The 144,179-nt window shown below is 39.6% G+C and overlaps 1 protein-coding gene, 1 non-coding gene and 1 pseudogene across 3 annotated transcripts; 1 reads left to right on the top strand and 2 right to left on the bottom strand.

The window, feature by feature from the left end:
* Positions 1 to 10,935: 10,935 nt before the first annotated feature.
* On the bottom strand, positions 10,936 to 11,055 carry LOC119057798 (small nucleolar RNA SNORA61). The gene has a single exon (XR_005084146.2). It is a non-coding gene; the product is annotated as a small nucleolar RNA SNORA61 (small nucleolar RNA).
* A 20,470-nt stretch (positions 11,056 to 31,525) lies between these two features.
* LOC119056566 (keratin, type I cytoskeletal 18-like) lies at positions 31,526 to 32,812 on the top strand (annotated as a pseudogene).
* Positions 32,813 to 66,350: 33,538 nt separating this feature from the next.
* CEMIP2 (cell migration inducing hyaluronidase 2) lies at positions 66,351 to 139,397 on the bottom strand. Of its 2 annotated transcripts, none has more exons than XM_037155022.2 (24): positions 139,320 to 139,397; positions 122,206 to 122,548; positions 118,385 to 118,525; positions 117,231 to 117,792; positions 112,878 to 113,047; positions 110,214 to 110,402; positions 108,361 to 108,530; positions 106,671 to 106,880; positions 106,123 to 106,328; positions 105,919 to 105,988; positions 101,542 to 101,670; positions 98,930 to 99,018; positions 94,909 to 95,040; positions 93,770 to 93,805; positions 92,828 to 92,983; positions 90,400 to 90,577; positions 88,933 to 89,148; positions 85,438 to 85,646; positions 79,900 to 80,082; positions 77,392 to 77,611; positions 74,245 to 74,343; positions 71,457 to 71,611; positions 68,706 to 68,809; positions 66,351 to 68,372 (listed from the first exon to the last, which is right to left on the bottom strand). In XM_037155022.2, exons 2-24 carry the CDS (start codon positions 122,534 to 122,536, stop codon positions 68,176 to 68,178), a joined length of 4,152 nt encoding a protein of 1,383 aa, XP_037010917.2. In that variant the 5' UTR covers positions 122,537 to 122,548; positions 139,320 to 139,397; the 3' UTR covers positions 66,351 to 68,175. The 2 variants fall into 2 exon arrangements, with proteins under 2 accessions (XP_037010917.2, XP_037010916.2); XM_037155021.2 differs by lacking the exon at positions 139,320 to 139,397 and adding an exon at positions 138,272 to 138,777.
* Positions 139,398 to 144,179: the final 4,782 nt, after the last annotated feature.

The raw sequence follows: 144,179 nt of genomic DNA, 5'->3' as shown, positions 1-144,179 counted from the left end.
GCCTGCAAACTTTCCTCTTCATAGCTTATGGATTCTCTCTGTTTTTTTAACCACAACCCCAGCCAAAAAAAAAAACAAAAACCCAAACTCCTTGGATATTGTATTGTTTCTTACATATGTTACATTTCTTAAGTTAAAAATTATTCTGCAGCACTTTCTAATATTACACAGGTTAAAACTATCTCCCACTGAATTATTATCCCCTGTATTTTTTTCTTGGTTTTAAATTATTGGAACTATCAGTCAAGAAAAAGCATGATTTTCTCTGTGATATAAAATTTTCCAGTGAATGTTAATAACTCTTTTTCTATGTAATTTTGAAATGTTTCCTCATTTCCTCTGCAAATCCTCTGAAAGTAGCCAAAATTCATAGTGTCAACATGAAAGACTGCTATCAACACCAATATCTTTATTGTAGACTTCTTTGCAATTTGCCAACCAGTTTTCATCTTACCAAGAGCCTGAATAACTCATAGAACATGTTAGAGTTCACTGGCTTGGTTTTGCTAGAAATGGCCCACAAATGTATAACATGAGAAAGAATTCAAAGGAAATAGATATCATATCAAACAGCACTTGAATTGAAAGAGAACAGGTACAAAACCAAAGTTTGACTATAAAAATAAATTAACATATAAAATATGTAAAAATAGTAGAAATAAAATACTGCCCCTACTAAGCGGTTGTTGTAAAAAGGGTCATAACCATTATTTATTTTTTCCTGATTATTAGAGAAAAACATGAATACTGTCCAAAAAGGACCTCATGAGTGTTTGTGCAATACTGCCCTGCATTTTATTTTAACAGAATACGTGAATAATCAAAATACTCCATTTATCTGCAGTATGAAAATTAACAAATTTTATGCTATAAACTAGTTCTTGGCATTCTTGGCCATTATCCCTACTTTTTAAATTATGTAGCCTGCAAAAGGCTATTCAAATCATTGTTTTCACAATAGGGTATTTTTTCTGAGAAAAGTATTTGTAATAGCTACTTTTTAACTTATGAGTTTATTCAAGTTAAATATCTGCAAGCAGAGCCGTCTCTGGAATGTAAATACAAAAAGATCTGCAGTACGTGGAACCGGAGGTCTGGCCTGCACTCTCACATCTGGCACTTCCCAACAGGGCCGCCTCGAGTCAACCCCATTTTCTGACCTGCATATTTTTCATTTGTAAAGTGGATATACTACTGAGAATACCCTACCTCATAGTATTTGGGTAAAATTTTAGTGAAACTACACATGTTCTGAGACAAACACAGCTCCTAGCATATCTAATAAATGTTATTTTCAAAGAACATATGGTTGAATAATTTTGTATCTTGAAATGAGGAATGCCACTCCATACATGGTGCAAAGCCAGAAACCATAAATTAAAATGTGAATATATTTACATAAAACAAAGTTTTTAATAACAAAAAGATCTCAGTCAAGGGTAAAAGACAACAACTGGAGAAAATTGTCACGACATCCATACCAGGAAAAGGGTAAATACGCATAGTGCATCAAGTTCTTATAAATCAGCACAAAACAGAAAGAAAAATGGGTAAAGAATATGAATAGGCAATTCCAAAAACTAGGGCCAATAAATATATGAACAGATGTTCAGCCTCACTAGTAATCAAGGAAAAGCAAACAAAACAACAGACTGACTATAATTAAAAGATGGGTAAAATCCAGCATTTGTAAGTGTGTAGGCCGCTCTCATACAAACATGTCTGCTAAGTGTACTGACTGATTAAATCTTTTTGAAGGGCTCTGTAGTGATACGTAGCAAAATTTTAAAGACATACACCCTGTTCTTTGTTATATTTATTTTTGGATATTCTATATAAGTATTACTTCCACAGACAAAAACTAAAGCTTTACCCATTTTTATTTAGGAAAATTAAAATAGCTTCCTTTACCCATGTTTACTTTGTAAATAGTTTCTTCTCTTCTTAGGGTTGTTTTGAGAAAGGTATTACATTCTCTTCCAGGTAAGGTCTCAAACGGCCTCACAGGGAGTGATCATAGGGTAATGACTACTAAGTACCATCTGGGGGCGCCTCATGGCTTGCAAAGCACTGTCGCCTTAATTCTCACTTAACTGCTAGACGTAAACAGAGCTGGAACTCTGATTGTTCCATTATGAATGATTAGGGGTCTCGAGGCTCTTTTTATCCTCAACTGGAATCAGACATTGCCCCATAGACTGTGAAAGTGAAAAGGGGGGCAAAATTCAGGGACCTGGACCATATTCTCCACTCCACTGCCATCCCCTAGGGGGCGCGCAACGGTCAGGAAATTAGTGCCTACAGAGCAACTACAGCTCTTGCTTATGATTCTTTTGCTTTCCGCAATATATTCCATAAAAGGGACTGATTGCCATCTGTTAATTGCTAGAGAGAATCTCTCATCATTGCCAGTTTGTGAAATCAGTCTTTTTCTTCAAGGTCCCTATCAGATCAGACCATGGGACATGAGAATTGCCCCTTCTCCCATAAGACATGAAATTTACACAATTACCTATGACGCCATCAAAAATTGTGGCGGACAAAACTACAGTTGGCTAAAATGCCCTGTAGTGATTTCAGAGCCCCAGTTCAGGAGACCTGACTCTCCCAAAACCTGCTCCACCCCATCACACTCATCAGGCCACATTCCTGTCCTAGGGACCCAATATGCTTATTCTCTTTCCCTCTCACAGTATTTTTTCAAGAGGAATCTGAGAAAAAAATCCACAAGGCTTCTGACACTGTCATACCATAGTATAAATGATGCGATGGCATTTCATAACCGTTGGTCCAAAAATATAAGGTAAAATAATGAAGTTACTATAGATAGGATTTCAGAGTATTCAAATATTGTCAAAATATTTGAGGTAAGTTTCTGACATCACATTAATAATGATGGTGCTGTGTAATATCTGCCCAGAGGACCTAGGCCCAGCTTTAGCCAGATACAGGGCTCTAAGCTCTATTTATCAGTAAGCCCTAAAAGCTAGAGAATTGTCCTGAAATACATTCTAATCTTCTTTAAAACCTTAAACTTCACTAGCAATTGCTTGACTGTTAATACCTGATATGAGCATTATGTTTACTTAGATTGTTCTGAAAATCCTTAAGAGACAGAATTTCTTTTCAAAGGCTTAGAAATGAATATACCAAAGTACAGAGGTAGCAACTTTTTGGCCTGAAATAAATCATAGCAGCTACTATGAGCTCTATTACTAAAGAACTCAATTAAATATTTTGTGCTTTATATTAAGAGAAGAAGGTCAAGTAAATTATTGTGGTATAGAATGGAGCCAAGAAGAATGACATATTTACATCTGAGAACATAGAAAGCTGTCCATAATATATTATTTTTAAGTAGATTTCCAAAAATATGAATACTATAGTCTCATAGTTTTTAATGAATGTAACAAGATTTTATTGTTTTTGCCTTGGCTGGTGTGTCTCAGTGGATTAAGCACCGGCCTGAAAACCAAAGGTTCACTGGTTCGATTCCTAGTCAGGGTACATGCCTGGATTGCAGGCCAAGTCCCCAGTAGGAGGGGCAACCACACATTAATCTGAAAATAAATAAATAAAATAGTTTTTAAAAACAAGATTTTGTTTCTGAGGTGGGATAATTATACCAATGTATCTTCATTCCCAATAACTCACAGGTCCAAATCATCCTATGGCTTCAATATCAAGATTCCTGTCAGACAGTCTCAGAGAGGTTCTGCCATAGTGTGGGGAAGGCACCCCTTCCAAAAGTAGGAATGTATCCCAGGGCTGCCTTTCCCAGAACATACGCATCCCCCTCTTATCAGTGGAGGATGTATTCCAGGACCCCCAGTGGGTACCTGAAACCACGGTCGACACCAAACCCTACACATACTGTGTATTGTCCTATACCTATGATAAAGTTTAATTTATAAATTAAGAGAATAATAATGACTAATAATAAAGACAATTATCACAATGTACTTGTAATGAAAGTTATATAAAAGTGGTTTCTTTCAAAATATCTTATTGTACTACACTCACCCTTCCTTTGATGATGTAAGATGATAAAACACCTACATGATGAGATGCGTTTATAGTTTGAGGTGCAAGAAAAAAACTGGCACAAATTTCTTTTTCCTTCATAATTTTGTGGTTAGAAGATTCATTCTTACTATAGATCTTAGCAACCTCACCTAATGCTATTTTCTTCTTTTTTTATTAAGTGGAGAAGTTTTACCTTCTCACTTACAGCCTCTCTTTGGCATATTCGAATTGCTGCCATCCCTTGTCTTGCACTTTGGTGCCATTATTAAGTAAAATAAGGGTTACTCAAACCTAAGCAGCTGATCTGATCAACAAGATTGTGTCCACCAAGCGACTGACAGATGGGCAGAAACCATATATGACTTGAATATATGACTGGACAAAGGGCTCATTCATGACCTGGACTCCATGTGTGAGATTTTATCATACTACTACACACTTCAAATGGGATTTGAAACTTATGAATATTTTATTCCTGGAATTTTTTATTTAATATTTTCCAGTCACAGTTGACTATGGGAAACTGAATCCTCAGAAAGTGAACCATAGATAAGAAGGAGTACTACAGCGACTAAAGAAAGAATAAGGAAAATAAGGTGGAGAATGCAGAGTTGGTCAGTCACTTTCTCCTGGGGCTGATGGCTCATAGATGAGAAGGTGAGGAGTCCGTTTGTTGCAGAGGTTAAAGACAATACCTAAAGCAAAGGGACTTTGCCCTGTCTTCTTTAAGTAACCTTGACTTGCCACTTGGATAGCCTCTGTATTTAACAGGCATCACAAAGGAAGTACTGAACATACTGTTGGGAAAAAAGATATAAGGAGCCCATTATATCCCATACTGTACATGCAATAAACATACGATTGCATATGTGAGGTGGGAGCGTAACACCACTTGTCCAGTAGAGAAGAGACAAGTTGGAGCTGGGCACATAATGTGGCATGTGACACAGGGCAGGCATATGGCAGCGAATCTTCTCCCTCACGGTGAGCACAGATTTCCTCTTAATTCAATGCCCTGGCCCCCTTTTGCCACCAGACACTGAATGAGTTCTCCAAACTAGACCATAGGCCATCTACTGGTTTAATTAGTCATTAGAAGTGCTCTACTAAGTAGAAAAAATATGTTCACTGACCAACCCACAAAAGAATATTCCCTATGGAAATTCTGATTAGGATTCTCTAATAACACAAAGCCAAAGAGAAATTCTAGATAAAAAGGCTGTGATTAGCAAATTAAAAAAAGAAGAAGACAATTTCTTGGTTTTAAAACTATGTGCTATTTAACACAATATTATGTTTCCAAAAGCCATGAGGCTTTGGAAATCATGACCTGTACTCATTAAAAGTAAAGCTTATGTTGTCTCCATTCCCAAGAAATTTAAATTTAAGACAGATGACATGACTAGCCTCATCCCAGCCAATTTAGAGAAGTTGTTTTTTTTTAATCCCTCATTATTCATAGAGTATGATTTTTCTAAGAACTAAAACCTTTACAAATGTAATTGATTCTTCCAACCAGCTACAGTTGCCAATTGGTTCTAAGCCGAAGGCCATGTTCAGGGAGTTCTGTAAACTTTGTCCAGTGCCAAATTTGTAATTCTAATCTCTAAACTTTCACAATATGCTCTGACAATGGAAAGACAGAGGGGTTTGTTATTTTAGTTAAAGCAGTTTTTCAACGGAACTCAAGGCTTGTGGAGGAATGGTGACTGGATGGAAACACTTAGATTCTGACTTGTGGGGTAGAACGTTGGCCATGGTACTACATGGGGAACGATAGCTTCCAAGGCATTTTGCCTGCTGAGCAAATGGAACAATGTTACTTAACCATGAGGCTGGGAGTCAATTCTGATTAAAGACCTAATTTGATACATGTTTGATTCACTCTTGCCTAAGTTTTGCTAAATATTACTGTCCAGTACCAGTAAATGTTTTGAAATCTCCTAACTAATGTGTTCTGTGACTGTATTTTTCCTTTCTTTTTCTTTTAAATTGCCAAAAGGGCTTAGTCACCTGTTTTGGAGAGAAATGAAAGCTGGAACACTAAAATGGAAAATACTTCAAATAGTATTGCATGGCTGTTTAAGCCAAGCTTAGTCCAAGCAAATATTAAGAGCAGTTTCTTTTTTCTGAGCACATGATCTGAAAGAGAGGCAATTTCAAACAAGAAGTATTCATTGAAAACCATGTAGAAATGGAGTACTAACAGGGGAATGAGATTTAGCACCTGACCTAGGGAATCCACAATTCATGTGCTCAAATACACATATTAAATGTATTTAGCCTTTACTATACAACAAGGAGCCATGATCCCTGCCTTCACAGAGCACACAGAATGGTGGAAATGATGGATAATTTACAAAGCAATTACAATGCTCTATGATATGTGCCATGCCACAGGAAACCTAGGATAGCGTGGGAGGACAAAGGAGCACCCAGCATGCTCTTAGAAAGCCAGCAAAGTCTTTCTAGAGGAGTCTGCAGCTTGAATGATGAGTAGACTTCTCAAAATAAAACAGAGACCATTCCCAGTTTTAGAAAGGTTATGTTAGTGAGGGTAGGTGCTTGTTTGTGGCTTGTTATTATTCACTCATCAATGCCACAAATATTTACTGAAGTCACACTGTGTTTCAAGCATATATCAAAAGGGATTCCCTTCTTAATTTTGTTTCATTAGTAGCAGTAACAGTGGTTTCAAAATAGCATTGTCTAATATGTTATAGAATGTGGGTTTATTAACTCTCTTTCATTCTACAAACGCTATATTGAATGCCTAAGAAGACAGCTGACATTCCTCAGGTTGCCGACATGAAAGGAAGTAAAATCAGGTGAACCCTGTGCCCAAAACTCATGTCAATTCACCTGAATAAAACATTTTTTATCTGTACGTTAATCCTTCGTGTTATGGAAAACATGATGATTTGTAAACAACATAGGAAGTTTTTCAGGGAACTATGATTTTACTCACTCCATTTATATATGATTACTAACAATGCAAAATAATATTAATAATGTATTGCAGGATCTAAATATATACAGTATTTAAATATATGGAAAAAGTAACATAAAGGCAGTAATATGCTAGAAAATGTTTAACAAGTTCTCAGAAAAAACGCTGAGAACATCCCACTTTAACTAATTCCTGTTTCTGTCACATATATATTCCTAACATAGCCAGTCTCATACTACCAATGTTTTTATAGTTGGCTCGCAAAATTTCTGAAAATTTATTGATCAACCTCCAGGATCTGGTATGAGCCAGCCCCAGCACAACACTGGGTGGAAGGCGAGGGATGTAAACTACTAAGTTTCTTGCATTGTCTTACATTAGGCTTCAGTAAATAATGATGCATAATGTGATTTCTAGGTAACTAATAAAAAAAAACAGTAGAGCAATGTATTACTAACAAGCAAGTAGAGGGAAAAGAAAATAAGTAATATTTAATTGATCAAAGAGAATGCATGAAAAGAGGGAAAAAGAAATGTAGAATAGGTGGGACAAATAAAAATCTAATAAGATTGCAGACTTAAACTAAAGTAGAACAGTAATTGTATTTAGTATTAATGTACTATATACCCCAATTTTTTGTTTCTCTTTTATATATTTTTTCTATTACTATTTATCCCCCTTTTATTCCCCTCCCCCAGTAATCGCCACACTGTTGTCCATGTCTATGTCCATGTCTTTTTCCCTTTTGCTCAGTCCCTTCATACCCTAACTCCCCAATAGCTGTCACCCTGCTCTCCATCTATGACTTCATCTCTATTTTGTTTGTTAGATTATATTGAGTGAAATTATATGCTACTTGTCTTTCTCTGACTGGCTTATCTTACTCTTGCATAATGTTTTCCAGGTCCAACCATGCTGTCAAAAAGGGTAAAATTTTCTTCTTTTTCATGGCTAAGTAGTATCCCATTGTGTAAATGTCCTATAGTTTTATTCACTTATCTACTGATGGACCCTTAGGCTGCTTCCATATCTTGGCAATTATAAATAATGCTGCAGTGAACATAAGGGTGCTTATGTTCTTTTGAATAGTCTTTTGGGTTTCTTTAGCTATATTCCCAGAATTGAGATTGCTGGGTCAAAAGGCAGATCCATTTTTAATTTTTTGAGGTATCGCCATACTGTTTTCCATAGTGGCTACACCAGTCTGCACTCCCACCAACAGTGCATGAGGGGTCCCCTTTCTCTGCATCCTCGTCAGCACTTATTGTTTGTTGATTTATTGATGGTGGCCATTCTGACTCATGTGAGGTGATACCTCATCGTGGTTTTAATTTGCATTTCTCTGATGAATAGTGAGTGACCTTGAGCATCTTTTCATGTGTATATTGCCCATCTGTATGTCCTCTTTGGAAAAATGTCTATTCAAGTCCATTACCTATTTTTTGATTTGGATAATTTGTTGTTGTTGAGTTTCACAAGTTCTTCATAAATTTTGGATATTAAACCCTTTATCTGATGTGTCCCATTCTGTGGGTGGTCTTTTTACTTTGTCAATGGTTTCCTTTGTTCTACAAAATCTTTTTAGGTTGATGTAGTCCCATTTGCTCATTTTTTCCTTTTATTTCTAGTGCCTGAGGAGATATCCCTGATAACATATTTCTGAGAGCAATGTCTGAGATTTTACTGCTTCTGTTTTCTTCTAGGATGTTTATGGTTTGAGGTGGAACATTTAAGTCCTTATTTTGAATTATTCTTGTTTGCAGTATAAGAAAGTAATCTAGTATTTTTTCTGCACACATCTGTCTAGTTTTTCCAACACCATTTATTGAATGAACTATCTTTAGCCCATTGTATATGTTGCTTCCTCTGTTGAATATTAATTGAGTATAAAGGTGTGGGTTTATTTCAGGACTCTCTGTTCTGTTCCATTGATCTATGTGTCTGTTTTTATGACAGTACTATGTTATTTTGATTACCATGGCCTTATAGTATAGTTTGATATTAGGTAGCAGGATTCCTTCAATTTTGTTCTTCTTTCTCAGGATCGCTGTTGCTATGCGAGGCCTTTTGTGGATCCATATAAATTTTTGAAATATTTTTTCTAGATCTGTGAAATATGTCACTGGAATCTTGATAGGAATTGCATTGTAAAAATATATTGTTTTGGGTAGCATGGACATTTTAATGATGTTAATTCTTCCTATCCATATACACAGTATAAGCTTCTTCCACTTATTTGTATCTTCTTCAATTTCTTTTTTCAGGGTCTTATAATTTTCTGAGTACAGCTCTTTTACATCCTTGGTTAGATTTTTTCCTATGCATTTTATTCTTTTTGAAGCAATCATGAATGAGATTGTTTTCTTAGTATTCCTTTCTGATAGTTCATTATTTGCATAAAATGCAACTGATTTCTGGATATTAATTTTGTGTACTGCTACTTTTCTCAATTCAGTTATAAGTACTAGTGGTTCCTTGGTGGAATCTTTAGGGTTCTCTATGTACAGTATCATGTCATTTGCAAATAGACAGTTTTACTTCTTCCTTTACACTATGGATGCCTGTGTACCCCAATTTAAATGTCGAAGTTGCCAGACTGGATATAACTCAAAACCTAATTATATATTAGTTACAACAAACACACTTCATATATAAGAATATAGAATTAATAAAAGTAAAATGATGGCATTTTGCAATATAGACAAGTATAAAACCTTTATGTTGTACATTTTAAATTACACAATGTTATATATCAATTATATCTCAATTAGTCTGGAGGAAGAAAAGAATACATCTTTAAAAAAAAGTAAAATGATGCAAAAATATGTCATACAAATATCAACGAATAAGACTTCATAGTTATACTAATGTTACACAAAATAAAATTTAAGACTGTAAAGTTTCTAGAGATAAAGCTGAACATTTTGTAATAATGGGTCAATTAACCAAAAATACACAAAATTTTAAAATTTATATTCAATAAAAGAAATTGATAAAATTAGTGGGAAGAGTAAACAAATCCATATATTATGTTACAGTTGGAGATTTCAACATTTTTTCCCAGCAATTGATAGAACAAGAGGATAGATAGTTAATAAGATTATGAAAGATTTTAGCAACACCATCAACCTCTGTGTCCTAATTAACACATAAAACATTCAGAAATCAACCGCTTGTTGATTTTTTCAAGTGCACATGGAACATATAAAAAAGTAGACTATATGCTGACCTATAAGTCAAGTTTCAACAAAAGTTTAAATGACCGAAATCAAACAAACAAACTCTGATCACAGTTGAATTAAACATTAAATCAACATCAAAAGATAGCAAGAAAACTCTAAAGGTTTAGAAATTAAACAATGTATTTCTAAATAACCTATGGCTCAAAAAGGACAATACAGTGGAAGTTAGATATATTTTGACTAAATAATAACAATATAATATTCCAAAACTTATGATTTGCTGCTAAAGCAGATCATATAAAGAATTGTAGCACCTTAAATACGTATATTAAAAAAGAAGACTGAAATCAATGACCTAAAAATACATCTCTAAAAGTTAGAAAAAGCAGAGCAAATTATACCCCTCCAAAAAAATATGAAAATCACAAAGTTACAAAAAATAACTAATGAATGGGAAAATAAATTATTTACTAGGAAAAAATTAACATAGCTAAAAGTTGGCTTTTTTAAAAAAATAATTAATTAACTTCTAGTAATTCTTGAATAAAAATAAAAAGGGGACACCACATATTTAAGAGATTTTCTAAAATAAGATGATGTTATAAGTTATACTACTTATTAATTTTAAATTTTAGATGCACTGGACAAATTCCTGGAAAAAACACAACTTCCCAAAACTAACATAAGAAAAAAATAGAAAATCTGAATAATCCTATGAACCTTAAAGAAACTGACCTTTAATTAAAAACCTTCCTACATTTTTAGGGTTTTTCTTAACCTTGTTTGAAACTAGCCCACACGCTACAGAGCTGTGAGGCCAGCTTCAGTGTTACTTTCCCTCCTCTTACAACCACCAAGACTGGCGTACAGATCCGATGGGAAAGGGAACCAGAGGGTCATTTTTAGTTTTTTAAAGAAATTCCATACTGTTATCCACAGTGGCTGCACAAGTCTGCATTCCCACCAACAGTAAACTAGGGTTCCCTTTTACCCGAATCTTCACTAGCACTTGTTTCTTGATTCACTAATGATGGCCATCCTGACAGGTGGGAGGTGATATCTCATTGTGGTTTTAATTTGCATCTCTCTGATGGCTAGTGATGTTGAGCATCTTTTCACATCTATGGGCCCTCTGTATGTCCTCCTTGGAGAAGTACCTATTCAGGTCCTTTGCCTATTCCTGATTGTTCATCTTCTTGGTGTTGAGTCTTACGAGTTTTTTATATATTTTGGAGATCAAACCCTTGTCCTATGTATCATTGGCAAATATGTTCTGCCATATAGTTGGTTCCCTTTTCATTTTGATAATGGTTTCTTTAGCCATTAAAAACTAAAAGTAGAACTGCATTTTGACCCAGACATTCCACTGCTGGGAGTACAGACTAAGAATTCCAAGTCACCAATTCAAAAGAACTTATGCACCCCTATGTTTATAGCAGTGCTATTTATAATAGCCAAGTGCTGGAAATAGTTTAAGTGCCCATCAGTAGATGAATGGATCAAGAAACTGTGGTACATTTACACAATGGAATACTATGCAGCAAAAAGAAATAAGGAGCTCCTACGTTTTACAACAGCATGGATGGAGCTGGAGAGTATTATGTTAAGTGAAATAAGCCTGCTGGTAAAACGCAAATACCATATGATCTCACCTATAAGAGGAATTTACTGAACAAAGTAAACAAAGGAACAAAATAGAGCCACAGGCGTGGAAACATGGAACAGACTGAAAGTGACCACAGGTGAGAGGGGAGGGGAATAATGGTGGAAAGAAGGGAAAGGGACTAGACAAGAACACATATGAATGACCCATGGACATAGACAACAGTGTGGGAATTGACTGGTAGCAGGGGGTGGGATGGGCAGAGAGGCCCAAAGGGGGAATATTGGGACAACTGTAATAGAATAACAATAAACAAGTTTCGATTTTAAAAAAACCTTCCTACAAAAAAATCTGCGGTTTCAGCTGGTTTCATCAGTGATCTTCCAATTATTTAAGGAAGAAACAATACCAATATTATTTAATATTCTTTATTTCCAGAGAACAAAAATGAAAGAATACTTCTACCTCATTTGATAAAGCCAGTGTAATTTGGTCCCAAAATCCGACAAGTATAAGAAACAAAATTATAGGCTGAAGTTTCTTATAAAAAGATCCACATCATTTTACAATTTCAGAAAATCAAATCTGCAATACACAAAACTTATGGTACAGCCTAATCAGATAGTGTTTATTTCAGGAATGTGGAGATGATTTAACATTCTACAACCAGTCTAAGGAATTCTTCTTCGTGTTAACAAGAAGGAAATCATTAAAATCTCAATATAAAAATATCACTTGATGAAATTAAAAGCTCCTTTATGATATAAAACAATAATCTGTTAGTAAAATGAGAGCTTTTTAATCTTATAAAGAAGTATCCACATAAAAGCTACAGATCAAATAGTTAGAGGATCAGTCTAAGTCAATAACTAAGTATTAGGAGTCCTAGGAAAAGAGTACAGGATAGAAAAGGGAAGAAATTATCAAAGAAAAAATAAAGGTGCTATCACATCACATTAGACCAGTCAACTAAGAGAAACTACTTAAAATATTTCAAACATTTCAGAGATTTTTCTTCTGATTGGAAGAAAAAATTTACCTTGAAGAAAAGACTATGAAATCTTCTAGCTCATATTTTCAGGGAGCAGGGAGTCTAGACCAGAAACTAAAAAAATTTTATTTGCAATAAATAAAATTTCCATTTCACATTCATCTTTGATCTCCAAGGAAATGGAAGCAGGAACCTCAGCTTTAAGATATTAAAGTTTTGCAGCCATGCCCGCCTACTTATCCTGTTTTATAAAAACTCCCATTAAGAACAGAACAAAGGCTTTAATCACTAACACAATAAAACATAAACACACATTATCCCAGGAGGAACTCCTTCATCATAAATGACTCTGTCAGTAACATGCAAAGAAACATTGTATGAAACTCACAAAAATAGAGAACTTACAATAAAAGCAATAAAATATATTCACATACACCACTGCCCCTCCACCCACCTCTTCACGAAAACAGGTGTATTTGGCCTGAGAAATATTTTTAGAAATAGAAATTTCACTTAATTTTCTCTTGATAACATTGGCTTTCTCTTGAAACATTTGGAAATCTAGCAATATTTGCTTGCATTTTCACAAGGCAACAGTTGGGGGCTGGTGTTGAGAAGCAGCTGCCTCTTTAAAATGAAACATTAACTTCCTAATTTACCACAGCTGCAACCCCTCCCTACTGTCTTACACAGGGCCTCCTTACAGGGTCTGGCTGGCACCTCCGAGCGTATGTTTGTGACCTATGTCCTATATAGATGCTACTGCAAATGTGATACACAGACCAGCATAATTAATATGGAACAAATGTCAATTCTCAGGCCCTACCACAGACCTACTGAATCAGAACTTCTGAGGGTAGGGTCCAGGAATATGGGTTTTTATGCACATTTATGTCCCATATGAAATTCTACGTTAGCAATTCCTTTGAAAACTTACTATTAGGAAAAGCTCTGTTTCCCATGAAGTATGAGCACATTGCTTCTACCAAAAACCTCGGATGCTGCAGATCTTCCCCAGGGTAACTGTGGGGTCCCCGCATCTGTGTTCTGTTCCCTCTTACAGCTGCCTTCTTGGGTTTTGTGTCCTATTGAAATTTATGTTAAATGAAGGTATAAATAGATAAACGTTGGTTTTGAAGTCTGACTGCCTTTGTTTAAATCTTTGCTCTTCCATGTGAACTAAGACAAGTCACTTAATAGTTCTGAGCTTTCTGAATCTTTTAAATGGGAATAAAATTTGTACTTCTTAAGACAGGATTATTGTGAAGGTGATTATTGTAAAGAAATCATAAAAAAACTCAGAGCTTTCTGGCAGCAAATAGAAAGGGCCACTAGTTAAGGATCAATTTCAGCTGCACATAACAAATTCTACTTCAGGGATTACTGAATAAGAAGTCATTGTTTCTCAGAAAACTTCATGTCCAAGGCAGCGACTGCACAGTATCATTGGCTGACCCAAGTTCCTTCCTTCTCTGTGCTCTGCCAGCCTCAGGAGGGGCTCTTATTCTCACCTTCGCCTTGTGTCCTCAAGATGGGACTCTAACTCCATCCCCATCTTCACCTTCTGATCAAAAAGTACAAAGAAGAGACTAGAAGGAAAAGGACATTACACTATTAGGAATAGAAGATTTCCTGAAATCATCCACAGACTTCCACCTTCTCTTCCTTTGTACTCCTGCTTCATGGGAAACAGAGAACTACATCACATGAGCACACCTAGCTGCAAGGATGCTAGTGATTGCTTTTTTAAAAAATCACAGTACATTAGGGATTCCTTAGGAAAATGAGAAAAAAAGATATTATACAGACCAGCATTATCTGTCATATAAAGTTTCAGTAGGTTAACTATTTTTATTTATAAACAAATGAAACTAAGAGATCAGTTATACATACCTGAAAAGTTTATGTATTTTTAATATTTTATATATTTATATATAAATTTTTTTTGTCCTGATGCTCTCCAGTTCAATGTGTCCATGCAAAATTGCATTGTTCAGGATGCTTATAAAGTTACCCAGGTACTAAAATATTTCTATGCATTATTACATTTCATCCTCACACTTTTCCCATAGGCAGCCATTAATATTTATACCCTTTATACTGATGTGGAAACTTATGTTTCAATAAGATAATAACTTGCCCAAACTTATGTAAGTAATAAGCGGAATAGTTAGAATTTTGATCAAAGGATGACCACTTCAAATACCTGTTCTAAAATTCCTCCTAAAGATCATTGCCTCCTAAAGACCTTTCTAAAAGAACACATTTACTATTTCTTAAGAAAATAAGCTTGACCCTCCTTATCCTTTTCGTGATTTTTTCCCAAACATTTCTTTCTCAGGCAGAATACATTTCTCATTCAAGTGTGGTTACAGCTTCTCCTCAATGCCTGAAAAAGGTCCCTGAGTGGGTTGGGGGTTTTTTCCTACCCCCCCCCCAAAAAACAGGTCTTTCAGGCATCAAAACATCCCATCTCCCTTTAGCTTTTGCCCTTAGCCAAAGGCTACATCACTCCCATTAAAGACACCAAAGCCCTCAGAGAGTCATTTTAATAGTATTTCTGTAGAAATATTGTAGATTTCTTTTCAACACTCACACCTAAGAAGATTGTGAGAAAATACATGAGGGAGAGTAAGAGTCCCTGTAGTTTATTCCTTGAGAAGACAAATTACCTTTTCACAGAAGATGAAAGATTACCAGAAAACAGCTTTCATTGCTAAACACAGTTTATTGTTAGGATGGTTAAAAAGGAATTGGCATGCCATTGGAAAAAATAAAATCCAGGAGGACCCCGGGGGGAGACAGTCGGCTGTAATCTGTCAACTGTCTCCTTGTCGTGAAAGCAACAATAAAGCTCTGAACTATTCAGCTACATCTTGGAGAACTGAAAAGTGTACACAGGCTGAACTTGAATGGTAAGTAATGCTTCAAAAAGGAAAGAGAGGTAGAATTTCAATCTAGTTTTCCTCCCATGTGACCAGTTTTCCCTAAAGCATTCTTACAAAGAATGACTTATCCTCAGATCCAGGAAATGAGGCAGCCAGTTCTAATAACATAGTTCTAACAGGCAGCTCATTAAAATAGAAGGGTAATACTTGTTTGTGTCTCCCATAGAATGAAGTTAGAATAATGACTTGTTGCCCGACAAAGACTCAATTAATAATTATGGATTACATTCCCAAAGTAGAAGGTCTTTTGAATATTAAAACTAGATAACAAAAGACCAGATTGACAATCTTCGGTATATATGTCTTCACAATTTCTCGTTAGACTCCATGGACATTACAGTAGATGCTACAGATTAGTCCAATCAACACCCATTTCGACTCTTTGTAGTATCTTCCTTCATATACTAAAAGATTAATATCTACATTATTCATATTCTCCTATAGAAATACCACTTAGAGACTTGTTATGCATAATCAAACAATGGGAGGTGGCAGCCACAAAGGTAGATCAGAACTTCTGGAAGGAGAAGAGGCATTTAGATCTCCTGGGGGCAACTGTGGTTAAGGTTCTACTCTTATGCTACAAATACCACAGAGGTCAAGTAGCATGCAACAGCAACAGAAAAGTTTCCATTAAAACAATGTCAAAGTAGTTTAGAGTTTCTCTACACTATGCTGTTTCTGATTATTTAAGGTTCAAACTTGATGCCCTGGCCTTCCTAGAAGTGTAGTATGCTATTTAAAGATATAAAAGTAATCACTTTTTGTTTAAACTACCCAGAGTACATTCTGTGAGCTGCAACTAATAATACTGGCCCACATAGAAATTTGTACCAGAAATACTTGCCAAAAATTGGCCCTTTAAAAATGGGAATTTAATATCGGTTATTATATTAGTCCACTTAGGCTGTCATAATAAAATACCAAAGACTGGGTATTTAAACAAGAGAAATTTATTCATTCGTAGTTATAGAAGCTGGAAGGAGGAAGATCTTAGTGCCAGCCCATTTGGTTCCTTGGTGAAGGCTCTCTTCATGGCTTACAGATGGCCTCTTCTCACTGTGTCCTCACATGGCAGAAAGAGCAAGAGAGACTGAGAGTGACAGACCAAGAATGAGAGAGGGAGGGAGAGAGAACTGTATCCTCTTATCTTGTAACAACAACAAATGGCATCATAGGAGCTAAACCCTCATGACCCCATCTAAACCTAATTATGTCCCAAAGACCCCCACCTCCAAATATCATCCACATTGGAGTTAAGGCTTCAACATATAAATTGGGGATAGGGGATGGGACAAACATTAATCCTATAATAATTACCTCTCCTGGGTAGATGTAAAGTTTGTCAGTGCTGATTAGCATTACAGGATGGGACACTAGTTATCTAATGGCTTTCTGTGGAATTCAGTGTCAAATCGTTACCTTAAATAAAAGACCTTTGCTTGGGCAAAGTTACTGCTATGAAAAGCTATTTTGAAAAACATGAGGCATGCATAATGTTGGAGGTGGGCTACATATTTCTAAACACGCTGTAGAATTTTTGTAAGGAAAATTACATGCTTGTTTTTTTAATATTTGGCCAAAAACACAGTCAGAGAATCATGACTTCTAGTGGATATTATTTTAATCAGGGGATGGCCCTAAAGAACACCAGGAGAAAAATGTCCAGAGAAGAAATGAATGGAGAGTGGGATCAACAATTCACAGAAGGTAGCAGCTAGTGGTTTGCCTGGATGGTCACTGACTTGGATTTATGACAGGTACCAGGAAAGAAGTATATGTGTGATCTTTCAGAATGAACCAAGTATTAATACATTTGTATAGCAGTAGTCATCCAAAGACCCCTCCTTATAGTGTTTAACAGTAATCAGGTGGACAGGCTGGCATCTTATCCAGACAGTTTTCAATGGGCTTATGTATCAAGTAAAAATAGTGGCAGGCAGGAATAAAAGTTTTGCATGGTATAATGGAACCAAAGTTCATTTGGCTAATAGTATTAATGATTGTCCCAATTTCCAACCACAGAAGCCAACTTCTAGTACCACATCTCTCAGAGATCAGCCAGCCACCTGATGGAGTGAGAAAATAATTTGTCTTCTCTAGAATAGACCTTTATCCTGGATATGGGTTTGCCTTCCTTGCCAGCCATGTTTATGTCAACATCACAACTCTTAGACTCTCCACACATTAAAGTAGATCACAAAATACTGCTTCTGACTAATTAATTCAATTTTGTAGCAAAAGAACTAAAGCAATGGCTACCACTCACAGGAGTCACTGATCTTAGGACATTCTCCATCACAGCTGACTTTATTGAAAGTGAAATTGCCAAATGAAGAGTCATAATATTAGGTGGGAATTTGGACTGCTCTCATAGAGTTTGTCCAATAGAAGTTAATATATGGTGCTGTTTCACTCAAATCCAAAAATATGTGGGTCCAGGATTATGTGTGTTTGCTTGGGCTGCCAACATAAAATACCATAGAATGGGTGGCTTAAAAATAGAAATTTAAGCAACCATACATTGATATTTCTCTTCTCTCCTTCCCTTCCCTTACTAAAGATAAATAAATAAAATTTTAAAAAAACAGAAATTTATTTTCGCACAGTTCTGCAAGCTAGAAGTCTGAGAGGAGAGCATCAACAAGGTTGGTTCCTTCTGAGGGCCATGCACAGAGGATCCGTTCCAGATCTCTCTCATCAGCTTGTAGGTGGTCATCTCCCCGAGTCTTCGCCTTATCTTCTTTCTATATGTCTTTGTGTCCAAATTTCCTCTTCTGATAAGAATACCAGTATTGGATTGGGGCCCACCTAATGACTTTCTTTTAACTTGATTTCCTCTGTAAAGATCCTATCTCCAAATGTGGTTATATTATACTATACTGGGGGTTAAGACTTTAACATATAGATTTTTGAGGGAGGACACAAATCAGCTTATAACAAGACCAAAGGGGTGGAAAAGAAAGTGACATTTCTCAATTTTACCATTAATAAACTTCTGAAAAAGATTGGTTCTCCATTCTTGTGTTTTGAGGCTCAGGTTTTTCACAGAGCTTAGTACCTAAGGCAGGAAGAGAACTTTAGCTGACAAAATAATAGATCCATTGATCTAGAATAGCAATCTTCAAGCAATATGCTGCAAGAATTTTTACAATGTGCAATATTGGGCTATTTAGTCAGGGACACTAACCTCTTTTCCCTTACATTGTCAAATAAAAATAAATGAAAACAGCCAATGCAAAAATAGCCATCTGGTGTGAATGAATCAAAATTATACCTCTATTTGTCAGATTGGCAAAAATATATATGTTTTGGTGTGGCACAGAATTTTAGCAATTAGTTTATGTGCGCATGAGATGAAAAGGTTGAAAATCACCAATCCAGAAGGTAAGACTGCTGCCTGATCATTTCCAGCTCCTCGGTCCCTGAATGTGCTGGTGAAACAGCTGGTGAATGCTTTGTTGGTTGAGGCTCCAGATCCTAATAATCTAAAGGAAAAGAAGGTTGCTACTTCACAATATAAGCAGAGAAGCACATGTCTAGAAGCCAATAAATCCTGTGGATTGTCTCCTATGTTCAATGGTAATAGTCAGTGATTAACTATGGCAACCACATAAACATAGGATGCTGAGGCTCAGACTTGTAGAAGTAAAGTACGGGTTATCCTGCCATGGGTATTATACCCTCAGTGAGGTGGCAAGAAGCAGAATGAGGAATGAGGAAAGGAAACTGCTAATGTGTTGTGGATGTGATGGTCATGGTATATACTCATACTTTCTTCCTTGTGCAAATATATTAACTAATCTTTTCTTTTTCAAAAGATTCTATTTATTTATCTTTAGAGGGGAAGGGAAGAAAAGAGGGAGAGAAATATCAATGTATGGTTGCCCCTTATGTGTCCCCTGCTGGGAACTGGCCTGCAACCCAGGCACATGCCCTAAATGGGAATCGAACCACAGTTGTTCAGTTCGCAGGCCTGCACTCAATCCACTGATCTACACCAGCCAAGGCTAATATTTTCTTTAAAAAATTACTTTGCCCCGTTATTTTATATAGAGTATATGTTTGGTGATTAACAATTTAGTTATGGTTTCTTAATACAAAATTACAGTTAGCTAGAATAGGGGGTCAGCAAACTTTTTCTATAATGGGTCTAACTATAAATATTTTAGACTTTGGAAGCTATACTGTATCTGCAGCAATTACTCAGCCATTGGAGCACAAAATCCAGCATAGAAAACGCACAAATAAATAAGCATGGTTGTGTTGCAATAAAACTTTACTTACAAAAAATGACTGGGGGACCAGATTTAACCTGGAAGCTGTAGTTTGACAAATTCTGAACTAAAGGATAAATGTGCATCAAGATATTTAGAGTCACTAGTGAGGTTTTGATTCTCCCCTTTGTGAAGACAGTAAGGAATTCTTGCATTTCATTTTATGGGAAAATCTTTTGGTTGCCATTGTTATGTTGAAGTTTAATTATAAGACTTTGTGAACCCAGCTAAGTAAGTGAACTGTGAAAGTGAACAAAGTTGCTTACTCAATTTCCAATCCTAGTTCTTTTTATCATGCTTTTCTATACATTAGAGAGTGGAAAGTCAACACTTCAATTCTAAAAATCTCTGTTGGCTGGGACTTTACATGTAACCTAAATGCCGCCAAGAAAAGACATCCATTCAAAACCTGAGAGTAGAAATGAGTAAAGGGAAGGATAGCAGCTCAAGCACATTAGATCTTCAGAGAATCACAGCGGCACGAGTGTCTGGTTCTCTTAGGGCTGATCCAGTGAAGATTTTATTATGTGTCCCTAAAATCACTGGAGTTGAGCAGAAAGCAGCGTTGCAGGGGAAATGCACTGAGCAGCTCTGGGCAGGACTGGAGATTTCTTCAGGTGGCAGGGTTTCCAACAGTTGGCACCCCAAGTTGGTTTACTGCCCTCCAAGAAAGTAGAATACTAAAAATACTACTTTTTATTATGTGAATCTCCCCTCTTCTGAATAAGGACTCTCTTTTAATAATTTTTTTATTACCCACAAGCTAGTTTAATACCTAACACACAGCATATTATGCCATGTGTAATGCACACCCATGTTTTGGGCCCAAACTTTTAGGGAAAAGATCTTTCGTTTTAATTTGTAATTCAGTGTTTTATTTATTTATATCTAGAGGCTTATGTTTTATGTTATGAAAGAACTTTAGCATTTATTTTTTGAACATATCATGGGACAAGAAATTTTATGTAACAAATAATTACAAAACACAAGAACGGACAGATACAAGGTATTTCAGGTACTACCCACGTGTAATAAGCATTGTTTTTTTCCCTCAAAAATTTGAGCAAAAAAGTGCACAGTATACATGGCAGAATATGGCAGTTGTTACACATTAAAATGTAGCAAATTAAAATGAGTGCCGCATTAGCATCCTGAAGGGAAGAGCCTATTGGCTGACGTGTGTGTAAGGCTAAGAACACTGCAATGGTTGTGTCAACGTCATTTCCCCCAGATCAGCAACTTCAGGGGCTTCCACAAGGAAATTCAATAACATAAAGGCTTTCTAATAAGGCTCGTAAGACCAAAGGCACATATTTTGTTAGGCTAAAACTTTACCTTTCACGGACAGAACCATACCTCCAGAGACAGCACTGCTACATGGTGTGTGTATAAAATCATTGATTTACATTTATAATCAGCCATGAAATAACTGACATTAAACACCTCGATGGCAAAGTCTAGATATTGGAGAAGAAAGCAGTTATTGTATATCTATCATGTATTATATATGTATTATTGTGCATCTCTAAATATACGTTCTTATTTAATCCCCACAACTCTACAAAGTGTATGTTGTTCCATCTCCACAACCCCACAAAATAGGTATCATGAGAAAAGCAGGAGCGGGGCTGGTTAAGTAACTACTAATGGACATTTACTGAAATGCCATTCCTAGAATGGATCATTCTCCCCATTGGCTCAGGCCTTGCGTAAGATCTTCCATTTGCCTATAATGTTGTGCAGGCTTGGTTTCAACCAATTATTATATATCCATCCTTCATATATCAGCTTAAATATTGCTTACTCAGATCAACTTCCCCTGATTCCTCCGCCAACAGAATCAGGTGTGTCATTCCTCCCTGTATCTTTTCTTCTCTGCACACATCACAGTTTTCCACTATTCACTGTGTGGCCATTGGATTTGTCTATCTCTCTGCTACCATGAAGGCTCATTGGGGCTTCCTAGATCTTTGTATCCTCTGTGTGGTGCCGGCACAGAGCTGGCATACAGTAGGTCCTCAGTAAATATATCCTGGGTGGGTAGATAGATGGATGGTTCAATATCATGTGCCAGAAGTACTGCTAAACACTTTACCATAACTATTTCATTCAATCTTCACAATTTATGTCCTATTTTTATACCTATTTTGCAAATGAAGAAGCTGAAGAGTAGAACAGAACTGAGTGACAGAACTGAGATCTGCCACGTCCACAGTTGGATCCCTTCCTTGACAAAGTCAGGAGGGGAGGTCCAAGACTTCAAAGAAGCATTTTCCAACCTGGTGGACGTGGCATGGAGGGCATGTTTACCCCCCCGAGTCAATTTTAGACATATCTAAAATGCAGAATAAGAATAAGCCCCCTGTGACAGCCTAACCAAGGCAGACAGCCAAGTTGCTGTTCAGACCAAGAAGCATAGTAACAGTAACTGCAAAAGCCAACGAATCCGAAATCGCTTGCCAGCTGAAATCGCTTGCCAGCTAGAATAGTATAAAAGCTTCAACCTTACTTTCAATAAAGGTCTTCAGAGCATCACCTGCCTTGAGCTGTGTAGTTGCCTGGAGTTGCCCATCTGCGCCAACTCCTACCTTCACCTCGAGGGGACCCTTAGACCCGCTGCGGCTGGACCGCGGCAGAGATCCAAGTCTGGCAACTTTCTGTTACACCATATTATTAGTATACATATTAATTAGCATCACCAGATAGAGTTGTATTGCTCTTCATGTGAAAGTGAAGAATAAGTCATTATAAGACAAATAATAACAAGTATAGTTTTATCACATGTGAAGGCTGCTACAAATGGAAGAAACAGTATCAGGGCGACACTTGAGATTCTTTTCACACTTTTGTGGAAGGAAGAAAACACAAGAGCTATCAGGAAACTGTGGTATAAGAACTTTAGAAATAGCTCAACAAATCCTTCTATATACATTGAATTTCAATAGCATCATCATTTCAAAGAGTGATCATTTTGGACTTCAGCAAAAATAAAAGACACTAAATAAAAAAAACTATAAATTGATAGGTAAATTATCTTCCATACAACCTCACAATTTTTGAAATATTTTTTCATAAATTCCATCATCGGGATTATGTTACTTGTAAATAAATTTTTGTTTGTGAATATATCTATTCAGACATAAATTTATGTAAGTACATAATGTGGAGCTTTTTGTTTGTTTATTTGTTTGGTTTGTTTGTTTATCATTTTTTATTGTTCAACTACAGTTGTCTCCACTTTCCCACCACCACTTTCCCCTGCCCCACCCACCCCCACCTCCCATCCTCCATTCTTCCCCACTTTGGCATTGTCCATGGGTCCTTTACACATGTTCCTTTATGACCCTTTCTCTTCTTTCCTCCACTATCTCCCTCTCCCCTACCCTTTAGGTGCCCATCAATAAATGAGTGGATCAAAAAATGGTGGTACATTTACACAATGGAATATTACGCAGCAGAAAGAAAGAAGGAGCTCCTTCCATTCGTGACAACATGGATGGATCTGGAGAGCATTATCCTAAGTCAGATAAGCCAGCCAGTGAAAGACAAATACCATATGATCTCACCTATAAATGAAACCTAATCAACAAAGCAAACAAGTGAGCAAAATATAACCAGAAACACTGAAACAAAGAACAGTTTGTTTGTTTGTTTGTTTGTTTGACTTTTACAATCTCTTATTTTCTATCTATGTACATCAGCCCTTACTCTCATCCCAAGAGTATCCATTTTTACAACCCAGTCTATATCCTTTTATATATTATTTATGCTCAGATAATTCTATTTAATCATATACATTATATGATATATATAGATAGATAGATAGATACACACTCATCTACACATTATAGGGACAAAGTTTTTTGGTCATTGCTTTACAAGAGAGAGCTAACATTATTTATGCTTTTCTGCATCCTGCTTTTCTCCTTCAACTTCCTATGGAAATCCTTCCAACTCGATTGGGATTGCTCTAATTCATTGTCTTTTAATGACTACATAGTACTCTAAGATCTGCATATATTGTGTAATTTATTCAGTTCTGCTCCTATTGAGAGGAAATATTCTTTTCTCATGGGCCACTAGAGAGCAGCCTTGGAGCAGAGTCAGGCTCAGCAGAGACTAGTTTGGGGCAAAGATTAGAGATATATTTGTTACTAAATTTGCCTCTTCATCCTCACTGTCCTGATTAAGGTTTTGTGGATTCTCAGCTCAGGGAGAAAGCCCAGAATTCTCTATCTTTCCCAAGCAGTATCTTAACCATCCCAGCCCCTCTAGGATGATAACAGACTTGCCACAGTTGTTCACAAGCCCAGAGGGAAGAGACTCTGCAGAAATATTATAATAGGCATAACCAACAAGGACAGCCACTATCACTGCTATCACTGCGATTACTGTAGTTTATGGACAACAAAACATGGCCAGTCATCAGGCTAAGACCTAGAAAAACGTTATCTCACTTTATATTCTCCACAATCCTGTGAAGTTATCACAACTAGTATTCCACTATACAAATAAAGTGTGTAGTACAGAGATAACAAACACACAGAGACTCAGACCCTCCCGAGATTCCAGGGATTTTCCCCACGTCTGTGTATTAACTCTGTTGCTGCTGGGTGGCCCCTCCTGAATCTCTATCTCCAACTCCCGGCACCACCTATCTCAGTCCAAATTCAATCCAAATTCCCTGCAGTTTCCCCCAAACTGCAGAGTTCCTGTGACTTGGCATTTGCTATCACTGCTTCCTCACATGTGTTCCTCAGCTTCCCAGGAGCAGCGCCTTGAGCCCCACCAACCCTCTATCTGGGAGACAAACTGCTCCTTCTTCCAGTAGTCATGTTACAGTTTGCCCTGACTGTGGAGCTTCCCCGGGTAGACTTAAATACTCCTTATATCTCAAAATAATGAGAAAAGGTACTTACTTATCTAATCCCTTTTCTGAAAAGACAGTTCTAGAGCCAAGCCTTACTGCTCTTAGTATCCCTGTGCCTGGCACAGCACTTGGCACATAGCAGATGTTCTCTATATACTCATAAATGAAAAAATGACTCTGAATGTGCCGTGAAGGCTCTCTTAAAAATCCGGAGTCAAACCCAGTTCTTAGCAGCATAAAATAAATAATAGAAGCCAACAGACTTGTGTTCCTTCTTTTCGGAGGATTGGCTCACAGAGGATTTCTGTGACCAAGCCCATCAGCAGCAAATAAGGAGCTTCTGGCTTTTGTTCTGCAGCTGAGCCTGCAGTGCTAACTTTGCCTGTAGATCCAGGTAGTTAAAAATTGAAGAAAGAGAGAGTGTGTTAGGCTATTCACATCTGCCTAGAGTCTGCTATTAGTTGCTGCTGAGAAATAACATGAAAATTTTTATTAGAGCAAAGAGCACTTCAGGCTCCAGAAGTACACAGCAGCTGTTGAAGGGGAAAAGAGAAAGAAAATTCACCTTTCATCAGAAAAATGTGTGATAAAAGTGGACTTTTTTTTCTGTAAAAACACATGAAAAAACTGTTTGTCTTGCTTGGTCTTACTTATTATTTCCTCTTGCAAAAGGCTTATCAGTCCTCCTGGTAAAAGAAATGAAGACTCAGCGATGTGAAAGCCACAATTAGAAGTTTTCTTCCTTATATGGTGTTTCTTCACTATAACCTCCCGACGCTACTAATGAGAATGCCCAATTATTACAGGTATTGCTGTTCAATCATACAACATTTTCTGACAGTTCATTCTAGTGGGAGGCTGGGTTTTTGCAGGATTCTTTGCTCAGAAATACAGTTGAGTAGTTATAGTTTAAGTGGAATTTGCAGCCACAAATGCATATATATTCAGCGGCATTGCAAGGAGAACTTGGGCGATTCTTCCCCCTTCTCTGACAGAAATTGACTTTCTACTTTTTTGCATGTTTCAAGTCTAATCAAATAGAAATACATGTATTTTCCTCTCTATCTCCTGAGCTTAAATGCATTTTTAATAACAGAATTAGAGATTTGGATGGGATCTCTAAATGTTATCTGCCTCACACAGGCAGAACTCTAACCTAACTAATCCCTGAAAGCATCCACTTTTCCCAGAAATATCTCAAAAGGACATCGTACACCAGTGCATCCTGCTATCTCTTGGCACAATTTGCTTCCTTGAGGCTGGAATACCATTGTCTTCATTTCCTCTACTGCTCAAGTAGGAGTTTAGCTTTTCCATTGCCTTCATTTCCTCAGCTGCTCCCCTAGAAGCTTAGTTCTTTTCCATTGTCTCCAGAGTCGCTGTAGGCTTTTAGACTGTGGAGATAGATGTCTGCAGACAGTTTTGCGCTGTTTTGTGCCTCCGTATCTTTTCACAACCGGTGCCATCTGCCTGGAAATCTCCTCACCTATGATTCACCCTCTCCCACAATAAGAAATCCTGTTGAATTTCCAACACCCAGGTGCTTTGTGAAGAGCCTCCTCATCTCCACATTCTGTCACTGACCACCCTAGGCCATTAATTACTAGTTCCTCAGTGCTACCAGCAGGTCTTTTAAAACTGTGCTATTTAAAATGTAGTCTTGCCCTGGCTGGGGTAGCTCGGTTGCTTAGCACATCGTCCCAATATGCCAAGGTTGCAGGTTCAATCTCTCACAGGGTACCTACAAAAATCAACCACTGAATGCATAAATAAGTGGAACAACAATGTTTCTCTCCCCACCAAAAAATAAACAATTAATTAAATTAAAAGAAAATATAGTCCTTAGACCAGCAACAACTGCATAAATTGGGAGATTATTAACACTGAGCGCTCATATATCTGGGAGTGGGGCCTGGGAACCTGGGGTTTGACAAGCTTGGTTAAATTTAAGCAGTATTCTACAGTAGTGTAATCTCAGATAACCTTTGGCAATTCTGGATTTAATACCCTTGATAAAAGAGAAGGTTCATGACATGGAGTTACCATCTCACTGAAGAAAACTGGAACAGAATCCTGTGGAGGACGTTTACTGGAAGAGTCTATAATAACCCTGACTCTGCAGCTCACTGAAAATGCTGCTCTTCATTCTTGCGTACAGACATATTTTGAGGGAGGAATTATGTGGCAAATTTGGAATATCAGGAGTAAACATTTTTGCCCTTTTAACATTGGGTTGACATTATTCTTTTGAATGTTTGTGTTCTATTAGCTATAAAGTGTAGGTCCATCTCTCACTCATCTCAGAACGAATGAGTACATGTCCTGACCCCTAGTGAGCATTGAGATGTTAACCGAAACGATGAATGAGTAAGTGTCCATACGGAGTATTTCTTTCTAAAAGCTCACTGCCTGTGTTAGATAATACGGCCTCAAAATGTAGTTTTGGTTTGGTCTCTACAAATAGTTTTGTCTCATGCTACTGTTTTCAAGGTCCCTGGACTAACAAGCTGCATCAGTATTTCCTGGGATCTATTTTCTGTACAGATTCCTAGGTTCACCACAATATTGTATCCAGATCTCCAATTTGTGATATCCAAAATCCCAGGTGATTCTTACGTAGACAAAGTTAAGAGAACCACTGGGTTATGTGGTTACCCCAATTCGTAGCACTCTAAAATCGATCATTAACCACAGAATAAGAGGGGAAGAAATCCCTAACCAAAAAATTCATTATTAAAATTCAGTAGAGGAGGAGTCCTGATGAGATAGAAAAGAAAGAAAGAATTCCATGGAGACATTGCATTATGCAAAGACCCGAAGGGTCCCATGAGTGCCACTGCAGGTCTGGATTGAAATCCGTACCTCTGTCAATGGTTGCTTTGGGAAGTGGGAAACAGTCTTGCTAAGCCATCCCTTATGTAAGAAACCAGTGAAGTATACTCCCAGGAATTTAAATCGACAAAAGGAAAACAAGCAAAGGAAGTTGAGGGATTGTTTAAAAAAGAAAAGAAAGGAAAAAGAGCCAAACAGAGTTATAAATTATTCCCAAGCTACAGAGGCCCAGCAGACACCGATTGACCATGGTATGATTTCAAGGGGTCGCAAACTCCATTTCCGTTCCGAGAGGCCCTGGAGATGTGCTGTTCCACAATTTGAGAAAACACCTACATTATAAATACCCCGAGGATAAAAACACATGGCTTAAATTCAAAATAAAATATAGAAACCTAGTGGTGAGGCTGTGTAGTTTTTTCTTTCTAAATTACCCCATAAAAATAGAGCCAAACCAAAAAGCCGCAACGGTAGTTAAGTTATTCTCATGAACCCTGGAATATGAGTAAGTGGGGACAAGTCACCAAGACCCATGTAGTATCAACATCTACACCGGAAGAAGCCAAGGAAGGTGAAGGAGCTTCTAACAGATCTGAGAATAAGATAACTTCAAACTGACAGTATATATTGGCCGGGGGGGGGGGGGGGGGAGGTGAAGGCGGAATGGGCAGCCTATTTGAGGACTGCGGCTGAACTGGAAGGGTTGTTTGCAAGTGAGTGCGATAGGATGGCACTAAGGTTTTAAGAGACTGGATTAATCTGGGATTTAGGAACTGTGGAAACTAATTTGCCAAAGGGATCCCCCAGGGCAGAGCTCCACAGCCAGGAGCAACTTCTGGGAATAGAACCCAAACTGACCCAAGACGCGTGTGGGAGGGGAGGTCCACAGAAAGTGAGGATGAGGAACAAACAATGAGATCTCCGAAAGTATGAAAACATATTTTTAACAAAAAATAAATAAACAAAAAGACAAAATTTTACAGCAGTGGAGCTAGGAAAAAATATTTTTTGAAACAAAATGAAAGCAAAAAGCCTAGAAAAACAAATCTCTGCAGCAATCCTGACCTATTCCTTTCTTCTAAAAGCTGAGGAAAATTAATCTCATGTAAAAATGAGCAACACAAAAGAATCATAATTGAATTCTATGTATTTTTATAAGAAAATTAGGCATAGGGAAACATTTTGATAGATAATAAAAGCACTCCTGGAAAATTCCCAAAGAACAGATAAAAACCATAACCTAATATTTTCAAATAAACTAATGGAAGTTTTTTAAATGATCAATTATATGAAAGAACAGCATAAATAAGAATTAGAGAAACTCAAAATTGAGGTGAAAAAAACTAAAGACAAAATAAGAAAAATTTTTAGTTATTGGAAAATATAAAACCTGTATTACATCACAAAAGAAGATATCTGAGTGGCCAATAATAATGTGGAAAAAACACTCAATGTGCCCTGGCTGGTGTGGCTCTGTGGATTGAGTGCCAGCCTGCCAATCAAAGGGTCACAGATTCAGTTCCCAATCAGGGCACATGTCTGGGTTCCTGGCCAGGTTCCCAGTAGGGGGCACATAAGGGGCAACCACACATTGATGTTTCTCTCCCTCTTTTTCTTCTTCTCTTCCCTGTTCTCTAAAAATAAGTAAATAAAATCATTTTTAAAAATGCTCAGTGTTGCTAATCAGAATTTCACATTTAAACCACAGGATATTATATACCCACTGGAATGGTTAAAATGGAAAAGACTGATAATACCAAGTGCTGACAAGGATATAGCACTACTAAAATTCTTATACAATGCTAGCGTGAATGTAAAATTGTACAGCTTCCTTAGAAGCTGTTTGGCAGCTTTTAATAGAGATTAAAAAATACATCTGCCCTATTATCCAACATTTTGGTTCCTAGATATTTTCCAAGAGCAATTAATACATATGTTCTCACAAAGGTTTATATAAGAATATTCATCACAGCTATAATTCATAATAGCCAAATATCTGGAAACAACACAAATGCTCATCAACAGAAAAAAGAATAAATTGTGATATACATCAACTGCTGATATATACTATGACAGATATTATGTTGGATATTTTGGATGTATTGGGTATTGTATCAGATTTTTTTTATAAATCTCAAAAAAAAGCATTACCTTCAGTGAAAGAAGCCAGACATGAGTATTCATACTGTTATGAATTCATTAAGTTAAAATTCAAGGTCAGGCAAAAATAATCTATGGCAATAGAAGTCAGAATAATGGTTACCTCTCTTTAAAAGTAAGGGTTTTTACTTGAAAGAAGCATGAGGAAACTTTCTGGAATAATGGAAATGTTCTGTATCTTGCTCTGCTTGACAGTTACAGACAGATTTATGCATATATGAGCCAGGGTACCACAAGACCACTCCCAAGTTCAATGAGGAGGACACACAGAAGTCAGCATATGGTCATACTATAATTTCATATGGGTGCAAAGTATAAATTAGCAAACAGAAAAAGCACATGGGACAAAGTTTAGAGTAAACCAAGAACGAGTTTTCAAGAGACCACTTCCAGACAAGTCACACAAAACTAATTCCTGCAGCAACAAGTTGTGATATGTGTAAAGTGTTTTCTCCCAGAGAAACCCATTAGACAGCCAGTGCCAGGGGTTTTACTAGGAGCTACTCACAAAGGGAGCTTCTGCCAAGCATTTACCAAAATTTCAGACTCTCAGAAGGAAAGTATAAATAAGTTCATCATAAATCATGTTGTTTCCATAAATACATAATGAGCCATTCTTATCAGGAGAACAATACAAGCCTTCCTTATATTCAAGTTTCTAGATGCCAGCAAAGGGCCAACCTTACAAACAGACCTTTTAAAAGATAGTAGTCAGGCCTGCTATGCTAATTTTTTTCTGCACAATATAAAAAAAAAAACTTACCACACTGTGCATTTAAGATGTTGCTGTTTAGCATGGATGGATCTGGACAGTGTTATGCTAAGTGAAATAAGCCAGTTAGAGAACGACAAGTACCATGTGATTTCAGTCATATATAGAATCTAATGAACAAAATAAACTAGCAAACAATATAGAAACAGACTCATAGAGAACAGACTGACAGCTGTGAGAGGGAGAAGAGTTGCAGGGTTGGATGAAAAAGGTGAAAAGATTAAGAAAAAAATTCATAGACAGACAACAGCACAGTGATTACCAGAGGGAAAGGGGTGTGGGGGAGGTAGAAGAGAGTAAAAGGGGGATAAACAGTGATTGGAGGAGACTTGACTTCGGGTGTTGAACACATAATACAACATAAAGATGATACATTGATCAATTGTATCAATTGATATGGACTGATATGATAAGATCAGTACTTTCTGAAACAGGTCAGATGAAAAACCACTGGGCTCTAGGTAAGGTCAGAGTGCCCTCTACTGAAATAGGAAGCAAGAATTAGAACACAAACTATTCTAACTCTGCCTACATGAAAATATTCTCTACACCCTTCTAGTTGTAGAACTGAATAATCTTCCTCTCCTAGCAATAATCGATCTTGACCCTTGTTGAATTCTCATGTTCATTGGGAGACAATAAAGGAGAATCAAAGAACATCAATCAAATAGATGTGAACATCCCAAAGGCCAAACAGACTTAGACTGACTAACATGTAAAACCTTTTCCTGCTGACTGATGGGCTATCAAAATCCAAGGTGTATTAGCCTAGGCCATTCCACAGGGTGACAGCAACACTGGAGTCCCTAGCAATCTACTATGTGTTTTTATTCTCCCCGCTGCAACATGGATAAAAAGAAACTTTTAGCAGCTTCAACCTGAGTCTTGGCTTCTCACCTTTCTCCCTGAACAACATGAGCTTCAGCACACACTCCAGCTTCTCCACAAGCTACCAGATCCTGGGCCTCATGCAGTCACCCAGCTACCAGTCCGGCCAACCAGCAATGCAGCCAGTGTCTATGCAGGCACCAGGGGCTCAGACTCCTGGCTCTCTGTGTCCTACTCCACCAGCTTGCAAGGCAGCTGAGGATCCAGTGGCCTGGCTGCAGGGATGGCTGGGGGTCTGGTGGGCATAGGGGGCATCAGAGTGAGAAGGAGACTATGCAATGCCTGAATGACCATCTGGCCTCCTACCTGGAGAGGGTGAGAAGCCTGGAGGCTGGTAATTGGAGACTGGAGATCAAAATCTGAGAATGCTTAGAGAAGAAGGGACCCCAGATCAGAGACTAGGAGCATTATTTCAAGACCATCAAGGGCCAGAGGTCTCAGATCTTTGTAAATTCTGTAGACAATGCCCTCACCATTCTGCAGATTGACAATGCCTGTCTTGCTGCTGAGGACTTCAGAGTCACGCATGAGACAGAACTGGCCATGTGCCAGTCTGTGGAGAATGATATCAATGGGCTCTGAAAGGTCAGTGATGACACCAATATCACTCGGCTGCAGCTGGAGACAGAGATTGAGGCTCTCAAGGAGCTGCTCTTCATGAAGAAGAACCATGAGGAGGAAGTAAATGGCCTACGAGACCAGATTGCCAATTCTGGGTTGACCATGGAGTTGGTTGTCCCCAAATCTCAGGACCTTGGCAAAATCATGGCAGACATCTGGACCCAGTATGACGAGCTGGCTTGGAAGAACCAAGAGGAGCAGGATAAGTACTGGTCCCATCAGTTTGAAGAGAGCACCACAGTGGTCACCTCATAGACCACTGAGATAGGTGCTGCTGAGATGACACTCACAGAGCTGAGATGTACGGTCCAGTCATTGGAGATCAACCTGGACTCAATGAGGAATCTGAAGGTCAGTTTGGAGAACAGCCTGAGGGAGGTGGAGACGTGCTATGCCAGCAGATGGAATGACTCAATGGGACCCTGCTGCACCTGGAGGCAGAGCTGGCCCCAACCTAGGCAGAGGGGCAGTGCCAGGCCCAGGAGTATGAGGCTCTGCTGAACATTGAGGTCAAGGTACAGGCTGATATTGCCACCTACTGCAGCCTACTGGAATAAGGGGAGGACTTCGATCTTGTCCATGCTTTGGACAAGAGCCCTGCCTTACAAGCCACCCAAAAGATCACAACCCACAGGATTGTGCTTGGCTGAGTGATGTCTGAGGTCAATGACACTGAAGTTCTGAGGCATTAAAGGCAGCAGAAGTGGGACATTTCTTAGCAGAACAGGAGGCCAATAAAAAGTTCATTGAAAGAAAAAAAAAAGAAAATTTTACAATAATAAAAAAGTGGATAAAAAGAAGTTCAACCATGAAAGACAGAGGAAACTTTACTTCTTTACTCACTAAACCAAAAAAGTCGATCTGTACTGCATGATCCCAATTATATGACATTTTGAAGAAGGTAAAACCACAGAGAGAGTAAAAAGATCAGTGGCTGCCAGAGACTGAATAGGCAGAGCACAGAGAGTTTTCAGGCCCATGAAACTATTCTGCATGATACTATAATGGTGGATACATGGCATTACACATTTGTCCAAACACATAGAATGTACAATACCAGGACACAACCCTAATGCACACTATATGGATGTTGTGTGATAACAGTGTGTCCATGTAGGCTCACCGATTGTTGACAAGCATTATCAGGGGATGTTGACCATCAGGGAAGAGGTTTCCTGGTTGGAGAACGGAGATATATACAGGAACTTTGTACTTTCTGCTCAATTTTGCTGTGAGTCTAATATTGCTCTAAAAAATAAAGTCTATTTAATACAGAAAAATCAATTCAGGCTAAATTCTCCATAAGGGCAGGTCTCAGCAGGCCAAAGATCATAAAAAAATTGTTTGTCCTGCAATCTAAAAAGGCTGTAGATAAGAAGAGAGAATGTCTGTTTCATGAGCTGTGTGGCAGTGTGAGCTTCAGAGAAAGCCACCTTATTTCTTTCTCCTTGTCCAGTCTCCCCACCAAGCAGCAACCTCTAGAGACAGTGACCATCATTAGAAGGGGTTTAAATTTCCAATTAGTAGAAATGGAAGCATTCACTCCAAAGTAGCAATGATTTTAATCCTCTTATTTTTAATATACACCCCAAACTGTAGAACTCAGACTGACATTCAGACTAAATGACGACACCAGAAGGAGAAGTGACTGTCTTAAGGTCCATCCTCCAACAGCCTGGGTGTGCCTGGCCCCGAAGACTGGCCATGTGCTATGACATGATGTTTATTTGCTCCTTGAAACAGAAAAAAACGGAGGCAATCTGGTGGCTTGTAAAAGTAGAAGTTCTACAATAAGTGACTCTTTAGCAAATGTGTTACGTTATGGCAGAAAGCAGGGCTGCTCAGTGTCAACAGCTTTCCCTTGGGTTGAATTACTTTATCTGAAGTCTGTTTCCCACTTTGAACTAGCTTCCCAAAATGAATCCCCTATTTTGAAACAATGTGATTAATAAGTCTTCAAAACAATGTCCCAGGAGGAGTAATAGTCATGTACTTAACTGGCATTTAGAGCAATGTAATTAATAGTGTTAGAAATTTTTCTAGGCTCTTTAATTATGGATGAGGCTAAATATTTCATTACTCCTGGAAGATTAACATGCTAGCACACATGAAAAGGGAAGAGGGAGGTCTCTTAGGACAGGTGCTGAATGCCTTCCTTGCAATAAACATCTACAGCCACCATGAGCTGCGACATCTGGTAGAAATTTTTTAGCAATGAACATCTGGAACTTAATTTGGTACAGTAGTAGAAACTTCTTTCATTAAAAAAAATCCTCTTTATTCAAAGTAATTTGCAAACTCTCATAATCCACTCTCACCCCACACCCAGCCCTGGGGAAAAAATTTTCCATAATGCCTACTGTGAAGCATTGTAAACAAAAAATCTCTGTAGTGTTTACCCTCAGAATTTCTTCACTTTGCAAAATAATAACTGAATACAATTTGAGCAAGGTTATGTCAGTTTCTTCTTTCTCATTTCAATCCATAGATGAGCTCTGGCTTTATCATTAGAGTGACCTATCCTGGCACTTCAGTTTATTAGTCCATGTTGTCATCTATTCCAGGGCCAGTGAATTTAACAGCATGTAGGAAGGTGTGGAGCAAGGTCGGGGAGGAGAGGCAGCTGGGAGTTCATTTGTGTTCCTTGTGTATACTGTTCTTTGCCTGTGGAAATGGCTTTTGTGACTGCTTTTTTCCAAGTTCAGTGGATGGCTCCTCTGCAAATAGCTGCGATCAGCAAGCACTCTCTTGTTTGTGAGACCCAACGAGTATTTCCTGGAGATAAAGATGGCTTAGATTCCAGTACAACGTAAAACATACTCCAAGACACTTTTTTTAAAAGATTTAATTTTTTAAATATATTATATTAATTATGCCATTACAGTTGCTCTATTTCCCCCCTTCATTCCCCTCCACCCTCCACACCCCCTCCCCCACCATTCCCCCCTTTAGTTTATGACCATGTGTCTCAAGTTCTTTAGATTCTATATTTCCCATAATATTCTTGCCCTCCCTCCTATCTATTTTCTACCTACCGTCTATGTTACTTATTTTCTGTACCTTCTCCCCCCTTCTCCTTCTCCCACTACCCTGTTGCTAACCCTCCATGTGATCTTCATTTCTATGGTTCTGCTCCTGATCTAGCTGTCCTCTTAGTTTGCCTTGGTTTCAGGTGTGGTTGTTAATAACTGTGAGTTTGCTGTCCTTTCACTGTTCATCTTTTTTATCTTCTTTTTCTTAGGTAAGTCCCTTTAACATTTCATATAATAAGGGCTTGGTGATGAGGAACTTCTTGAATTTGATCTTATCTGAGAAACACTTTATCTGCCCTTCCATTCTAAATTAAAGCTTGGCTGGATAGATCAATCTTAGATGTAGGTCTTTGGATTTCATGACTTGGAATACCTCTTTCCAGCCCCTTCTTGCCTGCAAGGTCTCTTTTGAGAAATCCACTGACAGTCTGATGGGAACTCCTTTGTAGGTGACTGTCCCCTTATCTCTTGCTGCTTCTAAGATTCTATCCTTCATTTTAATCTTGGCTAATGTAATGATGATGTACCTTGTGTGTTTCTTCTTGGGTCCAACTTCTTTGGGACTCTCTGAGCTTCCTGGATTTCTTGGAAGTCTATTTCCTTTGCCAGATTGGGGGAGTTCTCCTTTATTATTTGTTCAGATAAGTTTTCCACTGGTGGCTGTTCCTCTTCCCCTTCTGGTACCCCTATAATTTGGATGTTGGGATGTTTAAAGATGTCCTGAAAGTTCCTAAGCCTCTCCTCATTTTTTTGAATTCTTGTTTCTTCATCCTTTTCTGTTTGGTCATTTTTTTCCTCCTTCTTGTCCACTCCTTTGATTTGAGTCCCAGTTTCCTTTCCATTATTATTGGTTTCCTGTGTATTTCCCTTCATTTCAATTAGTTTAGCCCTCATATGTTCCTGTAATTTGTGAGTAAAATCAACCAGTTCTGTGAGCATCCTGATCACCAGTGTTTTGAACTGTGCATCTGAAAGTTTGGCTATTTCTTCATTGCTTAGATTTATTGGCTCTGGGGCTCTGAGTTGTTCTTGAACCATGTTTTGATCTGTTTGTGCCTCTTATGTATGAGGAGTGGAGCCTTATATGTTCACCAGGGCGGGGCCACCCAGGTCGCAGGTTTGTGACGCTGTATGTGGGGGCGGGGTCAGAGAGGACAATGGTGGTTCCCTACGATGCTTCCAGCCAATGGGGCCTGTGCAGTCCGTCTCACTGCTTGCTCCTTCACCGGTTTATCTGCGCACGAATGTGTGACCACGATCAGCCCTCAGTGGGTCCACCACCTTGCACCCTCAGTGGGTCCACCCGCTTCTCCACACCTGGGATCCACCCATGGCTGCCGGTACACCTGGGTCACGGGCCCAGATGGGTCTGGTGGATCTTTCCTGCCTGACCCTGCTCTGCTGCTGGCTCTGTCCCTCTTACTGGTTTGGATTAAGGGTTCATTGTTGTCAGACTTCCGTGTAGTTCAATTTTCTGTGGTTTAGCTGCGTTTTTGTTGCTAAAACTTTGTTGTTTTTAAACTTAGTTATGTGAGAAGGCACAGTGCTTCCACCTATGCCTCCATCTTGGCGGAAGTCTTTAAGATTTTATTTATTTATTTTTAGAGGGGAAGGGAAGGAGAGAGGGAGAGAAATATCAATGTATGGTTGCCTCTTATGTGTCCTCTGCTGGGAACTGGCCTGAAACCCAGGCCTGTGTCCTGACTGGGAATTGAACCTCAATCCTTTGGTTCACAGGCCCACAATCCACTGAGCTACACCAGCCAGGGCCCAAGACACTTCTTGAATGAAGTCAGGATATTTAAACAAAACCCAACAGAGAGACTTGAGATAAAATGGCATTTTTTGCCATCCTTAAATGCTGGGTCCACTGACCTCCAGAAAGCAATAACAAGCCGTTTGATAACATCAACCCCTTTATCAGTCTGAAGGGTGGCAGGCTGCCCCATAAAATGAAAGGCTGGAAGCTGACATCTAGATTCTGAGTGTCTTTCCCAATCCTTTCTAAACTTGGCCTACAGGCAGTTTCATGTGCAATATAAGCCAAGAAGTACTTCTCAGAATGATTTCCTCTTTCACTGAAACAGATCCTGAAAGGAAACGTTGACTCTGATCCTTCAATGACTGATATTCAGCATTTCCTACCATCAATAACAGCCAACTCATAAAATTAAAAGCGTCCTCAAACTGTTATGACTGTTACAAAAATTTTCTTTCTTCCTTTCATCTATTTGTCCTTATAACAAAATTTCCCTTTGGATCTAATAAATCAGATTCAGTCTGCTAAAATGCTTACTATTTTTTTAATGACTGAAATGTGAATTGATGGCCTGTGAAAACCGTGTTCGGTCCGGAAAAACACATCCCTCTGTTTGGGACCTTTTGAAACAGGAAAGTTACATATGGGAAATATACAATATGGAAACAGTTTAAAGGGGGTGCTCTGAGTCAGTATCAGATGATCTTCCGATAGTCTTCAGCTTTAAGACAAAATGAAACCTAAAGTTGGTTCAATAAAGGAGAACTTCTAGTGGCTTCGTGTCTGTGTGTGTGTACACACCCATATATATGTATATATGTATATATTAGATTGTGGACATGTGTTTTTTAAGGAAAGAAAGCTTGATATAGTTAAAACTTCTGACATGACAAAGGAAGGAAATTGATCTGAGTGTCATTTGCTGTGATCAGTCTCTCATCCAACCCTGATCCCTGGTGTCCCTGTTTGTATCGGAGCCATTTCCTGCATGATAGTACATTCCTGTCTGACACGCCATGCCTGGGAAAAGGCAGGATCATTTACCCCCCACCCGGCAGACACAGCTGTAAGACGTCATCAGAACCCTTTCTGTTTCCGTTGTTGGGTGTTGGCCATTCTGCAGGACTTGCATCTTTCTCTATTAACTTCCTGCTCAGTTAAGGGAAAACCATGGAAGTGTCCAAAAACTTGGTTTCAAGATGAATTGGCAAAGCTCAGAAAAGGAATATGAGAAAGAGGTAGAAATATATTTCAAAGTCCAAGATTTTATAATCAGAATTTTGGAGCCTACAGAAGTTATCTGTTTCCTGCTACTCAAAGTGTGACTAGCAGCACTGGAATCATATGGTTGCTTATTATAAATGCAAAACCTCAGACCCTACCCAAGTCCTACTAAATTAGAACCTGCATTTTAACAAGATACTCAGTGAATTTGTGTGAATTCTAGAGTTGGAGATACATTGATCTAATCCAACTAATTTATTTACAGATAAAGAAACTGAGTCTAAGTAAGTAGCTTGAGCCAAACCATAAGCTATATACATCAGAGAGGTTAGGACTAGACCCTTAAAATGAATGCTCCAGTTAATCTGTGCCAGGCACTATACTCAGTATTTTACACTCAGAGTCTCAATTTAGAAGTATGTGTAAGTAAGAAGTATCCATGAATGCTCACTATGAAGTATGCATAATTATTATGTACAGATTACTGATGGTAAACCAAGGCCTTTGTATGTCAGGTTGACTGGATCTAAGTTTCTGGATCCCAGAAACTTAGGACTTTCTGCCTTAGAATAAGGAGGATATTCCTTGGGAGAAAGAACTTGAATATTCAGGTAATACACAGGCAGAGACCATACCAGCCAAAACACATTTCCATTGTATTCCCATTATTGCCCTGTGCAGATGTCTATATTTGGGAATCTTTGAGGAGAGAGATTCACAAAGTCACATATAACATGGACCAGAGGCTATGGAGGAAGATAAACATTTTTGCTTAATCCCATGTACCATGGAAAGTTTCCCTGTGAGGTCTGTGGGTTTGAGTGTTGATTATGAGCTTCCTCTTTCAAATGAGGAAATGGTAGGGCTAAGAGCCAGAATAACTTGTAAGAAGTCCCCAAGGAAGTCGGGACTAAAACAGGAGACTGAATTGTCACCATGGGACATTCAGATGGCTTAAACTGCACATGTATGAGTGTAAGAAAGAGGCCCCAAGGGAAGGAAATGCACCCCCACAACTGAGTACACAGAGACCGAGTGCAGAAACCTGTCTTCAGTTATTCTGAGGGCCCTTAAAAAATCTAGCCTGAGATCAGCGCACAATAGGCCCTCTCTCCCCTGCCATGTGTGTTCTTCATGAATTAGGAAGAGTTCATGAACTAATCATTATCTGATTTAACCTTCATAAATTTTAATCAGTTAGAGATCATTAATTATCTTAAAAAGATGAAAACTAAGAGACTAGAGAGGTTAAATAACATATTCAAGGTCTCTCCAAAAATAAGGACTGGAGCTTGGGTTCTGGAGCAGCAGTCTACAACATGCTCACAGGCTGAAAGGCTTGCATTTTGCTGTCTGGTATTGGCTCACAATAGCCCATTGTTAAATATTCAGGACTTTCCAAGCTGTTTATTAAATTATTAGTAGTTTGAAATGGTGTGGTGTAAGTATGTGTACCACAGAAATTTTCAAAGTCTACAAATCAGGGCTCCCTTCCCACCACCTGCTGAGAGCCAGTTTATAGAACTGCAGTCTCAGGTGAGCTGCAAAATGTGTCAAGAGAACTGACTTGTAGTTTTATTAGAGGAAAAAAAAAATTTTGTCAGAATTGTCCACCTTAAGCTTGTATAGGGGATAATAGAGGTGGAGTGCTAGATAAATTAAGAATAGGGAAGGGAGGAAGTCAGGAAGGCAGGAAAGAAGGAAGAAATAGAGGAAGGAAGGAAGGAAGGAAGGAAGGAAGGAAGGAAGGAAGGAAGGAAGGAAGGAAGGAAGGAAGGAAGGAAGGAAGGTTGGTTGAGGATGAAAGAGGGAAGGAAGAAGGACATGCTGGGCCAAACACAGATGAATAGTTCAATTTACATTTCCATGGATGCTTCAGGTCATGCAAGAATTATGAATAGAAATTTCTTATTAAGAACAGGAATATAAAAAAGGAAGAATTCAGGGACAGAATGGTAAACAATAGCATAAAATGCATATGGTGATTTTAGAGCTAAGAGAACAAATTAAGAATGAAAACATCATTACAAATTTTATATATAAATTGGAGACCACAAAGGAAACAGTACACACAGCTGAAAATCAAATTACTTACACAGAGAAAAAGCTGAAGGTAATCATAGTGAACAAAGAGGGAGAATGCAAGAGTTGAAAGGAATTGGAGCAGAGTGTCACCACCACTGGCATTCTGTCTTTCTCGCTTGTTCACTCCCTGCCAATTCTCTCTTTCATTCAGATCCCTAGTCCATTCGTCTTACCACTTTTCACTATTCATCAAGCTTTATATACTCACTCCTTTTGTTTTCAGCTTAGATTTATTTAAAATCACACTTCTTAGACTTCTGGTCAAGATGGCAGCATAGATAAATGTGGTGCGTACATTCTCCTATAACCACATCAAAATTACAGCTGAACTTAAGAATGACCATCATTCATAACCACCTGAAATTGAGCTAAACAGAAGTCCTACAACTAAGGATATAAAGAAGAAGCCACATTAAAACTGGTAGGATGGGTGGACAGACAGAACTGGCTATTCCCACACCCACATGTGATGGGTAAAAATCAGGAGGGATATCTCAGCTGTGGAGATCCTCCCTGAGAAGTGAGAGGTCCCTGCCCCAGAGACCTCTCCAGCACAGGGTAAAAAGTCCAGCACACGGTAAATGCTTCAGCACATGGTAAGTCCTCCAGCACAGGATAAAAAGAAGTCCCTATAACTTCTGGATGAAAGAATAGCAAGGACTGTAACTGAGTGAGCTTAAGGGCTTCTGTAGTTCCAGGTGCTCCTTTTAAAGAGCCTACACATAGAATTACACAGACTCATTTGCTCTGACCTCCAGTGCTGGGTCAGCAGCTTGAAATTCACCAGGGACATTATGGGGAGACACTGAATTGTCTGGCTTCAAGATGAGGGTTGGAGTAGATGAAATAGAGGATCAATTTACAGATTTGGATGATATGGAACCAGAGAACACCCAATCTGAAGAGCAAAAAGAAAATATAATCCAAAAAATGAGGGTAGTATAAGGAGCCCCAAGGATAATCTCAGGCATACCAACATGGACCTCATGGGGATGACAGGAGAAGCAAGAGAAAGAAATTGAAAACCTATGCGAAAAAATAATGATGGAAAACTTTCTAACCTGGTTAAAGAAATGCACATACATGTCCAGGAAGTGCAGAGAGACCCCAAACAAGATGAAATCAAAGAGGCCTACATGTAAACACATTGTAATTAAAATGCAAAAAGTTAAAGACAAAAGAGAATCTTAAAAGCAGCAAGAAAAAAGCAGAGAGTTACCTACAAGGGAGATCCCATAAGACTATCAGCTGATTTATCATCAGAAACTTTGCAGGGCAGGAGGGAGTGGAAAGAAATATTCAAAGCAAGGACCTGCAATCAAGATTACCCTACCCAGCAAGGCTATCATTTAGATTCAAAGTAGAGATAAAGAGCTTCCCAGACCAAGAAAAAGCTAAAGGAGTTTATTACCCCAAAACCAGTATATCAAATGTTAAAGGATATTCTTTAAGAAGAAGAAGAAGAAAAAAAAATATATATATATATATATATAATTAATAAAGTGACAATAAATACATATCTATTAACAATTGAATCTAAAAAAAACAAAACGAATGAACAAACAGAGCAGAAACCTACTCATAGGTATAAAGAATATTTTCATAGTTGCTGAACAGGAGCAGGGTGGGGGTTGAATGAAAAAGGTGAAGGGATTAAGAAGTACAAATTAGTAATTACAGAACAGTCACGAGAATGTAAAGTACAGCATAGAGAATATAGTCAATAATATTTTAATAACTATGTGTGGTGTCAGATGGGCACAAGATTTATCAGAATAATTTCTTAGGGAGTTATATAATCTCTAATCACTGGGCTATACACCTGAAACTAATGTAATTTTGCATGTCAACTGTAATTGAAAAATAAAAAATTACTTACATTAACAAAACACTCCTTAAAAGTCTGAATAATATTTTTTATTTAGGACTTTTTTTGGCAAATTTCTGGTGGAACAATAGCCTTTTTGGTAAGGCTCATGCTTGGTGTAGAGCAAGAGATTTATTATATTGAAGGCTTTGATTCAGATCTGCTATTGCAATCAATCCCTGGGAAACCAAGAGTTTAACTCTCTGGCCTCTTCTCTTCCTTTATTGTATTCACTTGGTAAAACAAACAAACACAAATATCTTGACAAAGTTAAAAATATAACTTATAAAACTAAGAATGTGAAGGAAATTGTTCAAAGTAAGGAATAAGTCTTTTAATTTCATTTTCTAAACATTTCTTCTGTTAAATTCAAGAGCAATTAAATCTTGCTTCATATAGAATATTATTTTATTTTACATTTTTCCTCAACCTATTTATCTTGAACAGATACCTGTTGGTATCTATTAATAGGAAAAAATGTTACGAAGAGAAAAGAGGTGATTATTTTTGTGTTGTGAGAGTTCTGGTGATTTTTTCTCTTTTCTTTCATTTTTTCCTATTACCTAAATTTAAATAAAGATCATGCATCGTGATATCATTCTGAAAATAGTAAATGGGTAATGAAAAAGTAATAACCGCCTGTGCAGAGATCACATTCCTCCAAGAGGCTAACTGTGACGGAGAGCATTGACACAGGGATCCAACTAGACAGGGTTCATCTATACCTTTGTTAGTCTGCTTCTTGTTTAAGAAAGGAGGTACTAGAAAATGTCTGAATGTAGGTGAAAAGGTTCAGAGGCAAAGATGTGTACATGTGGCATTGTTAGGGAAGAGATGATCTGTGGCATGAGGTCCCTTTCAGAGAAGAGGGGAGTGAATGATCATATAGAGACCATTCTGAAGGATCCTTTGTTCAGAAAGGTTTGTAAAAGTAGGGAGAAAAGAGAAGATGCGTGCAGGCTGGTGCAGAAGAGTGTGTAGACTTAGTCAGTCGTGGGAAGTTAAGGGGTTTGATAGCTCATTACTTTTATCATCTCAGTGAAGTTGGAAACAGTCATTACTTGAGAGTGAGAGTGAAATGTTTGAGGGAATTGGAAAAGGTAAAAATGAAAAAGCTACTCCTGGGGAAAAATTGTAAGATTAATGGGCACTGTTGAGAGCTCAGTTGAAATGGCTGATTATAAATGTAAAGTGGTAACAGTTATTCAGTTAAGTGATTTTTCTCTAGCTTTGTTCAGCCATTTGGATGCAGGGATGGAGAAGGTGGTGGTTCAGGAATTTGAAGAAGTAGTGTAATGGCACCAAGGTGGATGAGGAGAGAAGCAAAAAGGCTCTGATGGTTAAGAAGGAACTGGTTTGCCCTGTGGGTTGAAAGATGATAATGAGTTTGAAGGAATGTTGTCCCTGGGAAATTTGAGCTGTATGTCTTCTTTCATACACAGTAATGCATACTTCATAGTGAGCATTCATAGATATTTCTTAATTATACATACTTCTTAATTGAGACCCTGAGTATAAAATACTGAGTATAGTGCCTGGCACAGAAAACATACTCATAAATGTTAGCTGAAATTATTATTAAGTATATCTGCTTATTATTAAGAACATCTTTTCAGTCCTGGAGAAGTTTCACCTAAGACTTTCTTAAAACAGGTGCCTAAAGTAAATCTCAAACTCACATTTCAGGGCATATTCCACTGTGTTGTTACTTTTTAATTTATCCAAAATGGCTTTTTTTTGTGATTCTTTATGCCATCTTGCTTGGTAGAAAACATTATGGGTGGTTTTTCTTTACATATTGGTTTTAACTTTTTAAAACCTTATTCAAGATTCATTTGGTCATCCCTGGCTGGTGTGACTCAGTAGATTGAGTGCCGGCCCGTGAACCAAAAGGTCACCGGTTCCATTCCCAGTCAGGGCACATGCCTAGGGTGCAGACCAGGTCCCCAGTAGTGGGCATGCCAGAAGCAACCACACATTGATGTTTCTCTCCCTTTCTCCAACACTTCTCCTCTGTCTAAAAATAGATAAAAATCTTAAAAAAAAAAACAAATAGATGCAATTTTTTTAAAAAAGATTAATTTGGTCAACATTTACTTTTATCATTTTCGAGAAATCATTTACCTTATTTCTATTACTCTTTTCTTTTTTCCTTTATTTTATAATGTGGACTGAGAAGAAGGCAGTGCAGTTTAATGGCCATGGGGAGAGATCTCAGGGCAGCCGGGTCCATTTTTCATTCATACACATCTACTGCATACATGCCCTCTGCCTGTGTGCCGGACACTATTCTGGGACCTGAGGTCACAGAGAACGAAAACATAGTCTCTGGCCTCAAGAACCCCAGAGAATAAAAAGAAGATATAGATAGGTCAACTGGTAATAAATGTATGGTGTGAGAAGTGCTAAATACAAACATTTCTATGATGCTGTGAAGAGTGTGGGTCCGTGGAAGCTAAATTTAGACAGGAGGAGGTGGGAAGGAGGAGGTTTTAAGACTCAGTTCAGGTACCACCTTCTACCAAAAACAAACAAAAAAAGGCTTCTCTCCTCTTCCCCCCACCTTACCACATTAAATGCTTTTCCCTTTTGCTCCTAACCTGAGTTACAGCCCAGCACTCATGACATTAAAGCAGCATTTACTGTCCTCTCCCCACCCCCAACCTCCACCCTACAGCTCTCAGGACAAGGTCTAGGTCTTTCTCATCTCCACATCTCTAGTACCGAGGATGGTTTCTGGCACACTGTATCCAGTCCATTAACAAATGTTTGTTCAACAAAATTGTAATCAAGGAAGAAAAGGCATTCAAATAAGAGGAAACAATCTACTCTATGAACTACTTCCAAGAAGACAAGTCAAAATATTTTATGTGCAAGCAAGATGGTGAATTGGCAAAGTTCTTGGCAAGAGAATTTAGTGAACTAAGAGAGGCAGAAATCAAACAAGCATGCAAGTGGATGGAGACAGCAGTGAAAGTAAGAGGGTGTCTCTCTTTCAGGAGTTTGACAGTGAAGGGTTATAAAGAATTTCACCATAATGGCTCTTTGTTTAGCAATACAATTTTTAGAAATGAATGCTGTTAAGGGAGGATAACTAGGTGTAGTAGAAATGGGAAGATAATAGGGAATCAAGGGAGGTATTTTTTAAGTTGGAAGATATTTAAGCATAATTACGTACCAAAGGGAAATAAAAGCACATAGAAGAAAGACAGAAGAGTCAGAGGCAATGTTGATAAAGTGATATTCTGAGACAGTAAAACAAAAGGAGATCCAGAATGCAGATGGATAAGTTAATATACAATAAAGGCCACTGTTCTCACAAAAGTTGAGGGGAATGGAGACTTGATTTGGGGCAATGGGGGTGGGGAGTGATGTTCTGTGTGTGACCGTTTAGAAGAACTATATATATAAAGAAAATAATATATTTTCACATATTTTAATCTATGTTCTAGCATCTAAATTAAAATGCATGAAGATTTATCATTTTAAAAACCTAAGAATCCAAACATCCAAGTACTCACCAGCTGTATTCAACATAAGTTATGTTTGCCAGATTGTCATCATTTGTTTTAAGACATAAACCTGACAACAGCAGTTACCAAGGGCTGGATGTCGGGGGAGTGGGGAGATAATGGTCAAAGGTAAAAACTTTCAGTTATAAGATTAACAAATGGTGTCTACAGCTAGTAATACTGTCTTATATACTTGAAAGTTGCTAGGACAGTAGATCTGTAATGTTCTCACTACACCAAAAAGATATTTAAAAGGTAATTATGTCATGGACTGGGGGTGTTAGATAAGGTTATGGTGGTCATCATTCTGCAATAGGTAAGTGTATCAAATTAACACATGTATTCCTTAAATTTACACAATGTTATACTCAACTAATATCTCAACAAAACTAGAAAAAAATAAACAGGACCAATATGTTTGAAGCTTCTTTGTACCTCTTCCTTCGTTTCTTCCCAGACATCACCAGACTGTTTGATTACCCTGCATGTTCTAATAATGTATCACCAAAGTATAGTATCTGTAAGTAATATTGACATTTACTTGACACTATAATATCTGGCAAAATAATAGTATATGGAATACATATAGTGTTGTTTTGAATGTTTTAATTGTTTAAGTAAATGCCATTTTACTGTACATATTCCACAATTTGTTTTTTTCACTCTATTTTTTTGTTTTTGAGATTTCCCATGTTAATATATGTAACTTAAAAATTAGGTTTAGTTTCATAGTTTTAAGTTAATATTAGAAGCACTAATTTATTTTAGTCAGAAAAAAAATTTTTTGCAGGGAGAAAGGTTTGAATTCCCCTTGCTAATTTAAAAGAACAGTATTTCTATGCTGTTTGTGCTGATTACAAAAGAACAGAATGGCTACCATAGTTTAAATCTTAAGTACAGAACAAAATTCCCTACTACAAACATTTAAACAAATGGAGTTTCTTAAAACAAACAGATCTCATCCCAAGTTTACAAGTCAACAGTCTTTGAATGATAACTATTAAACAAACTTCTGCATATTATAGGAAAGTCCTTTGTTCTTTTAAGTAAACAGGCTTTCACAGAGAAAACGTTCTAATAACAAACTACAAACCAAGCATAAATTAATTTAAAAGTTGTGGTTACTGGAATGTAAATATTCTCCAACCTTCTGTATTATTTTTCTAATCTAAACAAAGAATAATGGCTACCGCAGTGTTTGGGATTCTCACAGCGCTTGTGTCAATAACTTCACTGAAGTGTCTTATTTAGCATGGAAACATGTGGTTTATAGTTTCAGGTATGATGTTAACTGAAATTGATTCAAAACATTGAGGGTTAATAATGTTGCACAATAGAAAACTACAGATTGAAGAATCTATAGGTAGAATCTATGTCTGCATAGGACCAATTGATTTTTATTCTTTGCTGTATTCCAGTTTATAAAGGCTCTACACTTTTGTCCACTCTCTCGTGAAAGAATTCAGTCATTTCCAGTTTTTCATTATCACAAGCAATGCTGCAAAAACTTTTGTGCACACCCCTCTGTGTCCATACGTGAGCATTTCTCTGAGACCCTCATAAGCAGAACTGCTGGGTCACAGATAATGTGCATCTTACTTTCACATGATAGAAGGCTCATAGCCTTAACTAGCTATTGTCAAATTGTTCTTGAAGGAGTTATATTATCACCCCCTCTCACAGCCTGTCCATGAGACGTCTGTCTTGCTTCTCCATATCTCCACTCACAGTTAGAATTGTCAGACTTTGAAGTTTTCACCGATCTGTTGGGTATGAATTCATGTCCTACTTTGCATTTTCCTGGTTGCTGGTGAGACTATACATTTTTCATATGTTTATCAGCCATGCTGGTTTCTCTTTTTGTAAATTGCCTCATCATATCCTTTGCAAAATTTTTTAATTTTATTTATTTATTTATTATTTTTATAGAGAGGGGGAGGGAAGGAGAGAGGCAGAGAAACATCAATATGTGGTTGTGTCTTGCACATCCTCTACTGGGGACCTGGCCCACAACCAGGGCATGTGCCCTGACTGGGAATCAAACCAGCAACCCTTTGGTTCGCAGGCCCGTGCTCAATCCACTGAGCTATGCCAGCCAGGGCTCCTTCGCAAATTTTTAATATATCCTGGATACAAATTTATGTTTAGTTTTTTTTTAATATTTTATTTATTTATTCTTAGAGAGAGGGGACAGGAAGGAGAAAGAGTGGGAGAGAAACATCAATGTGTGGTTGCCTCTCACGTGTCCCCTACTGGGGACCTGGCCCACAACCAGGGCATGTTCCCTGACTGGGAATCGAAGCAGCGACCCTTTGCTTCACAGGCCCGTGCTCAATCCACTGAGCTCCACCAGCCAGGGCTGTTTAGTTTTATGTGTTGCACAAACTTTCAGTCTATGGATTTCGTTTTATCATCTTAATTTGTGTTTACCATTTTGCTTTTCCTCCTCATTCTCTTATGTTTTCTCCTTCCTTGCCTTCTGTTGTACTTATTGTTACATACATTCTTCTTTTCTCCTCTGGTTTTAAAGTCATACATAGCTTCTACTCTTTTAATGGCCACCCTTAATTTCTGACCTAGAGAGTTAGCTATACTATTGTTCAACAAAATCTGAAGGAGAGATTCTCAAATTGTGGGCCTGGGCCAGCAGCAGTAGCACCTGGTACTTATTGTAAAATGCAAATTTTCAGGTCCTACCACAGACCTAATGAATCAGAGACTCTGAGGGGGGCCCACCACCTGTGTGTTCTCAGTGACCCTCCCCCCAAGGAGTCAAAAGTTACAGGTGAAATCTGGCTTGTTATGTTTTTAGGGCCCAGGCGGCATACAGTTGATGTGGACTTCCAGTTGCCAGCACAGCCTGCAGAGTTTGGAAGCTGTCATTCCATCTAAACAACAAAAACTGAACAAACTGCAAACTAAGCCTAACCAGTTTGGGGAAGGGAAATACCCAACTGCAGCTCTTTTTAGCCTGCAGGGGAGGGGTGTGGGGAGGTGAGAAGTTCACAGTCCCTAGACACGGGCTCACTAAAAGACTGAGAGCAGATGGCAGGACTACATGGGACACCAGAACACGCCCCCTTCTCCCCACACCTTACCCCCACATCACTAAGAGCCTATTTGCTAGAATTCCTGTTACCTAGTACATCATGCCTGGCTTTCAGCAACAACAACAAAAGCACAAGGCATACTTAAGGGCAAAAACAGTTTCAGGAGACAGCATGATTGTTAGAACCAGACTCCATTATGGCAGGGGTAAGGCCTATTATTAGACCTATCATTTTAAGACCAAGAATGTAAAACAATCAGAATTAATAATGTGCTAAGGACTCTAATGAAAAAAACTCACAACATACAAAAATAGATAGGTAAAGTAAGCAGAGAAAAGGAAATTCTAAGACAGAATCAGAAAGAAATGCTAGCATTCAAAAGCACTGCAACAGAAATGAAGAATGTGTTATTAGGCCAGATACGGCTGAGCGCAGAATCTCGAAGCTTGAGCACATGTCAACCGGAGCTTCAACCTCTGACAAGCAAAGAAAAAGAAAACAAAGGCTGAAGAAAACCAGAATATCCCAGAACTGTGGAACAACTACAAAAGGTGTAACACAGGTGTGACGGCAAAATCAGGACCAGAGTGATGTATAATAATCAAGTCTGTGTCTACACGACCAGTTAAATTTTATCACCTAAGCAGTTCTCTTGGAAGATAAAACCAATACTCTCACTCGAATTCTCTGTGAAATTTCCTTGTAACTACTTTATAGGCCACACAAGAAAAGCATCTTTGATGTCACATCTCACATGCGTCAGGGCCCAATGCAGAAACCATAGAGGCCATCGCTGGAAAGTCATTTGAGTAAGGTCTAAACACGAGTTGACAAATGCTTGGCACACCCACCTTGACTGATCTAGTAACATTTCCTAAGGTGTTTCTATGGCAACATCCTTCCATCAAACATTAATTGGTAAAAAAAAGAAGAAGAAGAAGAATAGGGTCAAATGAATTTGAAACTACTGAACTAGAACTATACAGGTTTTCTTTAACTGTCAAACTTAACAATATACATTATAAATGTCTATTTCCTGAACTTTCTAACCGAGGAAGGAATAGCCCATAGAATGGCTCTTGCTTGAAACACATTTTGAGAAATATGGTTCTAGAAACATTTGCCAATGCATTGTTTAGGAAAAGGGAGAGAAGTCTGGAGGCAGAGAAGGAGGTGGCAAAACTTCTCTGTAAAAGGCTAACTAGTAAGTATGCGGAGCTTTGCAGGTCAGGTGATCTCCGTTACAACTACTTGCCTTTGCAATGGTAGCAAAAAACGAAACCATCGTCAACACTGGGTGTAGCTGTGTTCTGATGAAACTTCATTTAGGAAAAGAAGCCTGTGAGCTAGAGTTTGCCAACCTCTGTTGCATTGGACCATGGTTATGCTTTGCCACAAAACATTCTTTCATTCAAAAACTACTGAGTGCCTAGGTGTATTCTGACTCCATAAATATTGTTGGAAGAATAGATAGATAAATCTCAGTGGGGGGATGAGGAGATGACAGTGTTTAGGGAATAGACACTATACAAAGTCCTGGAAACTTCACAGTTTATATTTACATGCAGCTTTTCACTTGACACTTTTTTAATCAGTATTTTTAATATCACCACTGCACAGAGGACAATGAGACTAGACCTTCCTCTGGTGGCCATGCCAGAGAAGGTGGCTAAGAATGGAAGGTGCCTGGGCCCACTTTCAGTATGCATTCCCAAGTCACTTACACTTCCTGGCTCAACCTGACATTGTCGCCAAATTATAGTGAGTCCTGCAAATATTGAACCACAATTTAAAAGTCAAGAAAAATTAACTAATTGGCTTTTGCCTTGGGCAACAGAAATAAATCCAACCCTGCAGTGACTGTTGTATAGCCATTTCTCTGGGTGGAAATAAAACAAAAGGCAAAGCAGGCCATGTGTGTCTCTACTCATCACTCTGTGACCCATGTCACAGGATGCATGATGCATAAGTGACAACTTTACAGGAGCCTCCATTCCCAGCCTGCAGACAAAGCTGCCCAGGCAGGGGCCCAAGTGTGCTCAGAGAGTGGTTGCTGCATGTTCCGGATGGGACAGATCCTTGAGTTGTTCAAAGAGACTGCATCTTTTTCTGCATCCAGCTCACTAGTCCTCTAGCTGAACTCAAAACCAGGCCAGTAGCAAAGGAAAGTTAGAGGCACCCTCTGCTTTGTTCAGTGTTTTGTTTTGAAATACCAACGGAAAAGCTTTATTTAGCTCTGGCTAGCCTGCAAAACTTTCCAAACAAAAGCTTCACAACTTGGTTCTTTTCCAGGTTCTGTTGATTCCTGTAAATCAAATTAACCCAGGCATGTTGGGGCTTTGTTCCTATCACCACCAGCTCCACTTCCATGCCTGTTTCCCACGGCAGCTGTTTATACGACTGCATTCAAATCTCTGCTGCCCCAGGTTACACTGTGTCCTTCCTTAACTAGGACAGGAGAACCCCAAGAAGATTAAAGCTCTCAGCATCTGACTTCTACAGAAGCAGGGAAGAGGAAGCGATTTACAATGAAAGGCCAGATTGATGCCGGTGATTACTTTCCCGAGCTCTGTTCTACTAAGTTTCTAAAGTGTAACATTTTTGAATGAACGCTAGCTCTTTCTGACCAAAAACCTCATTGCAATCCCCATAGCACTATATACCAAGTTGCTGATGTGAAACAATTAGCATTGTGGCCAGACATAGGGCTCCAATTTTAAAAAGTGCTGTGCTCCTTGGAATTCCTTAGGCTTGGCTACCCTGCTGGCCACAGACTCAGCCACTGGAATGTTTAATAAAGCAAATGCTGCTCTCTGGCTAAGCCATTTTTTTCTCTCTTTCTAGAATTTCTATGGAAATTTTTCTATGAAACAGATTCAAGAGTCAGGATGAACAAAGAGCTTCCTTTTGAACAATTGTCTTCCACACCCACTATGCCCAGCCACACCAGATGAAAGCAGAGTTCTCAGATTGCACAGGCGAATTCTGGGCTTCATACGGGCTTATAAGAGCTTGAAAAAGGCCCATTCTTCAATGGATTCAAGTGTCTCTGATCTACATGAAAGCAAATTCCTGGGATTCCCCTTCAGCTGGCATCATTCAGTGTAGCCAGTTCCTGAACAAAAGCACTGCTACTGCATCTGCCAGTAGGGCTTGTCACCATGCATACACATCTGCAGATTTCACTCACCCCAGAGCTTTCACGAGTGGGAAATCAAGCATTTGTTATTTCTACAGAACAAACAAACCTTTGACCCAATAAGAGATAAAAACAAAGAAGGCAAAATGAAATGACAAGAGATAGGTGTGAGTGATAGAAGGCAAGAGCGTAGAGATGGGGGAGACGGTTCGTTCGAGGGAATGTACCATAGACGCCGAAGGAGACCTGACCAGCATTTGGAACCGTACCTTCTGTTCAGTTAAACAAGGAAGCCAGGAAACTACGGTGGCTGTCATGCTGTGACAGCCTACATAAGCAAACCAAAATCTAAGCTTATGGGGCAAATGTCTCAAGGTTACAAAATCAAAACACTAAGAACAGCCAATCACGAATAGCCAACAAGGCTTTAAGCTATAGCCAATCCATAATGTCCCGACTCTGGTTCGGCCTCTTCCCTGCCTATAAAAGCCTCGCCCCAAGCACTTTGTAGTGGAACATTCCTAATTTCTTCCAGTTTGGTACTTCCTGATTTGAACAGATTTTTTGCTCAAATAAACTCTTAAAATTTTTTAATATGCCTCAGTTATCTTTTCACCATTCTGATGTCAGAAGAAGAAACCAATGGAAACCCCTTCCCCCTCCCGGGATGGTGCCGAAGCGACAAGCAGGGAGGCCGCGATCCATACCTCCGGAGCCCCTGCAGCTCACTGCTTTCTGGCTGCCTCTGGAGCCGGTGGGTAAGTCCCTCTTCCATCCTGAATCCACAGTGTTTGAATTTTGAGCTTTCAGACTTAACCTGAGTATTTCTTTTTCCGGGTTGGGTCTTAAACTGGCTACAGTACATCTGGGTCTGGGGTCGGACAAAGCCAACTAAGAAACCGAACTGGGTTCGTGGCGGGACTAGGCAGACTTAAACTGAACTGGGTTGCTGTGAGACCTCAGGTGAGTACAATTTTGTTTTAAGACTAAATAAGCAGCCCTACCCAAGTAGCTTGATTGGTTAAAGCATTTTCCTAATACACCAAGGTTGAAGGTTCAATTTCTAAGATTATGGGTTCTCTCCCCAGTCAGGCTATGCACAAGATGCAATGAATGAATACATAAGTAAGTGGAATAACAAATCTATGTTTCTCTTTCTCTCTCTCTCAAATCAATCAATAAATTTTTAAAAATACTAAACAATCAAGTTAAACTTCCCAAAGATAATCTTAAGTTACAGTAATGAACTTAAGTTACAGTGGAGAACTTTCAACCTAGACACGTTTTTATACATTTATGAGATCCTCTAGAGAAAAAAAGGGGGGGGGGATCTCAGCCAAGTACTCAGCATCAAGAGGAGAGGGAAAATTATTTTTCCTCTCTGCAGTTTCTGGTGACAAGGATGGCACCTCCTGGTCACCCCACTTGCCCCGGAGCCTGCAGGCAGAGTCCTGGGAACAGTAGGAGAAGCTGGAATTGTTCCTTCACATAAAATACCTAATAGTACATACAATAATGGGGAGTCTTGCAATCAGTGGAAACTTAGAGTTGATGAAATATCTCTTCTTCATCATGGCTGAGTACCAAGTAAATCTTAATAGGAGTTTGAAGTAATATGTGGTAATGTACTTATGACTCACGCAGAAACTCATCTTCATGACCTCCAGGCCCTCACACCTTCAGAGTGACTACACACACACCTACAATGTTGAAATCCATCTGAAGGGACAGTCTACAAGGCCTACATGTGCCCAGCCACCTACACAGAGAATTGCATGTTGCCTTGCACCCCTCAAGCCTAGAGAGCTTCTAGAAAACAGGCTCAGGGCCATCTATCAAGTCTGCTTACTTCATGGAAGCAATGACGAGTAGAAGAGCACATGCCCTCCACACAGGCCACCCTAACCAGTGGCTATGAGTGAGTTCCCCAATCTCACACACCAGACAAGTCAGTCTTATTCCTGTGCAGAGGGTGGAGTATAGGACAGAAGAAGACAGTACAACTGAAAATGTTACTCTAATGCTGTTCCCTCTTGAGACGTGCGGCTCAAGTCTTGTCTTGGTTTCCCAGGGGTACTATAAAAATGACCACTCACTTAGTGGTTTAAAACCACAGAGCGGGGAGAAAACCTAGAAGTTTATCATCTTACAGTTCTGGAGGCCAGAAGTCCAAAATCAAGGCAAGTACCATTAGTACCTTTTGGAGGCTCTGAGGTGGAATCCATTCCTTCCCCCTCCTTATGTGTCATGGCTGCTGGCAATGCTGGGCATTCCTTGGCTTATAACTGCATAACTGGTGTCTGCCTCCATCTTCATGTGAACTTCCCCTCTGTCTCCGTGCCAAATCTCCCCCCACCCTTCCTTGTAGAAGAATATTTGTCATGGGATTTAGGGTCCATCCTAAATCCAGGATAATTTCATCTCAAGATCCTTAACTTAATTACATTTGCAAAAACTCTGTTTCCACATAAGGTCACATTCACAGGTCATTAGGGTTAGGACTTGGGCAGACCTTCTGGGAGAACACTAAGCAACCTTATGAAACATGAGAACAAGGATTCTCCCTTTATGTCTCTTTTATTCCAGGAATGGTGCCAGGCACCAGAAATCCATAAATGAGTAAATCAGTGCCGCCCCTGTCTCCATGCTTACGAACCATTCTTCACCTTCCCTACTGACGTCATTAGCAATGGTCAGAGTAATTTGTGTGGTCCTGAGTAACTTCAAATACAGGGAAGCCCAATTCTAATGCAGGCTTAGAAGTGGGAAGAATTGGAAATATTCTGTGAATAGTTCTCATAACTACCACGATTGTTCTGTTTAAATGTCTTCAATATATCTCACCTGCCAATTGAAGTTTATACTCCTAAGCATGGCATTTCAGGCTCTGTATAGAAACCCCAATTTTAATTTTCAGTTCCATTTCCTCCTCTTCACTGCCACATATGCTCGCCCTATACTAAATGTGCCTGCTCAACATTCCTTGCCACGCCATGCTCTCACTGGCCTCCAGGCATTCGTTCACACTGTTCCCTGGACCTGGAACAGCCTTAGTCCCTATTCACTCTCCAAGCTTTCTTCTTAAATGTCACCTCCTCTTTGAAGCCATCTCCTTAGGTAAAGTTAACTCCTCCATCTGTGTTCTTGTTTCATTTTTATATACCTCATTCCTTCATTGATTTATTTACTTCGAGAAGCAGATCCTGCGCCAGGCACTATGCTGCAACAGAGAAAAGAGCATAGCCCAAGTCCTTGAGTGCTCGTTTTGCACGGGGGGCACAAAGAAGTAACAGGCAAGTAACACATGCAAAACTACACATGCCGCTGTGGGAGAAGTATGAGGTGCTCTGGGTGTCCCTGGCATGGAGACAATTTCCTGGAGGATATGACAGTTAAACTCAGGGCAGTGGGGGGAAGGCACGCACCAGCCAAGAAAAGCAGTGGGGAGGAGAAATATCCGGGTAGAGAGAAAAGCATGCGTGAAGCCCAAAGATGAGAGAACATGTGGTGAGTTTGGAGAACTGAAAACATGTCCTTAAGAAACAAAGGGGAAATATGCGTCACAGATCGTAAAGCGAGTGGAGGGTTGAAACCTCGTTCTTGAACTGGAGAACAAGTCTGTGTGTTCTGCTTTCATAATTCATCGGGGTAACTGGCTCCTTCATCTGGCCTCCTTGACCTATCGGTTTCTGAAAGGGATTCTCCTCTTCGTCCCCTAATGCCACCTCCTGACATTGCATGTTTTCTCTTTTCCAATGCATTGTTTTGTTTAACATTCTATTAGTTTTCTATTAATAATATTCTATCAATATGCAATATTAGTATTGTTGTATCCATTTTGGGGGTTAGTATATAATTTTCTGTCCTTTTCATGTCATTTTAAAATCATTCTACATTATTTTGTTTAAGACGTGTCTACCTATAAATAACTTATAGGTGTTTTTTTTAATGGAGGTATAATTGATATATAAGATTATATTAGTTTCATGTGTACAACATAATGACTTGAAATATGTACTGCAAAATAATCGCAATAAGTTTAATCAACATCTGTCATCAAACATAGTTATCAATTTTTTTCTTGTTATGAGAATTTTTGAGATCTACTCTCCAATAGATTTTATTTTTTAATCCAGACAGAGATTTTTGTATCTAATATTAGAAAAGTGAGTGTAACCTGCATTGAATTATTGTAATTATCAATATATTTAAATTGATTTTTACCATATTTGGGGGGGTTGTTATTCATTCTTTCTGTTATTAAATATTTCTGTTATTTTTCTTCTTTTTACTCTCTTTCATTAAATACATTCTTCAGCTGCTTTCTTTTCACTTTCTAGCTTGGAAGTTATGCATTTTGATTATTATTAGCATACATACTGACATTTATAATAGATTGGCAAAGTCAAAATCCATCTGTATCTCTTTACTGATAGAGACAAGGACCTTACAGTAAATTCTTTTGCCTCATAACTTTCAGGTTTTTATGGAGTATTTGTTTTCAAGCAAACACAAATACCATTATGTTTGTTATTTTAAGGAAAGTACTTTTTAAAAAATGTGCTCAATGTTTTATTGCATCCTTTGTTCATCAGTTCTTTTTTTTAAGATTTTATTTATTTATCTTTAGAGGGGAAGGGAAGGAGAGAGAGAGAGAAATATCAATGTATGGTTGCCTCTCATGCATCCCATGCTGGGAGCTGGCCTGCAACCCAGGCATGTGCCCTGACTGGGAATCAAACTGCGATCCTTTGGTTCGCAGGCCCGCGCTCAATCCACTGAGCTACACCAGCCAGGGCAGTTCTTTTTATATCTCATACCTTCACTCTGCAGCTCCCTTTCTTCTTTCTCACGTATAGTCCCCGTGGCTGTTTTGAGTGCACTCTCAGGTCTTTGGATCTGGGTCTCTTGTTTGTAATCCAGCATTTAGAAGGTCCCTCTGGGCCTCCATCCACAGTCATCTTGAAGAGGCAAGGAATCCAGGAGCAGAAGATGAAACATCCATCTGGACGTGGGCTTCTTGTCCTGTTTCGGACCACGTTCCAAAGATCCCGGACCCTGTGATCTCCTGCCCGGCAGCATGTGTTAGGGGCTGGGTTGTAGTATATGTTTCTGGTCTCCATGGAACGTTAGCTCCTGCTCTTTGAACTAGTCCCTTCCTAGGTTCCAACATGTATACTTTTTCGTTCATTCTTTTTGAACTCAAATCTGGGTGTGTTAATATAAAAAACACGTTATGTAATAATTCTACATTTTGAGTAGAAGGGTTGTTGGGCAGAGGGGAAGCTAGACTGTGCATGTGCTAAGCCAACTGCCTTAACCTTAATTTTACATGCAAATTCAATGTAAAGGTTATGTGAAATAAAATTTATTGAATCACATTGTTTAATTTGAAAATTGAATTAAATGACTGTACATTAAGTAATCCTCTTACTGTGGCCCAAAGCATACCTTGGGCTAGGTATGATAAACTCCACGACCTAGGGCAAGTTACTCTATCTCCCTGAGCTACAATTCTCTTAACAAGATTCCGGGGGACAATGGGGCGGGGGGCTGTACTTAGCATCTCCCTTCCAAAAAAGTATGGCACAGAAAGAAGGGAGAACAAAGAATTAAGTTTACAGGTGAGAAACCTGACGAACACACCTCTACCAGGCCATCAAGGCTCTCACGTCAAAGGTGATGCTGTGTTGATAACACGCACTCTTGATACCATGTGGTGAGAATGCAACTTCCCTCCACGACCTTATTCTCCAGGCCCAGTCCAACCATGAGAAAAATATTAAACAGGCTCCTGCGAAGAACATTCTACAAAATACCGGACCAATATAACTCAAAACTGTCCAAGTTAGAAGAAAAAAAAAGGAAAGTCTGAGACGCTGCTACAACTTAGAGGAGCCTGAGGAAACTAATAAATAACAGATAAATTTACATAGTATCCTAAATGGGGTTCTAGAATAGGCAAGGGACACTAGGTAAAAACTAAGATGATCTGAATAAAATATAAATGTCATTTAACATATAAATACTAGTTCATTAATTGTAGCAAAAGTACCAATTAATGTAAGATGGTAATACTAGGGGAAAGCAGGTACAGGGTATGTGGGAACTTTCTTGACTAGTTTCACAATTTTTCTATAAATTTTAAACTATTCTAAAATCAAAAGTTCATTTTAGAAGATTTTTTAAAACAAAGTAAAGGAAAAGATTGACTGAGATGCTATTTAGGAGATTACTTAGCCTCAACATTCTGATATCTAAACACAAAATAACAAATCTCCAAGGTTAGCAGGAGTAGAAAAAAAATCTGAGATAGGAAATTGGATCATGTGCCTTCAACGATAGGTTTGTATTCATCATTATCATGTTATTATTTCATATGTATCCTTCGTACCTTGTCTATGCAGCATTACATTTCTAGTCATACCTGTATTGATACTTAGGCAATATTCATTCAATTTAGCAGAAGTTAGTAGTCCAATGTGTGAGTGGAGTATAATGTATTTATGTGGTCCCTCAGTGATGAAGAAGGTTGTTTCCAGTTTTTCACCCATATAAACACAAAAACAAATATCTCCACAGGTGTTTTCTTCCATGCAAGAGCAAGAAATTCATAGCGATACATCTAACTAGGGTTGCTTATATACAAAGGTATCAGATACTGCCATTTGATGTCCAAAGCATTTGTACTGTTTACTTTCCAGTCAGTAATGTATCCAAAAATTTCATTTTTTCTACATATTCATGAACTATTTAAATGGTATCTCACTTTTTAATTACATTTCCCCTAATACTCACATAGTTAGACCTGCCTCTCAGGTGTCCCATTCCATGACCTGATTATGATTAACATTTCCCATTTTTCCCTTGGCTTGCTTTTGTTTTCCTTAATGATTTGGAGATCTTTATCTATTTTAGATACTAATTCTTTGTTGGTTATACTTGCTACAAATACCCAAGTTTGTTTATGGTATCTTTTATCAGACAAAGTTAATTAAATACAACCTAGTAGAAATTTTCGGGGGTTTTTAGTTATTTTTTAATATATTTAAGATATCCTCTTAACTCAAATGTCACAATGTTCTACATTTTCTCTAAAAGTTTTATAGTTCTACTTATCACACTTAAATATTTAATCCATATGAATTTTATTCTTCTTAATAGTATGAAATAGGGATCTAACTGCATTTTTTCACATGGAAAACCAATTATTCTCTATTGAATACTTTATTCTTTTCCCATTGACTGTAATACCACCTTTGCAACAGGTGGTCTATTTCTGGGTGCCACGTGACATTCTATTGTTTAGGCTGCTTATTTAAATGCAGACTTCTGGGTTTTGATCCAAGATTCTAATTCAGTCCACCTAGAATGGAGACCATCGATCTGCAATTTAACAATAAACCCTACGGTTCTGATGGAAAGGGCCTGAAAACCACACTTTAAGTCCTGGGGTTTGGAAAACAATAAAGAATGGCAGAGCCCATAATATTCCATAACAGGGATTCATTCCCCTTTATAACCTGTTCTTTTTCATGTGTTACCTGAAAACTTAACATTCACTATTAACAGCCCATTTCAAGGCAGTTTGACTCACACTAGTCTAATTACAAAGGCTAAACCCTTTCTCTCTCTGAACTTAGAAACTCATGCCAAGAAAGTGCATACATCTAAATAGCTAGCTTCCCCATGGTATTTCATAGTAACTTAACTTCACCCTTAACTTCACTCTACCTACCACCCACAAAGACTCTCTCCTTGACTAAACATAGATCAGGCTCCTCTGGGTCCTCTTTCTGACTAGGCCCCTGACCTTGGGTTCTGGCCTTGACCCATTTAGTCCAGTTTTAGAAAGAATCCTGTTGGGTTGGTCAGTTTAGGGAAATATCATTCATTTTTGATTTCTGACCAAATTCCTCATCCTCAACCTCAGAATTTTATCACCCTGGATCTGCTGTCAGCAAAAATCCTGGCTAACAGAGTCCCTCCAACCCTGATGCTTCCTCCTAGTAATTTGCCATCCGCCAGTCCCTACCTTGCTCCTTGGCTATACATCTCCATCTGTCCTTGTATTCCATGCTGAGCTTAATTGTCTGTCCTAGTACAAAACTCCACTGTGATAGCCCCTTTCAAGAAAGTCTGCCTTGCCATCTTTAACAAGTGTCCTGACTTTTGTTGTTGCTTTTTACCACCGCACAAACTAGTATAATAGTCTCTATGCATCCCCCATCAAGATAATTTTTGGAACAGCATCAGAACCAAAATCTGCATTTAAAATGTGAGGTTTTGACACTTGGGAGGGTTGCACTTCAAACTTTCAATTACGTAATTACAAAATCTGTGTCTTGGGGAAATCTACTTATCCTTAACATAAAATGTATGTCACTTATCACATAGTTAAGTGTGAAAAAGAGAAACAAAACAGATACAGGATTGACAAATTTGAACTATGCTGACATTGTGAAGAATCTTTTGTTAATAAGCAACACAATACATATTTTTATACACATTTCAAAAATGAAATGTAAAACATATAATAAAGATTTGCAGCGTTAAGACTTTAAATTTAAAGTCAGTGTTGATAACTAAGTTAAAGTTCAGTAGCATAGAACACTAAGTTCAAGGTCATAGTGATAAAGACTTTAAATTCAAGATTGTAGTGATGATATTCACACAACAAACTGGTTACCTTTATGCTTCATACAAGTTATATGTCTTTTATAAGCAGATAAAATGAAGGATTAAATAAAATATTATTTCAATCAAATATGTAGCAGCAATATAGGGATTAAGTTTATAATTTAGAAGTTGACTATTCCAAATATATAATAATTATACTTGTCAATAATTTTAATCTAATTATTTTAGATATTAAATTAAAAATTCATAATTGAAATCAACAAATTAACTGACTTTAAGGGATTGGATATAAGAGCCCGAAAGTACAGAGTGTGGGGGAGGAGTAGTTTTACAGTTTTGAGTATGCAAAATACAAAGTTTATTTTTTATTATTATTTATTAATTATTATAGGATTTTCCTTACAAACAACTATAAATTAACTTTTTCCCCCACCCTGTAGAGATCGTCAATATGATAAACTTACTCCCCCTTCACACACAGAGAAAAATGTGTTTGTAATTGACTCTCTTCCTCTGGATGAAACTGCAGGAAGCCCCTAATCCTCGTGATTCCTAATCTTGTTTATGTATCATTTATCCACTTGGATCCTTACTTAGCCTGGCTGGCATATGTTTTCAATATAAAGCTGCAACAAAGGAAAGCTATAATTACCAAATCTCTTCCTTTCAGCTATTAAAAAAGGTGATTTACAGAAATGCAAGACACTGCAAACAAAGATTTTCCAGTGCTCACAGAGCACAGCTTTCAGGAAGATGTTGGGATAAGTACACTTTCGTGTGGCCAAGACCCTGGGTCTGGAATCCAAATGGATTATATGTTTCCGAGCCAGGTAGGGTTACTTATGTAGTTTCACTGTTCAGGGGCAAAATCACAGTTTTATCCATAGCCTTCCTGAGGACAATCAGGAGGGACTCCATTCAAACACAAGTACTCGTACCCTGTAGATGGTACTGACTCTACTACCCGGTAAATGCTTACCCAGTCTGTGGATTTTTCAGGTTTGAAGCTTCCTCTGTGAAGGATGGCATCACCCTCATATGTAGGTGGAGTACGCAGGAGGGCAAAATTGCTTTAAAAACAACCAGATCAGATAAACAAAACTTCCAGCAACATATTAGTTTCCACATTACAGGCACCGTAAACAGATATAAAAATAGCATGGTTACCTAAGAGGGAATTTGTTTCAGATGTGAGGACTAACCTGACTTGGAATTAGTTTAGCAAGAGCTAAGGGTCCAGAGTGTCAAACACAGAATATGTGAGCAGTGGTGGGGAGTAAAATGTACAAGGACTGGGAACATGGTCTTTCCTGGTGTAATAAGGCTGCAGCATTGGACCCTGGGCAGTAAGGAGGGGGTGGAGGTGTAACTAGGAAGAAATGGGGTGCAGAAACATGGGAAAGTTGGTTGCCAAGGGCATTCGTTTTCCAAGTCCTCTAAGCCAGCTTCAGCTTGTCATATAAATCAGCTTTGAATCATTTCACTGCATGTGAACATTTATCCTATTTGATAAGAAAGAGTGAAAATGTGGGTGGTTAAAGTACCGAGAGCTCATTAGAAATGAGTTTTTACTCTGTGTTAGTTTACGGTAAAAGGGATTAGAAGAGACAAACTATTAGCCGAACTGAGGTTTTCCCTCAGGAGAATGAGCACCAGAAGACTGCACACACCAGCTGCAGAACGGGGTGCAGCCACATGTTTTCGTTTCAGAGTTGTCTTTCCACATTTCATAGCTCCAACACACACGGCTGGTTTACTGAGGGCACACATGCAAACCTCAGGGGGTGCTCCAGCCAGGTACCTAAGCCAGCACCACCTGGCCTGAGGTCCTGTTTTCTAGACACCAACAACTAAGTGTGGGAAGTGTGTTAAAAGTAGGGCCAGGGCTTTCACAGGGTATTCTCAGTGGTTCCCAAATCTGGCATTATCTTGGAAGTTTGTTTTGAAAAATGCATATTTTCTAATCCTTAGCCCTTGAAAAATTACTGAATTAGAATTCACAAATGTCTGGAAAGCTGATTTTTTTTAGACTAACCACCCAGGTATTGTCAATGACAAGCCTTGTCTGGGCACCATGACTATTCTAACTTAATGCCCTTTGTAACTGTACAAAAGTATTAGTAGTCCCATTGTATAGATGAGAAAGCTGAGGATCCACAGTAGAAAACCGCTCAAAAGTAACACCACTGGTAAAGAGCCTCAGCTGGCATCCATCTAAGGTTGGTGACCAGAACATCGACCACACACACCTACAGCAGCAGACTGGACCAAGTGCTTACCTCCCTGTCTCGAATCTTCTGACCACTCACATTTGAGAAGCAGGGGACAAATTTTGGCTGGTCTTGCCTCCATCAGAACTCTTCCTCTTCACGTGGAAGCTACTGATGCTCCCTGCCTCCTGAGGTTTACAAATCCTACCTTCTCCCCCATCAGACACCTATCTGACTAGAGCCTTCCTCCCTCAAGAACTGTGTGTTTTTGATCAATATATGTTGGTGGGACAAAGTAAACTTGCCAGGTGCTCCCAGGCAGTGCAGCGCCCTCTCTCCTGGCAAAGGTCAATTTTATTATCCTCCAATTCCATCCAGCCACCTCCCACCTTGGCCACGAAGTTCATGTATTGAAAGGCTTTGCTTCTAAAGTAAACTGCTTGTATGGGATAAATTATCCTACCTTAAAAAAAAAACTACAATTACCAATCAGTGCTTTGATGAATGTGAAGTAACTAAGGTGGGTACAGTTCCCCCAAACTGTAAAAACTTTAAAGTACGTATATCTAAAATCTAAGAAGCCTGTGTCTTCATGTCTCAATGGACACATGGACAGCAACTGGGGGGCGGTGAAAATGGGAGGGAGGTGGGGAGCACTGGGGAGGATAGGCTGGGATGGGAGTAAAAGACAGAAAACTGTAGTCGAACAATAATTAAATAAAAATAAAAGTAAAAAGAAAAAAAAAGAAGCCTGTGTCTTTATTAGTCTGCACAGCCCGATTGTGGCTCTATGGGCATTTTCCTTTAAACTCCTTAAAATAATAAAAAGAACTTACAGAAAATGAAGGATGGCTGGGTTCCATTGTAGGAATAACTAACTGATGGAATCAGACTGGCAGTGAGGTGTCAGACACACTGGAGAGAGGACTTCACTATGGGCTCCAAACCTTTGCCCCAGTAACAGGCACGTACTGTGCTGTGCCTCAGACCTGCCCTGCACTAGTCCCAAAGATTTCTGGGGAAAACAGTGGAGAATGGAGCCACTGGGGTTTAAAAAACCCAACATGCAGATTTGTTCAAATGTGTTCTCTATTTAAGGAAGAGGGAAAGAAATAACAGGGCTCATCACTGTGGGGTTCTCAAACTTTATTGTTCCTAAGAAACACTTAGGAAGCTTGTCATAAAATGATTATTGCCAGCTTCAACCCCCAGAGATGCCAATTCTCCAGTCTGAGCTGTGACTTAGGATTCTGTTCCACTTCTTCATGCACTCATTGGTTGACTCTTGTATGTGCCCTGACTGGGGATCAAAACCACAACCTTGGCATATGGAGACAATGCCTTCACCAACCAAGCTACCTGGCCAGGGCAGGCTTGGGATTCTGCATTTTCAATAAGCACCTTGGAGGATTCAAACTGCAAGTTTTCTCCTTAACCTTCTATTTTCAAAAATTCTCAGACCTTAGGAAAGTTCCAAGAACATTACAATGAACACCAGTATACCCTTTGCTGAGATCAGGTCAGCAAACTTTTTCAGTAAAGGAGCACATAGTAAATATTCCAGGCTTTGCAGGCGGCCATATAGTCTCCATGGCAACTACTCAAATCTGCAACATGGAAGTCGGTCAGCATGCGAGCAAATGATTGTGCCTCTCTTCCCACGTGACTGTTTATGGACAGAGTTTGCACATCATAAATTACTCTTTTGACTTTTTCCAATATGTTGTAGTTAAAGATGTAAAAGCCTTTGGAAACTCAAAATCGGTACAAAGAATCGGGGACAGGTCTGGCCTGTATGGGTAAGCTCGGCAACCCCTCGGCTTGTCTCAAAATGGGCTTTAAATCAGTTACCGCTTTTCACATCCAGACTAGTCACGTTGTCCATCTTTGGAAAATTTAAAAAGCAAATCTATGAAGTTATTCCCCCACCTCTTTGTCACATTTTCACATATAACATTTGGCTGCTTGCTATGGCTAGTATTTTTGGATGCCCTGTGGGGCATAGTTCCTCATGTATAAGTAATAGTTTGGTCATTCTCTAATTTTATCACATAAAAAAAGTGTGAACGCCCTTCTCCAAAACCCCAGGGCCAAATTAGCATCCTTTTTTCAGCTTCTCTCTCATATTGAAGATAAATTAGGGTTAAAAAAATTTAAAAACTCTACAGCTTCTCAAAAACCCCAGTGATCCAGCAAGATATGAACGCCATTTTGTCATTTGTGAACAAGGGATGGGGAAGCCTTTCCTTAATGTTTTCCTCTCCGACCTTAAGTTGAAAATTTGGCCCAGTCCAGAATGTCTGCTAGCATTTCTAGCAGACTATGACCAAGGAAGACTAAAAAGTAATACAAATCTGTTACCCAATTATTCCCATTCAGCCGACACCTCTAGGGGAATTTTTCATTATTAAATATATCATAAGTATCTGGAACCCAAAGAGAATTCTGGAGGATGAGCTCCAATTCTGCAACATGAAAACAACATTGTCACAATGGAATCTAAATACTTAACTACAAGGACCACCTGGAGGAAAAAAAACAAAACACTCACTGAATTAACTAAGCGCATTCCTGCTTACTGAAAAGCCTTTCAACTGGGCTTGTCCAAACATTACCTCATCTCTTAAAGAATGAGCACCTAGTTATCCGAAACATTCAAGCCTCTATCCACCACCTCCTTGCCCACCCCTACTTGAAAGCAAAGTAACCCATTTAATGACTTGAGGATATGTTCTCTTCTGATGAAACTAGAAAACAGAGGAGCCATAAATACTGCCCGCCCCCAACCCCATCCATGTCTAAACATCAGCTTAGCGGCTGCTTTGGAGTCATCTTCTGTGAGACTGTGTGTCTGCCTTTCATCTCCTCACAAGCACTCTCTTCCAGCCTCTGAAGATAATATACGGCATGCTGGTTCAGGTGGATTGGTTCAGGTGGACCGGCAGGAATCTCACAGCAAAGACTTAAAACCTGACTTGCTGGCTTATGAGAAGGCCCTGTGTTTCTCATCAGCTGGCTCATTTGCGGATGGCCACATTTCTGGAGCTCAACCAATTCTTATACATTACCTTTGAATATATTTTCTCAGTAGAAATGAAACAGATCGCCAGCTCCCGGTTGCCTAAATGTGTATATTACTTTAGATGTCCAATTTAACAGTTTGAGGCAATTAAGGACTAAAAACCGTAGTTAAAAGTTCTATTAAAAGGAAAAGGATAGTAAAATGCTTTGTTTGGGGCTAGGAGTTCTGTAACATAGGAATTGCAAACAAAAATAATAGATAAATGTAATTTTGTTGACATCACAAAAAAATTACAGACCGAAGCAAAACAGTGGACCTATTACCCCAGTGCAGCAGTCCCTGAACCTGGCTGCAGGTTAGACTCACCAGGGAGCATTTAAAGAATCCCAGTGCCCAGGCTGCACCCTGCACCAATTAAGTTTGGATGGAGGGGGTGGGGGTGGGGAGGCGCCCTGGCCCCCATATTTTTTAAAGCTCCCAAGTGATTTCAATTGTGCAGCCAAAGTTGAGTATCTCTGCACTAGAGAATAATCCCTATGCTTCTGAAGCTTAGTCTTAGAAAATCCACTTAGTGGACAGTTTTTCCTTTCTTATTTCTGCTGGTAACTTCTTTATGGCTTGAATGTGGAATTTAAAAGTGATAAGATTGATTGACGGATTGATTGCTAGATAGATAGTCAGACACACATATAAAAAATACATGCACACATATTTTTATTTATTTAACTTAGGACTTGATACTTAGCATATAAATCAGAAAAAACTGAGTGCCTCAGAACTGTATTACATATTCTCTCCAAATCTTTAAAGAGCCAAACTCTAAAAACACACATAAAAATATTTAAGTCATAAAAAACACTCACACATTCAAACTAATCACCTTCAGGAACCATGATCCAATAATATATTTAAAAGGTAAGATCTCACTCATCAATATACAAAACAAACAAACAACAACAAAAAAAACCCTAAACTTTGATTAAGACTTGTGCCCTTAGGAAAAGCACTTACAGTTAGAAAGGTTTATTGGTGGCACTTTGAGGTAGCATATTTTGTAAAGTAACATAAGTCACAGAGCTGCTCTAGAGTTTCTCCTGGACACAAGAGAGAGGCCATCAGCCATAGCTCCTGGTAGACGAAAATAATTTTTGTCTGTACTCATTGCCAAAGGCAGCCTGAACACACTCCCTACTATCTTGCTGTGGCCATTCTTCCACTACACTCCATGCACTGTGGGTTTAGGGAAAGGGAAAGGCATTTTGATGCATCTTTACTCTTGGTGTGGTTGTGTCCCAGGCCAGGAGCCAATCTCCTCTTGCCACATGCAACCCTCATTGACAGGAGGTGCACACACCCAGGGGAAGGGAAATAGGCTGTCATGGCACCTTTGTAAATTGGCTCTAACAAATTCGTTTAAGAGTGCCTGACTCCTCCAAGGCTATGAAGACATTCATTTCTGAATGTTCCCTCTAGAACAGGACCCTTAAAAGGCTCTCCCTTTTTTCTCCCCGAGTGCAATATTTTGGGGTATCATTAAGCTTTCTGCAGTTTTCTTGGCAGGATGGTGAGCAGAAAAGCTTTAAAAAATCTATACACAAAAACAACTACAAAAAACCTGGATGCAGGAGCAACTCTAAGAACAGACTTTCTTTGTGCAAGTTGAAATGACGAGTTTACTGTTCAGGAAAATGGCCTGCTTCTTTTAAAAAAGAAAAAAAAAGGTTAAATGTTCAGCTCAGCTCTGCATTTTAAACACAAATATACAGTCAAAACAGGTTAAGGATTAAAGCTGCAAAAATGGTCCCCACAACCTCAGACCTTGGTATAGGTCAAAATTTTGCCCAATGGTCACAGACCAAAGGGATGTCTGAACCCTAAAAGCCCTTTTGTCCCAATGTACTTCCTGTTGGAAAGTTGGAAAGTAGAAGGAATCGACATACAAATGAATAAAAATAGCACATGTCCAGGCAAAAAAGGGCATGAGCTGGGCCTGAGTTGCCAGTTAAATCTCTATCATTCAGTATCATGTAAAATACTCAAAGGCTGCCCAGAACCAGGGCCCAAAGCATCACTGAACATGCAGCCACCCAAGTCAACTGCTGACCCAAAGTCCATGACACACTGAGCAATAGACTTCAAGTATCCAAGGTGCTACGAAGAGCTGGTCCTCTCTCGGGGACTCAGGCTGACTCCCAGAAGCCCCCACCCCACCTGACCACATGACATCCCATAATACAAGAGGTGAAGCACTGCTTATGGTCACTACAACACACTGGGGTGGAAGGTGAGGAATAAGAGAAATACCAGCCTAGAAAATACAAGTAAATTCCTTAACATTTTGTACAACTAGAAGGTGCATGAGCTGGTATTCAAGCAATCACTTTAAACTCTTTTCTCCCCTTTCTGTATCAAACAGGAAAATGGTTCCATTGGGTTAACAGTGTCATTTTAAAATGCCATAAATTAAATAAGTTAGTTCACATTTTTCCCCCAGCACTTAAGTTACAGCGAGTCTCTAATGTGCTTTTGAAATTTGCTTTAACAGCTCCAGGTCTCTCCTGTGAACAGCGCCGACTCTGTGACAACCATATTCCTCCAGCTGCAAAGGTATGAACTGTTCCAGCAGCCCAAGGCCCTGTCCAGCAGGACTGGTAAACAGCTTAGTCCATGATGGTTTAGAGTTTCCACTGAATCCCAAAAATATGGTACTCCCTAAAAAGAAAAGAAAAGTTCAATTTGTACATCTCCTAGTTTTAGGCAAGATAATGTCAGAGGTGAGCAAAACAAAGTTGGCTGGCTATAAAACAAAACACAAAAAACTACACTTCCGTACGTCAGCAAATAAATGCTCACCACCCACCTTATGTCCTAAATAGCAAACCACATCCCAACACACTTCCTCTAACACAGTCTCCTTATTTAGAAAGGATTTTCATGATACTTACTCTAGCAAAACAAGCTCATGAAAATAGGCTGGTACCTACATTCCATCATAAAAAATGAGCTGGCATTATAAGAACTTCATAGAAGAACACAAATACAAACCTTTGTTATAAAGATGAGCTGGTTTGGCTAATCCCAGAGGTACTAATGAATCTGAAATATTCAGCTGCTTTATTTCTCCTCTTGTGCTCAACAGAACAACAGACCTATATGTACAAGTTAGAAAAATCAGAGCAAATTTCAATAATTTACCATGTATTTACTGGGTTCTTTTCTGAAGTATATACAGTAGGGCAGTGATTTTCAACCTTTTTTATCTCATGGCACACATCAACAAACTACTAAAATTCTACACCACACCAAAAAAAGTACTCGTTTATTTTTTGCCAATTAACAAAAATGTAGATATAATTTTGATTCATTCACACTGGACAATTATTGTTGTGTTGGCTTTTTTAAAAAATTGACAATCTGAAGGAAAAGAGGTCAGTGTGCCTGACTCAGTGGTCAGGTATGGCATGTTTTAAAAATTCTTGTGGCTTACCCATGTGCTGCAAGCTGAAAATCACTGCAGTAAAGAAGGGAAATACTAGATAACAGCAGAATTCAAAACAAAGCAGAAAGAACCCAGATGCTTTTTTGTTTCTGCTATTACAAGATCTGACCTCCTCCCCTCACCTAGAACGTACATTGCTATTACAAGAGGTCTCTGAATGTAAGAAAAACAAGTTATTTCAGATCAGTGGACATAGTGGATGCTTGGGGCACAGACCTTGTACGGAATAAACTATCTAACAAGGGAAGCTAGTTTTGTTTGTTTCGGGTGCTCTACTAAATCTACTTATTAAGCAAATGCATAAACACCAATTCTAAAGAGAAACAAAATAAAGTCTATTTCCCACGGTTTGCTTTAAGTCATTTATGCAGTATATCAACACAAATACTCAGACTTATTTGTGGATTCTCTCTTCTGATCTCTCCTCTACCAATTCAATACCAGTTAAATCACTATGACTTCATGGTTTATTTTAATATCTGATAAAAAAGACCTTTGTATAAGTATAATTTCTTTAAAATTTGTATTTTTTTAACTTTCCCACATTTATCCTTCCAGATAAACTTCAGTATCATATATGAAATACAACAAAAAAGTACCTGATTAGGAGACTAACGGAAATGAGTTAAATTTCTATTTAATGGGACAGAGTGACGTATTTACAATATTAACTTTTCCACCTAGAAAAAGATTCTCTCTATCTACTCAACTCTTCCATATGATTTAGTTAAGCATGTATTTTCTCAATCCATCCTGACATCTCTTATTAAGATTCTTAAGTTTTACGTTGGTGTGTGGTTTTGTTCAAGTCTTTCTAACAGTAGCAGTGACTAAATGCAGAGTCAGACCAGAGGTCTGACCATAGCCACCCTGCAGGCCTGACCTTCTTCAATGGGTCACAGTGACTCTGGGTCCCATGCAATCACTTACAGGTCTCCCTACCCACCCACATCCCACATGTGTTCAGTTTCCCTAGAAGTCACTGCCAATTGCCCAATAACTTCCTAACACTTTGTTAAGACACAGTGTACACACAGAATAGTATTCCTAAGTGTACAGCACATTAAATTTCTGCAAACTAAACATACTGTGTAACCAGCACTCTGATCAAGAAACAGCACACTACAAGTAGCTCAAAAGCCTTCCTTGTGTCCCCTTTCTAGAAACAACCTAGTGACATATCAATGAGTTGGTTGTAACTTATAAATCTGTAGGGTGCCTTGTAGGATGATCATGTTGCCCTAAATATTTGTGGTAAGATTTATGTACTGGATTGTTGTAGGTGGAGTAAGTACATGACTTTTTAACATTAGGGAAAAAAATCTTTAAATCCTTAAAGAAAATAGAGGCCTTGGAAAGGAATTCTGTATAAGTGTCTTAAACCAGATAGAGCTATACGTACACACTGAGGATGACACTCAAATAATCCAGTGGCTTTATTGGATTTATGCAGATCTGGCTCTGTAATGTGTAAAGACTGCAAAGCACTGGATCAACTGAAGGTGATTCAAAAGCGAGATGGGCCTTTAATCCTTGGGAAGTGTATGTCCTTCCCTTAGTGGCTTCACTACATGAAGGCTGGTGAGTAAATCAACATCTGGAGCAAAGCCAAGGAAGCAGAAAGGAGTCTGAATTTATTTCCTTGCCTCCGGGCAGGGTCTGACCAACTCAAAATAAATAAGTAAGTAAGTAAGTAAGTAAATAAATAAATAAATAAATATGGGTTTCTCTCCTGTGCACTTTTCTTCAGAAACCAAGACAGAAAAATTAATCAGACTATGGCTGTTAAAAGAGAGACCACACACTCATCCACTATAGAACAATTTACTCTTTTCTAGTCACTTGCAAGTGGCTCAGGTGATGACTTCACATGCCACAGTCACAGGTGCATTGCTGTCGGAGGTCCCATCAGTGGGACAGACAGCTGCAAAAGTAAAACTCTAACAATTGCTTTAAAATGATAATGAGGCTTCTCTGAGGGAGTTGGGTGCAACGTATTGATATACAAACTTAATATAAAATATGGAGAGTAATGTTCCAAAATATTGAGTTTTCTTCTCGTAAGAACCTTCCCACTACCTGAAAACTCTTCCACAGTGCAAACTCTCGCTATTGATAAGCAGAGGTTAACAATGATAAGAAGCTTACAGGCATCAATCTGAGATGAGGAAAAAATAAAAACCTTCCCAGAGTCCCAAATGCCCACAGGTTGGGGCAGGAAAACAAACAAAAGCTCAGAGCAAACCAGGTATCACCTTTAATGTGGCTTGTCCCTCTACAGAGCAAGTTCCACCTACCTTGGAGGGACACCTGTTTTTAAATACTCTTTCAGGAGACTGACATCAGCAAGAGAGAAAAACTTTTTTTCTATCAGTCGGAAGGGAACGCTGCAAGCATCCACAATGAGGAGGAAGACACCCGCACTCCGGAAGGGAAAGTCGGTGCCGTTGACCTGAGAATACAAAAGTGTTGTCACCGTTTCAGTGTCCCCAGGATGACTTGTCTTTCTAGCCTCATCCCTCTGTGTCTTAACCCACACATCAAATCACAACCAGGAGGCAGATTCTACATTGTATTTACTCTTTCTGCCAATATTTGAAACTGTGCTGTGTCCTTGTAGACTTGGCTTTGACTGGACTTTACTGACTGGGTAGGATGCTCTGAGCACAAGCTGGCAGCCCACACTCAGCTGAGCAGGGTGACTCTCCCTGCGGGTTCAAGGGCTTCACTCTTACACGCACACTCTTCTACTGGAGTCAAAGCTTTTCAACTCGGTGACCACAAGGCAGTCTCGATACTGCAGCCCCACTCACTTATTGTCACACTGGCTCAGAAAACATATAACCCCCTCACATTGGGACCATCGAAGGAGCCAGACTGCCTCATCTTCTTCCTTTCATGTATGGCTGTCCTTTGAAATCAAGGGGTAAAGGTGGCAATTTTAAAGGAATTAAGCCACAAATATATTTTCAGTCATCCTCTTTAAAGTAATGTTATGAGGCCTTTTCAAGAAAAAGGAACTCTAAGGGAAGGGAACTTAAGGGGAAAAAGGGGGAGGGATTTTGAGGAACAAGTATGAATGACACAGAGATGAGGACTGGGGGGGGGGGAATGGGAGGGAGGGGGGAGACGGGGGGGGAAGAGGAAAAAAAAATGTACTTGAAAAGTAACCAAATAAAATTATTAAAAAAAAAGAAAAGAAAAAGGAACTCTAGACATATCCAAGTATCATTAATTCCTTGGCCAAAAAGGAAGGAAAAAAACTTACCAGATTGAAAAATTATTCAACACTGTTTAAATTGTGTAAAATTATAAACTACGCTAAAAGCTAATGAAGAAATACTCTCAGCATTACCCCTGTTCTTGCCTGGGGAAATTACATTCAAATTTTACTCCTAATCATTACTAATCTCCCAGGAAGCAAAATGGTTTTTTAGCTGTGTTTCAATTGCTCTAATTCAGAAGATGATTCTGGAAATGCTTAAAGTGCAATTTTATATTTGGAAAGATTGGAAGTGATACTCTTATTTTTAAAAAATCTGAATACTTAAAAATGGAAATACATTTGAGAAAAAATAGAAAATAATCTTCAACTCAAACTGTCCTCTTGAAAAGAACCACCTCCCCACAAACTTACTGCTTAAAGGAAACAGCGAACTGTCCTTGAAAACAAAATAAAGCAGCGCCACGTCCCAGCAAAGACTCTTCAGGTAATGCATCTGAAAAGTACTGGTGCCAAATGACCAAAAAGTGTCCTATGAATTTTCTAGGGTCCCAGGTACCTTGTGTACAGCAACAGAATTAGGCAGTGTCTTCAGACCCTGGGGCGTGGACATAATGACTAGATGTATCGTGGTGACACCATCGTAAGGTTGTAAATGGGAATCACTCTGTGGCACACCTGGAACTGATCTATTGTACGCCAACTATGCTGTAATTTCAGTATTTTATCCAGTGACCTAGTAGAGCAGTGAGCACTCGGCGCTGCTTCCTTTCTACAACTGACTCCCACCAGATCCTCAGAGCTCGTGCATCTTACTCCACTGAACTTGATGTCTGTTGACTAACAGCGCCCCATTTCTCCCTCCCCGCTAAGAGGGAATGCTCTTAATTCAGGGATGTTAAAGAGTCCGATTTACATTCTGGAGGTGGGGGTAGGGACAGTTTCACAACCATCTGAATGCATTTCGTACCACTGGACTCTCGGTGTATTTAAAATGGGGAGGATGGTGAATTTTATGTTACGGATATTTTAACACAATAAGAAATTAAGAAAGAAACAAAGGGTAAGACTATTTTTCCACATGTATGTGGACTTGTGATTGTGTTGCCCGGGACTTTAAAAACAAACAGAGCTCCTGAAGAGACCACGCGAGACTGGGCCCAGGCCCTGGCTGGACATAGCTAGATGGCTAGACATCTGCTCCCAAAGAGCTCTTTACACGATGGCTCTCTGGGGTCAACCTGACTTTGAACAGGCCGTGTGCCAAGAGCCGGTTACCGCGGCCAGCTTGCCTCTTAGCCCAAATTCTAATGCTGATACCGAGGCTCAGGACTATCCTTCCATTAAAACCCTACAGAAAAGACAGCCAATACCCTGAATCTTCACTTTCCTGGTCTTAAAAAATGGGGGCCGGGCAACCTCAAACTAACTGGCCAAGGAAAAAACTTAAAACTCATTTTCGACATTTTTAACAAACAACTTGAAAGCTCCTTCTAAATTTCAAAAATCGAAGTTAAATACAGTTTCCTACATTTTGATTGCCTGTGGCAATTATTTTTTAACCAAAGATGCCTTTTCTTTTTTAGAAATGAAATTGGAGTCATCTGTTACACTGTTAATGAATAAAAAGTACTGTGAACAGTTTAACATTTGCCTAAAAGTTATCAATAAATACAATCTGCTGAAAAAATTGTAATATATTTACCTAAAAACATAAATGTCTAGGAGGTATAAAAACCTCTATTGTATGGCTTGTCCCCAATAACCAAAAACATGATTACAAACAAGCGGTTGTTCCCAGAAATAATCCCGTCACCATTGTGAAACATAAAAGCGAGAAACTAAAGCCAGAAGGTACTCACAGAGATAACCGACCGGTCTCCGCGCTGAGTCTCTGCCTTACTGGGCGACTGGAATTGCACAGGGAGGTAGCTTTTATGAGGATCACTAGTGAATACCATCTGAAGAGGAAAGACGTACCATAATTATGTCAACTGCATTTTCCTCAAAGAGGGTGCTTCAGTACAAACTCAACCACAACAAATGAGTAGGGTTTTTGTCCCCTCTCAAGTTTTTACACCTATTTCATGACCTGGAATTCTCGATATAGGTTTCATATGAGGAGGGCATGTTCCTCATTTTCTGAACCAACACCAGTTTCAAATCATTGTAATCTTGTTAATAAAATCAATTCTACAGCCCTGGCTGGTGTAGCTCAGTGGATTGAGCACGGGCCTGCGAACCAGACAATCGCGGTTCAATTCCCATGCCAGGGTGAAGGTTCCCGCAGGCAGGGACACGAAGGCAACCATACATTGATGTTTCTCTCCCTCTCTCCTTCCCTTCCCCTCTGGAGATGAATGAATAAAATCTTTAAAAAAAAAAATCAATTCTACAAATGACTAAATAAGTGTGTTTTGTATTTACATATTTGTACACATTTTATGCAAATCTTTTCAAAGATCCTTTTCAGACCAGTTATTCTGAACTGGGACTCAGTCACTCCAGGACTAAGGAAAGAAGTATAGATGACACGTTTAAAAACCGTTAGTAGCCTTGTGCATCACCAGGTCTAAATCCCCCTGCCTGACCTGCAAAGCATCACATAAATCCAGTCACACCTGATACACACAGGCTCCTATTTCCCACTGCCCCATCACATTCACAGACAGGGCAGTTCCCTCCTTTTCCCACGAGCGCTTTACCTCCTTTCCTGACACTCTGCCTTTGCAGATGCTGTTTCCTCCCCAAAATGTCCTTTCCTGTTTCCTTCTTCTCTTCCAATTCACTCCCAGCCTCCAAGTCGTACCTCCTACCTCCTTCCTAAAGGCTCTCTTATCATCCAAAAGCACTCTTAACTCTCACACAAGAGAACCTAAACTCTTCAGGTGCTCTTAGACCTAAAGTATATGTCCTAGTTGATATTAGCAACTTCACTGCAAGGGCAACTAATCATTAGGATACTAAGTATTCTAAAGCTGGATGGGTTTTTTTTGAAGTCTCAGGTTTGGGGTCAAACATTCATGTGATTTTTTCCTACTTACTCCTAGTATACAAGGTCTGTCAGGAAAAAGTCCAGCCATTGTTAATATTATGAGAACGGTTTGCATGACATCAACATAACCCAGCAGCCAAGAGTGGACAGGAATGTGCATGTGCAAACCATGATGACTTAACGGTACTAGTCAGTGGGGGTGGTAGCCACCATTAAGTGAGCATGTGTACTGTGTGGACGTAAAAGAGATGTCCCCAGATGCTTCAAATACTTTGCAACTGCACAAAGTCAGTAATCATTGCATTTTTTAAAATGAATTGCAATCAATGCTTCAAGCACAAAGAATAAAGAATGCTAAATATTAATGCATGGAATCATTTTACAAGGTAGGCCAATGATGATTAAATTATTTTTATGTTATAATATTAATTATAATTATAATTATAAATTATATAAAGTCTTCTCGGTAATGAAGGACTTTCTCAACAAACTCAGCTAATGATTTAGCCTGGAGCATTTCCTTCTCCACAAAATCAACTAAAAATGTCACTTTGACTGTCAAAACATTGCATGGGATAGGCAAGAACTCATACAAACTTCTTCACGTACACAGCTTTTTGGTTTTCTATTTTGGTTTTAGTTGAACTAGAGAATGGAGGTGGCACAGGGATATGAGACATAACCGATGGGCAGCTGCATGCGGATACTCATCACATACAACAGGAAGCATAAATCCATGTTCCTTCCCCTCTCTATGCCTCCAGTGGGCGGAAACAAATGAGGAATATGAGAAATAAAGAACCTAAGCAGTGAAAGAATTTTGGTTTTCTAAAATCACTTAGAATGGATAAAATTTAGAGATTTCCTCCTCTATTAATAGGCAGTATGCGTTACTGTGGCAACTCTTGCTTTTAAAAAAATTATCTAGCCCTGGCTGGTGTAGCTCAGTGGATTGAGCACGGGCCTATGGAGCAAAAGGTTGCCAGTTCAATTCCCAGTCAGGGCACATGCCTGGGTTGTGGGCCAGGTCCCCAGTTGGGGGCACGTGAAGGGCAACCACACATGGATGTTTCTCTCCCTCTCTCCTTCCCTTCACCTCCCTCTAAAAATAAATAAATAAGTTTTAAAAAATTATCTAGCCCAGTGCAATTCCAATGTAGACATATATCAGAACCCCCTGCGGGACTTTTTAAAGCACAGACTGCTGGCCACCCCCCATCCCCCACCGCCAGTATTTCTGGTTTAGTAAGACTGGTACTGGGTCCAAGAATCATCAGGTGATGCTGTTGCTGCTGGTTAGGGCACCACACTTGGAGAACCATTTCCCTTGACCCATATTTGTTTATACAAAGATTAAGTATTAGTTAAGGCAGTAATACGTCTATACTTCTCTTGCACTTGGAACTGATCTGACTTCCTTTGGAACCCCATGCCTGATTTTGATTTTAAGTCATATTTTGGATTTACTTTCATTGCCATGCTTCTTCAAGAACCAAAAGAAGTCCATCTACTTAAAAATATGTCAGGAGAAGCATTTCACATCTAACCAGGGTTAGTTTGTACTTTTAATTACAGGTAAATGTAATAGCAGAGGCTTCCAAATTAAGAGTGGCTTTCCGCCTTCAAAAAGGAAAACAATTTCCGCAAGTTGCATTTTCAGGAGAGAAATTTCACACTGCCAATAAAACAAAGTATTTTTCTACATCACTGACATGTAAACCCAGACACAAGACTCTAACAGAATCACCTCTGTGAAAGAAAGAATAACCCCCAACAAATGCACTGTCACCCAGGGTAAACTGATGCATCACAGAGGGAAGGTATTTTTATTGTAATGTGGACAAATTTAATTCTTATGAGTATTACATTCTAGAATGGGCCACTATTCAGGAGAAACCATGCAATATTTATAAACTGGCAACACAACTGTTTCCCCAAAAAATAAAGTGCACCTATTACAAGGAACCTCGTGACTTTTTCTCGCAGCCACAGCCCACATTTCATCCTTATTTACCTGACGGGTCCCGCAGCCCTGACAGGGTTTCGAGAGCATGGCTGGCAGCTGCTTGATTGCCGACGGCTTTCTGTAATACTGGGGATATGCTTTGGCCATGCAGTTACTGGTCTCTTTTGAGTCTGTTGCTGCCTGGACCCTGACTCTTTCGCATCCCTGAGTTGAACAGTAACTGTGGCCATCCCGGTGGCCTTGGGCTTTGAGATACAAGAACAGCAACCTACACAAAACAGAAAGCAACCCACTGGGTGTTAGACTGACTCGCAAAAACTTACACACAAAAAAAAACATTCCTCAAATTAACTCATGGCCGAAAAGGATATTCCTCTAATAAACTAAATTTTCCCTATAATAAAAATAAATTACAAAGCTAATACAACTGTTTCTCTTTCCTTTCTATCCTCGTACACACCTAAGTCAAATTCAATACTCCTGTAGAAAGTCTAGTGGTGACCTAAGTCAGCTGTTGTAGAAGATATCAAAGCTGATTTCTGGTTTGAATTAATTCAACAGGTGATTTGAAAGGACGGAATATGGCTTGTCTCAAGAATTCCTAAGAACACTTTATACTGAGTTCTTTGTGCTGAGTTTAGAATTTGGTGCACTGGCATGCTTTATTCTTTCTTTCTTTGTTCCTCTCTTTTTTGGGTTTATAAATTGTTTCAGTTTAAAGCACAAAACTCAAATAAAAACAGAAACTGTGATTCATTTGGCTTAGAGTAAGAAATAGTTTGAAATCAATTCCTGTGATGTTTACTAAGCTCAGATGGGCCTGAGGTCCTTCTGTCTGTACTTTGGCCAAGATCAAATGAAATGAGCAGTCCCACGGACTCCAAATTATCCTCCTACTGCCAAGATGAATGGAGAAGTAACTTCCAGGCAGCAGTCCAACAGGACTCAGCAAACCTAGTCCTACTAAAGCAAAGGAAGTCAAGGTTGAGCAGATGTGATTGATTACTGAAGATCAAGAACTCACATTTTAATATGAGGTCAATGAACAATGCAAAGTAGCAATTATGAGGTAAAAATCAGCCATTGTCCCAACATCCAGTAATTTTAACATATATATAAGGAATGACACAAACCTGATTAGCACGGGCCTTTTGGTGTATAATTAAAGTCATCAAAATGAACAGAATTAAAAGGAATTATAACCCCAAAGGACGAAGGATCTTAGGAATACCCAGATGATAACACATTCCCCACCTTTTTACACATTTCATCATTAATTCGTGATCACCAGACTGCCCTTACAAATTTGGTTGTCCTATTTGTTTTTGTGAAAAATCAACTGAGAACATGGAAGTTCTGTCATGTATAGATTAAAAGTCCAAGTAGTTTGAGTCTAATTACCAACTGAAAGTCAAAGATAACTATGATTTAACGAAAAAAAGATTTAAGCTAATCACATTGGCTGCTGGAGGGACCCTGGAGGGCAAATAAATTGCATCATATTCAAAGCCTAACAAGGCACTTGACTGAACCCTCAACCTTGTTCCCCCCATTAAAGCCTGAACCCCCCTCGCCCCAGCCTGAACGTCCGTCTTCCCCCGAACATGCCATGCCACGTCCTTCCATGCCTCCATGCATTCATCCACCTTGTTCATGGGACGATTCACCCATTTCTTTTCCCATCTCCTCCTATTCATTCTGGTGTCACTCTCTTGGGATGTCACTAATTACCTTCGGCCAAACTTCTGGGCTATGTCAAAAGGTACACTAAATATCCCACAACAGGACTTGTAGCATTTAAACTTTTCACTCTCCGATTACCTACGTTAAATACCCACATCCTTCAATGATCTATGAATTCTCAGAAGAAATGCATCTCATTAGTATCTTTACTATGGTACCTAGGCAATGGAGTGTAGGTGGAATGTCAGCTTAAGGAACGGCTAAGGAGCATGCTAGTTGCTGGAAGAGTAAGGAGATCAAGCCTACCATCACCCAAAGGCTGAGAGACTGTAACTGGATAAGAGCAGACAAAGCCAACAGGACCCTAGGTGAACAGGATTAGAATTAAAAAGTGGAAAGATGCAGTCTAGAGAAAGTTGAAAGCAAACATGCCATGGTTATACAGTGATTTTGTTTTACAACTCAAGGTCAACTTGAGAGATAGCTTTAAAGAAAAAAAGAGCTTTCACTGAGATATGAATTATATCATATGTAAATAATCATCTAAAAGAGTTGTTATGGAAAAGAAATAAGTTTAATTTATTTAACTTATTTGGGTCTACTGGTTCTTTATTGACAAGGATAATTTCTCTCTAAATTGCTTTAATAGGCATATGAAAAACATCTTCACCCACTTCCCACTGCCAACTATAATTATGAGTCATTCTAGTCCTCTAAGCCTGTAATACTGGATGAGCAGAGAATTACCCACATCAGCTGCTTGTCTAAAGAGCCATCACATCATAGCCTATTCTTAGTTAGGCTGAAGAACTAGTAATTTCACCATTAAAGAAAAATAGCAACAACTCTCATTCACTAGTTACACTGAATTACCCCGTGCCAGAGTCAAAATAGAATTTCCTCTCAGACTGCTTCTTCTGCAATTCTTCCAGTGAATTCACAGGTTCATAATCTTCCATTTTGGATAAGGAGCCATTATGCCGCTGTAAAAAGCCAAAACTAATCTGAAAAAATGTGTTTGATGGATAGCAGAGGCCAACTCGAATCCAGTCATTCCTATCAAAGAGAGAAAAATTAAAAATGAGTTCATAGTTGAACCAATATACTTTGGGCATTACAGCATATGTAAATATCAGCCATGATTTTTCTCCTTAAATGTCTGCTGCATGTTGAGCCACTAACAATGGAAGTCCTGCGACCTAATGAATCATCCACCTTTAAATGTTACCCAAATTTCTCCCATCAATAGATTTACAACAATCACATGGCTTATAGTAACTTTCTGGTTTCAACAGGATTTGGAGGAATGTGAGCAGAAGTTAAGTAAGATGGACTTAGACTCTTCCAGCAGATAATACCATTAAGTGAGATGGCTGGAGTGGCCGGACAGTGGAAGTATACATTGGTAAAATCTTTTCAAAGAATTTTTTTGTTCTTAAATCAATTTTTATCTTTATTATTACATTAGGATAAATACTGAGTATGGTGAAATCTGAATATGAAGGTATGTATGTTTGTAAAGCTTTTGATGCATGGGACCAAACTGCCAGTCTTTTTTCTTACCTAAAATCCTTAGATATAAAATTAATACCTTTTAAAACCATTAAAATATTTCCCCTTTTTATCATTTGTTTTTTGGGGGTATATTTTAATTGTGGTAAAATATGCATAATACAAAATTTACCATTTTAGCCATTTTAACTGTACAGTTAACTGGTACAAAGTATATTCATAAGGTTGTGCAAACATTACCACTATCCATTTCCAGAAATTAAATCATTCCAAAGAATTTTTATTTTTTTAAATTTTATTTATTTATCTTCAGAGGGGAAGAGAAGGAGAAAAGGAGAGAAATATCAGTGTATGGTTGCCTCTCATGAGTCCCCTGCTGGGAACTGGCCTGCAACCCAGGCATGTGCCCTGACTAGGAGTCAAACCACAGTTGTTTGGTTTGCAGGCCCCTGCTCAGTCCACTGAGCTACAACAGCCAGGGCTCATTCCAAAGACTTTTTAAACAACAGATAACAAGGCCTTAAAATTGTTCACATAGGTTCCACCCATTAATCCCACTAAAGAATAATTAAAAATGGAGACCAAAATGTACTTTAAAAAATGTTCTTGGCTTCACAGGTGAATTTTACCAAACATTCAAAGAAGAACTAACACCTATCCTTCTCAAACTATTCAAGAAGAGAGAAGACTCCCCAACTCTTTTTATGAGGCCAGTATTATATTAATCCCAAAACCAGGTAGAGAAACAATGAGAGAAAATTATAGTATCTCTGATGAACATAGATGCTAAAATCCTCAACAAAGAACTAACAAACCAAATTCAACAATACATTCAAAAGATCATACACCTCAATCAAGTGGGATTTATTCCAGGGAGGCAAGGATGGTATGATATTCACAAATCAATAAATGTAGTACATCACATAAACAAAATAAAAGATAAAAATTGCACAATCACATCAACAGAAGCAGAAAAAGCATGTGATAAGGTACAGCACCCATTAAGATCAAAACACTCAGCAAAGTGGGAATAGAGGGAGCATGCCCCAACATAATAAAAGCCATATACAAAAAACCTACTGCCAATATCATACTCAAGAGGGTAAAAACTGAGTGTTCCCCTTAAGATCAGGAACAAGACAAGAGTGTCTGCTTTCAGTCTGCTTTCAGCACTCTTACTCAACAAAGTACTGGAGGTCCTAGCCACAGTGATCAGACAAGAAGAAATAAAAGGCATCCAAATTGGAAAGGAGGAAGATGGCATTTGCAGACGACATGCTAGTGTACCTAGAAAACCCCATAAGCTCCGCCAAAAAGCTGCTCAGCAGAATAAGTGAATTCAGCAAAGGAACAGGATACAAAGTCAATATGCAGAAATCAATGGCATTTTTGTACACTGACAACAAAATACCAGAAAGAAAAACTAAGAGAAAAATCCTATTTACTATAGCAACAACAACAGCAAAAAAAAGAAGTACCTAGGAATAAATTTAACCAAGAAGGTAAAAGACCTGTACTCACAAAAATATAGAACACTGAAGAAAGAAATTGAGGAAGATACAAATAAATAAAAGCATATACCCTATTCAAGAATTAACATCATTAAAATGTTTGTAATACCCAAAGCAATCTATATATTTAACACAACTCTTATTAAAATACCAATAGCATAATTCACTGATCCAGAACAAATATTTCAAAAGTTTACATGGAACCAAAAAAAGACCCTGCATAGCCCTAGCAGTCTTGAGGAATCAAGAACAAAGTTGGAGAGATCACAATACCTGACATCAAACTATACTACAAGGCCACTGTAATCAAAACAGCCTGGTACTGGCTTAAGGACAGACACATAGGTCAATGGAACAGAATAGAGAGCCCAGAGATAAACCCATGTCTCTAGGGTCAATTAATATTTAACAAAGGGAGCATGAGCATACAGTGGAGTAAAAAGAGCCTCTTCAATAAATGGTGTTGGGATAACTGGACACTTTCATGCAAAAAAATGAAATTAGACTACAAACTTACACCATATACCAGAAAAACTCAAAATTGATAAAAACTTAAATATAAGTTGTGATACCATAAAAGTCCTAGCAGAAAACATAGGCAATAATATTTCAGTTATCCCATGTAGCAATATTTTTGCCAATATATCCCCTAGGGCAAAGGAAATAAAGGGAAAATAAACAAATGGAACTACATCAATTACAAAGTGTCTGTCTGCACAGCTAAAGAAGCCAACTTCAAAATGAAAAGGGTGAATATATTTGCCAATGATACATAGGACAAAGGTTTAACCTCCAAAATACATAAAGAACTTATACGAATCCAAACCAGGAAGACGATCCAATTAATAAATGGGCAAAGTACCTGAATATACACTTCTCCAAAGAGGACATACAGATGGCCCATAAACATATGAAAAAATGCTCCACAACAACATGTAAAAAGTAAAAAAAATACAATGTTCTTTATTTACTTTTTAGAGAGGGGAAGGGAAGGAGAAAGAAAGGGAGAGAAACATCAATGTGTGAGAGATACATTGATCATTTGCCTCTCACACGATGCCCCCAAAGGGGGACCTGGCCGGCAACCCAGACACCTGCCCTGATTGGGGATCAAACTGTTGGCCTTTTAGTTAGCAGGCCAGCACTCTATCTACTGAGCCACACCAGACAGGGCTGTGGTATATTTATAATAGCAAAGGGAGGGGCGGGCAGGACGAAAACAACCTAAATTTATATGGGGGAAGGGAATACTTAAATACATTTTGATACATCTACATGCTCAGAAAACATTTGAGGGTAGAGAGAGAGAACACTATAAATGTTTATAATGCCTTACCCTGTTTAGGAGAATTATAGGTTATTTCCATTTTCTTTATGTTTTTCTGCATTTTCCTTATTTTGTTGAATGAATAAGTACAGCTTTTATAACTTTTAAAGTGTTATTTTCAGAAGTGGCACTATGACAAAATCTATGACCCCTCTATAATTATATTACATTTGGAAAAATAAGATTGTCCATCTCTTCCTCTTGCCTCTGCCCATGATGTAATTTTTACAAACTTTCAGCTAATTAAACAGGGAAAGTTTGACTGAACTTCAAGGCCATGTGGATTTTTGAAACTTTTAGGTTCTGCCTTTTTTCACTTTAAAATGTTTTTACTTGGTATCCATTCAAAAGTAGGGCATGACACTGACAGAACCCTATATACCATTTGATTGTAATATCTCACCTAAAATTCATAACCTGCCAGATATAGGTTTTTGGATTAGTGATCACTTTTTGATATTTCTCATCGGTCCTCTCCGATCTCACTTTCTTCTTTCACTGACTGCACTGCAGCTCACTGACAGGAGTGATAACATCGGGTTGGCTTTTAGAAACCTCACCCTGGACACAATGTGGCCAAAGGACTAGAGGTGGGGAGACCAAGCAGGACCTACACAAATGATGATGGTGACCTAAACTCAGCCACAAACAGTGGGGGTGGAAAGAAGTGGAGAGATTGGGACCGCATTGAAGACACAGAACTAGCCAGGTTTGGTCACTGATGAGAGGGGAGATGAGGGAAAAGGAAGTGAGAAGGATGAGTGCTGGCACTTGTGGCTTTATTGACTCAGCAGGTGGAGGTGCAACTCTCTAGCAGGGACACAGAAAAGCAGCAACAAGTGTCATAGGGAAACAGTAATGGTTCTGTGGAGAGCTTGGGTCAGGGACCTCACATCTCAGAATAAGAGCATCCACTGTGGCATTCACCAGTCCTGGGAAGCGACTTGCTCAGAACTGACGTCCTACACATTCTGTGTCCACCTCTTATCTGAGCAGTTTCATGGAGTCACTAGGGCCAGCCACCATACAGATCTGGACTGATTTAACTCTGCCTTTTGAAAGGGTGCCCTCTTTCCTTTCTAGTTTCACCTCCTGTCACTTCCCCTGACACACCCTCTGCTCCCATCACACTGCATCCATCAGGCCCTGAACAGAACTAGCCCTTCCCCAGCTCTGTTGCTTTTGTAACAAGACAGATCACTTGGTATCACTTTCCCAGCACAGCCTGGCCCAGCTCCCTTAGGCAGAATTAGTTGCTCTAGCCTTTGTCCATTAAGAAAAAATTTTATTGGTTGATCGATTTTCTCAAGTTTTTTTCAACCTGTATACTGTGAGCTCCTAGAGGACAAGTACTTTTCTCACGTGTTGTTTTCTGGCACAAACACTTAAATAAATTAATGTAAACATAGAGCCTTTGATTGTAAGTGATATTATTTGGCAGACAATTGAGAAATCAAGAAGGGACAGAAAATGCCTTCGGGCAGGAGTGGTAAATCCCTGGCATTCATGCCACGACCCTCGCACCTCTTACTCATGACAGACATTCTAATCAATCACAGCACTGTCTCTTCTGTCAAATCCAAACCTGGCCTCAAAACATCCTTTTTGAGGGTGTTTTGAGGCCACATGCCAGGGCACATGCCAGGGTTGTGGGCCGGGTTTCCAGTAGGGGGCATATGAGAGGCAATCATACATTACTGTTTCTCTCCCTCTCTTTCTCCTTCCCTTCCCCCCTCTCTAAAAATAAATAAATAAAAATCTTTTTTAAAAAAAGGCAAAACTTCCCACCCCAGCAAAAGGGAATTAAAGTGCTTAGCAGACTCTATCAGAACCTACTGGTAAATGGCTTTCTGTATACAAAAAACTTGACCACAGAAAAAGAGAAATGCTTTTTAAAATGAAAAGATTCAATTTGTGTAATCTTTTAATCTCATCCACATAAAATATACAGCCTCCTTATGAGAGGAATGAAGCAGATGAAATCAGCATTGCTATTTATCATTTTTCTCCACTAAATTCCTACTTGCTTAACTAGTTGAAACAGCAGCAATGGAAACATACTTGTTGAAATTGATGAGGTATAGAAACACAGTCTTGGGCGCCGGCCCATTCCAGTGGATGGTGTACCCCTTCTCCAGCATGATCACAGGCTGGTACTGTGGGAAGGCAGCCTTCTGGTTAATGCCCCGAAGCACCATCGGGTGGGACGGATATTCATCTCGTGTGATGGTCATAGTCAGATTCTGAGTGCTCCATGTCTGCACATAGACCTTTAAGAAATGAATTAAGAATTAAGGGGAAGAGCATGAAAAATTAAAGAGCTAAAAACATTTCCAGCACAAATGCACGTGTCTCTACTTTCAAAAGAAAGATTCGGTGACCTGTGCCAGACTAAATGAGTACTAGCCAACTTCATCATAAGCCACACTTACAACGAAGCCTGCTCAAACTGAAATGGTAAAAACAGACCCTGCGTTCTGCTGGCCAAGACCGTCATCATCTCTTCCACCACAATGGGCCAGCTTATTCATCAGAGTATAAAATCTCTGTGGCTTATGTAGCCTGTCAGAGAAATCTCTCAACTGAAGAATACACATACAAGAAATTAGTAAATTAATGTGAAAACCGATACCCTCTACTCAAATCTGAGAGACTTTCCTCTAAAACAAGAGAGGGATAATGTAAATACCCTAGTTTTGGCTTTCAATTTTTCCATGACCTACATCAGCCCAAGAAGTCATTTTTTCACCCCTTCAAAAAACAAGGGAGGTTATAAAGCACTCTGCAAAAACTGGAAAAACATATTAAACTGAGACTTATTTGAAAGTCCTGAATTTATTCCAGTGGCACTTGAGCCCCTTGCTGTGCCAAAACAAAGCCTTCCCCAAATGCATCCTCCAAAGAACAAACCTCAGAACAATTTTCTAAAACAAATATGTATCCTGTAACAGATCTCCCCAGAAGTATTAAAACATTTGCAGCATATCATATTTAAGCCATGATACTTCTATTTTTCTCTTTCGGTCATTTCTACAGTTTTGCCCATAACTAATTCCTCATATATACATCCTTTGAGACAGAAAACCTTCTTAACTCTCATGCACATGTGACTACTTCAACATGATACTCTTCCCTACTGACACCACCTAAAGATTTAAAAGAGACCAAAAATATATATTTTGAAATAAATATATTTATTCAAATACACATTTAATATATAATTGAGTATATCGTATATATTATTTAAATAGATTTATATAATATATAAATATGTTTATGTATAATTACATATAGTTTTATATAATAGGTATATAAATGTAGGAGATATATATATTCTGCCCTCTTCCAAATCCAACAGGGTTTTAAAGTAGCACCTGTAACCTTAATTCTCCTTATGTTACCACCTTTCTTCCTGAGCTCTTTTATCCCTTTGGTCATCAAAAAGCAGACATTCCATTAAAATAAACTTACAAATAGCTAAATAATGTTTGTTATGTCTTGAGATCTGCTTCTATCTTTGGCCTAAAAACATATAGTATCGTCCACTAGCTCAGTAACAACAAGAAACAGCTGCAGATCTGAGCTTCCAACACAAATTCCAAATTTTCAGAAGATTTCTAACCTGCTGACCTGGTATTCCCAGAGCCTCCTGGGAAATATCTTCATCTTAAAAAAACCAGAATTACTGCCCTGGTTTGTAAGGTAGAGGGGTCTGGCTCACAGTCTCAAACATATTATAAGCCAAAGAATTTAAAGACCCACTGGTAATAATTTTAAAAGGGAAAGTTCTCATTAGGGAGCACACATCATTTTAAGATAGATACATGAATGCACCTTTAAATACACACAAATAGCAAGAAATTTCAATAAAACTGCAGCTACAAAAGGACTAAAAACTTTGTTTTTGTTATTTTAATTCTAGAATTTCTATCACTTCCTAGGTATTGATGAGTCAACCTAATTTTAAGAGATGATTATGATTAAGAATAAAATATATAGGAATGGGAAATCCCACAACAAAGAAGCTAATATTTCAAAAAACACACTTTAAAAAAACACAAAATCTCTCCAGTCTTTATCCTTATTAAGTCCCTTGTCTTGTTGATAGATAAAAATATTTTAAAGTTCTTTTTTTAACTTAAGAATCATAACATTATTTAGCAGTCATGATCCAGAAATCAGAGAAGCAATAAAGAATTCTGCTCCAAGAAGCTTCCACTATATAAAAGGCATCAGTGGTCAAAAACCAGAAGAGGCTCAAGGAATTGAAATGCAGAAGCCCACAAACACACTCTTGACAGGCAAAGCAGCCAGAGCTTGGCAAAGGGGCTTCATCACAGACTAGTCCTTCCCCAAGAACCCTCCTTAAAAATAAGAGCATTCAGCAGCAAACCAACAAGGAAGGCTTCTTTCCTGCCTTTAGGCCGTTAGGACTATTGGAGGCCAATTCCCCTTGGAAGATCCCTTGCAGTTCCCTAATTCTCCTGCCCATGCTCTAATTCTTCTTTTCCTTTATTTTTCTTTTCTCCCTTGATTTAATATTAAATCTTACCATTTAATTATATAAAATATGGAAATAAAACTTTGCTCCCTTCAACATTCTGGGCAACTGGTACCCGTGTCTGTAACCTCTCCATCCATCCAAATATCACTATTAAAATCATTATTACAACTTAGAGCTCTGGTCCTCAAATAATAGTAATCGCAGCAAACACCTCACTATGTGCCAGGTTGTGGGCTAAATGTTTTACATATAGCCATACATTCTTTCTTCACAACAGCCTTGTATGAGAGGAACTAGTATTATCCTCATTGTGCATAGTCACAGAACAGTTCATTAACTTGCTCAACTCATATTTAAGGAAATAATAAGCCAAACCCAGAGAGTATGACTCAAGCATCTGTGCTCTTAACATACTACCTTCCAAACGAGTCCATCCTCTCATACCAAGTATCCAATTAATAAATGCACAGTAGCTTAATGTTTCTAAAGAGGTATTTCCCAATCTATACCATCCCATTTGTATTTTCATGTTAATAGATAGTATATCCTAATATAATTCAAAGAACTGCCTTGGATTCCTCCTTGTCCACTCATTTCCATCCCCAGCTGTCTCTGAGAACACCTCACTTCCCATGTGATACTGATATTCTGCCCCAAAATTCAGACTCCCATATTTAATACAGATGATGTCCCTGAAAGCAAAGACTAAAGTTCCCTCTCTGGGGGCAGAACTATAACATGGTGAAACCCTGGCCTAAGACTCAGGAAATACCGGTTCTCACCCCAACTCCATCCCAACCATGTTTAACCAAGGGCAAATCATCTTGCCTCTCCTGGACTCAAGATCTGACTCGTTGAACTGGTTTGGAGTCGGGGAGCTTGAAATACAATCCTATGAACTCATGGTTCCTATTGAATTTTTTCCCTTTTTTTCTAAATAAAATCAGGCTTTGGAAAGTATCAATCATGCTGAAGAGCAGAAGAGCAGCCCTCACAGAAGCAGGGACGTCAGAAACTGGAAAGGAAGCGGGCATCCTGACTCATCGGCCTACCTGGGCGTAGCTCCCGCTGCAGACCACTGCGTTCCACTTGGTAACATTTACACAGCTGGGATGGCGGATCAGGTAGTTGTCAATTCTTCCCACATAAGCGTCCTTGTATCCTGTCACAGAGCCATCAATGTCATGGAATATGGAGTTCTTATCACCATCCAGCTCACAATCTTCAAACCAGGGGCCAGGCTTTCCAAAGAAGACATTCAGAGAGACCTGAGGGCAGTGAGAAACCGGGACATCTCAAAATGCGGGCTGCTGCAGCCCAATCAGCGTCTCCTGCAAGGATCCTGCTGCATGTCCGTTCCAACTGCTTTAGATCAAAGCAGTGCAGAGTCTCAGTTCATAGCTGTCAACTGAGGTGCCCAGTCAACCAAAGTTTTCCATTAAATATGACATGGTTTTGAAGGAAAAAAATTTCCAAAGCCTTATGGCATTCAACTTACAAAGGTTAAAGTTCATCTTCAGTGGTTTACCTTTTTTCTAATTAAAAACTATTACCTGCTCTCCAGATACAACTGATCTGTAGTAAGAGAAATTAGAATGGTTGTGGGACGGGGAACTAAGCAGTCATGCATATTTGTTAAAAATCATAAACTTTACACTTTAGATCTGTGCATCTGCCTGTATCAAATTATACCTCAATTAAATAAAAATCTAAGTTTAACTCCCAAGCTAGTTAATTATTTCTCTCCAAGTGCTTTAGTTACTTATTCATATAACTCTCCCCTCCTACTGAAAAAATAACTAGAGCCCCAAATTAAAACAGTCTAAGCATGGCCTTAGTGTGAATAATAAAATATTTAAAACAGGGCCAGATATATCATAAGCATTTACTAAATGCTAGCTATTAAAATTCCATGAAGTTCCTTTCCCACTAGCTTCCATGGTCTTACTCACAGAAGTTCTACACCGAGTGTAACACATAATGACATTCGGTATTTCCCCAACGACAAGCACAAGGGACAGGGGCCAAGCATAGGTCGCCCTCTGCCAGAAGCGAGTAAAGCCCTTCACTAAAAACAACGTGTTTCCCACCAGCAGGTATCCCTCTCCTTTCCCAACCTCTTATCCTGTAGTGCCCCAGCGGAAGAGACCAGACAAGTAAAGTTCCACGCAGATCCCAAATCTCCTCATGGATCGGTACACTAAATTCCCCAAAATCATGTCCTCTTTTCTTATGAAACTCTACAATCCCTCTCCCCATGTTATCATTTTAGGTCATTTCTCTTTTTATTACCTAAATGTTAAAAAATACCCCAGGTCACACGGGACTTCCATTCTCACCTTGAACTCGATGGGACAGAGTGAATGAAATTACGAGTTTCCTTGGCATGTATTACATGCCCCCCCCCCCAGTCATAAAGACTTGGTATGAACCCTTCGTCTCCGTCTCTGTCTTTGGGAATGTGCTATGCCTCCTTCTCCGCCCACAGTCACCATGGGGAACCGTAAGGAGATACTTACATGTGGACCGAACTTCACAAGGGAGATGTTATTTCTGGGGGTTATCTGCCAGGTGTTCTTCATGAGGAAGCCAATAGCACTGGTGTGCCTATCTGGGGTTGGCACATATTTTTTGAATGTGCACCTGGTGAGATGAATGGGCCCGTCATAAATCTGAAAGCCTCTAATTGGGAAGGTCCTGTTGAAATACAAGATTTTGTTTAATGCACATGGGCCCGTTCTCTGAATACCACTTCACTTACATTATCTGTTTTATGCTGTTGAATACTCTGTATCCACAAAACACAATTCTAAAATACAGTGGTACCATGACCAGACACCTAATCAACTGAAATATACATGGTGAAGGGCCAATAAACAGGAGAACAAAGGATAAGGACAGATAAGTGCTATGGAGACAGTTAAACCACAGTAATACATTAGGAGGGAGAGGAAAGACGCTATTTTGGAGAGAAAGGAAGCCCCTCTGAGGAGGTGACTTTTGCTTCCTTGAATTAACCAGCTGAGACCTTTTATTTGGTAACTCGTATAACTTTGGTTTTGGTTCCAAAACTGCTAACATGAGAACAAAAGATGAATCTGTGCTGAAACTGAGAGAAGCGCCTTCCAAAGAGCCACTAAAAGATAGTAATAAGGTAAAATGATACAGTCGAAAGTACAAAGGTGTAATTCCTGAAGGCTCACTGTGCCTAGCCAGATTTAGAGATTAGTTTGATCCGTCTTCCTCCTTTCTGTGCAAATACAAACACTTTAATCATATATTATGAACCGGAATTAATGTATAAAACCCGTCATATTCTATATCCCTTAGGTTTCTCCCCTATCAACTATCTGATGGCATTGAAGATGATTCCTATAGCAACTAATTAGTTTACAAATTGGCAGTGTTTTACAATATATGCTAGAAAAAACACCCAATGGCCTGGCTAAAAAAAAAAACCTATGCATCTTCATGTACTTCTAATGATCTATCCCAAAATAGTTCTCTTTCACAGAAAAAGTTGTACAGACACAGTCAAATAAAACTGGATCAACTGACCCATTGGAATCTGTTTCTGGAAAATCCTCCTTAGCAAGGAACCAATAAGCATTTTGTAGTAAAACTGGAGGCCAATGCAAAATAAAAGGAAGGAAATTGAAGTGGCTGGGATCACACTGCAGCCCATACCCCAATCAATACAGTTATTTCTTCTTTAATCTACACTGTAGAAGAGGCAGCTATAGCCAAAATGTGAAAAGCACAAAAGTGAAGCCAAAGGAACAGGGTTTAAATCCCACGTCAGCTCCTTTTATTAAGTTATTCACAAGGCAGACGATAGCAATACCCACCTCACAGGGCTTTGTGAGGATTAAGTGAGTAATAAAGTATTTAGAAAAGGGCCGGATACATCATAAGCATTTACTAAATGCTAGCTATTAAAATTCCATGAAGTTCCTTTCCTACCAGCTTCCATGGTCTTACTCACAGAAGTTCTACACAGAGTGTAGCATATAATGACATTTAATATTTCCCCAATGACAAGCATAAGGGACAGGGGCCAAGCATAGGTCACCCTCTGCCAGAAGTAAGGCCCTTCCGCCAACCCCCATGCCCTCAATCAAAGCTACAGTCTCCTTGCCCCATCCCCCTGACCCACCCTGGCCCAATGTCCATACAACTAAGGGAACTGATGCTTCACAAATTCTAAGATTCGCTCTGAGCCATGCATGGCCTTTAGAACACTGGTTTTTCTCCACCTTGTTTTCTCACCAGTAAAATGAGGACAACTATAAACCGTGTCTCAGAACTGAGGATGGATTAATTAGTTAATAGTTCCCTAAAAGCTCTGAAAAATCTTTCTAGTGCTAAGTGCTATTTTAATGACTCTTGATTATTTTGACAGAAAACATGCCAAACGTCTACGCCCGTCCGTGTCCGCTTCAACATCTGAAACACTGTTCATTTACAGCCGTGGTTAGGCTTCGAGTCAGCCTTGGCATCTATCACCCCTTATTTTCTAGGACTCTTTTCAATAGGTAATTTCCTTTTTCCAGTGGCTATTTCTGAAAACCAACATCACAAATTGAGGGAAAGCTGACCTAATGTCATAGTTTATGGTTTGGCAACTTTCTGTGGCTTGAGAAAGAATTTTAAAAAAACTCATTAGCTTATAAAAGTCTTAGGTAAGGAATGGAAAAAAAGAGAGAGACAGGTTCCTTTGTTATAAAATTTTTGATGAACTCTATAAAGTGTTTAATAGTTAATGCTCTGGAATTCCAAAGGATAACAGAAATAGTAACAGTAATAATAACCGTTATAATAATAATAAGGTGAGATAAGTGTCACAATGGGAACAAATCATCCAGAATTATTACAGAAACTTCCATTAAGGATTAGGTTTTCATTTATTGTTTAAATTTAACACTCCACTGGTAAAGCAGTGCTTACCTATTCCTGGGTAATGTCCGAGGCTTCTGGTCTATTCCACCTGTGCCTACATACTTGTTCTGACCACCCAGAAAGCCGTAATTCCTGCTCTCCCCAACAAAGAGAGATTCAGATACCTCCTGGCTAGAACCTTCGTCACTTGGGAAACTTCCATCACTGTTAAAATAAGAATAATCATTAGCCACACAACTCTAGGAAATTTATTTCAATCCTCCAACAAAGGCACACGATAACTCAAATAGCTAAAAATTCTCGAAGCAGCCCATGACTTTTAGGAACATATATTATCGAGTCATCAGAAAGTGCTTTGAAACTGTGAAAATGTTGCCTGTTCTAAATTAATACAAATTAATTGTATTGTAAATTAGTGGTCTGTAAATTGATTTAAACAAATGAAATTTAACTGAGTGGCAATGATTACTTTAGTCTCAAGCAACAGCACTGCAAATGAGGGAAATAAACTCACCCTGAACACAACAATTAGATGACAAGCATGTTTAAGATGTCAGTAAGAATAACTTATCAGGCAAATAATATATAACACAAAAAATTCAGTTCTTAAAAGACCACTGAGAAATTTGACCAACTTCTAAGAAAGAAAATATTCAATGTGCCCCCCAATGTTTACTTCCTTCCTCTTTATTCCCATACTTTTTAAGATCTTTAATGCAATGCTCACGTGTTTTCTTCTAAGCAAAAAAAACACGATGGACCAACTCTTCTGTGGAATTCCAGCTCTATTACTTATTACTTTGCTGTGAATTCAATTATCATTAAAAATGTACTTTCGGCCCTCTAGCGGTACCAGGAAGAGGGTGCTATTTTCTTTAATGCTAATAAATGGTCTAACGTTCCAGTGTGTTAGCCAAAAAAAAAAATTTTTTTTAATTAAGGGTCACATTACCTACAGCTTTAAAATAAGAGAAGTATAAAAATACAAACCTAGCAAAGGTAAGTCCTATTCCATTATCTGAAAATCTGAAAGGAAAAAAAAGATGGGGAACATTTTAATTTACCACATCATGTAAGAAGTATTCTCTCAATATTTAGTTGTCATAAAATCCAGGAGGTTCCAGTGTTTACTCTCCAAGACCACAAAAATAAGTTTCACTTTCCAGTAACTAAAAGCACAGACCGCACAGTGAAGGCACCTGGTTCACATCTCAGCTTTGCCAGTTACTAGCTATGTGACCTTGGGCTCATGACTCAACCTGACTCTCCCTTAGTTTTCTTACCTATAAGTTAAAATAACAATTTAAAGTTCATCCTAGGATATTTAAGAGCATTACACATACTAATTAATTTCAACCATTTAGAAAAATACCTGGCACACAGTAAGCAGTATGTTAAGTATTAGCTGGAATTATTATTTTTATAATTAGTTTTAAAAACAATCATGGTAGTCTCTTCAAAGCTTTTCAGCATGAATGCCCAAGCTATTTCTTCTGACTTAATATAATATCAATTTTTTGCATGATAAATGACAGAGATGATGATGAAATGCCAAGAAGCTAATGTCAATGCCAGCCCCGCAAAAGTTTTTCTAGACTCTTGAATACCAAATCGTAGTTCGATATACGTCAGACTCCTGAAATTATACAAATGGAAACAAGTGAGACGCTTGCTTCCTGGAGTCACGGGAAGACGTAAGTCAACACACTTACTGAGGTGCAACTGACAACTTTTGTTTTGAATGGCAATAAAAGAGCATCAGAAAAACTTTGCGTTTCCAAGAGAAATGAAAAAAAAAATCCAGGTAGTTACAAAATCTTTATTGAGTTCTCTGACATAGACCCCGTTTGTTATATAAAGTTAAATTCCCAGTTTCTGTTCCATCTCATCAAAAAACTTTCATGCCACCAGACAAGTTCAGTTCCAGTATAAGCAGTCAGAGGAGACGACTCCAAGCTTTTAGTCTGTTGCCACTAGCACGCTCCCTCAGAGCCTGTCCTGTCTATACGCAATAATAACATTGTTGCAGAAACCGCCCCTGTACTTTCAGTTAACTGGGTTTTTCAAAGCAGCTATAAGAACAGAAATACATCAGTATCGGCAGAACATGATTTGGTACAAATACCCACGCTGAATTCCGAACAAGGATGTCTCCCCCTCTGACCCAAGCTCCGTGGTCATTATTTTTAAAAGCAATGAGCCTGTCAATCACGGCAGTAACACGTGGCTTTTCAGGATCACCATCCTCATGAGGCCGAAATCTTGGCGTTAGAAAAAAAAAAAAGACCATTTTAAAAAGTAATGAAAAGGCAGTGGACATCAGCTATTTACAGTCATAAGCTTCAGTGTCAAAAAGATTTAAATTTGACCAAAAGTTAAAAATAAAGCCTCTTGAGATACAACTTAATTATTTGTATTTCAAATAATGAGAAGATAATTATATTTATTAACATAAATTTATATAAATATGAAAATGTCTTTCAGATCTTCGGAGTTATTTTTTATTCAACTTATATAATAGAATGAACACCAGACACTGCAGAATATTTTAAACACACATTCCAAACGGAAGACAAAAAATTAAAATCCTCAGACCAGAAAAACTGGCATACTTTCACATTCTTAAGCTCCATGATACAAACATAAACTTACTAAATTAATTAATCATATATTTTAACATACATATATTTGACCTGAACAGTGTTGGAGTTGTGTACTGGTGAAATATCTTAGATATAGAGATAAAACTGGGTTTAATACCTTTAAAAGGCCTAACTTTAAAATATTGTTTTTAATTGACATATTAATTATAAAGACTACATTTTACTTTTCTCTTCCTTCTAAAACACTTAACAGGACCTTAATAAAGAGGTAAAAAAAATTGTGTCAAAACTGTCCCCTATAATAACTCGAATAAATAACACCATACGGCCAACTATTTTTTCAGAAAACCATTTCTATCTTAATCTTACAAAGCAGCAGGGGAAGGCGGGGGAGCAGGCAGGGAGAAGACAACTAGACAGCTTTTCAAAAACCAATTCGGCATGTCAAGCTTCTCATATAATCAAGACATATCATTCGCGCAAACGCTACTCCCAGTAACTGGTAGACAGAAGGTGCTCACTAAATGTGTATGACGGGAGAGGAAGCTACGCAGTGGGAACAGCAAGTCCAAAGGCCCACAGGCATGAATGAGCTCTACATATTCAGGGAACAAGCAATCTGGCTAGACAGTAAGAAGCAAGGGGGCAGAGGACAGAAAGCTGGGCATGTACCAGGCAATGATGTAGTTCTTTATTCTAAATGCAACAGGGGAAGCAGTGAGTAGAATGGTGGTTGCCAGGGACTGGGTGAGGAGGAAATGGGGAGGGGACAGTCGAAGGGACACAAAGTTTTCGTTATGCAAGATAACTAAGCTCTAGACATCTACCATACAGCACAGTGCTTAGAGCTAAAAATACTGTATTGCATACTTAAAAGGTACTAAGAAAGTAATACTGTAAGTGTCCTTGTAACAAAAAAATTTTTTAGTTTAGGAAATAGTAACAATAAAGGAGACAGGAGGAAACTTTGGGAGATGATAGACAGGTCTATGGCCTGGATGGATAGTGATTTCATGGGTGTGTGTATGTGTATGCCCAGACTCAGTGAGTTGTACTCGCATTAAATATACACAACTTTTTCCATGTAAACCACACCTCCATAAAGTAGGTGAATAGACAGAAAGATATATATTGTAGATAGAAGTGATGAAAAGCCATCAGAAACATGGAATCAGATAAGCGATATGACCAGATTTCATTTTTTTAAAAAAGTGGTCACTCGCTGCTATTTGGAGAAAGGACTGTAGAGAACAGACCTTAAAGAGACCAGTCTGGAAAGCATTATCTCCACCCTCTGACTGTGCATATGACCCTTACACTAAACAGCTCTAACCAAGGGAGGAAAAGCCCGACTCCGCGCCACCACCCACTCTTCTGGCATTGTAGTCGCTGCCAAAGAGCTTTGCAGTCATTATATAACATCAAGCAGATGAACAAGTTCTGGAAAGAAAACTATACACAATGTTCTAAAAGAAAGCCAAAAAAAGTACCAATAAAACATCTGATTCTCTGCTGTAGCTATTTCATTTTTTCTGACATTCCTATCTATATAAATCAATCGTTGGCCACTTGCTTGGCTACCCTTTCTCTTCATCCTCTCCCCAGCTTGGTGGGCAAAACTAGTCGACTTCCCAATTTCTCATCACCCTCATTTCTGGGCTTTCAGTGTCCCTCTCGACCTTCTCCCTTAATTGTCCTCAGCCTTAAATGGACTTGTTGGTTCTCATGATTTTTCACTTTCAGAGGAAATTTCCCAATCTCAAACTAAGAATTTTCTTGAGTTAAAATTTCCCATCTTTGGATTCCTGCAGATACAAGGAAAGGCTTATTGATTAACTATTGAGTCAACTTCCTCTGTGATAAACCGACTGAATATCTTCCAGATCCCATGAGCCTGATGTTTAATTCACTGGCTGGCCTATTACTCACTTTTGTTAGAGTTTTATCATTTTTACTCATGTCTGGACCACATGGATGAATGTGAGCATATTTTGTTTATTAGCTGAAATAAATTAAATGGATATATGAGCTGCCAAATGTCTTACTCTCGTCTATAATCAGTTCTTTTCAATAACCACTTCCAACTAGAGTCTAATTCCTTACCAAGATGTATGCATTCATAACTGGTAAAAGAAATCATGGAGAGCAGAGAAAAATTATAATTATCATAATATCATATACACATAACCTATAAAAAAGTTCTTGGGCCATTAAAGATGAATTGTTTTATTGTCAGGCCTAATTAAAATATCAATAGGTTCTGCAATATATTTCCTCATCCATACACATAATTTTTTAAGGCAGGGAAGAGGGTCAATTTTATTGTGTTTAGGATTTCTCCATTAATATTAACTTAGCAATATACATACAAGTTATAATGCACTCTTTCAAACTAAAAAAGTAGCAGCAACCCTCTAGCAAAGACTTTTTTTCTGTGAAATAATATACTCTTCTTGATTCATAATTTGCCATCATCTGAATGCTTCATTTTCATCTTAAGTTTATCTCCTCGAGTTTTCCATTTCATATCTTGCTCGGCTATAAGGCATACAGTAACTTGTGCTTTAATTAATAATGCCCACACTTTTGCAGCAACTCACGTGCTGTGTAATATTTCCTTTAAAATATTTCAGGCTCAACTTGACCTTTAAGATATCCTGGTAAGTAATTTTACTAAGTATACTTGCCCCAGTTTACTCCTGACCTCACGCCTCATGACTGCGTCACCAGGATCCTGCCTCACACCTAAATCGCCTCGCTAATGTACAGTGTGGCCCCTGACAATCAGTGGGGCGCCCATCTCTGACATCTATCAACAGATCCAAGCACCCTCTCAAGATCTTAAGTTGGTCAATGGACTTGAAGTATGAAAAAATAACACCTACACTGTTCTTACTGAATATGACTTTAGGTTGCCATCTTTTTTTCAGAAAACTGTATTTCTACTGGAGACATCTTATTTATTTTGGCTCTCACGTAACATGTAAAAGAATTTGGTTGAAAGGCTGATCCATATCCCGACCGCATTCTGTGGTCATAAAGAAGAGTAACATAGAGCTGAGCTATGAAGTGAATCTGACACCAGAAATGAATGGTTTAGTGCCTAAACCAGCACTAGCTTGATCAGCAAGTCTGAACACTTTCCCTTTGAAACAGACGTCATGCAATGTTCCATTCTGAGCGCCCACAACAAATGCTGTGTGCCTTGGTTTTCAGGGATGACACAAAAACATTTAAGTTTTTACTGGTATTTCAATGAATCCTATTTTACTTTAGGGAAAATTTGGACTTTTTAAAAATATCTCTCTCTTTTTCTTTCTCTTTCTGCAACTCTAACACCAATTTCCGACTGTGAAGAGGGGAGAGCGTGAGAAAGCCCAGCCACAGGACCCAGGACTGCAGAATAAATGTTTCTCCAAAACCCTCCTGCAAACGTTGAGAACTTCATTTTAAATGTGTTTCTGGAGAAAAGAACACAACGGCTTAACCCAGAGAGTTTTGCTTTGGCAGAATATGCTTGCGTGGGAGTTACAAGGCCTGGTTCTACCTTGCACTGTTGTCCAGACAGAGGTATTCCCGTGGGTCAGCAGCGCTGGCATTGGTGGTTTTGACGCCCTTGTCAATAAATAAGCCAGCCTGGAAAATATAATAATGGATGGAAATAAATATGAATCCCAAGTTATAGCTCTGAACGTAATGATTCAGAAAAATAAATTTTAGGTTACTGCATCTACAAAAAACAAGGAAGAAGGAATAAAGAGCAAAGCACAGATATCATGGAAATGACCACTTTCCTGGATATTTTTTTTATCCTCATTCAAGGACATTTTTTCATTGCATTTACAGAGAGGGGAATAGGGGAATGAAGGGGGAGAGAGAGAGGGAGAGAGAAACATTGATGTGAGAGAAAAACATCAGTTGGTTGCTTCTCACCCAAGCCCTGACCAGGGACCAAACCCATCACCTTTTCGGTCTACAGGGATGATGCTCCAACCAACTGAGCCACACTGATCAGGGTGGCTCCCGGATATGTTTATAATTTCACTCATTTGGTCATTTGCAAATATTTATGCAGTACCCACTTTGTGGTAGGCACCAAACATTGTACATTAATGAAAAAAACGACAGTGCAGTAACTGACACATAAACTAGCAGGAAGACATGCAATGAAAAACAATTACGATCCAGTAATGATAAGAATACGATAAAGGAAGCTGATGGTGCTTTGGCAGCATGTAGAAAGGCACCCTGATGAGAATTTTAGTGAAGCTGGGAGTGGAGAATTCGGGGAATGTCTTCTAAAAGAAGTGGCGTCCTGAAGCTGAAACCTGAAGGATCGGGGACGAATGGACCACAGAGAAGGGCAGGTTGAGGATGAAGGACCAGCAGTGGGTGTGAAGCAGCGCAAGAACCCAGAGGAAAGTACTCAAAAGAGTCATTTGTACAAAAAGTCTGAAGATGAGAGAGGGCATGAACGTCTGAGAACAACAAAAAAGAATCTTAGATGGGCTGACAGGAAATGTACAGAGGTGAGGAGAAGAAGCATGTCTCAGATGATGCAGAGGTAACATGCTAAAGAGCCAAGACGATGGGACTTCAAATAAAGGTAACATAATCAACTGCATTTGGAGAAAGAATACTCCCTCTTCAAAATGGGAAAGATTGCAGAGTCAAAAAAGAGAGATGAAAGATAAGGAAGAAGATGACAGCAGTAACCCAGAAGAGAAATAACAATGACCTAGACTGTGGCAGTACTAACAGGGAAAAACAGAGTGAAAACCCCTTACTACGTAGTGTTGGTGCCACTTAGTAGGTGATAAAATGGCTCAGGGTGAAAAAGAAGGTTCATTTATACATCAAAGTTCATGTGTTTCTAGTCTGGGCAGTTAGGTGGCTGGTGGTTTCATTCACTGAAACACATATGGGAATGGGTCTGCTGGTAAAAAATAAGGATTTTAGTTTCAAATGTTTTGTTTTCATGTCCTTGAGACATCCAAATGGTACACAGCAGGCAGTTGTGCAGCTGTGACTGGCCTGGACTACTTTTGGGAGGCACGAGCAGCCAAAGCCCCAGAGGTCAGTGTCTGTGCGTTTACGACTGACCTCATGAGGACGAGTGCCTGTCCGAGGGCTTCCAGGGGTCAACTGCCTTTGGCTGATACATATCATAATGGGCAGTCAGCCCCAAATTTAACAAATTAAAACCTAATCACCCACTCATTATTTAGACCTAATATTCATAGAGTAGATAACTGTATGTCCTCATGGTACATGACACTACAAAATTAATTAGAATGAGGTATTCTTTATAGCACTTCTAATCAAAAAATTTTGCAGACTTCCACTTTGAAACGCTACTTTCAACAACTACTGTTAATCAACTAATCAGCTCACAAAAATTTTAATTCTGTGTAAAGTTTTTTTCTCTCTCTTCATCAAGGGATTCTAAGCTCTTCAAATTACAACACACTCAGTTTTTAAAGGACCCTTTGAGTATCATAAATGGACAGGATCCATTGAGCTTTGATGTAGATCCCATCAGGGTAAATAAACCAAACGTACTTATTGCCGGGGGCGGGGGGGTGAGGGAGGAAAGCCAAATACCCAGGGAAACTGGAGCTCCTCAATGGCCTTTAGTTTACTGGACCTGAATCATTTTTAATTAGGTCAAATTCTTAAACAGTACTTCACTATTTACGTAATTAGTATTAAATACCCATAGGACATTCTGTCAGCGCTGAGAAAGAAAATATGCTGTATAACCCTCAGGGGCACATTATCTGATGTGTACATCCCTAAACACATACAATGTTATTCAAGATTGGAAAGAGGGTGAGGAGCAGGAAAAGATGAAGACTCATGAATCAAGTCCATTATTATAATTATTCCAATTGCAAAAACATGTGGGTTAGCATGTCTACCTGTGTGTTATCCAGATTACATACACATATGTATGTTCATGTATATTCCTGTGTGTATAGATAGAAAAACCGTATGTATATCCTTAAGATGGAAGGCTTAGGAGTCTGCTTTTTTTGACAAATTACTTTCTCTGATGACAAAGTCTACCTAAAACTGATACGTCTCAGTTGTAATCACAGTAGTCCACCCTTTACCCTGTAAATCATATATACTGACTGTGAAACATGAGGAACCTACCTTAAAACTTGAATGGACCCTGTTGTTATAGAATGTCCCCAATGGAGTAAGTTCTGGTTTCGTTGACAGCTGCAATCCACTGGATTCCCCGGTAGGTTCCTTGTGAAATAAATACCATATTCCAGCATCCTATAATTAAAAGGGCAAGATCATTAAAAGCCTCTTTTTAATAAATCCACTCTATGAAACACCCTTATGAACCAAGCACTTCGCAAAAAGCAAATTGAATTTTTTAACACTAACTATTCATCGTTGCAGGTTAGGAACTGACTGTGAAAAGCCACACACTCCTCTAGCACCCTCGAAGCAGTTATATTATGCCTTGGTGGGGGCGGGGGAGCACATTAAATTTTGTTTGCAGGACTGGACAAAAGACAGAAATAATTGGCTGACAGTAAAATTTATTTTCAAAATAACTTTTGTTATTGTAAGTTATGCAGAATTAGAACCAAACAAGCCTTCCTTCCTTCCACGGGACCAGGACAGCACTGCCTTTTAGAAGCATCGGGCTTTTTCTGTTTACCCCCAAACCTGATCAATAGATGACTCACACCTATTAAGGAACTATCCCCTAACAGGCAGAGAGAGCTCACTGGCTTCTTTCAAATGCCTCCAATGCCCTTCCTGTCCCAGGGCGAGTTTTTGCCAAGTGAAAAAAAGACACCACACGCATGAATCAAGATGCTGTCTCGGTCTGGACCCTGCCTGTTCGATGTCAGTATTACGGACCTTAACAGGGGCAGAACCGTTTGAAATGTCTTGACACTCAAAGTAAGATATAAAAATTGAAATGAAATGTTCTTAATCCCTGTGACAATTTTTTAAATTTTACAATTCAATTAAAAGCCAGCCCAACGTAAAGGGCAACTTCACATATAGAACTTTTGATTAAACAGGTTGTTGAAACTTATAGTCCAAAAGTATGGTACCGATTCGAATTTGGCAAACTTTTACTTAGTGCCCACTATATGCCAAGTATACAGTAAGACTATTCTCAAAGAAGTCACAGTGCAATGGGAAATACAGATAGAACTGAAATATATTATATGTAATAAGTACTACAGTAGCTGTAACAGAAAGTCCTTTGGAAGCATAGAGGAGAAATGAATTGTGAAAAATATGTGTACCTACACACCCAAATGAATGCAATATTTAATATTTTCCTGTAAGTTTATGGATGGGTCTTAAAACAAACTATTCTGAAAAATGCATTTACCACCCTGGCCAGGTAGCTCAGTTGATGAGAGCACTGTCCCAGTACGTCCAGGTCACGGGTTTGATCCCCAGTCAGGGCACATACAAGAAGCAGCCAATGAATGCACAAAGAAGTGGGACAACACATCCACGTATGTTTCTTTTTCTCTCTTTCTCCCCTTCCCACCCTCCCTCTGCCCCCTACCCTTCCTCTCTCTCTCTCTCTCTAAAATCAATATATAAAAAATTTTAAAATATTTACCACCTCTTCTGTTTGGGGCACAACACGGACCGTGTAAGAAGGCACGGGTTGTGGGAAAGGCTCCACTCCACAGCCCAATAAACTGAGGGCACAGCGAGCCCTGCAGGGTGCCATGGAGTTTGGGGGAGCGGGGAGAGAAGGGAAGAAGGGGGACAGCAGCTGTTTCCTGTTAAATACTGTGGTGTCAAAGCAGGTAAAGGGAGCTTTGTGAAAGGCAGTGGAAAGGTACCAGTGGAAAGGGTTCCACTGACCTGGAGAGGAAAACCCTTGCCAAAACACGAGCTTTACTGGAACGGTTTTCCCAGAGAAACGAGAACTCACAAAATGAAAAGGAAAAAGAACGTACATGAGATGGACTTTTATTTTTTCACAGGAGTTCCAGTAAGGGTTTCTGGCAACCTCACCTTACATTTTTCATGGACTATTTGCAATTTGCTTTGATGTTCCACCCATGACTTTTGAAAACAGCTGAAAAGAACCTCTGCTCTGGCTGTTCCTTTGCCATGATCTGGGGTAACACTGCTCACCAGCCTCTTGGTGATCTTTACCCCAAAACTCATCTTCCAATTAGAAACTCTCAATACAAACTTTGCATGGTCTTCACAAATATTTCATGAAAAAAAAAAAACCAATGAATGAAAACCTGAAATGATTAAATGTCCAGGTCTTTCCTGTGAAGTAAGAATTTTATGTTTTTTTAGAAAATCATGGATGAGAATTCTACCATCACCCAAAGATGCCTGTATTCTACTCATCTCAAAGAAATATTCCCTTCAACTAATCTTTTACTTCACCTTAAAAAACAATGCTGGATATTTCTTTCCTTTTTAAAAAAATATTTTATTTATTTATTTTTAGAGAAGAGGGGAAGGGAAGAAGAGTGGGAGAGAAACATCAATGTGTGGTTGCCTCTCATGTGTCTCCTACTGGGGACCTGGCCTGCAACCCAGGCATGTGCCCTGACTGGGAATCAAACCAGTGACCCTTTGGTTCGCAGGCCCGTGCTCAATCCGCTGAGCTATGCCAGCCAGGGCATTTCTTTCCTTTTTAAAATCTTAATAGCCATGACATAGGAGTATGAATATTTAGGTATTGCTCTAAAGCTCATTTTGAGCATATAATCCTAACAGTATAATGTCTTAAATATTAATTTTATATTATAAATTAGCAGTTTTAAATCAATTATGAATGTACATTTCCCAAAGTTTATCTGAGGGACATTTCTGCCATCCCAATAGTTTCTTTATTCTTTTAAGTTGTTCTTATGTTTGTGAAACAATTCAAGGCACACAGTTGAGTTCAGCTGCTTTACTGAGGCGATGAAATCCCCAAGCGTATATTATTAACAAAAAGATGAGGCCCTTAAGGGACCAGAGGAACAACTGTCAGAGGATTCCACAGAAAAATCCATTCCCATAAGAAAAGCTACAGTTTCTGCTATTCATTAACACTAAAAACTGTTATGATCAGAGTTACTGGGCCACACCTGACTTGAGTATGAGAAGCCAAAAAGACTATATATCACACAGTAAAATGACACTGTGGAGATGATGTGATAACCCTAGAGATTAGCCAACTGCCTTTCCTCCATTTGGAATCTGTCTTATTATACTCAGAGATACTAACTGGCAGGAATGATTTTCTTTTTATGTTGACAAGATAATTTTATTGGAATAGTTGTATAATTCTTTACTTAATTTTTTTTTTAAGATTTTATTTATCTTTGGAGGGTAAGGGAAGGAGAGAGGGAGAGAAACATCAATGTATGGTTGCCTTTCGTGCGTCCCCTGCTGGGAACTGGCCTGCAGGGAACTGGTCTGCAACCCAGGCACGTGCCCTGACTGGGAATCGAACCGCAGTTGTCTGGTTCACAGGCCCATGCTCATTCCACTGAGCTACACCAGCCAGGGCCTCTTTACCTAATTTTTATTATGGCCATGTCTTTTCCTCATTTTTACAACATGGTATTTAATACTGACATACAGTTTCTCTCTATTATCTACTTGGTGGGCACCAATTAAACAAGCTGAAAACTCAAAAAGGCAAGTTGAGCTAAATTTAAATGATATGTCTTAATAAAATTCATGATGTAGAAATTATTTTTAAAATTTTTTTATTTACTGAGTTTTAGAGAGAGTGAGAGGGAGGAATGGGGGGGGGGGAGAGAAACATCCATTCGTTGTTCCATTATTTCTGCATTCATTGGTTGATTCTTGTATGTGCCCTGACTGGGGATTGAACCCACAACCTTGGCATATCAGGACGACACTAACCGACTGAGCTATCTGGCCAGGGCCTATGATGTAGAAATTACTGAACATTTCAAACCAACTTAAATTTTGTTATTACAAGTAAGCCAGTGAAATATAAACACTCTTCTAAAGTTTGGTTGCTTTACTGATAAAAAATAAAATGGAGCATTATAAAATTCATATAACGCTATAAAAATTTTTAATATTTTATTATGTATACTTTTAATTGCAAACTTTCCTCTCTCCTCAAGGTTCTTCTGCTGGTCTAATAATCAAACAGACATGAGACAGGTACGTGAGAGAAAAATAACCAAATTCAGTACATACATTATGTACGGGAACCCACACACATGAGACAGCTGGGGACTCCACGTGCAGGAAAGGTTCAGAGACAGAAAGGGGAACTGGGATTTATAAGACATCTTGATTGAGGGGTGAAGTAAGATGCCTTCGGGGCTTAAAAGGTTCACTGCAGAAAGATAAGAGCTGGCATAAATGATTTAGAAGAAACAGAGAAAGGAACCGCGACCACACCCTGCTCTTCACTACACTGGCAGTCCCAGAAAGCGCCGGAAACAGACTGCCACACACTACATTACATCCAGAACGTGACATCCAAACATGAGATTATTTGTAAACGTGGATAAAAAAACTGAAAGCATTATTTACCTGTGAGCCTGCAGCTGCATTATTAATCAGATTATTGTTGGGATGAGCAATCCAGAAGGTTGAAACAGCCCTGCAAGGCATTTTTATAAAGTGATTTAAGTGTTCATCATGAAAATTCCTACCCCCTTTAAGCTTCCCCCAAGACCTCTTCCCCAATAGGCTTTAACCATCACACATGAGCATTTCTCTCTACCAGCTACTCACATGCAGTCAGTGGCAGGCACAGGGATGTAATTTCCAAACACTTTTTCTCGCATTGTGATGCACATGGAGTTATTCCTGTCCGTGGGGAGGAGGGTGCCTGGCTTGGTGAGGAGTCCCAGATTGTGAAACAAAGTATTTCTCTGTTCAACACCATCTTCCAAAAAGAAACAATGGCCTAGTGTGTCAAACCCAATGGTATCTTTTATCTGCAGAAATACAAGTATATAATGTCATTGGTAACAAGATTGACTGTGGTTTAAGTAACAAGTGCTATTCAGTGTAGCATGCTGCGTACAAATGCAGAAAGAATTTTTAATCCTATCTGAAGAGGCAAAGTCAAATGTCAGGTTTTACTGATCTCTTAAGAGAATAATTTGGGTAGCTAAAAAAGTAGGCTTCCTTCACACAGAAAAACAGAATTCTCGGTAGAAACAGGATAGAGTAAGGCATGCGGTACAAGGCTCACTTCTAAAAAATTGAGAAGTCATGAACTTAAGGAGATGTGACTGCTTCAGTAATAGGCCCCGACATAATGGAAGGCTGCTTACCAGCAAGCCATCTGTCCCGTGCACAGTGATGCACCGGGAGAAGCTGTGATGAATGGACAGTCCATCCACAGATGTTCTGCGTCTGTACCCTCCTTTATAGTCCACGTCTCCACACAGATGGAAATGAACAGGATACCGTCCCATCTGCTGCTGACCCATGTGTTTCAATTCCACATAGGAAAGATGGACTGAAGTAAAATTTTTCCTTATCTGCAAGACATGGTAACCAAAATCAAATGATACTTTTCATTACGGGGCAGTAGCAAACTATATTGTTTAAATAGAAAATGTCTGAAGGAGAATACACATTAAGAGTAGATACACACATAGAGTATTTTTTGTTTTTGCATCCTATTTTCCCGATCACCAGTTAATAATTTAGCAAGTGCTCCTTTACTTACTTTGGTGATTGCTTTAAAGACCTATAGAAATAGCATCTTACTAAGGTAAAAGGAAATGACCCTGGCTGGGTAGCTCAGTTTGTTACAGCCTTGTCCCTGATCAGCCAAGTTTGTGGGTTTGATCCTCATCAGGTGCACAAAAGAAACCACAAATGAGTGGAACAAGTCACTGTTTCTCTCTTTCTCCAAAAAACCCCCAATAAATTAAAAGATACAGAATAAAATAAAATGAGGACATGTAACCAGGAAAGCTGCAGAAATAATTTATGTGTGTGTTTTGATTGTTCAAATATTTTGGTCAGTTCCAGTCTCATCCTACTGTTGTATTTCCATAATCTTCACAACAGTTTAAAAGAGTTATTTCTAAATCGTCCTCCAATATTTTTTTGTTAGCACATAATATTATTTACTTCAGTTCTTTCTAAAACTTCCTGCAACCCACAATTAGGGCATTCAATAATTTTAAAGACTGGATTGTCCATCATACTACTAAAAACAAAGAAATAACACTGACTGATATTCCAGAAATCAGGGTAACAGAACAGCTGCCAATAAGCACTGTCCACTCATTGCACAAAAACTGATTTTAAAACACACGTAGCCAAAATGCAGTCCAGAAGTCCAATAAATTAGCACACAGAGCAAAGCTTACCACATAGTAAGCACTGGATAATTTTACAGAATAAAAATCTGCATATAAAACATGTCTTTACAGCCCGGACCAGTGTGGCTCAGTTGGCTGGGTGTTATCCCACAAAGTGCAAGATGGTATTTGATCCCAGGTCAGGGCTCAGGCCTGGGATGTGGGTTTGGTCTAGTCGGGGTACATATGAGAAGCAACAAATCGATGTTTCTCTCTTTCTCTTTCTCCCTCCCTTTCCCTCTCTCTACACATAAATAAATAAAATATTTTAAGACTATATACTGTACATGTTTTTTACAGAAACATACTTTGTATGTGTATATTGTTTAATCATGTTTTAAAAAGAATCAATTAATTCTTTCATACCAAGATCACTATTTTTTTCTCTATGTAATTGGTTTTTCCCAGTATATTGACTTAATTCTTCATAAGGCAAGTCTTCTTGAATGACTTAACCTTAAGTCCAGGTCCACTAAATGAAAACAAATATTCTTTTAGTTATCTAAAATCGGTTCCTTGTCATTCGATAGAAAAATGAAATATGACTTCTTCACATCCTTATAGATCTCATTCCAAAACTTCAACGTCTTTTCAAATATATTTAGCAACCAAGGTTTCAAAGAACTCATCGAATCCTTCTGCCTACCGTGACATGTCCCCCAAAAGTATCATAATCAAAGAGCTGGCACTGGTTTTCCGCGTAGCACGAGTCCTCCATTTCTCCTCGGAGGGCGACGTTCCGGGTGAGGATTCCGACCTCGGCTCTCATGTCCACGCCGTCTATGATCTCACCCATGTGCAGGAACTGAGGGGTCTCTGGTGGGTGTGGGCGAGGCGAGAATATCAGAACAAAGAAACCGTGGAACTTATGTCGAAAAGACAGACTTTATTCTGTAACCCAATGTCATGATCAAAATTTATCGCCTGCTTCCATTCTTTACTGACTCAGATCCCAGGAAGTGAGGACATTAAAGATCATCTAGTTGAACAGCCCACGCAATGCCTAAACCCTTACTACCAACTGTCAAATCCGTGCGCAGGGCTTGCTCCCCCCTGAAGTAGCTGGATCGTCTCTCGAACAGCACCAATTATCTGGAATCTACTTAGGAGTCCATATTCTCCCTCTCTGGCTACACGCCCTTGAGGGCACATGCAGAACCAAATGCATGGGGAGGCCAGAACAGCTAAAGGGGGATGTGGACAGCTGGATGTTCAGTTGCCTTTGTTTCCACTTCAAAGCTACAGCGGTCTGCATTTGCATGTGAACAGCACCAGAATTCCCATCTTTTCTTCCCTACTTCTTCTTATTCTAACATTGCTGTGCATTTTTTAAAATTCCTACCTTGATTAGATATGTAGAAACACTTTAATAATGAGCTTTTCTCTGGTGTTTTTATTATATAAACTCGGGAAAAAAAATACAAGTATATCAAGGAGTTGAGATCACGGAGATTCGTTATCCTCTACGCTTGTTAACAACAGTGGGAATTTCCAAACGAAAATTAATGCCAGATGATACTGTCATTTTCTGGGTTTTTCTGTTTTCTGCTTATGCCCTGAATTACCAGGAAGGAAAAGTACAATGCTGAAGCACACAGAAAAAGTGCCAAGTGAGCCCATCAAATTTTCCCTTAAACTTCAAAGCGCTAAATTATCTATAGAGTACTTATCAAATGGTACTCTAAGCTCTTGTTTTGTACCATAAATGTATAATTTTGAGTACAAAAGTAAGGAAAGCAATATCATGAGTGAAATACACAATGAAGTCCATAAAGGAGGCAATGCATGAAGATTTGCTTACTACCAGGCTCAGAATAAGTAACTCATGAACATCACCCATTCTTTCTAAACACAGTCTATAGTAAGATGCTGTTTGTATACAAGTGTCCTTCAAAAGATGCATTATTCATGACTATATAGCAAACACAGTCTTATTAAAATACCTTTCTGGTTCTATTTTAAACATTAGTAAAATATACTTTTTGCCAAGGAAGTAGGCACTCAAACACCATGTATTTTTTTTTAACTGAAGAAGACAAAACTTCACCCTGGCTGGTGTGGCTCTGTGGATTGAGCACCAGACCAGCCTGTGAACCACAGGGTTGGCCAGTTCAATTCCTGGCTGGGGGCACATGCCTGGGTTTCAAGCGAGGTCCCCAGTAGGGGGCATGAGTGAGGCAACCACACATTGATGTTTCTCTCCTTCCCTTTCTACCTCCATTCCCCTCTCTCTCTAACAATGAATAAAATCTTTTTTTAAAAAAAGAAGACAAAACTATTAAAAAAATAAGTCTACTTTACTATTATTTGACAGTACAAAATTAAAAAGAAGTTGAAAAGAACCTTGGAAAATAATTGAACCATCAATTCTGCATCTTTTATTAAACAAAGAAATAGGCATGAAATGTGGTAATGGTGGTGGTGGTTGGGGGGAAAACTCCAGCAATCAGATCCCAAGAAAAGAGTGTTTCCCGAAAAGCATTCTGAGCAGTCCAATACCTTTGACTTTGACCTGGAAACGGCTGCACTCAGGACAGGGGAGAAGCGTGAACTCTTCTGCCTGGTGCATGGAATAGTCTGTGCTTGCGACCACTATCTGGGCCCCAGGCTCCCAGCTACTGACGTCATCGAGCAGATGAAGCTTCACTCCATCCACAGCTTCTACCCGGAAACCTGAAAGAGAGACTCCTAAACCAAAAAACAAGAAAGAGAATGCTGTATGAGCAGGTATTTTTTTTCCCTAATATTGATCCTCTCACTGATTAACAAAGCAACAGTTAAGATAAACACAAGTCAGCAAATTTTTACTAATGGTAACCATGTGGAAGTCACTCTGTAGATACTAATCTGTTGGTACTTCACACACATAATAACCTTTCATCAAAACAACTATGAGCGATAGGAACTATTGTCTGTATTAGAGATGAAGAAACAAAAGTTCAGGGCCTTTGAATAGCAGACAAAAAAATGGGAGAGCCCAGAACTGAATGCTAATTGAATTCCAGAGCCCAATTTCTTAACCTTTATATCAGTCTCCCTTCCCAAGAATCAAAACAAATAGAATAAGAACACAGGTAATTGAAAAAAAAGCGAAAAAAACCCTCCTGGCAGCAACAACAATTCCTGCCCAAATTTCAGATTCTTGCCAAAAAAATGTACCTAAAAAGGACAACTAAACATTAATTTTTTAATTAAAATTTCATATAAACTTCAATAATGTTTTGAAAAAGATGACAAGGATGATTTTAAGCAAAAATTCTTTAAAAAAAAAAACCAGGTAAATAAGTTTTGACTTAAATGATTGTTAGAATTTTTTTGTTGTTCGTTTTTTGTTTTGTTTTGTTTTTATATCCAGAAGGTTAGATAAGGAAGATCTGTATTATTCAGTTATTCCTCAGTTTTTTGTCTTTAGAAGAAAACTCTGCCTGAGATTATCTCCTACCAACACTACTGAACTGGAAGCCAGAGGGGAAACCAGCTCATTCTCCCTCCTTCCTGAAGAGGATCACCACCTCTTCCAGAAAGTCAGAGTCATTGAGAAACTGGACACAGACAGCACCCGCTGACAGGCAGCTGGAAGGCACCCTCCCCAGAAATGAGCGGTGGTCAGTGACGCGGACACACAAACGGAATTTCCCACAAAGGAAGTGTTGGCTCCAGGTTTGTCAGTAAGTATCTCTTGCCTGGAATCTTACTGGAAGCAGCTGTACTAAACTTGTCATACAAATTCCTACTAAGAAATGCTTCTCACCCAATCTTTTTTTTATGGCCAGAGGCAACCCCGGTGTAGTAGAAAAAGCAGTGTTCTTTGAGGCAGAAAGCTGAGGTTTTATTCCAGCCTCCTCCTCCATAATAATACCATCTCCTCACCCCAAACCCAGGGGGTTGCTTAGAGGCAACATGTGAAAGCCCCTGTCTCATAACCGGAACTCTATTTATCTTTTTGTCTTAAAGCAAAAAATCACTCTTTAATTACAATACAAAATACACCATTGTAACCCAAGTCGTGTTTGCTCATCATAAAAATAGGTAACATTTACTGAGTGCTGGCCATATATACTATACTAAAAAAAAGAAAAAAAACTTCCTGGTCTTCACATTTGATGCTCAGAGCAGCCCTATAGGGTGGTTTCTAGTATCAAATGAGGAAGCAGGGTCAGGAAGTTAAAGTTGCATGCCCACTGACATAGAGTAGAAGAGCTGGGATATGAACCAGGCGGTCTGTCTCCACCAGTCCACTGTAGGGGACACTTTAACACTGCTTCTAACAACAGGTATGAACCAAGTCCACACTAAGCCCTTCTGGATAATTAGAGATGGAATAAAGTACCTCTTATTCATTTCACATTTGTTTGAGTATAATATTTGGTTAAGAGAAAAAAGGGGGCAGGCAAGCACAGACAGGAGGCTGCCAACCCATACCTGAAGCCAAAAATCTGGCAGCAAAGTGGGCAAGTAACAAAATTACACAGTGAACATCATTACACACCCAGTGCTAGGTATTATTCGAACAAATTATAGCTCTTCTGAAAGGTGGATTATAATTAAAAATATACTGAAGAAAATGTGAAGACATGAAATACTTTTATATGTTGTTTAAAGAGAGAAAAACAGGTGAAAACAAAGATGAGCTGAAACATAAGTAAAATAAAAATATTAAATATTTGCACCAAAATAATTATCTCTGAATGATAGGGTTGGAGATTAATTTTTACTTTGTACTTTCTGTGTTTTCCAGTTGGTATTAGCAATTTCCCTCTCATGATCCAGCTAAGAAAATGAGCAGTTGGTTTGTGTAGCAAACCAAATTTGCTGACATAGCTACATAAAAGAGAAGATGCAAAGTACAAGATCATGTTCACTGTCACAGAGCATAACCAAAAGCAGCTCACCATGTCACATCCAGGAAATGAATCTATTTTCACTAGTTGGCCACACTATAGAAAGTACGGTTGGTGGTGCCTGATCTAGAACAGACCGCTCTCTAGTCCAGAAAGAACCTTGAGCCTAAAAGATCTAGTGCAGTAGGGAAACTATAGGCTTTAACTTCAACCAGCTGAGGAATCTGACTGGTATGTCATTTGCAAATGATACCACTTTAAATAAAATCTGTCACCATACTTACCAATGTCTTACAAGCCCATGTAAACTGTACTTGCCTACCTTCGATCCATTCACTATAAGCTGTCACAGCAAACTTCTGACCGTCCACAGTATAAAACTCTCTCTGGGCAAGAGCCTTGCCTCCGCTACTATGGTTTTCATAGTTTCTCACAGATTCATTGCAAGAAGTACTTCCACCATCAATGACACCAACCAAAGCCCAGGCTTGCCTGGAAGGAAAAAGAGCACGTGCATTTGATCATTTGCCAAGGTACTCACCCAGATCCCTGGCAGAGACGTTAAGTCAGGTGCTAATTATCACCTTTCATTCCTTGTCAGCCCCTGCACCTTTTTTCCTTGTGAGGGTACAAGTCCAAATGTTGACTGAAGTAAACATCATGGAAGGAAATGCACCTGGATTATTTATTTATTTATTTATTTATTTATTTATTTATTTATTTATTTATATCAAGAGGGGAAGGCGGGGAGAAAAGAGGGAGAAAAACATAGATTGGCAGCCTCTCACACGTCCCCAACTGGGGACCTGGGCTGCGGGGTGCCCTGACCAAGAACCCAGCCAGTGACCTCTGAGTTGGCAAGACAACGCCCAACCCACTGAGCCACACCAGCCAGGGCGCGCCTGGATTTCACATCCTTGTTTGTCCAGCTCTGTATCAGGTGAAACACTGATGACTGTGGCTTTCATTAATCATTGACTTCCTTCTTCAATACACACCCGTTTCATTTACTACCATTCTGGCCACAAACCCATTTATTTTCCTTCTTTTAAAACTTGCTCTTTCAACTCTCCTCTCTGCAATGTCCACTAATCAAACTACATAATAGAATCACATGCGGAGCTCCCAGAACATGCCTATGTTCGGACGCAGCGATACAGTGGGGGCCCAGCCTTAGCAGATCAGTAAAGCTCTGAAGGTGATACGAATGTGCAGCTACACCTGAGAACCACTGAGTTACCGCGCTGGTTCCCCAAGGTCAGTAGATCTCAGACTCACCTGGAAGGCTTGTTAAATCAGATTGCTGGGCTGCACCCCCTGTCTGAAATGAGGTCAGAGAATCTGCATTTCTAGCAAGTCCCCAGGTGCCACTAAGGCTTTCTGGTCTGGGGACCACACTGAAAACCTGTTAGAGGCCGGAGCATAGAGCAGTGGTTGCCAACCCTGCCCACGCGCACGCGCACACACTGCCTGGGACCCTAACCTTCACGGGCCCTGAACTGAGTGAGCCAGGGTAGGCCCCAGGACAGGATTTATTAAAATCTCAGGGGTACAAGTAAGGCTGCAAACCTCTGGGTTAACCATTTCTTAATGCTCTTGAAGCTGCAGAAGTACTATCCGACATATTTTACAGGCTCTACGTCTGTTTGTTAGAAGCGATGTGCCAGAAAACGCCATTTTATTTCTGTGATACTGCGCTAAACCCTCACAAGGACTTGCTTGAGCTTGTTGCCAACAATCAGCAAGAAAATTTTCAAAAAGAACACAGACAAAAAGGCAGAAAATTTGCCTTAAGACTTCTGGTTTAAAACATGAAAAGAAAAATGCCAACTTCTTTCCCTAGGGGGAAAAAATACACCCAATGTAATCCAGGCCAAACAGATGGCCGGATGGTCACAGATAAAAGTTAACCTAAGCACGCCCACGTCCTTGTAAATTCCACACCCACCCCTGCCTGTCTTCAGCTGCTCTTTGGCTGACAATGCTTCACAGCTCTATTTATATTCCTTGACACAGCAGAAAGAATAGGATGAAGAATGTCTCAATTTATGATCTCCTCTTATGTGAGAGGGAAGGAGGAGAGATATAATAAAGCCTTCCTTTATTTACCAGGACTACATCAGCCACTGAAAACAATGTTGTATTCTACCGACAGTGTCTCCAAAACACTCCTACTCCTTTCCTCCTCCACTTGAGGAAAATTTCAACGCACCAGAACATGATATTCAAGGGGGTTTGTTTATGTCCACTGGACATAATGTTAAAGCAGTGGAACATTGGCAAAGGATCACGACTCTAATTCCTCCATCAAATCAGCAGCCATATTTTAAAGTGAATTGAGAAACCAGGAGAATGTAACTGCCCCCTCCAAAAAAGGGCAGACAAAATATTCGAAAATATCATAGCTTATGATCACACAAGTCTAGAACAATAATAGCATAAAGTTATAAACAAAAGTTGTGCCCTAGCTGGTATGGCTCAGTGGGCTGAGGACTAGCCTGTGGGCCAAAAGGTTGCCGGTTCAATTCCCAGTTAGGGCACATGGCTTGGTTGCGGGCCAGGTCCCCAGTGAGGGGCATGTGAGAGGCAACCGTTCAATTTTTCTCTCACATTAATGTTTCACTCCCTCTCTTTCTCGCTTCTTTCCCTCTCTCTAAAAGTAAATAAATAAAATCTTTTTAAAAAAAGAAACAAAAGTTGTAACTCCTGGCATTACTGGATAATGAAAAAGTAGGAATCTAACTTAGAAAAGACCATGCTTCGCCACAACGTCTATGAGCCACAGAAGTGTGTACACATGTGCATCAAGAGGCCGGCAAAAGCAGCACTTATTATAACAGAGGTCCAAACTGGAAAACCAGCTACCCAGGAGCGAATATGTCATGGCATAAGCATACAATCAAAAATGAACAGCAATGAGAACGAGCCAGCATGACATGCAAGAACATTGCATATTTTGCCATGTATATACAAAAGTGTATAATGCACACTTTTTGGCCCAAATTTTTGAGGGGAAAGTAAGGATGCACATTATACATGCACAGTACTGATTCCCACGTATAATGCAGATTATACATGGTACTAAAACGTGGGTGCACATTATACACAGCGAAGTATGGCTAGACAACTCTCAATAACAGAGTCAAGCAAAGCAACGAGATACAAAATGCGATCTATTGTTTGTCCTCATTTATATCAAATTCAAAAACAGGAATCCCTCACCTTTGGTATTCTCCACAAAATCAGGGGTGGTTACCTTTGGTGAGTAGAGGAAGTGATCAGTGGAAAGGAGGCGGAAGGGGGGTGCCTCTGGGCTACTGGCAATGTTCTATCTCATGAACTGGGTGGTAGCTATACAGATATCGCATTGTGCCAAGTCACTGAACTCTATATTCTTGTCTTCAGCACTTTTCTGTATGTGTATTATATTTGATAAACATTTAAAGAAAACACTTCTGAGGTTTCACACATGCTCTACTCCGTCTGTGCAGACCTCCATCCATCTGCCTGGAGAGCACAGCCCTAAACACCCTCACCTTTGGGAACCCTCCACTGACCAACCCAGGCCGGTGTGGGGGCTCCTCCGACCACGCTCTCATTACTGCCTGCAGATGCAGCAAGTGTTTTCTTGCTCGGGGCTTATCTGTTTAGGTCTCTGTTTATCCACCATCTCAATTGAAGGCTCTGAGACAGTGTCATTTCATTTAAGCTTCTACAGATACCCAGCTCTCAGCACCTCTTAAATGCTCCTGGGCAGGAACAAAAAGCATTTTTAAAACATTACAGATCCCCTTTCTCTACTCACTGAACTTTCTCCAAATTTCCGTAGGTAATACTGCATTCCAACAACCAAATTTCCAAAGAAAAAATAATAACCAGGTCAACCATCAAAAACAATAACTAAATCATTTCAATATGTGAGTTTTGAAATCCTCCTACATCCCACTGCAAATATTCCCCGACTTGACGAAGGGCAGTAAGCAGAACTGAAACTTCTGTTTTTTGAATTAAGTGTTGAGCCAGCTCGTGGCTGCATTAGGAAATCAGGGTTAACTAGAATACGGCACAAGAACCATAAATAGTGGAAATGATTCCTACTATCTCAATGAACTTCCTACCCCTCCTACCGGTTCCTTTCTCCACCAGCCCTCCACAGTCCTGCGTCATTCAAACCAGCAAACGCAACTCAGCATGCAAAGGATTCCAAAAAAGAAAGAACAAGGAAACTGTGTATGTTCCACCCCCTAAGGCTTTTAAGACAACTTTCACACCTTAGCAAGAAATTGGACTCCAACCTTTCAACTCCTAAATTGCTTCAATTAGCCTGAGTTTCACATGACACACTTCAGGAGGTTATGAAAGAGGAGAGTAAATTGTCCTTAAACTTCCTGATCCATTTTTTTCCCTGTTCCATATTTCCATTCTTTTCAGAACCTTGACACCACTGTTCATAAAAAACTTCATAAACCAAAGCCAAGGAACCAGCTTCTGTAACCAGTATCCTGTCCTCCAGTCCCACGTTTCAAAGCAAAAGAGACAACCAGACCTCTAAATGGTGGTGGCCATTCTGACCTGAAGTTGGCTGCGTTGTGCTGTTTCTCCACCCTCGCTCTCCTCTCATACAAACGTAGTCTCCAACACAGAGCTAGGAAAGAGAGTACTAAGGTGTACCCACCTGTAGCCCAGGCCTTGGATCAGCTTACTTCCCAACCGGTCCTGGATCATTTGTATGGTTCCCTGTAAGAGGCTTTTGGCGGCTGAATCTCCAACAGCTATAGCAACAATGCGTCCCGGGTCCAGGACTCTCAAAAATTCCTGAAGTCGTCTGCTCTCATTGTGGTATTCGTGGGTATCAAACCTCACATTTTCCAAAATTTTGGCTGTGTCTTGGTCAATGACCCTCACATTGAGGCCCCTTAAAAAGTCCTTCTCAAAGGCATAGGAGCCGAAGGCCAAGCCCGAGGAATGCAGAGTCCTTGCCAACAAAGTCCACGATGTCTTCTGTGCCCCGTGTAACTCCAGTGTCCCGCCGGCTTCCACTCCAATAAATTTTTTGCCAAATGTTGGCATACTTTCACCTTCATCTGACCTGCCATACAAGGCAATTGTCGCTTTGGATTTATAGCGGCATTTTTCTGCTCCAATATGAAGCGCCCCACCATCCTTGATCAGGATGTAACGAGTCCTCAAAGTAATATTTCTGGACCCATCTTTATCGTCCCCAAATACAAGCAGTCCTGTGGAGAACAACACTAGGGTCAGTCTACTTCTAAAACATTTTTCTGACACACAGAGAAATAGTTTCATCTTGAGGCTAGAAGGGGAACACTTCTGCAGTTAAGTTGGGAAGAAAGAATGTACTAAGAGTCTCCATAGAAAATTAAACCTGTTTTCAAAACATAGTGAAGGAAAAAACAAAGAGCTCACATCTCAACACACTAAAATGCCCATGCATATGAGCTTCAGTCCATTTACTTTATCAATAAATCATTTCCAGAAATCTAGGGGCCTACAAACCTGAATCTCATTTTTACATGTTAACCAGGTTAGTTTTCTCATCATTCTCCACAGCTCTACCAAAGAGCTGGCTACAAGAAATCACTTTCTGGGACTGTTTTCTCTTCTACAAATCAAGGGTATTGACTTGAGTGATTCTAAAGTCCTCTGGCTCTTGAATTCTATGGTTCTGCCTTAGGAACTTTTCATGTTTCTGTGGCTGGAGTGATACCACATCCTGAAGACTAATAGTTTTCTACAGAAACAACATCAAATGTGCCCTCATAGTAAAGAGCAAGCTTGCAGTTCCCATAGAGAGTGACCATGACTTACCTCCATCCTGTATGACTATAGAATTCACTGTGGCATCTGAGGTCAGACGGAACATATCCCCCTCCTTGATAACAACTTGCTTTGCAGAATCCTGTCCCGGATCCCAATTCCTGAGACGAGGGTTCTGATCTGGGCAATTCTCTGTAAGACAACGCAACCTCAATATCCCATCAACCCAACCAAATGCAAGGATACCTTTAGGTGAATCCAAGCTCTGGCATTATTTATTGCAATCTGCAACTAATGGGCTTACATATTTTAGTTCCCTGCCATAGGGTGGAAATCCCACCCCTGCCAATCCAGCAGAGGTATGTCAAATCCTTTACTTCCTCCACAGATAGAAAGGGTTTCACCACAAAACTAAATTGCTACCATCTAATTCCGGTCAAACTCCATGAAGTAAAAATGGAATTTCCCTGAATCATCACCCACTCTAGAAGTAAATCAACAGTGAATTGTCCTTGGACCCACACTAGAAAGCTGTTTTAGAAAAGAAAATATGTTCACAACATACTGGTCAATGAAAAAAGGAAACTGCTATGTAGTATGTATATTAGATCTCCCCAAGTTCTTTCCTGTGCACAGTGAATCCTTAGTAGGTGACAGTAGCACCTCTTCCCTCCAATGGCAGCAGCTGATAAATATCGCTAATTTCAGACATGTACTTTCCCCACCAAAACTGCAAGAAGCAAATGGCCAAAGACAGGACTTCTCTTTTCAGAGATGAGGAAACCATGGGTTAGAGAAGCCAACCCAAGATTACTGGGCACACTGAGTGATGTGGAGGTTCCCCTTTCAGAAATGAGGGTTATTTTACTGGCAGTGGCCCTTTACTAGAAGCAGAACCTTCCTCTTGAACAGGTGATGATGAAAACATAAAAGTGTTCTGCATTGCTACAGCTGTTTAATGCATGACACCTTTGGTTTCTGCTACAATTTGAATGGGGGGTATCTCATACCAATTTAGATCCACTAAAGATCAAGTATTAATACTTGTTCATGATAAATGTGTCCACTCTATACTGGATGCCATAAGATTTATTTAAAATATATCTATTTATATTTTATAAATATAGTTACATATATAAAGCAATGATCCCACAATCCTCCAAGTTTATATTCCAGCTTGGGAGACAATGCCACAATATATGAAATACTTACATATTTAACAATATGGTAATTATTTTAAATGCAAAAGAGCTCAGAGAAAGGAGGGGTGGGGTGGCAAGTACCTGAGGCAGCTTCAGTGAAACAAGTCACAGAACAGGCAAAATATGTTTGGTGATCATATGAAGATGGTACATACACGCTGGGAGATAATATGAGTAAAAGCAAAGCAATGGTGCTGCACAGAGATGCTTTTTATAGAAAGAAAACTCTGATTCCTCCTTCTGAACATGTGTAACACTAATGCAAACACCTTATTTCTAATTGAATTTATTGGGGTGACATTGGTTAATAAAAGTATATGTGTTTCAGGCGTACAACATGTTATTTCTAAGCACTCGTGTTGCCCTAGGCTCACGCTTTCTCTTTGCGGTGATAGAACTACTACAGTTCAGATTAGTCCCACGAGTAAAGACCTTGGCAATCATGTCATGGAATTAATTTTTCTCATAGGAGCTCCATAGTCATTGTTACTTCATTCTGATAAATCAGCGATCATCACTGATACTAAGAATAACCCCTAAACTCTCCTTCCCATCAAATAAACAAGGAATTTCTTAAATTTGTTCTGACTTAATACTGAGGATTTCTTGAACTTTTCTTCTAGCTCCTTCTCTTTCCATAAAACATCTAGCTGGAATTCTCTGTAATGCTGTATCAGAAGCGTATGCCCCATGTATCAAGCACTGTCCTCAGCTATGGAGAAGGAAATCCAGTCTTGACACCTAGAGCCTACTACTGTTAAAATAGTTACACAATTCCACTTCATTGTTTATAATTATTCCCCAAGAAGGCATGCTTCATAGAACCATCATCCAAAATTCCTGGCTGTTTCCTTCCAATAAAGTATATTTAATGAGAAAATGTGTGGTCTGCCAAAAGCACAGAAAAATAGCTCAGTCCACCCCATCTCCCCAGCTACGCACTTGTTAAGCAGTGGGTGCATTATCAAAGTTATATAAGAGCAATAACCACAGTGAGGCTGCCCTGAAAATATTTCAGCATACCAAATCTTTCCACTGATATTCTGCACTTATACTGCCAAAAATGAAACTGAAGAATGTTTGATTCAATGATTCATCAGCAATTCAACGTCTTAGACAGAATATAAAAACATCAGTTAAAGCTACAGATCTCAGCTCTGCTTTTCCACTAACTTAGCATCCCTTTTCTGAAAATTACTTGGAAAGAATGAATCAACAGCAAGTGAGCCTGGTTATTCTGCTGGAGAAAAGGGGAATGTCAATGCGATGTGCAGTGAAGAACATTGTTACAAGTTCACAATGTGGTCTACTGGTGTGATCCAGAAAGATGTTCATATGAACCTCTCTCTCACTTCAGGTCTATGTAGAAGTATTGATACCACCTCTCCCCAGAAACTTAAAGCCCATAAAAACCCCTAAATGACCCATGAACACGAAATAAAAAATATTTATCAGTCTTATAAATGCTTCTAAAATGTTCTACCCATTTAAGAGGCATCTAATTGGACAAAAACATGCTGTAGACGAAGAAAAGGACGGGAACTGTGGGCTCCCAGTTCTGGGAACTGTGTAACAGCCACGGCTCTTCTGCTTTGCTGCTGCTGCCACCGCCCGGGGCCTGTGATGCTCACATGCACCGACCCCATTATGCACGGGACCCCTCACGTGCACGGGATTCCATTATAAGGCCAGTCTTTGTTGGTGCGGTGTTTAGGCCAAGAAATGTCTTCAAAATCACCCAAAATAGCAACATATTACCACCTGGAAAAGCAAAGGCCATCAAAAAATTAAAGCCTCCCTACAGGATGTTTAACTAGGAAGTAATGAGTGATTTTTAGACAAATGATTGAGAAACCACACCTCCAAATGGAGGTTTTCCTTTTGGGATATACGCTGTTCCTCAAACATATTTGAGGCTTCTCTCGGAACACTCCTCAGGCAAGCCAGCTGCAAACTACAGAATGCAAATCTTGTCATCTGAATTTATACTTTTAAAAAAGCAAAGGTAGTTTATCATGATAGTAGTGACTTTTATCACTAAAACTTTTCAGCGGAAAATCATACCTCCCACAAAGGATAAAACTGTGCTGCTGCCAGAATTCAGTAAGGACCCCAAAATCAGCACTTCAAACGGAAATACTCCAAGGCTGTCTTGAGCACTGGGACCAAGTGACTGAATGGAGAGGAAGGGCCATCCTTCAATTCTTTCATTTCCCCTGGACTCTTTTAACAATGGCTCTCATTCAGAAGTTACGCCTCATATTAATTAATTATATGAGTATATTAGGTAGTTAGAGCCAACTTCAGATAAAATAATTTTTTAATCTTACTCTACTATTTCCTTCCCTTCTTCCCTTTCCTAGAATATGTTCTATTTTCCAAGTTAATTACCATATTTTTCGAACCATAAGACTCACCTAGGTTTTAGAGAAGGAAAATAGGGGAAAAAACTTGAAGCAAAAAATGTGCTAAACTATTTAATAACCTGAATAACATATTTCATGTAAACAGAACTCAACAGCAGCATTAACAACCATTATTCCTCCCAAATGGGGGGGAGGATGCATCTTATAGTCCGAAAAACATGGTAACCTGGGAAATAAAGTACATAAATCAAAAAACAAACAAAAGAAAAGAGCGTGTTCTATATGCACACCCACATACACGTACCATCTGGAGCATATTTTGAGGATATCCCTAAAATGACTGCAAGCGCAACAAAAAACGAGAAGCTGGTGATAGCGAAGCAAATGAAAGTATTCTTGTGCCTCTTCTGCTTTTGGCTTTCTCCGTGGGTTTGCTGCTCTTCAGGTGAGAAAGCAAAGCTGGCCCGGGCTTCCTGTCTGATGGAGGGACATTTGGCTGAAGCTTGGCTCTTTGGAGGAGGAGGGGGACGCAGTGGGACAACCTTCCCTGGAACATAACCAGACGAGCGACGGCCATTTCCATTCTGAGGCTGCAGGAAAGCAGGGGAGCGTCCCCTGGAGTTGGTGGCATGCATGATACACTGTCACTGCGAAAAGAAAAAAAAATTAAGGCTCAGAAATGTGAGAATTGGAATGGTTTTTTGTTCAGTATGTTTTATGGTAGTAAATACATGCAACATAAAATTTATCATCTAAAACAACTTTTAAGTGTACAGTGCAGTGGCACCAAGGACATTCACAACGGTGCACAACCATCAAACCGCCCATTTCCCGGACTTCTTCATCCCAAACAGCAACGATTCTACATCCTTTCAGCAACGATGCCCCATGTCTACCTTCTCCTAAGTCCCTGGGAAACACTATAATGACTTTTTAAAATACCAAGTCAGCTTATATCCCTGTGTGGACAGAAAGAGATTCTAGCTCTGGCAGGTGTGGCTCAGTTTGCTGCAGCACTGTCCTGTAACCAAAAGGTTGCAGGTTCCATTCCCAGTCAGGGCACACACCTAGGTTTCAGATTCAATCCTCAATGCCCAATCCCCAGTACTGGTGCATACAGGAAGCAACTGTTCAATTCCTCTCTCTCCCGTCAATGTTTCTCTCCCGCTCTCTCCCTTCCTCTCTCTCTCAAAGCAATGAACAAAAATGTCCCCAGGTGAGGATTTAAAAAAAAAATTTAAGGGCTTTCTCAGGAAAGTAACTTAACAGGGTGATCTGAGTATAAATTCCTAACTGGGCAGGTCAAGGCAGGTAGTCACGCTCAAAGAACTTATTTAGTAAAAGGTTTATCTTTGTCTTAAGCAAGCCCTATTGTTTCTGTGCATGTGGGTGTACACTCCTTTGAAATGACTCTTTTCAGGCCCCTCAAGCAAAACCACCCTGAGGAGAGCACATAATCTTTAACTCTCCTGTACTCTAATCCCTGCCTTGCTTCCTCCCACTTTATGTAATCTTCCTAAAATTCCCTGCAAGAAAGAAGCTGCAAACCGCTTGCTATTCTAGAAAGTGTTTTTAATTTTTATCGGTCTGTTGCAATCTTGCTTCCAGGTATATCCTGTTTGGCTCAAATAAATTTTTATTAAAAATTTCTACAGGTTTGGACATTCTTATACCAACATCTAATATAATAAACTATTATTTATATTTCACTAATCACCATTACTAATCATCTTCTAATACTCCTGCTTCTCAATGCTGGCTGCACATTATAGTCACCTGCTAATGTTAATGCCTACCCCCTTCAAACAATTGAGTCAGAATCTAAACACCTGTTACCTTCTAAATGTGCCCCTCCCAACACGTTTCTCATGAACACCCAGGCTGAGAGATACTCTTCTGTGGCAAATGTCCTCAATGGTCACTGTGCTTAAGAATCACCAGGGAAGCTTGTAAAAATGTAGGTTCTTGGGCTCCCCACCCCTGTGATTCTGGCTCCGTTGGTGCAGAAAGAGCTCTGGGTTTTACATTTTTAAAACAATATCCTGGCGACACAGAAGCAGGTGCTGATCATTTGAGTACCATTATTCTAAGTTCTTCAAATTGAAGGCCACCGGTCACGTGAGGACCACAGGGAGGCCCTAACAATTTCCAACAGACAAGCACTCATGCTTAGTGCTTCCTTTCCCCACTGGATTCGTCTCATGGTAAAAGGTGTTACGAATTGTTACTTTTATGATCTCTTAACTGTACACTGTGAATTCATTTAGGGGGAAAGTCTAAACTCCGTATGATCTCTTTAAATCCTCCAACTCCTTTTTAAAATAGCAGATATTCAAATGTTATGGTTAAGAGGATCAAAAAATAGCTAACGCTCATAGAGCACTTACTGCCAGGTACTGTCCCTAACACTTCATGTGTATTAACTCATCTAACACATTTAATACAACAAATCTATAGGAAGATGCATTATCCCCATTTTACACACGAGAAACTGAGACCTAGAAAGGTTAAATAGCTAGTGTACAGGAGAACCAGGACTCAAACCCAAGTACTTTTACTCTAGAGTTCAGGCTCTTAAGAGTTACACTGATGTGTTTTTCAGAGCAATTGAGAGGCAGTAATTTCAAAGAATGATTTTTGCAAGGGTGTAGCTAGAACTGTGTTGCAAGATCATAGTAATGTTTCAGAAATTCTTTACTCGGAAGTTCAACAGACTATACATGGTTCTTTATTACCTAAAAGAAGCTGACACACACAAAAAAGACAGTTCTTTTTAAAATATTCTTTATAGTAAGCACTTGTGAGTTTTTGAATGAAAGAGTAAGTTTTGATGAAACTTTACTAACTATTGTTTCTTTGCCAAGTGAAAGACACAGAAAGGGCTACACGCTCCTTTTAATGCAATGAGTGTGAGTAATTAAGATGTGCTCAGTGGCTTCAGAAATATGACATTCAACCTGTTCCATTACTTCCCTTCCTCAACAACTAGTGTCTCCTAGTCATCTGACTTCATTCAATACCCTTATAATGAATCCCCCTCCACTCTTGCCAAAACAGTAAGATCCTAGTAATATGGGTATCTCCAAATTGCTCTAAACTACAGCAAATCCATTAATGCAAAATGTGGTCATTAAAGAAATCACAAATAAGTGTTCCCAGGAACCAAATGACCTGGAAATTAATGGGGACAGAAAGGACATTTAAGCAGGAACTAACGCTGACTTTATATCCAGCAAAGAACATTCTCTGTGTGTCTGTCAAAAGCACTCAGTTTCCAGGGTTTAGATGAAGCTTAAGGTCCAGGGCGCAGGGAGAACAGCCGGTGTGAGGTGCCGCATGTGCCGAGGTGCAGTATGAAACAATGGTTCAACCTGCCGGAACAAATGAGAGTATAACAAAGACGGCTTTATGTTCGCCAGTTATCAAAGACAGGACTGAAGGAGGTATTCTTGAGCGCCAGCCTGACCAGGCGGGGAGGGGAATCGTGACTGTGCTGTGCTCTGAAGGAAGGGAAAATCTTTTGTTTGAAGCTGTGATCATCTGACACTTCATTGTTTTGGGGTGAGAAAGATTGTTCCTTGAAGGGCTGCAGAGCCCTTTGTGGGAGATAATGTGTCACCAGAAGTACGTAGGGCAATAAAATAAAGGGCAGGGAGAGGCTGAATGAAGTCACCACCCCACTGGGAGTAATTTGTGTCTTCACATTCACAAAACGGTATTTTCTACCAAGAAAACTCAGATGGTGTCCACCCCGAATTAAAATATCAATAAATCAAAAATAATCATGGTTGTGTATTCCCTATACCCCTTCTGCAAAACTGTGTTTTCCTACTTACATATTCTGAGCCCAATAGCTGTTTTACTGAAAAATATATAAATGCAAAAGCATTTTTCTAAGTATAACCAAAAAATAGTTTATGCAAATGTCCTCAATTTATTACATTTTTTAAAGATATATGGTACAAATACAATGCTTTAGAATTTCACTTTACATTTATATGAGTTTACATTAGGACTAGTATTATGAAACAATGATTTTAAAATATATTGATTGCTACGTACGATTTTAATTATTAATGAGAAAAAAGTGACACTTCACTCATTGAAGAAGCAATCGTGAGCTCTTGTGCTCCTGTAGTTTCTTGTGGAAGAAACTACAAAAGATTAACAGCATCCCCACAAAATGCAATTCCTAAATTCGATTTGAAGTCACTTGATTCAAGGCAGAATGAAACTGATCAAATAAACATTGTGAAAATGACAGTCAGGATCCCAGGCTATCTCAACAGTGACTGTTTCATCTATAAGGGTGTTAATATTCGTAGCATTGAGTTTGGGACCCTGAGAACAAAGGAAAACCCTAATAGAAGAGAGAAGATGAGTTTCCTCCGGCTTTCAAGACTTCGCAGCAAGTACTATTAGTTATTTTAAAGCTTTTACTAAAGACCAATGTTTTTTTACTTAATACACAGTAAATTCATTTAAATCATCCTTAGTGGGAAGCACATACTATATAGAAGGGACACATCCATAGTTAATGACATATTTTAGGACATATTACAGCCTGTGGTAAACTTCTAAGCATAATCCAAATGGGGCATAACCCAAGTCATTCATATTGAATTTGGAAAAAAAAAAGTCCACACAGGTTTTCAAGCACAATTTTTGTTATTTCGATGTTCCTTGAAAGAGTTATCTTACAAGTATTTACTGTGAATAATAAAAAGTGGTAGCCCCAAAAGCTTGGTAATAAAAATAAAACCATGCAATAAAAACTCTGCACAGGAAATTTAGGCAAATATTTAAAGAAGATAATGAAAGAAACTACTAAGAATATGAAAACATCATGCCGATTTACAAAATGCAAATACAAATGGTGAAAAGTGGGAAGCATTCAAAACCTAGTACTTTTGTCTAATTCTCAGTTGCACTCACAAAAAAAGAAGAAAAAAACATCTTAAAAACCTGCTGTTATTTTAAGTAAAATTGTTACTTGGATAAAAGAATGTATAACCTCAAATAGTTACTCAAGGTGGGATTGGCTTATACAGTGGTAAGAGCATTCAGTTAATTTATTTGGTAGCATGTTACAATAAGTAATCAAAAAAGTAATTTATTTTAAATTTTGGATACTAAAGAAGATTGTTGAGGGGTAAACTATAAAAAAAAAAACATGCTTTTAAGAAAACTGAGCTATTTTCATTATTTAAAGTTTTCAAACATGGTGCCTATCTCATCCATTGAAAACTTCTCAGGATTTCACAAATTCCCTGCCTGTTTTCTCCTGTCCTCTGTTTAAAACTCTTATTAGATTGTCTTGCTTTCTGCCTTATGTTTCAGTTAATATATGGACTTGTCCACCTGTCCATCTCCTACAGTTGACTACTAGTTTCTTAAGAGCAGGGATGAGGTCTTAATACTGATCTTAGTATTCTCACAGGAGCTTATACATAGGAGGTGCTCAATAAAATGCTTGTTGAACGTAGGTCACAGTTTCTCTCTCTTTCTCTCTCTCTCTCACACACATACACACACACACACACATACACACACACACACACACATACACACACACACACAGGAATTTTGCATTTAATCCTTCTTTGACATCCTTGAGGCTCTAAGAAACTTGTCTAATCTCTCTGTATCAGGTTCCTGGAATTGGGGAAAAACTGAAAATGTTTACTATTCAAGCCAAAAAAGTCAACGCATTAATTTTTACAAAATGCAATCCTACTACACAATCTGGTGGGTAAAAGGTATTACTAGCTAACAACCACTGACAGGAATTCGAAAGATAAAGAGCAGCAAGATATCAAGACAAGCTCAGCCTTTCACAATATTTTGTAACAGTTTTAAAACCCTATGGATCTGTATGAAAGGAATTCAGATTGGCAAGTTAGCTACAGAAAGTGGATATATCCTCAGCAAGTGACATCGGAATCTTCTGCTAAAATGCAGTAGGCACATAGGAAAAAAAGAAAATGTTCCATTCTACTTTACATTGTTCTGCTGGCAGCCAGTAAATGCTATGATGAAAGGAAAAGTCTGGAAAGTCTTCTCAATACAGAGATAGCAGCAGTAACTCAAAACTAAGAAGGGCTCTTTAAAAGGGCTGAGTTTTCATGCTCCTTCTAACTGCTGAGATGCTAACAGAGAAGACATGTTCACTTCCATACACTGCACTGTAGGCCCTATGAGAAGCTCCATCATCCAGCCCCACCGACCCAACACAGAGGGCCTGCTGCTGACGCTGTGCGATGCATCTCGGCCCCACCACACTGAACACCTAAAGAAAACACAGGGATGTTGTCTCATGTGAGCTCTTTTAAATCCTGCCTATACTTGTTATGAGAACATATGTTTTCATGGAAAATCCAGGCTGGTAAGAAGAGTCAAGAAGCTGGCATGGTCTCATCAAGTATTTTTCTTCTTTGATCAAGGACATAATTCTTAAAACAGTACCCAACCTGTTACAGTCAAGTTACAGTCTTTTTACAAGAGTTTCAATGTAACTCTCCAAAATCTTTTATTGAGATTTGCAGTTGGTCTTTACAACATATTGACTCATGTGCTCATCATGGCAATAAAGTAAAACACACCAGGAAGCGAGGTGTTCACGGGTTTCCATGGACACAAATGACTGATGTTCATAATCTCCAGTAATTATGATCTAATAAAATTTTAACCAACTCCTAACAGCCTTGAACTTTCAGAGAATGGTTCCAAATTTCAATTTTCCATTTTAGGAGAAAAACAACAGAGAATAACATCAAGGTGATTTTCAGGTTTGGGATTTTTTGAGGGGCTGGGATGTAGGGTGTTTCATTTAGTTTTTTAGATTCAGCTCATGTCTGCAGTTACAGATAAACAATGTGCCCGACACCTCAATCATGCAAAAGTGTTCAGTAAGAAATAAACTTAAACAGTTGACTTTTAGGACCTTTAATTTGTCAAATTATCAAATAAATATTTAAAGGTGATCAATATTCTCATGAAGATTGTGATTTTAAACTATGTATTTAAATACATAGTTACATAGTATTAAAATTTCCAGAAACATATGTTGAAATAAAGAGTTTTCAGGAGGAATCCTTTCACATATAGTTTAGAGGAATATATTTCCTTACATATTCTATTCCCAGAGCATACAGGGTAAAACACATTGTTCTACAACCACTATGAAGAAATCCAGCATAAATGCTAGGTCTAAACCTATAACTTCTTGAAAATATAAAATAGATAAATGGCGAGGGGAAATGAAGTTCGATTTAGTTCAGAGATGGGCTTTGCCCTGTGTAGGCTTAGTCGCAAAGAATCAAATACCCTGTGATCTCCAGATAGGACCATGCTTTCACACAATTGCACACGACACATTCTCCATTATCAATTACGGCACTTTTCTACTTATCTTAGCCCTTTTGTCTTTTGTTCCCACTCTCAGAATCAAGATGAGCACTATCGCCTGCAACTGTCTGGCACATTCCCAAGAAACAAGACATTCCGCAGTTAGTTTACTTACAATGATTCTGGGTCACTTTTACTAAGCTGATCTTGCCAAGGCCAATGTTTAGAAATGGAAGGGGAATGCACCGACCTTTCATTATAAACCTCTCACGATGAAGTGAAAGGATAAGGGGCTGAGAAACTTTCATTCCATCCCCCCGCCTTTTTTTCAAACTTCGTTGACTTAGACACGTATGATGGATGATATTCCCCCAAATTAAGCTACTATTACATGTAAACACCAACACATACCAGACTTCTAGTTTTGTTCCCATTATCTCCTCCCTGAAGAGGAAACAACTCTCCCAATATATGCTAACTGTTAAAGTGTCATACAGAAAAATAAGAAACATTTCAAACACAGAGTCCTAAAAGGACTAAATTTACTGAAAAAAAATTTTTTTGGCCACTAAGCATTTGAGCTGGAATAAATATGTGAGTTAGAATAAGTGTTTTTTTTTTCCTGCTTAGAAATTCACTTTTCAGTTAAACTATGGTGTACTCTTGCTAGAAAACTATTGTCAAGGAATAGTAAATCCTTGGAAAACAAAAATTAGCTACAAAGTCTAAGAGTTTGTTCTATTGAAAACAAGACAATGCTTATGGATCTGTATTAAAGGAATTCAGATTGGCAAGTTAGCTACAACCATGAAAGTGGATCTATCTTCAGCAAGTGACATCGGAATCTTCTGCTAAAATATGGAGCCCTCAAAACAAAGAATCTTTATGTATGATATCTAATGCCCAAAGTAAACCAAGTGAATACTTTCCTGTTTTTAAAGTTAGATAAGTGATCTTTGAGAAATATTTTTAATTCATTTATTTCTCTCATTTATGCCAGGGACATCAGGCAGATGTCTAACTTTTCTGCCACCACGTAACTCATGAATCCTGTCTTTTTTTCAAGTCTGTTAAGCATGTCCTTGAAAAGCAAGGCTTGACCCTAAAGCCAAGATGGCTGATGGAGCAAAAAGGCAGGAGAACATTAGCACGGGCAACAAAAGAGAAGCAGAAGCGGAAGAATACAGATCTACACACCCACAGTGTGACAGTCTACAGAAAGGGTGACAGTGCGGAATATCTAACACTCCCTGCCCCATCAAAAATAAAAGATTTTAAAAAGTAAAGTCCCATAGGCCTCTGGGTGGAAGAACTAAAGGGCAAACCAAACTGGAGGAAGATTGTTTCTCAGGGTGGAAAACTGTGGAAAAAAGAAGGTCACGTTACCTACCAGTCTCCTGCTTTTCACTTGTTTCCCTTTTCCGCCTATTATTCCTCAGATTCTTTTTTCTCCTCAATTCTTTCTTTTGAAAAGCTGTTCTGTTTTCTCTTCTCCCTCCCAATTGCCCTGAGACCATCCCCCTTCGCCCTCGGGCCCCCCTGGCTGGGAGGACACAGGGGAAAGGCTCTCAACCTGCTGACAGTGACGGATGGCCGTGCACAGGCACACAATGGCAGGCACAGGCATGTCATCAGCCTCGCAGCTGGCCTTTGAAAGAAAGAACCAAAACCAAAGTCTGACCTGATTTAATTAAGGTTATAGCAAAGGGCAGAGCTGCCTGTGTGCTGAATTCCCTGTCAAGCACCAGGGACAAAGCTTTAAAATACTCCCCGAGAAGAAAGACCCAGGGAAGTTATGTTGGTAGAATGTTAAAGGGGGGGGGGGGGGGCGACCGGTAGAGATGTGTTTGATAAATAGGCACAGATGTACCAAAAGTTCATGATCTGCTGATATACAAACATCAAAATGCAATGACAATAGGAAACGTATAATGAGTATGTTTTGACATGCCTTTCAAACTAAGAAATATTCCACATGAATAATGAGATGTGCAGACTGAAGAGATCCAGGGCTATTCAATCCAGGATCAAAGCAAAGTGTCTATTAATGGCAGGGCCAGGACCAGAGCACAAGTGTACTATTTCTCATATCTACAACACAGCCTATTTTAAACATAGTCCTAACCACTGAGGGTAAAGCCTTGCCAAAAGGGGAACACATTCAAGTCTGAGCATCCATAAGACAAGGACTCTGCTACTCGATGGGGACCTAGCAATGCAATAAACTATGCATAGTCTCTCCCTTCAAGGAGTTCAAAGGCCGGGATTGAAGGGGTCGGGAGATAACCGGAGTAAAAAGTAATTACCATGCATGCTGGGGCAAAGAGACTAGGGTGATGAGTCTAAAGAGCTGATCACCTGAGTTTATTAAATCCCTATGGTAGGGAACAGAGTTTGCAGTTTTAAGAGCCCTGGCAAACTTACTTCCCCAAATGTATATAATCAGACTACTCCTAATAGTTTCTTTACTTTGTGTGTGTGAACTAAAATTCACCACCTCTGCCACTAAAATGACAACAGACCATCCAGCAGTGACAATTATGGGGGGGGGGGGAACAGTCTCATGACGTCCTTTATATTCTCTGGAAGGAAGAGTCACTTGCAAAAGAGGTCCAGGCCAAAATACAAAGCAGTCGGCCACGGTGCCTGTCCTCCTGGGTCGTGTGAAACCTAGGCCTACCAAAGGAACCTTATTACACTTCCTCCACAGTCCCCTGATGTTCCTCAAAATTTGAGAGTGCCAGAGAGAAAAAAGGCAGGGCCCCCAGTGAATGAGCAATTCTCAGCACTAGAGCAGTGGTGGGACTTTGCATGGCTGAACTTTGCATGGCTGAACAGAGAGAGAATACAGTCAGCAGGGCACGCAAAAAGGGGCTGCGTGATGAGCTCAAATATTGCAAGCACAAGCAGGGAGCAAGAGGAAAGACTTTGGGGTTAAAGCCAAGCTCAGATGACAGTAACCAGGCAGATGGGGAAAGTTACCCATGAGCTGACCATACATTGTGAAGGCTGGCCACGTGGTAGGAACAGGCAGTGTCTAAATCAGTGCAGGCTCTTGGAAAAGCAGCAACTGCATGCATCAAAAACATTATTAACCATGCTGAAAAGACAATTCACCCCCCATCTGACCTTTCAGCTATACATTCATACACAACCTACTTCCTACGGGACAGAGTTTCTCAACATTGCTAGAACTTTGTTTCTGTCTTGAGGATGCTAAGGATGACTGGGGAAGGGCTATCATGAAACACCTACTAAACAATTAAAGCCACATCTTTTGCATTAATGAGGTATAATCGTTTTTAAATCCTCACATAAAGTTTATTTTTTTATACTGGTAACACTGATGGCATGAAAAAAACGATGTTGTGTGTGTGTGTTTCTTTGTGCCACAGTCAGAAAACCAAACAGTAAGTCATTTTTTCTGAAACAGAAATCAGGCATTTGTCCCTGTGCTGAACTTAAGCTTTCTAATCCCTATAATGTCATTAAATTAATTTTGCAACCTCATTGTAAGTAAAGAAACAATTCACCCTTCAAGGAAGTGAGTCCCTATTGGTGGAGACCATTAAGACAACAGAAAGCTTATCAGCTCCAAATACAACCCATTAATGAGGCAAGAGCCCCAAATCAATAACAATTTCCCTCTTTGGAGAAACTTCGTAATCAAACATAACTGGGACATCTCATTTGTGGTAGATGTTCACATGTTTTAAGACACATCGAACTCGGAACCAACCAGGACAATTCTTTTCTCGGTGGCTCACCATGGATTGCCTTAAATTGCAACCCTTTCAGGAAACAATAGTGTTCCATCGCACTTCTGTGCAGCGACAAGCCATTTTTTAAACACATATTAAAGCTAAGACTACCACAGCTCTTCTAGGCAAATTTTGCAATATAAAACCCCATCAAATGTTGCCTGGTTTTTGCTTCTTGTCCAAAGTAAGATGGAGCCCTGATAAAATAAATGTAAAATGTTTATCACTTGTCATCATGTTATGAAAACAAGTGTCTTGTTACAAATCTGGCTGAAAGGTTAGTGTAATACAACAATTTCGAAGCACCTGTGCCTGAAACAAATCAGATCAGAGGACTGATTTGTTGGGCAATAGAAATTTGGTGTTTTAGGGCATACACAGCTTCTGAGTCTGTTTCCCTTTTTTTAAAGCAGACATTTTAATAAAGACCCTAGGCCTCCTTCATCTTTGTATTATTCACAACAACCAGTACACCATCTTGCACATCTTTGGAATGCAATAAAATATTTGCTAAACACAGTTCCTGACAACCAGCATTAAAGGCTTCCTCAAGCAAGTACAGGGAAAAGAAAAGAGCGTGCAAACATGATTATGTGCTTCTACCCAATGATTCATAACACAAACCCGAATAACATTTCCAGGAACTTGTTTTTTTCCCTTTTTAAAAAGTTCACCTTTGCCCTGACTGGTGTAGCTCAGTGGACTGAGAACGGGCCTGCGAACCAGAGGATCGCAGTTTGATTCCCAGTCAGGGCACACGCCTGGGTTGCAAGCCAATTTCCAGCAGGGGACGCATAAGAGGCAACCATACATTGATGTTTCTCTCCCTCTCTCCTTCCCTTCCCCTCTAAGGATAAATAAATAAAATATTTTTTAAAAATAAAAAGTTCACTTCTACAATACTTGAAATTTCTTTACTATATATAGAAAATGCAAGTTTACATTGAGGGTCTTATGTGACAAAAAATTTATTGCAAGTAACATGACCCCATTACATGCACATATCTTGTGTAAAAAAAAGTTAAGAGTGTCTGCCTTAAACTTGGGTGCAATGAATTTCTAAGCCCAAACGCAAATAATTTCACCTTAAAACATTAAAATAACTAAATTACTAACAAAACCAAACAGTAACAAATTAGAGTACATTGGAGGGAAAAAATGCTAATTGGAAATAGACAAAGGCGTTCTTGTCCCTGCTTAGCCATTAATTTACGATATGACCTTACCTAATTAGTTTGCCTCTCTGGGTCTCGACTTCCTCATTTTACTATTATTTTTAAGGCCCTTTAAAACAACATGCTCAGATCCAGCATGTGTAGCACGAACTTGAAAACTCATTTACATTCACGCTGCCCTCCTCCCCAGAAAGGACACACTGAATATGATCATTTTAAACATCTGAGTATGGATTTCTGTCAAAGGCCATTTATTAAAATGTCAGGTCTTGACATTTTAACCTCAAGTCTTGAAATGGAACTTCAGTCCATTTCAAGACCAGAAGTAAGGCAAGTATGTTAAATAAGTAGTGCTTAAAGAGTCAAGTTTCACCCAGACAGCAGCTGCTGTTATTGAGAGAACAGCATTTCTTTCAGCGTAGTTGAAAATTACATCTCTTTACAAATGCAGAGAACTAGTTAAACTAGGGTGATTTTATCCATTTATTTTTCAATTACAGCTGAGATACAATTTTATTGGTTTCAGGTATACAACACAGTGATTAGACATTTAGAGACCTAATGAAAGTGATCACCCCAAAAAGTCCAGGAACCATCTAGCAAGGATGATTTTATGGTCTCAACAATGCAGGTGCATAGCTTTCTCCTCCTTTTTTTATATTCATCTTGCTAGAATAGAGAGAGGAAAGCTATGGAAGTCACAGAACAGACCCAGACAAGCATCCCTCAATTGATGTACTACACGCACAACCCATCCTTCCAAGCAGTGCTCCAAGCCAAATGCAATGAACAGATTTCCAAAGGCGAGGATGCCTGAACGAGTGAGGAGTGCCATATGACAAGAGCTAACCTCAAGTCTGAAGACTTGCACTATTCAAACAAAACAGAAATCCGTGGCTGACATCCATCAGACTACCTTATGACTTGTATTTATTTATAGCTTTAAAAAGCACATATTTTGAAAGTACCTTTTGATACCAAAAGACTCTAGCTTGTATGGTACTTTATCATTTACACAGCAGGTTAAATCTGAGTTAATCCTCCAAGAATTCCATTAAGTTTTCTGAACTCATTTTACAGATGAAGAAGCCAAGTGTGAAAAATTGGGGGATTTGCCCAATAACAAATGGTCAGCAATTGTCAGAGCCTTGTTTTAAACTCAGTTCTTATTTCAAGTCCTCTAATCTTTCCATTTCGAAATGGTACTTTTGATGAGTTTTCAGTCCCTACTATTTTTTCTGATTTAGGAAATTTTACTTTTCCTTAAATTCCTCTGCCTTCCTCCCCCCAAAAAACTCTGGTCCTCCTTTGGGTTCTCAAAGCATTCTACACAAAATACTCTAAACACACACTTCCTGGGCCTTCTCATTGTTCAGTTTCTTCTCTCCTAGGCTAGACTCATTTCTTCTATAGCAGAGATTGTCTCATCTGCCTTTATAAATGGAAGCCACCACACATTACCATGGCTCCCTGCCCCCTCCCGAGCTTCAGCCACTCTATCCACCTCCCTCCCTCAAACAAGAAAACTGCACAGAGCTGGCAGACATTCAGTTTGCTTCTGTAGAGTCTGACACACAACAGGTGATGAATAATTGTTAGTTAAATGGGAGGTGGGTGGGAGGGTGCATGATGCAATGTTTGTATTTTACAGCACTTTACAAGCTACACATTTACATACAGCATCCCAAGTGAGCCTTAAACTGTGAATTTGATAGCAATCATTTAAATTTTCTTTAGTGCCCCTGGCCAGGTAGCTCAGTTGGTTAGAGTCATCTCACACGCAAAGACTGCTGGTTCAGTCCCCAGTCAGGGCACATACAAGAAGCAACCCACGAATGCACAAGTAAGTGGAATAACAAATCACTCGCTCACTCTGTCTCTCTATCTCTTTTTCTCTCTATCAATAAATAAAAGTAATTTTTAAAATTTTTTCTTTAGTGTTTGCTTTAGAAATTTGCCCAGAGGTGCCTTGCTAGTAAGTAGCAGCATTTCAACTTCAGTATGGCCCACAACTACTTGACTCTCTTGCTTTTCTCCTCTATATCCAAGGTGCTCAAGAATAGGCTTGCACAGGAATAGCCCTGGCTGGTGTGGCTCAATGGATTGAGTGCTGTCCTCTGAACCAAAGAATCACTGGTTCAATTCCCAGTCAGGGCACATGCCTGGGTTGTGGGCCAGGTCCCCAGTAGGGGGCGTGTGAGAGGCAACCACATATAGATGTTTCTCTCCCTTTCTCCCTCCCTTCCCCTCTGTCTAAAAATAAACAAATAAAATCTTTATATTAAAAAAAAAGAATACAAATAAGGTGTTGTCCCATTCTGGTTTCCAGTTGTGAAACCAAAGACTTCTGAGAAAATCTGTGGGTAACAGGCCAGATCAAGAAGGGAGGCTTTACTCAATTAGCTATTACAAGGGACATCATGTAAGATTCACTGATTCAACTTCCCTCTCCACACACAGTGACTAGTCCTCAGCTTGCTCACTTGGGCACAGACTGTTAAAGTAGAACAAGTGATGACTCAGAGTTCACTTCCAACCTCAGTTATCTGAGCCTGTAAACACACATTCATGAGATAAAACACATTAGAGGGGCTGACTTGAAGCCAGAAAACTGACTTCCCAGTTTCACTCCCAAGCACTGTGATCCTGTCGAGCAGATACACAGAAAGCTGAGGGCAGTGATTTTAATGTAAAGCACCAAAAGGTGCTACACTCAATATTTACTAAGCAGAGGAAGCACCTTCTTCAGCTTTGCCCATAAATGCAAAACTCAAAAGAGCCCTTTGAATAGCCAAAGGCACACAACCAGAGTATGATGCCCAGACCCACTTGGAAAGCAGCAAGCTTCCTCCAAGGGTTAAAGAAACAGTAACAGCTCCACTCTAGCCAACCAAATAACCTTAAGGCCGAATCCTTTAACTGTGTTTGTTTTTAACACAGAGCTATTTCCCACAGGTATGCCTGGCTGTGAGGAAGATTCAGGCCCTCCCTCAGGTCAGGTGAAACCTTCCACCAACCCCCTTCCTCTAAATTCTCACTTTGTTCTGGTAAGAGGTCAGGAAGACAGCTATGTAGGCTCTGCACGTGCAATTATGCAACATCACATAGTCACCCCCAAGCAAGAAGGGTGAACACAGGCCAGTGAGTGGCTCCTATACGTAATGAAACTTCTTAACATTTAAGTACTCTATTCCTAAACCCCACTGCTGATGAAAGGAGACATGTATCAAAGACTGTTTTCCTAACCTTACCTAGGGAATTTAAGTGAGCGATTTCTGCTCCAGGGCTAGGTCTGGTGATACACATCACCCCTCAGCAGAGAGCATCAAGGGATGTCAGGTCCTAGGTTTTACCGCAAGGGATGTAGCAACTAGCATTAACTGCAGCACTTTGGGATCCTCAGGGTCCCTCCCCACACTTTGCCAAGACCTCACAACTCTGCATTGGAAAGATGTAGCCTCACCACTGAGGCTGGTGTCCAGTGCTAAGCTGCACACGATTTTAAAGCCTCGCTTTACTTTAACAGAAAGAGAGGTGGGGGTGAGGGCCCAACAACCCCAGAGAATAGTGAAAAGACAAAGATCACCCCAAAGGCATAGGCGCGTGCGGACTGAAGCCGAGACTCTGCAACACACATTCCATCAACCTTTCACTGGAGGCGGCTTCCTGTGGGGTTTATTCCCCCACGCCAGCCCTCTCCAGAAAGTTTGAAGCTGTTCACACAGACTTTCAAAGGTCCATTGTTTCCTTCCCCTTAAACGTAATGAAAAGAGAGAGGGAGAGAAAGAAATCACAGACCGAAGGTTCCCAAAGACCCTTTCTTACGGTGAAGATTTACTCAAGGGTAGTCTCGTTACTCTCAATCCAAAGAAGGAAAAGGAGGCGCGCAGTGATAAGGGGGGAAGGGTGCTGTGAGGCTGTGGGGGGAGCGAGAGGATGTTTTCCATTTCTGCAGAAATGCCCAAATGCCAAACCGCCGGGAGCAGGGAAGGTGCGGGGGTTGGAGAGAGACTCCTGGTCTGCGTTTTCACAGTGGCCCCCAGGGGGCAGCAAGGGAGGCGGGGCGGGTGGCCCCATCCCTTCTTACCTTTCCCCCTCCCGTTCAGCGTCGGCTAATTCAGGTGCCTACACAGCGGTCCAAAGAGACCGAGCCGAGCTCCTGGCGTCCTCGGCTTCGGGTCTCCTCTCCATGGCCAAGGAGTCCCTTGAGCCCCGGCGCCTTCGGCCGCCGCCGCTGCTTTTATGAAACTGGCAGCCGCAGCCGCAGCCTGGAGGTGAAACTGTCCTCCCTGAAGTGTCGCGGCCTTCCCTCCGCCGCCTCCTCCCCCTCTTCTAGTCCGGAGCCTCCCGGGCAGGGGCCTCGGCTCGCCGTCTACCGGAGGAGCTGCACCGCTTTCCTGCTCCTTCCCCTTCGGGAGGAAGAGGAGGAGAATCGCAGCCCCCGCGGAGCGGGCCGGAGCGTCCGGGCGACTATGGGGAGAAGGCGGCAGCACCGGGCAGAGCGCCTTCCCCGGAGTTGCGCTTGTCCCTGGTCGGCGGGCGCCGCGGCTTGCTAAGGTCGCGCTCAGCCTCCGCCAGCCAGACAAGCGACCCGGCTCTCCGGGCCGAGCTGCTGCGGCTCCGGCGGGCGGGCAGTCCGGACCGAGGAGGTGGAGGGAGAGGAGGAGCCTGAGGCGAGAGGAGGCGGTGGCCGCGCATGGCTCCTCCCGCCACACCGGCTCCGCGCGAGCTGCGGGCTGCGGCACTCGGAGCCTGTCCCTGCGCTCTCAGGGACCTCGGTCCCGCGCACCGCCGCCGGGGCAGGCTGCCCAACCTGCTCCTGGAGCTGCAGCTGCGAACTCCTTCCTCGCTGTGCCGCTGGCCCCGGCCTGGCTGAACCTGACCCAGCGCTCCCATCACTTCCCGGCTGAGCTTGACTCTGCACCCGCATCACCTTCAGCTGAGCCTGACCGTGCGCTCCCATTACCTCCCAGCTGAGCCTGACACCGCGGCCGCATCACCCCACGGCTGAGCTGGACACCGCGCCTTCAACGCTCCCGGCTGAGCCGAACTCTGCACCCCATCACCCCAAAGGGACTTCCGCGACTCCCGCATATTTTCAGCTCGTCCAGCCACAGCATCACGACCGCCCCCACCTGGCCAACAAGGACGCTGGGTTCCTAGCCTGTTGGGAAGAACAAGCCAGCTCCCTGGGTCGGGACAGCTCCTCGCACAGCTCTGACAACACACTGCTGCAATGTCAGAATAAATACACCTACGTCTCCCCACGCCCCCTGCCCGCGCCACTCAGGAATGGCTGCGCTTGCAGGGGTGGCGCTGAAAGCCCCTCCCCGGCCCACCCCAGTGTCTAGTACCTCTGTAAGGACGCACCCACCGGCACTGGGGTGGCACAGCTCACCACCACCGCGCCCCTCGGGGATCTGCTCTTAGGAAGGAAAAGCTTGGCTCCAGCTGAGGGCGAGGCCAGAGCTTGATCAGTCAGACCTAGGAGCAGCAGCAGGATTGCCAAATCCGGGCCGTCATCACCCTGTATTTAATTCGGAATTGGGAGTTTTCCCGATAGGGAACTCTTTCAGCAAGTACTGTACAGATAGGATTGTTCCGTTTTTAGAATGGGGTGTTTTTTTTTCCTTTTAATAAAAACTCAGTCATGTAACCATGACACACCCAGCAGGCGACGAGGAGAATTCCTTATTTCAAGAATTTTGTTTCAGTACTTTGTAGGAATTAATGTTCCTAAATCTGAGCTGATGATAACAGTTCCCTTGAGGATTTTGAAAATACTGGATTCCCAGACCTCGCACCTACTGAATCAGAGGGGCCTGGAATATATAAGTTTGAGAAACAGTGCTAAAGAGCATCCTGGAATTAAAGCCCTGGAAAGATACCTGCAAAACAGCAACATGGTTCAGTGGTAAGACCTTAAAGAAACACCCAAATTTGGGAGCCACATTCCCTTCTGAAAGAGGGAGCACAGTGCTTTAAAAATAAAGATGGCTTTCAATGACAACGATTTCAGTGGCTCAAGGGTGAAATGTTTAGGAACGTGGCTTATAAAGACAGGGTAGGGCTCTGACGAGCGTGGCTCAGTTAGTTTCCCATTGGTTTCCAATTGATTCAGGTCTGAGCACAGGCCTAGGTTGCAGGTCCAGGAGGCGTGTGCTAGCGGCAATTGATTGATGTTTTTTTCTCTCTATCTAAATAAATAAATACATAAAGTCCTTAAAATTAAAAAATTCAGGACAGGAATTGTGTCTCCCCATATGGTAGGCTGAAAAATACATCCCCCCCCCCAAGATATTATATCCTAATCCTAGGATCTGGAAATATTCCCTTATATGCAGAGTCTTTGCTGATGAGATTTAACTAAGGGTCTTGATTTGGGAAGATTACCCTGGGTTATCAGGATGAGTGCTGGCAGCAGTCACTTGTATCCCTATAAAAGGAAGGCAGAGAGGAGATTTGTCACACAGATAAGGTCATGTGACCATGGAAGCAGAGATTGGAGTGATGCAGCCACAAGTCAAGAGAGGCCAGCAGCCACCGGAAGCTGGAAGAGAAGCGAGGGGGGACTCTCCCTAGGGCCTCCGAAGAGAGGACAGCTCTGTTGACAACTTGGTTTCAGCTCAGTGAAACTGACTTCGGGCCTCAGGCCTGGGAGAATAAATACCTACTTTTTGTTGTAGCAGCCACAGGAAACAAACACCCCCCATAGCCGGTGTAGTACCGGATTCATGTTAAAATGTCCCTTTTATAAATTTTTATTAAGTGCCAGGCACTTTGCTTGGAGTTGGGATGTTATCTAATCCTCTCAAAAATGATTATTCCAATTCCAAGATGAGGATACTGGGACTCAAAAAGCTTAAGGATCCTGCCTGAAGTCCCACAGCAAGAGCCTATTGGAATCATGTCAACCCCTCAAACACGAAAAATAAAAATTAGAAGTTCACATGTATTCTTTTAATGAAAATGTTTGGTTTTAAAGGGTCCTTACTTCCACATCCTACATCAGCAAAGCCAAGGGAAATGGGTATTGATAGTGGGAGAGGTTATTCACGGGGGAAGGTGGCGGGGCATATAGGCAAAATCTCTGTACCTTCTACTCAGTCTTGTTGAGAACTTAAAACTGCTCTAAGTAGAGTATATTAACAAGAAAAAAGTGAACGAATCTTTGTGTAGCTTACCTTGGAGAATTTTATAAACTTTTGTCCTTAGATATTTATCAGGAATATGAAAAAATTAAGAAAAATTATGTGAAAGGAAGTTACAGATGAGATAGAGCGAAGTGAGAGGGCCAAGATTTCTCCGGTTGGTGGGATTAATGTCACCGACTGGCTCTGAGACCCAGTGGCAGCGTGTCCGTGAAGGTATATACCCATGAAGGGGACACCTGAGGAGGAGGGTCAGGAAGCAGGTCGGGCAGAGGGAGACCCTGAGCTGTACTGTGGATCCAACAACAGGCCCTGGAGCCGGCGCGGTCCTTCAGAATTGTTGGGCCTACATGGCTACACTTTCCTAGATCATCCTGAATCAGTCATTGGGAACTGGCATGACCTTGGGCTAAGAAACTCAGCAGCTGAAGTGGTCCCTAAGAGGGCCCACTCTCGGCTGTACTTAGAGCTGGGCAGCATGTCCCTCCTTGAAGGCAGATCTGGTCGGTGCACCTCCATGTCATCCACTCACACAGTATGTGACACTGTCACTGTTGTGCTGTCCTTTGCATTAGAGCAGAGAAGTCCCTGAGTGAGTAGGATACTTATCTGATTTTTTTTCCAGGTAGTGGCAGTGCTCAGTCTTGAGGCAGAACATTCTGGCTCAGAGTTGACACCCTTGGGTCAGATTGCCTAGGTTAGAACTAGGATCCGTAGCTCTCTAGCTATAGAACTTCAGGCAAGATTCCGAGGCTTGGCTCGTGTGGCTCAGTGGATTGAGTGCTGGCCTGCGAACCAGAGGGTCACCGGTACAATTCCCAGTCAGGGCACATGTCTCGGTTGCAGTCCAGGTCCTCACCAGGGGGCCCCTGAGAGACAGCCTGTTTCTCTCCTTCTCCATCTCCTCTAAAAATAAAAAAATTTTTAATCTTAAATTTCAAGAATAAAGATGCCTAACCTCTCTCTGGCTCAGTTTCTTCATTTCAATATGGGAATTATGACAGTACCAAGTCCATTGGTCATTATGAAAAGTAAACATGGCAATGCTGTAAGGAGCTTAACCACACACCCCACAAGTGCTGAGCAGACTGTATTATGGGTGCCTCTGGTCCCTCTTCCTTAGTCCTCCAGGAATCCTGTATCAGGTTACACTCAAAATGACTTTTTCGGTGGAGACAGGAAACCGAGTGCTCATGGGATCTAGATTGGAGGTGAAGGCCGTGAGAAACATGCAGTGAGCGTCACTTAAAGGAAATGGAAGTAAGAAACAGCAGCCTCACTGCACACACGTCTTACTCTTTCGCACCTCTCTGGCTGTCTGTGTGCTTCCCCTTCCCCATGCGTCTAAAGTGCCAGTTCTCCCACTCCACAGCCTGGCTGGCCCAACCCTTGCCATAGTTGCCACTGTCCTTTTCATCTCCTGAGGACTATATTAAATGGCACCCCACAGACATTCTAGAGTCATTCTGGGCCTCCCCTCAGCCCCAATGGCCCTGTCCACACATCTGCTACAACCGTTCCACATCATATGATGAGTATTAAACGAGTCTTACCCCAGCCATTCCCATCCTGCCCACCTCCTCATAGCTGGTAAAGCGGGCACCTGAAGATTAAGAAATTCAAGATGGAACCTCACTCATGGCTAAATCCACACTTTGCAGAGTGACACTCCTTGCTGGGTGGATGACAAAGGAGTGTGCAAAGGCTTCAGGAGAGGAGAAGGGACCAAATACCAAGATTTGGAAAGAGTTTGTACACCTCTGTGTTCAGCACTTTGGAACCTTTGCTTGCTTGAATTTTCTATCTCAAATTCAAGCTTGACTTGCTTGCTTGACTTTCCCTTTTAAGAGAAAACTTCACTTGACTATCACCCACTCCTTCCCTTCGTGTTTCCCCTCAGGCTGTAGCATTTACTGATTCCTACCGGTGTTGCATTCCATGAGGGTCTGAACAGACTGTTTTTGAATCCTGTTTTCCTGTTCATATTTGTTCCCTGTTACATGGAGTGGATGGATGTGGAAATGATTCTCCAGGTGACTAATAATATTTCACTAGGATGGTGTTAACATGATGTTTGCCATCCTCACTTTTATTATAAGATTTGGAAAAAATTTCCCCTATTGACCTAGTACAGTAATATCAGAAATGTTGGTGTGACCTTCCGCTGCTGTGGTTCAGCTGAGTATCCACAAAACCATCTCTTCTTTTTTTTTATGCCCTCCTACGGACAAACTAACCTCATTCTCACACTTTATCTGCTTCTTGGGAAGACTGCATGTTTCCAGTTAAACTCTTTGGTTACTGGCTTTACAGCATGATGTAAGCATTTCTCATGAAGCTAAAACTCTAACACAGTCATTTCAGAGACAGGGAAAATAGTATTTATTTATGTTAGGCCTCTGAATTCCATTAGGTAAGTAGGAATTAAACTTCTTCCCTTTTCCTCATTCGAAAACATGACCTTTTTCTCAGAAAAAAAGTGATTCCTGATTCCCATCTGACATCTTTACAAACCCTTTTAAGTTTCATACCCTTAGTATTTCTCTACTTTAAGGACCCAAACAGGCATCTTTACAGAAGTGATTTTAAAGTTCGCTGCTGCCACCCAGACCCAAGAACCAAAGGGACATATCCCCAGTTGTCTCATCTCATGGTTGAGGACACTGTCCTTGAGAAGGGGAATGAGTAACCTGAGGTCACTCAGCTAGAACAAAGTTGCTACTATTTTGGATTATTATTTGCTTTTATGATGCCCGAGATGTGTACAGTATTGCCACCAGGATCTTATGTTTGCTGTGTGACATACATGAGCTGAAGAAACACACCTGAGAAATGCGGCATCAC

This window comes from Artibeus jamaicensis, unplaced genomic scaffold (assembly GCF_021234435.1).
Source record: "Artibeus jamaicensis isolate MK-2021 breed Jamaican fruit bat unplaced genomic scaffold, CSHL_Jam_final scaffold_1964, whole genome shotgun sequence".
NCBI classification, from domain to species: Eukaryota; Metazoa; Chordata; class Mammalia; order Chiroptera; family Phyllostomidae; genus Artibeus; species Artibeus jamaicensis.
The sequence above is the reverse complement of the archived record's forward strand: the minus strand, read 5'-3'. Positions and strand labels throughout refer to the sequence as shown.

Excerpts from the sequence above, each read along its gene's own strand:
- CEMIP2 (XM_037155022.2), bottom strand. The coding sequence starts at position 122,536 with ATGCATGCCACCAACTCCAGGGGACGCTCCCCTGCTTTCCTGCAGCCT. Across the intron at positions 74,344-77,391 it reads AGGGCTGCGGGACCCGTCAG|ATGGTATTCACTAGTGATCC; the intron begins GTAAATAAGGAT and ends TTTCCTCTTCAG. Across the intron at positions 68,373-68,705 it reads AGCTCATCTTTATAACAAAG|GGAGTACCATATTTTTGGGA; the intron begins GTTTGTATTTGT and ends TTTTCTTTTTAG.